The sequence below is a fragment of the Chelonoidis abingdonii genome, chromosome 10 (genome assembly GCF_003597395.2).
Source record: "Chelonoidis abingdonii isolate Lonesome George chromosome 10, CheloAbing_2.0, whole genome shotgun sequence".
Classification (NCBI taxonomy): Eukaryota; Metazoa; Chordata; order Testudines; family Testudinidae; genus Chelonoidis; species Chelonoidis abingdonii.
The window spans coordinates 16,721,125-16,822,308 of NC_133778.1; the positions used below are offsets into that span (position 1 = coordinate 16,721,125).

At 43.4% G+C, this 101,184-nt stretch overlaps 1 protein-coding gene across 2 annotated transcripts; it reads left to right on the forward strand.

Moving 5' to 3' along the window:
- The first annotated feature begins 3,942 nt into the window (after window positions 1–3,942).
- On the forward strand, window positions 3,943–74,177 carry KLF7 (KLF transcription factor 7). 2 transcript variants are annotated; one of them, XM_032765103.2, is made up of 4 exons: window positions 3,943–4,585; window positions 43,647–44,262; window positions 60,796–60,919; window positions 66,882–74,177. In XM_032765103.2, exons 1-4 carry the CDS (start codon window positions 4,484–4,486, stop codon window positions 66,931–66,933), a joined length of 894 nt encoding a protein of 297 aa, XP_032620994.1. In that variant the 5' UTR covers window positions 3,943–4,483; the 3' UTR covers window positions 66,934–74,177. The 2 variants fall into 2 exon arrangements, with proteins under 2 accessions (XP_032620994.1, XP_032620995.1); XM_032765104.2 differs by having other exon boundaries at window positions 4,042–4,585; window positions 43,647–44,075.
- Window positions 74,178–101,184: the final 27,007 nt, after the last annotated feature.

The following is a 101,184-nucleotide window of genomic DNA, read 5'->3' on the forward strand; positions in this document are numbered from 1 at the left end:
AGGAGTTGCACTTTGCTAATGGTAGTGGCCAGTAGCACATTACCACCCCTGGAGCCAGGGTGGAGCAGGAAACAACTCCTTCCTTCACTGCTCCTGAATCAGCACAGCTGCATGGTGCATTTTGCACAGGGAAGATTGTGTAGGCTAAATGGCGTAGCGTCAGTTCCAGGTTCAGACATTTCCAACACTGTTAAAGGATAACTCCCATCTGGCTTTAAGAGAAAGGCAGAGCCTGCTTTCTGAACCAATGTCTAAGCAGAATATCCACAACGCTGCAGACAGTAAAAATTAAACACCTTCCTGGAAACCATGGAGTGATGCCCTTTGAATCATTTCCAGGCAGGTGGCCAGAACCTTAGCACAGATCTTCACATCAAGGCTTAAGGCCAAATTCTGCCTTCAGCTACAAGCATGCAGTCCTTCTGAAATTAACGGGAGCCACATGTCTATATCGAATGGCAAAGTCTGGCCTTTAGTAACCATGCGGCCTGATAAAAGACTGCTGGCTAGATTCTCAGCTGGTGTCCAGCAGTATAGTGCACTACTCAAGAGCAGCCTTTTCCAGGAGGACAGAGATATAGTAATTTCTCCATGTGCAGGGTTAGCCAGAGAAGCTTGAAAGAAATAAAATCAAAACAAACAATGATGATCCAAAGCAGAAATCTTTGATGACAGGTAGGGCAAGAAAGTGAAATTGATCAGTACCGCATCACAGGAGACTCCTATAAGGTCGTCTGTCAGTAGGGACTGACATCCTGGAGCTTAGAGCAATCTATCCCCAAGCCATAAAGGCCAAATTCTGCTCTCACTTACATCAGTCTAAATCTGGAGTAACTCCATTACAGATCTGCACTGGGGTAAATGAGAATGGAAATCGTCCCTTTCTGAAACCAATGGCATTACTCCAGATGGGCATGAGTGTATGTGACAGCTGAAAACTGGACTAAATGGAGGCCTGGAATACGGAAAAGATCCTCTCTTCCTTTTAGAAATGGAAAGTGCTGAAACAAAACCACAGGTTAATCATTTTGAAAGAGGAAGTCCTTAGCTCTGGGGGTCCAACTGCTCAGTAACTTGCTTGTTATTAAAATTGTAGATGCACAGAATTATTAAAAAGTGACACCTGATTCAAGGCTAGAGGTGCAGGGTAAAGAGCTTTTCCAGCCCTGGGAAACTCTCAAATCAGTAGATAGAAATGGAGACTTAAAAAGTCCAAATTGTGCAAATTCAGTAGTCTTCATCTTCTGTACTCTTAAACAGGCCAAGTACAGCTTCATTACAAGTTTCTTGCTCTGAAATCGTTTTCCAAAGATGATCTGTGAAGGACAAACGCTCACTGAAAGCTTTTTCTAAAACACGTTTTTCTTGGTACAGTAGCTGTGTAACAATTGCCTTGTCTTGTTTCCTATCATATCTGACTCTCTTGGTTTGGGATTTTCTTTTCTGGTCCTTTCATTAGGATCTTTACCATGTGCTCAGAAAATCTGTCACTACTCTGGGAGACCAATAAACTCTGGAAACTGATGACTTCTATCCTCAGAACACCTCCAGCACAGATAAAGCCAGTGCAAAGCTTCTCTTCTCCTCTGCCAAATGGGGTAGTTCTTTTACAATGGGCTAGTGAATGGAGAAAGGAAATGCTTTTTTCCCCCTCCCACACAGACCTTTGAACTGCCAATAAACAGTAACGCACCATCACCAGTGAACTGTGCAGGCTGAAGAGGTGAAAGACTGAGCACCCTTTGATCAAGTCCACGAACCATCCAACTATTTTTCAAAACAACCCCACAATCTAAAAGAATGTGTACTTTCGCAGTGCCAAAGACATTTATTTGTATAGTCCCCAAGCCCACCTTCGCTCCTGATTATTGTTTATAGAATCCAAAATTATATCTCCTCCAAATATAAATTTCAGCTACAGAATTATTGCATTTAATGTGAAGTCAGTGCTAGAAACCACCATTCCCCATAATTTGGCCCTGATTGTCTCTTCCTGTGCAAAAAATTCAGAAGGGGACAAAACACATACAAAAATCATTACTGCCAAGAGAGTTTACTTTATACCTGAACATTACTGTGAGCTACATTTAAGGGACCAGATCCTCAGCTGGTGTAAATCAGCACAGCTCCACTAAAGTCAGTGGAGCTATTCCAATTTACATCAGCTGACAATCTGGCCCAGGAACTCAGGTTGGGTTGCAGAAATAGATGGTGGCTAAGTGTGTTCATCTTATTCATGTACCGGCAGAAAAGAGGTGATGCAACTGTTGCCAAACCAGATGGCCTGAGAGCACATGGCAGCATCTGTGACAAAATCTGTTTATGTTGATAACCATTCCAACCCTCACACTCAAGGGTCCCCAGCAAAGGGGCATTGCAGGGAGCTCTGCATGCTGAATGATGGCAGGATAAGGCCCTGGCTGTGAATCTGATGGGACTACGAGCCATTTGAATTCAAGAGAGACAAAGAGAACATATTTCTTCTATTACTGGAAAAAACCACCATCTTTAAATGAGCACAGTCACACTTCTGCAATCATTCCAAAAGCAGAAATGCAACTTTGCCCAGCTCCAAGAGCAATTTGGGGAAGCTGCCATCACACTACCCATTTACGGTCAAACAGCTCACTAGCTAACCTAAACTAGTATGCAGGAGGATCAAGTAACAGCTAAGCCCAGTTAAATGCTTTGATGAATCTCTATTGACTTAATAAATACATGTACATTTATGGAGGTATTCCAGCCTTATTAACATTCAGCACTTCCTGCTTCTCAGAGGCTGCATTATCCTTGTCTGGGCTAGATACCCACAATATACACAGTCACTGGGCACGCGTCTAAGACTCACTCCCAAATCCTTCATATGCCAACAGATTTCACACACCAGCTGTAACGCTATTTAGTCTTCCCCTCTCACCCCTCACAATTTACACATGTCTGACGTGCCCGCTCCCAATCAGCTGTTGACTGGGACTCGGAATTTTTCTACAGATCCTCCCCCTTCAGGGATCAGCATGGGGAGAAAAGAAGTAGGGGCGCTCACGTTGGAGTTAGGGAGCTGGCGAGCAGAACACTAGATGTAGCTAAGTCTGCAGAACAGGGGTAAAGCAGAGAGCCTGGATTTAACTCTCTGCTTTTCTCCTCTGATTGCACTGAACGTCTTTCCTCCACTCTCTGCACCACGTTCTCCCCTTGTTCCAGTCAAAGATTTTGTTCCGGTGGCACGTTCCAGAGAAGGGCTGATCCTCTCCTCCTGGGGCGGAACAGACAGCTAAATAAAAGAGACCAGAAGCCAGATCCTACTTCCTTCCGAATAGGAGCGTTGCCCTCCCCTCCCGGCTGTGCCTTGTATTTTAAGAGTGGCGCTTTTCTCCTTACAACGGTAAACAACGAGCAAGTCCGTCTCCCCGAAACACTCGGGTGTTTGCAATTCAGATGCCACCCGAGGCTGCAGATTTCAGAGCCCTGATGCACCCTTGGCGGGGCAGGGAGGGGGTGATGGTGTGGGTCCTTGTGTGTGCACGCTGCTGGCCCAGCTCGGCGTGGGAGCCGGGCACGGGGCGAGCGCCTACCTGCCGTGTCTCTTTACGGACTGCCCGCAGCTTACGGGGCTCTCTTTGCAAACCTCCCCACACAGCTCGCCCACAACCAGGGCCCGTGTCTGTCCATCACCCCCTCTCCTATCCCAGGGCAGGCGCGCGCAGCCGTGCGCCCCTTATATACCCCTCTAAAAATAGCTCGCCGTAGCCTGCCTTGTAAGGCAGCGGGGAGATCAACCCCCATCCAATCCGCACGGCCCTTCCGTGCCTGGCTCCGCCTCCGAACCCTTCTTTCTGGCCCTCATTGGGCTTCAGTGACTTCATGGCCTCCCCCCACCACCTCCTCTTCGCCTTACATGGTCACGCGTTGTCTTAATGGACAGCTTCCTTCAAGAGCTGACGGCTGCGCGGAGAAAAGATGGGAGGGGAGGGGGACGAAGAGAAGGGGGAGGCTCTGAGCTTGCAGGATTGAGGCGGGGGGGCATTGGCTTTGAAAGGGGGGGACAATGGGGGCTGAAAAAAAAAGCGATCGCGAGAAAAAAAAATGCAACCTCCCAAAAATAAAGAGCAAAGATTGCACTGAGCAGCGAGCAGCAATGCAGAAATAGATGGCAGTTTCGTGTCAGTGAGTTTGCATTCCCCCTTCCTGATCCAAGAAGTGGAGTGATTAGAGCCCTGGAAGGGAATTGCATTTACTACAAGTGGAAGAGTCCCCCCTCTTTTGCTGGCTGCTGTTTGCACTGTACATATTGGGTGCACTTAGCCGTTCTCACTGGTTTTTTTTCTCCCTCCCCTCTCTTTCCTGAATTGGTTTTTTTTACAGTGTGACAGAAACAAAACAAAAAGGGGACATTGGATTTATTGTTGTTTTTTATGATCAAAAACAAAACCCCACCACAAACAAACAAACAAAACAAAACAAAACGGTTTTGCTCAGCAGCAGCATGGATGTGTTGGCTAGTTATAGTATATTCCAGGAACTACAGCTTGTCCACGACACCGGCTACTTCTCAGCTTTGCCATCCTTGGAGGAAAACTGGCAGCAGGTGAACCATTTAAATTACTCCTGTAAATCTTTTAAGTGCAGACAGTCGGTGCGTTGAGGCTGCATTTCTGATTTTATTTTTCTTTACTACTTAATTTGGAGGTTTTTTGTGTGCGGGGCTAACACCTTAATATTTTTTTTTTTGCAATTAGAAACAGAGCAGTCCATTCAAAGCTTTCTGCCTTCAGTCATACAAACACACCAGGCAATATCTGAGATCCGGTGAAATTCTTTGGGTTTTGTTTTTTATTATTATTCCTAAAGCTTAGTGATTTTTTTTTTTGTTCTTTGAAACAAGGCTGATCACTTGTTCCAGCCAGTGTTGACAACTGGCAGCTGGTGGAAACTGAATAGATCATTCTTTTTTTCCAGGTAATTAGTATGTGTCAATAAAAATCCTGCCTTAATTTAGAGATGTGGTGGGGGTGGGAATGGTATCAACAGCAAAAGACAGTAAGTGAAATCTGGAATAAGAAAGACGACTTATTTTTGAATTGTTCTGGACAGATAAAACTTCTTGTTGTATCTTAAACTGGTTTAAGATAATAACATTTCAGGCTGGTTTCAACCACCAGGGTGTACTGAGACACTATAGGGTTAATATGCAGAAGGAACTGGAGTACTTCTAAAGGTGGAAATCTGGTATTATGGATGCATTAAAAATGATGGGTGACATGACTAAATAATATCAAGGAGAAGCGTTGTTTATAGAGAAATGGGCGAGATGTATAAAAGTCATGACCAGCCCAAATACAAACTGACCATAAATATCAATTGGGATACTGGAGGAAAAAACAGAGGGCTCCTCATTATAGCAGGATAAGAGCTAAGCTACTGTGTTGCCTGATGTGATTACAGGTTAGTCAGATTGTCAACATTCTGTAAATTAGTGTCTCTTAAAAAAATCAAGTCTATAAGAATAGTCAGGGGTGGGTAGAATGGCATGTGGCGCTCATGTAACTTACATACCCCGTGACAGAAGCAGGTTAAGACTAATGAACACTGGATTTCAGTTTGCATTGACCCAGAGCAATATTTGCCAGCACAAGGCTAGCGTGTGTTAGTTCTCTCGTAAGTGGGCGGTAGGATTTTTTGTTTTTGTTTCTAGGTAGATGGTAGGACTCCAGGACAATCTGTGGCATTGTTACCTGCTTGAGCTGTGCTTGGATACTTGGAGATTTACCTAGTCAAATTATTTTGGCTTCAGCTTTCTTTTATGAAAGGCTTACTGGCAGCCCCGGGGCAAACATTTTCAGATTTCATTTGCAACTGGACAGTCCAACTTTGCTTAATACTCCAAAGGGGGAAACACTTTTTGTTATTAATATTCAGTCTGCAACTCAGTGACGGTCACATCTGGTTTCCTTTAGACTTTTAACATGCTAAATTAAACTGAAGCGGTTAATATGATTTCATTTTAGAATCCCCATTTAATTCTGCATTGTCCTTGCTGTTGAATCAGTTGCATATTAATAACAGTCTAGACCGTTCAGTGTGAGATAATCTGTTGACACAGCCAGCATGCCTAAGGCAGATACTGTATGTGATACTTTGTCTACTGCTGCCTGACTTCATACAAGGAAGGGAAGCAGTTCACTTTCTGCAATAGTGTGTCAAAGCAATCCTATTGTAAGAGCTACATTTTAAAGGAACACCATCACTTAAAAAAAAAATCTAGCTAATTTTTAGAAAAGGAGCTAAGACCATTTTCACAGGCTGCCTCTTCCCTTCAGTCCCCAGGCCAATTCTTGTTGTTTTATAGTACATCCTATTTTTATAATGTTTTTCCTCCTCTGTTGCTGTGTGAAGTCTCCACGCAAGCAACTGGGGGAAAACTGGCTGACACAGGGAACAGTGAAGCCGACTGGTGCACAAGATGCTGTCAAATGTACAAAGTAAAACCAACTGAAAAAGAGAGGTGTTTTGTCCTCCTAATCTCTTTCAGTTGTCATAATCAGGTTAAAAAGCTTTCAGGGACGTGTGTTTCCATTTGTTTCCCTTTAAAAGTGGTAATCTGGAGAGGTGCTTTTGGGAGACAGATAACTAGTAACATCTCTCTTTGCCTCTCCTCTTCCCGGGGCAGTAATCGATTACATGGAGCCCCCCTAAAATGTGAAGTAGCCACCTTAATTTTAAGTGAAAGCACTTGAACGGATCATTCTAACATCTCTTCAAATGAAAACTCAGTGCAATATAAATACTGCAGTAACGATCCAGAATACTATCTCTTCCACCAGCAATGCAGCAGTCTTTTGGAAGATTATTCTGGTCTCTTTTAAGATGGCAACGGTATAGTTCTGAGGGTGAAGAGCAAGATTCTTTATCACGTTGTCGGTAAAAGTTGTTTCTTATTTAACAGGCTTATAACACTCGTGGTAGAGAGGTCAGGGTGTGCCAGTTTAAAAACTCCTTGTGAGTGATATCTCCTTCTCTACTATAAAGACACATCTGGGCTGTTGATAGTTTTACCCTAAAGCTAGGTGAAATTGTTAACATAACCTTCTTCCTTTTGTCCCTAGTTTGGGCCACTGTTTTGTGGCTGCTTGGTGAAGTGTGTAGTAGGGACAGTTGCATGCAACTGCTAGTGTTTCCGATTATGAAATGTGCATCACTAATTGCAGTGACGGCTTAGGCTGGTTTCTAAACACTTGCATGCACTCAACTGATCTCCCCTCCCCGCCCCCGCAACAGAAGTGAGAGGAAGTTTAGTATCTGTGCTTCTCTTAATTAGTGTTGGAAGTTAAAATAAGACAGTCATTAGACAGCCCAACCTGTAAGTGCAAAGTGAACAGATTTTTGGTAGGAGGAGATTAAAAATGTATTTATATGTGTGGATTTCAAGAGGGCGGGGGAGAACATAGCTTAAATTGTAAACATGGGAAGGCTTGTATGTTTGAAATTTAAGATGGAATCTGAAGGTGCTGTGTGTTTAGATTATTTTCATGTACATTTTTATGTGGGGGTGTAATCTTTGATGCCTAATTCTTGTTAACTAATGTTGCAGTTCCTTAAGGCCTGATTTTTTTGTCAGGCAAAACTTCCCTCAGATCAGTGGGAATTTTGCTTGAGCAAGGAATGCAGGGTCTGGACCACAATTTACCACGATATTGCTCTTTCATCGACAATAGATGTGGTAGTCGGCTCAGAATGTTTAAAAATCAGGCCCAGGGTGTATTTCAACTGCCTGGTAGCTCAGACAGATTCTGTAAATGGCCCTCCAGTGCGTCACTGTGGCTCTCATTTGAACCATCTTCATTGGTATCCATTCCTATGAGCTGACTACATGTTAGGAGCCTGTTCAGAGGGGGAAGCCCAAGCCGGCATGAATCCTCCCTGCCTGTCCTATACTGTAAAGAACCCTGGGTTCACGTGCACTGTTATTGTGAGGTATTCACCAGATGTGACACTCTGGGAATATTGAACGAGACCTGTAGAGGGTGTAAAAAGCAGATTTCAAACAATAAAAGGCCAGGAGGTGCCTTTGATCCATAGCATGTTACCCCCAGTGGAGGGTAGGGGTTTGGAGGGATCTGCCTGATCTTGTGAAGACACGGGACTAGGTGAGCTGTGTGCAGAGGGGATCATCCACTTGCAGATGTGCAACTCCATAGGAGGGAGGCATCCGCTGCCCCATGACAACCACCTCTCCCTTCTTTGGGCTTTAGGAAAGACTTCCCAGGGTGCAGAATCCACCAGTGGGAAAAGGGTCAAGGAACAGCCTGGGGCTGCATTCCTTTTTCTACAAGGCCTCTCATCTCCTTAAAGGAGGACCCCAGGGGATAGCCTTTGGCATGGAAGACTTTGGTAGTGCAACTAAAGTGGATCCCTGCTATCAGAGTAGGGGAGCCCAGAAGATGGGGTGAGGCACAGGGTTTCTATGCTTATGGCCTCACGCTTCCAGGGGAACTCTGAAATTAGCAGAGTTTGGGTGTCAAGCCCTTCCCATTCTCCCAGGTTTTGTCAGGGGTCGGGTCAGAGTTCCTATTTGCCGAGAGGACTGGAAACAGGAACTCTTCTTCTGATAAAAAGAAATATGATTCCAAACATAGGGGCTGATGCTTCTAGTCTAATTTGAATTCCTTCTCTCTGGGATGATTCTTTTGTTCTTAGATGATCTAAGCTTGGTTTCTCTTACACTAGAACAAGAAGAAAGGATGAATTGAGACATTGGACTGGGACTCGAGAAATCGGGGAGGGGGAGGGGTTGGCTCTGCTGTAGACACCTTTCCTCTTCTCCCCTGCTGTAGACACCCTTCCTCTTCTTCCCAGCGTATCCTTGAGCAAATCTTTGTGCAAATGTTTTCCTCTCTGTTAAATGAGTGATGATAATACAGTACTTAATAATACTTACTGGGGCATTGTGAGGCTAAATAGTTTAATGCCAGGAAAGTGCTTTGAGATCCTTGTGCTATGTAAGTGCAATGTATTACTGTATTATGATGTGACTAATCTACAAGAACTCTGTTAGTTGATTTTCGATTTATATTTGGCAGATGGGGTTAGGTTCAGGCCTGAAGGAAAAATTTCCACTGCTACTGGAAAGGAATAAATTACATTGTAGAATGTTCCTACCTCCTCACTCTCCTCGTTGTTCTAGTTTAATGGCATACTTGGCCACTACATAAACTAAACCATCTCCTCTAATATTGCAATTTCATCTTGGTTCCAGTCACAGTGAAACACATTTCTAAGTGCTTATAGCACATCAGGCCTCCTGAGGATAACTTGCAGAAATGGTTGACTTCCAAGAACAGCCACACGTGTGATGCAATGTATTTGGACTGTGAGCCATGTTCAATACCCGTATACAGGCTCTTTGTCTGGTAAAGGAACTGAAAGGAGGCTCCTGTCACCCTCCAAAAATAAATTTAAAAATATCAAATCAGCAAACTGGAGCCACTGTTCATATCATTTTCTGCGTCCCTTACTTACAGAAAACCTTGTTTATATTATCACTTCTTGGCACTTAGTATTGCTGGTATAAATGTGTAGACATAAAGGAGACCTGCAGACTCCATTATAAGAGTAAAATAGCTGATTTAATGCATAACTTGTGTATGATCTTCAGATTGGGTAAATGTATATCTTTTAATAGTGAAGGTACTAAATGGGAAAATATTCTCTATTATTTAGTATAGTTAAAAAGATACAATTACCAAATGCATATATTTTTTTTTATAGTGGAAGCTCATGGTCATGAAATTAAATGAGTATTTGTGCTTTTAAAAAAATAATATGGAGTCTATACACATTATTTATATATATATATATATATGCGCGCACACACACACACACATATATAAAATCTATTCTAATGTGAGATGGTGTACGTGTGTGTATATATATATATATATACAGCCCGCCCGCCATATACATACTCCTGTCTCTTTCTCTTACTCGCAATACACACATGCGTGCACGCACACTCAATATACACAGACTACATAAAGGTACTATCATTTTGAAACGGCAGGAGATTTTCAGTTCCATGCAGTTATAGCTTCATATTTTGGCTTTTCAGGGTGGAGGTGAATTGTCTTTAATATTTTTGTGTATATTGTTGAATCCTTTGAGGCCTTATTACATGGTTCTCCATTGTGGGGAACCCTGTTCTCTATTAGGACATATTTCACAAGGGCGTGGGGAGGAAGCAGCTTCCATTTAAATATGTAACTATATTAAGTTATTTTTAATTCTTTGTTATAGAGAAGACGACAGCTTGTTCATCTTCTCAGGAGAGTGCAGCATTGGGGTTCAGTAAATTAAGTGTCAGAGCAGAAGATATAGATTTTATTCCAGGTTAAGCCTGTCGCACTTGGACAGGTGGCCCTCACCCACAAAGAGGGTCATTCCAAGCCAATTGGCGTCCATGAGAGTTTTTCCGTTGACTGCAATGGACAGTGGCTTAGGACCATGAAGCGAAACCAAGCAGGTGATAATGGAGCTTTGTAAGAATGGTGCTGCACACTCTCTCCCTCTCATTCACACGCATTGCCCCCCTTCCCCTGCCGGTACTTTCAGGTGCCTTACGACTATCATCCTATGCTACAGCTTCTTCTAGAAACCTGCAAAACTTACCCACTCCATCCTTTCTAATAGGAGTAGGCAGGAACGACAAGCATCATTTCTGTGATTTCTACCCCCTGCCTTCAAACTTCAGGTGCCCCCAGAAAGTGTCCATTTCCTATTCCTCCATTAGTGTCTGTCTGCTAATGATATCAGCCATCATCTTGATTAGAATGTGTGTGTATTTGGGGTCAGGACTCAGGAGCTCAATTGGCCCAGTAACTAAAATCTGTTGAGGAAACAGCTCCTTCTCTCCCTCTCCGTCCCCTGATTTTGACTTGGTTGGAGAATGTGTGTGTTTAACTGAAATGTTTTGTAAAGGTGTATTATGCCCTTGACCCTACAATGTTGAAGTTAACTGCACTTTTGTCATGGGCTTAATTTTTTATATATTCTTTGCAAGCTGAGATTCTCAGGTAATGACATGATTCCACAAGCTGGAGCTTTAAGAAAAAACACCATGTGTTCTGAGACTCAGTAGAGTCCCCCGAGTTAGCAACACTGCTCTACACATACATGGTAAGAGACAGGTTGTAAGCCTTTGGGCAGTGCCTACAATCCACAGGAGAGGAAGTGGCAGCAAATCAGGCTCTATGTAGAGTATCACCCATTATATGCCCAACATTAGCTTGTAAGGAAGGATGGTCCAGTGGTGAGTGTGAGAGCCTGTGTGAGTCCTGTGTTCAATTTCTGCTCCATCACAGGCTTTGTATGTGACCTCGAGCAAGTCACTTAATCTCTCTGTGCCTCAGTTCCCCATCTGTACCATGGGGTTAACAGCACGGCTCTAGTACCCAGGGCTGATGTGAGGATAAAGACTGGGAGACGCTCAGACACTGCCATGATGCAGACCTAAGATAGCTAGCTCATTCTGAGACTTACTACACTATATTTCTGGTGTTTAATTCCCTACATTCGCTGGACTGATATCTGCTGAAACTGTGGGACAGCTCCCCGTCTCTAATAGCTCTCAGCAGTGCTCACAATCTTGCCTCTGGTTAAAAAATTGTTCTTACATGTAAGCTTAATCCCCCACCTCCACTGCTCCACCTCCCAGAATGTATGTAATTAATCTGTGACATCTTAGAGGAAACAGCAGATAGAACTAACTTGACCTAAATTTCGCTGAGAGGTAGAGGTATAAAGGAAGGTGGTGAATAGGAAACTTATGTCAGACCCCGAAAGAAAACAATCTATTGATCTTTCAACGTGATGTGGCATTTAAAGTTTTTGATTGGGATGGGTGCTTACTTTCCCCTTTTCTGTAAATCTGAGGTACCCCCTTCTAATCCAGAACAGTTCCACACCTCGACACTCTTGTATGCAGTTGTCTGTGCACTGCATACATTGCTTTAGAGAGAGCCATAAGGACACATAGGGCATTCTCTAAAACATGCAAAAAGATAAAGGATATAATTTTCAAAAGCGCTTAAGTCACTAAGTCTCATTGAAAGTCAACAGTAATTAAGCACCTAAATGCCAACATCATTTAAAAAAAAAATAGGACTTCGGGTAAATACGTAAATCACCGGAGTCAGAGATTCCAAGGCCAGAATGGACCACTGTGATCACCTAATCTGCCCTCCTGTCTAACACAGGCCACAGAACTTCCCTGAAATAATTCCTGTTTGAACTAGAGCTTCCCTCTTAGAAAAACAACCAATCTTGATGTAGAAATTCCATGCTTTGAAGAGTTTAAAGCTCCAATCCCATAGCTGAATCACCAAAGCTTTGGGCAGCTGTGGATCCAACTGAAGAACTGGGGCCTAAAGATTATATATAGATAGATAGATATACAGGGGAACAGTTCCGACACTAAAACGAATTGAAGAGCAGTTGCAGAGCATAGGAAGGCATTGTGGAGAAAATGGATTTTCAGGAGGGATCTGAAGGAAAAGGACATTGGCGCACAGAAAATTGGTCCAATAACTATCCAGATTTATAAATTATTCTCTTGTGTACAAGTATCTCAGGGTCAGCGTCAAAGGGGCAATGCCATCAAGTCTGTTTGGCCACAAATTTAGACTTTGCAGATAAGTATAGCTCTTTACAAAGCCTACTATCAAAAGAAATATTTCCAAGGGAAGCAGAATTTTAAAAGGAAAAAACAAAACAAAGAACCCAGCCCAGCTGCTGTTTTGGCAGGGCCAACACTACTGTGTTCCAGCGCTGTTAACTGAAAGTGAAAGTGACTAGTAACGAAAGTGAAAGTGCCTTGGTTGCTTTTGATTGCCCTGCTGGGAGAAATGCAAGGCGCATGACAAGTAAATTAGATTTTCAAAAATGCTTTTGCTCCTGATGAGCTAATGCGCTGTTAGTCGTTTGGTTTTAATAATGTGACATTTAAATGGCTAGCATCCCTCTCCAAGTGTAAGCAACCACTTGGAGCCCTGCTCTTTTGGGCTCCCTGGCCCTTCCAGGTTCTGCAGTTCACTGATCGTTCTTCAACCCCACCCTAGATAGCCAGGAATCAACTCCCCATCAGATTTTCTTCTGCTGGTGGGAATGAAGAGAGAGGCTGCTGATTGTCTCACTTGACTCCCTACCCCTTTTCCTGGAAGCTTGGGCCCGTTGTCTGTTGCCCCGTGAAGTGTAAGGCTTGCTCTGCATGAGGCTTCTGCTTTCATGCCAGTTCCTTATTGTCCCTAACTTAGGAACCTGCTGTCCCTGAATGGTTTGAGGTTACTTAGAACCTTTACGCTCATTCCTCTTTCAACTGTACACGGGGAGATGAAAAGCTCCATGTTTTTGTTCGTCTCCTGCAATTGCACGGTGGTTTTACCAATGCATTGGCCAAAGCATAGCCTACTCTACAAGGCTTAATTCAGCCAATGAACTGGTTGAAACTTTTTTGTAGCCATATATTGCCTTCCTTGTCAGGCTGGAAAACGCACAGTGCTCTACAAAACCATCCCCCTCAACTGGAGCTACTAAGAGCTGCCATGTGAGTAAGGAAGTATGAAAAAGGGTGGTTGGGGGTGAGGGAAGGAAGATGAGCTGGTGCTTCATATGGAAAGCATCAGACCAGAAACTGCTTTGTCTCTGACATGTTATCAGTGAAGAGGCTGCCTTCACTGTCTACTGGAATTCCTATGTAGTGCCTGTTTGGCGAAACCTTTTGCATTGTTGTGTGGATTGGATGGGTGGAAAGGTGTGGTGTGAGTGGCTTTTATTCTCTTTTTGTGCATTTGAAAACGAGTAATTGGGGAAGCAAAGTGCAGTGAATAAGATTGAATAAGATTGCTTCAGGGGGTATAAAAACTGAGCAAGATTGGTTACACCACCGTCCCTGCCTAGGGCCTGGAAGAGATTAATACCAGGTCTGATAATTCTATACCCCTCTACTTTTCCAGAAACTTACCTCCCACTTCAATACTGTATCACATGTCAGGGCCCCACAAAATCATGAGATTAAAAATGGGAGGTTCTTCTGGTTCTGAACCCTTTGCGTGTAACTAGGTCATGTTTGCAGGCTTTTCTGCACAGCCATGAAAGCTAGAATTGTATTCATTTCTTAGAAACATGAAAGCTGAGATCCTCACATAACCACATACCTCTAAGAGCTGGCATTTTAAGGGAAATATCATATATTGTGAGATTGTCAAGAAAATTGCCAGAGTTGGCAATACTGCATGTTTGCTCAGTATGAGAGCAATGAGGCAGCAATGCAGCTTAGAGGTTGCCTGTGTCTCGGGGTAGGGAGAAGAGAGATGGATGGATATGGGGTTAGTATGACGATGTATATGCTGACTGAAATAGCTTATAAAAGCCCTTTTAATGGCTTCTGTGGCTGGGAGCTTTGGGATAAGTGGATGTCACATGGTTCTGTACAAACTAAATCTAAAGAAGAATCTACCTACTTTCCTGTGAAAAATAGGGCATATGGGAAAGTCCTATAGAATAGCAAGTGACAAGCTGCTGAATTTAAGTGAGTAAACCATGCTGCCGAATTTAAGTGTCTCATTCTTTCTCTAGAAGTTTTTTTTAAAAGATGATCACTCTATAGGCTTTTCGAGTAATATCTATAGAACCCTACAGGTTTCACCTCTGTGTCGTTCTGTGGGATCTTTCCATACAGAGAAAGGCCTGGTCTACACGGGGGGGGGGGGGGGCGGGGGGGAAACCTATCTAGCTGAAGTTGATGTATTTAGATCTACTTACCACAGTGTCTTCACTGTGGTAAGTTGATGGCTGACGCTCCCCATTGACTCTGCCTGTGCTTCTCACTCTTGTGGAGTACCGGAGAGCGCTCGACAGTCGATTTATCGCGTCTAGACTAGATGTGATAAATCGACCCCCACTAGATCAATCACTTCTCATCAGTCCAGCGTGTAATGTAGACATGGCCTCAGTCACTTAGGTACTGATCCTGTACAAAGTTAATGGGAGCTTTGCCATTGACCTCAGTGAATGTATGATCAGCCCCTTTGGTCCCAGTTCAGTAAAACACTTAAACATATGCTTAACTTCACTGACTTCAGTGGGTATTAAAGCATGTGCTTAAGTGCTTTCCTGAATAGAGATGTTTCCCTGAGTTGGAGCCCTAGGAATTATGATACTTCCAGGTTAAAGAATTCTGTCCACAGAGCCATGTGAGGAAGCTATGCTAATTGCCTCAAATTCCATTTGGGCTATTCTACAGCAATGCTCTCTAGTCCTCCTTTGGCTAGGATGACATTCTCTATGTTTATTCAGCCCTGATTTTCCACTTTCACGAGACAGCTTTATGGTTTCAAAGAGTGACTCCTGTATTGATCTTTCTTGAAAGATAGCAGATAGGTTTTAGGGTACCCTGATTAAATATTCTGTGTTAGATGTGCGGGCTTGCAGTAAGTGTTTTGAGAAAGAGCAGAGAAATCAAAATGCCAAGCTGAATCCTGAAGTGAGGAGTTCTCCACTCCAAATTTATAGTCTCTAGGTACTGAAGGAAAAGCAAAGGGTGCTTGCTGATCTACATAAAATGGTATTTTAAATATTTTTTCCTACTACTTTTAAAGATAAGACTTTTGAGGGAGAATGACGGGAAGATGGGCTGAGGTATTCATCTTGAAAAACCTCAAAGGTCCATTGTTTTCATAAAGGGCTGAACCACCCACCCATTTTCTGAAAGCAGGAGCCATTTTTAAGTTGTCTCCAGTTGGGTATTAACAAAAATCACTAATGTCTTTGGAAAACCACAGTCATAATATTTAGGAGCTGACTGAGTGTGGAAAGCCCATTGCAGCATTAGACACAGAAATTATTGATAACTTCATGGCAAAATGTTGCTGCCTGAGCTTCTTGTCCAGTCATCCTCAACCTTGATTTGCAGGGATCCTCAACTCAAACTCCATTTACCTTTTCAGATAATCTGTATTTTCTCCTGAATCAATCTAGAGTGTAAATCTTGCTAGTTACGCAGATGGGACCATTAAACTGAATGTATATTCATCTTTACACGTGGCTTTTGACTACAGTGGCCCAAGGTGCAGGCTGAATGCCAGGAAGCTAAATTATCCATTGAGTTACCTAACCTCCCTACTGTAATCTTGTAAACTATTCTACTGTGGTTTAGCAGGAGAGTACATCTTGTAGTAAAACCCCATTTTTTGCTATTCTTGAAAGTACATGATTAGTGTTGAGACCATATCCTTCTTTCATGTCCACTGCCCCCATTGGGACATTTCATCTTAGTGTCTTGAACGCTGCTTTCAAGAGTGAGTAGGACATTTGTCATTTGGAAACCCTCAACTTTGGGACACTCTCTTTTGCTGACTCTCCATCTTCATCTGGTGAGCTCCGCCCCAATTGCATATCCTTTTGTTCCTTCAGTTTCAGTTTGTAGTCCATGTAGACAAACTCTTAGCTGAGGATCTGACTGAGTCAGACAGACAAAACCCCAATGCAGAGTTTCAGTTTGTTCAACATTTTAGGCCAAAAGAGACTTTAATAAAGGGTGGCACATTTTCATCTCTTTTTGCCTTCCATATATTTGAGGGGAAAGTAGTCTCATGCAGTCAAGAGACCTTGGGCTGGTCAGTTATGCATCATTTCCCCCCCTCTACATAACATGAGAATAGTAATACCTGCTCTGCGTTGGGGTTTTGTCTGTCTGACTTAGTCAGATCCTGAACTACGAACTAGTCTACATGGACTACAAGGGTGTCACTTCTAACACCAACGTGCTGCGGGCGAGCTGGCCCTTGTAGACCAGGCTCATTGCTGCCCCACATAGACAAACCCTGATAGACGGTTGTGGCTCTACATCAATTTCCATGGGCCTTGGCTGATTTACATTAGTTGAGGATCTGGCCTGACATCTGTCAAGTCATTTGAGACCTCTGTGCAGAAGGTTCTACAGAAAAGCAAGGTATGTATAATTAATCACAGCACAACAACTAGGTGCTTTCATTCTATACGCTATACAAGACACGGAGTAAACAAAAACAGGGCAAAAATAATATGCCCATTTTAATGATTGTTGATAAAGAATAAAGCAGTTCCTGGTCTTCCATAAGTATTATTTCCAGTGGCATTTTGGAAGGAAATAGAGAATGCGAGAATAACCTAACACTGTCCGTTGACCTTTAAGTCACAGCTGACTGTTTTGGCTTATTTCTAGTGAGTATGGCCTTAGGAATTCTATAAACATCATCCGCACCCTTTTAGGTAACAAATAATGGGAAGAAATACATACAAGCAAGTAATTTTCTTTCCAGGAAAAAGTGGTAGCTCTTCTTCCTGTGATGAAAATATGGGAGGGATGGGGCAGCGTATGCACAGCATAACCACGTCCTTCTCCCACTTTGGAAGGGTGGGGAGCTATCTGGGGTGTACGTTGCGTCCTTTCTGAAAGGGATACATTTTTTATGCAATCAAAAAACAAAACCAACCCCAAACTGCAGAACTCGTTTCCTCTCGCCCTCTATGCCCTTCTAATCGGTGCTTCCTTTCTCCACATCACCCAGTTCCTTCCCCGGTGGGGTTTCAACTTTATATAAACCTGGACCCCTGTCCAGATGCAGCCAGGTAGCATAACAATATGATAACAAATGACATAGCTATAAAACCATAACCCTTTCCTTGTCTGTGTGGGGTACACACCTCATCATGGGCCTTCCTGCAATTCTCCAGCAGGATATGCAGGATAGTAGGTGAGTCAGGCCCACTTAGAGGCACCTCTGCACTGCGAGCGTGGTGCAAAGGGGCCTTAGTGTAAATGAGAATCAGGATTTGGATTCATTCCAGAGTGGATAAAAATCAATTTTTTCTTTTTAAACAACTTAAAAAAAAATTGGATTTTTTTAAAATGCATCCAGCAATCATCCCTCCATAATGCCAGTTATAATAAATCTTCAGAGCTAAGGGTGACCCATTCAAGAAATATATTTGCTGATGATGTTTTAAAGAAAGTTACACCAGTGAACTGGTGGAAGTCACTTAAGCACTTGGATTCAGAGACCGTTGAAGTGATCATCTCACTTTTAACAGCAGTAGATTCTTCTGCTAGTGTAGGAAGAATATTTTCTTCCTTTGGACTAATTCATTCCAAATTGAGAAATGGTTTGGGACCTGAAAAAGCAGGACAGCTTGTTTTTCTTTTCCAGATTATGAACAAACAGGAAAATGAGGGTGAAGATGACTGAGTTAGCTGCAGAAGCCAATATTTTAAATTTCTTATGTTGACCTGGCTGACAGTCGATTTAATTTGTTTGTTTTTTTAAATATTTCATTTAACTATTTTAGTTAAAAAAAATTAACAAAAACAAACCTGATTTAAAAAAAACTTGAATGTTTAACTAAATTCAAAAATTCATATGCTTGTTTTGTTTAAATATTATGCGTTTGCTGTTGAAGAAAAAAATCCAGAATACATAATGTTGTTGTTTAGTTAAATAAAACAATGTAAATGTCTGTCTGGTGATGTTCTCCTCCTAATACAGCATGGCAAGAAAATCCTCCAAATATTAATGATTAACCTGTTGAACTGGAGATATTTATGAAGTCATTGGGAGGTGAACTATCTGCTTCAATTACCTTTGGTCAATGAAATAACCAAACAATCATTCATTTCCTGATATAGATTAAAATAATCTGAAAAGTTTTCAAAATAAATCACTTTAAAAAGGTATAGTGTGTACTTTCTAAAAATGAAACCTACATCTATCTCTGAGCTGTGAAGAATATGTATTACGGTTATAACAACGAACAAGAATGCACTTTTATGTAGAAATCCATGATTAAATCGAGTCTTCCTGACTAGTGATTTAAATCAAATCCACCCTGATTTATTCTCAGAAGATGAGAATGTTTATAAAATCAGGGTCAAGAGAGTACATTGTATATAGCATCTGGAGTGGCTCTAGAAGAAAACCTTTTAAGGAAAGCCCGCGTTTATACACAATGGGTTTTGGATGAAATCCTAATTCTTTACAGTCAATAGAGAATCTTGCCATTGATCACAAAAACAACAAGGAGTCCAGTGGCACCTTAAAGGCTAACAGATTTATTTGGGCATCAGCTTTTGTGGGTAAAAAACCTCACTTCTTCAGATGCATGGAGTAAAAATTACCGATGCAGGCTTTATATAATGACACATGAGAAGGGAGTTACCTCACAAGTGGAGAACCACTCCTTGTTGTTTTTGTGGATACAGACTAACACGGCTACTCCGATATTTGACGTCGTTGATCACAGTGAGTTTTGGATCAGGCCCAAGGCCCTCTTCTGCCTATGATGAGAGTTTGGCCCAGACGATCAGTAAATATCTGGAAAAGGCGAGAGTTCAGTCTGAGAATCTACCTGGCTGATTCTGAAGGCAAATGAGCTGGGAGCATGCAATGTGAAGGCCATATTGTCCACTGCCTTCAGCCAATGATAGGGAACAGCATACCCGGTCATAGGTCATGTGTGGCAGGGCTGCAGAATTGGGCCCATAAACAGTGGTGCACATGTATAATTTTTTTATTCAGATCATAGAAATTGAACTGGAAAATCCCCATTACAATCATTTAGTCTTTCTGCCAATGTGCCATTCCTTAGTGTACACGGACAATACTTCATCCGGTCTAATAGACATCATTGTTACAGGCTGAATATCAGAAAAGACTACTTCCATTTCCTTAATTGAATCAAATTTCTCCTATTTATATTTCCTTTTACTGCTCTAAATAATGCCACTGCCTCCTTGCAGTTCAGACCATTCAAACGGATCTAGATTGTTCTCAGTGGTACCAGATGACAGAACAAGGAATAATAGTCTCAAGTTGCAGTGGGGGAGGTTTAGGTTGTATATTAGGAAAAACTTTTTCACTGGGAGGGTGGTGAAGCACTGGAATGGGTAACCTAGGGAGGTGGTGGAATCTCATTCTTTGGAGGTTTTTAAGGTCAGGCTTGACGAAGCCCGGCTGGGGTAATTTAGTTGGGGATTGGTCTGCAGGGGGTTGGACTAGATGATCTCCTGAGGTCCCTTCCAACCCTGATATTCTATGAAATCTTTATAGACTTATGTCTCCATTCTATTAGCTGTTGCTATACATAAATTAGCTCTCAGAGACCATCCTCTTGTTAAAGGAGTGTGCAGCTCCTAGCACCATTGGGACCCTGATCCCTGACGGTGAAGCAGCTGTTTCAATACAAAGAATAAAGTGTTCTCCTCAGCTTCCTAATAATTCCTGTTGTACTTCTCTGGGCTCCTGCAATTTGCCTATATACCTATCTTGTATTGCGGTTCACAGAAGTGAATCTAATATTTCTAGGTGACGTTGTCCTAGAGATGGATCCCCTCCATAACATGTGTATGAGAATGCATCCCAAAAATTAAACTGGCCTTTTGATTGCCATCGTCCATTGTAATATCACGTCTTTTCAGTTTTTAGGTCCCTTTCAGCATCTGACTGGCTCTCTCCTTCCCCTTGAGTATGTGTGGCTCAGATTCGCCGAGTCTCCTAGATGTATTAGTCTACATTTTTCATAATTGAATCTCACCTACTTATTTTCTGCTCATGTCTCTGCTCGCTCTGTGGGTCCCTTTCTATAATCCCTTCACTGGCATCATTTAAAGACAACACTTCCTTTTAAGATATTTTTCTTTGCTTTCTTTGTTTTCAAAGAGAGCTTTATATTACCTTCCTTGGGTTTTTAATTTGTGTTGAGTATCAGACTCACACCTGTTCTCTGTTTATTTCTTGTTAAATTTAGCGATGTGGACTAAAGTAACTGAATTTTTTTTAAATGTCAATTGTTTCCCTCCCACCCCCGCTCCTTTAAGACAGAAAAGATCATAAGGAGAGCAAAGTCAAATCCAGTACAGATGATATCTCTTGTAACGTCCTCACCAATAGCCAGTTCTGAATGCTGACCACTGATGGCAGGTAGTGGAAAATCTCAGGGCCCAAAAATGTGACTTGTGTCTGGTTGACAGTCACAGTGTGTAGAGGAGCAGGGTTCCTGGTGCTAGAATTTTTGTTCCTTCCCTACCAACATCAGCAAGTTGACACTGGACCTACCCCACTGTTTTGCATGTTTATGTTTGGCCTTTTTGACAGGTACAATATATATATTTAAACTAGACCATTGAGTAGGAACCTGCATCTCCCTGCCAGGATTGAGCGAATCTGCTTTTTTACTTTATCTAGAGGGTGGAGGTGGGGGTGCAGTTTTTAATTCTGCTGAAGTGCCCTCCTAGCTGACCAGAGGGCAGAGGAGAGATACCAGTAAAAAGATGATAGCTGAAGGCTGGGATTGCCAGAAAATCCAGACCCAGGAGTTGAAGATGTTGTATGACCTTTGCCTGAATATTAAACCTCCAGAGTCCTAGACCAGCAAGGCCCCAGGAAAGCATTGGGCAACTGTTGTTTCCGAGAGTGCTGCTCCTGAGTGGATTACTAAAGGCTCCCCTGCATGGCACTGCTAAGCCTAAAATACTGTAAAATGCAAACAGAATACTATAAAGACTATGCTTTGGATGTCATTGCCAGGGAGGCACTATGGACCTGATCCACAGGCTGCTGAAGTCAGTGGAAATCATAGGCTTTGGATCAGGCCTGACAGAGATGAGACTAATCCTGATCCAGCAGCCCTAAGGAAACGTCTGAGTCTGCTGACAGCATAAAGTGCCAGACGTTTTGAGCTTTCAGCCACTCTTTGTTGAGGCTGGCTACTAACTGCAGGCAGTAGAATCTCCTGACACACTAGTCTGTTTGTTTCTCTTGTGAGGATTTTGGGCTGGTTGCTATGGAGGCTTGCAAAAAAGACTTCTCTGTTTTTAGGAAGACACGTAGCATCAGTCTGTCCTGTGTGAGGTGCAACCAGATAACACAGGGTTTGGCATCTTATGCTTGTAACAAAGCAGCTGGACCTCACCTGGAAAATTAGTGCACAGCTTTGGCTAGATCAGTGGAGCAATGCAGATTTACATTAGCTAAAGATCTGGCCCTATATAATTTGGACACAAACTGTGGTCTATTCCCTCCTCCCAGCAAAGCTTCGAGAGCGAGTTCTCTATTCTAGGAAGATCTCAAGGATACTGGTATATAGGGAAGTATTATCAGAATCAAAGCTGAAGTACATCCGGCAACAGATTATCCTTTTGGGTTTGTTTTGTTTGCATTCCCCTACTAACTTGCAAACTTCAGCCCTCTTCAGTGGGTCTCTTGGTGATTAGACCTGCATTAATTTGCCCTCATGTGAAATACTTATACTTGAGATGTTAATCTAACAGAAAGCTCATTCAGGGAATGATCTTGTAATCATATAGAGCATCTACATTGGATTTTTATCTGTTCCAGGCACAGGGATTCTGTGAATATAATTCGTGAAAGACATGCCATGTGTAGGAATTACCTGAAAGTCAAAGCTACGGTTCCTATAGACCAGGACCATTGTGCAAACATTAATGCAAAATGATTTTGTTAGCACCAAGGATGCCAAACAAGGAAAGTGGCTTAAACACAGAGGGAGCATGTGTCATCCTCATAACTGATTGGCATGACTGCCCTGGTCCAAATACTGGGTGTTTCTTACTATTTAACTACTGACTGGGAGAGATGAAGACCCAGGGAGATGCTATAGGTCCAATAATCCACCAAGTCAGAAACTACGGAGAAAGGCCAGATCCAAAGGTAAAATACAAAGAACATAATTGTGATTGAAAGTTAAGATGCACGTTGGCCTGGATAGGTCGCTCAGTTTACAGCAGTTTAGGACCAGTTGCAAAGCAGAATTTCATCATTGTCGTCCCATTAGATTTATAGCTTGGTTCAACGATGCAAAGCAATGAAATCATGTGATCGCCTCATGTGACAATCTAGTACCTGATTACCACAGAGAGCACCCCAGGGTTCTGGAACAATTTGTACAGTGGGGCTGCTGAGAGCCATTGAACCAAACTGTAAGCCCTGGATATAATGGAAACCACTTTAAGCCAGGGGATGTGGCAGACCCCAGCACCCATAGTTCCAGCACCTATGCCTTTTACCCTGTAATGTTGCAAATCAAGCTTGGTTGGAATGCTCTTGCTGTCAGTTTTGGAATCAAACTTTCCAGGACCAGTGACAGCTGTCTCAGTAGCGAGACCCTTCTCCTCCTCCCACCACTGCACACACTTTTGGAAATGGCTCCTCTCGTGCCCAAGTTTGACCACATTCAGATGCCAGGCATTCTCGTTTGATCTAGTGATCATGCTTAGCAGTCACATCATGCCTTTCACTCATGGATCTCAAAGCATTGGGAAAGCTTCATTATGCCCATTTTACAGGTGGCAACACTGGGGCAACTCATGAACCTCTATGTTCTGTTATCACACAGTGAGTCAATGATACAGCTGGGAACAGATCACAGTCTCCTGACTCTCAATTGTAATTAAATTGTTTTTGTAATGGTCCTTCTTGGCAATTGGGTTGCTGAAGAGTGGGCTAGCGGATGAAATTGTGGCTACAGTTTTGGCAGTAGGTTATGGGCCAGATCCCCAGGAGCAGAAATCAGCATAGCTTCATTGACTTCAGTGGAGCTCTGCTGATTCACACCAGCTAAGGATCCGGTCCTAATTTATAAACTGAGGGGCAGCTTCGTATAATTTGTGTTTAATTTTTGTCTGTCTAGACACTTCTGAAGCCCCCATCATTGGAGTAACCAGGTGCCAGCAGCTGCATGAAAGTACCAGGCGGGTCTGGTGAAAGGTGCTTAATGAATGTATTGCATGAGGCAGGGCTAGGCGTGTATGTGTGCACACACTAGCTAGACTTTTTACTTTCTCATTTGGGTTTTGAAAGTCTTCTCTGGGGAGGGGTCTCTGGGTAAGATTCATTTGCCTCCTGTAGGGAACTGGTTATCACAGCCCCCTTGTCGTTTTTATCCAAGTTAGACCAAATCAAGGAGGGCTAGGGTGAGCAGATATCTCGATTTTATAGGGACAGTCCCGATTTTTGGGACTTTTTCTTGTATAGGCTCCTTTTACCCCTCACCCCTGTCCTGATTTTTCACATTTGCTGTCTGGTGACCCTAAGGCTGGTGCACAGCTAGAGATTTCTGACATCTGGTGTGATGCCTCCTTCCAGCAGTAGATGAAATACCTTTCCTGTGTTTGTCTTTAAGCCTCTTCACACCTTGCTGATCTGATAATTTACCATGACCCTGACCCCCTACCTTCACTCCACCAATGGTCTCACTACTCATCACCCTCCAGTCAGCTTCTGCTTTAGACACCTTGAGTGCTTCCTCCTACACAGACCCTTGTGTATTGGGGGAGGTGCAAGAGAAGGGAGATTCCCTGGTATAATCCATACAGCCGCTTCCTTCTCCTCCTCCAGAGAATTGCCAGGGCCCTGAAGCCTACAAAACCTTTATGCCTGCTGCTGATTATGAGGGATTATCTCTCTTCCCTTGCCATACTCTTACTAATTTCTCCATTCCTCTCCCTACCTGCAGTTACGAAGTGTAAAATCAACAGTAAGACATGTCACTTACAGAGCTGTGCTGTTTTTCCAACATATTCATTTGCTTGTACGATGTCACCATCAGCTGTTTTGAGAGGTTGTCTAGTCCAGTTCCCTGCACTCATGGCAGAGCTAAGTATTATCTAGACCTGTGGTTCTCAAAGCCGGTCTACCGCTTGTTCAGGAAAAGCCCCTGGTGGGCCAGGCCGGTTTGTTTACCTGCCCCGTCTGCAGGTTCAGCCAATCACGGCTCCCACTGGCCGCGATTTGCCGCTCCAGGCCAATGGGGGCTACAGGAAGCGATGCGGGCCGAGGGATATGCTGGCCACCCTTCCTGCAGCCCCGATTGGCCTGGAGCAGCAAACTGCGGCCAGTGGGAGCAGCGATCGGCTGAGCCTGCGGATGTGGCAGGTAAACAAACCGTCCTGTCCCATCAGGGGCTTTCCCTGAACAAGCAACGGCCTGACTTTGAGAAGCACTGTGCTTGACCATCCCTGACATTAGTACATTTCCCAGACCTGAAGAGCTCGGTGTAGCTCAAAAGCTTGACGTTGATCCAATACAAGATGTTACCCCTCCCAGCTTGTTTCTCTGACAACAATATAATTTTTAAAGCCTGGGTGATTTTTAAGCCAATGTTGTGATATTTGGTGGACCTGACTCATGTTTTCAGAATCCTTGGGGCTTAGCAGTACTGGCAAAATTGGGCTCTCTCAAAAAGGAACTTGCATATGGAGGAGGAGAGGGAAATGTCATTATGAAAAACCTAACACTTTAAAAATGCTTTTTCCTTGGAGAATAGCCATAGTAATTTTCTTCCCCTCCTCCCAGGTTCAGTAGACACCAGCGAACACTCCTGTCCTCTCTCCTAGTATTGCAGTGTTAATGTTGCTGCTGCATTGATTGAGTCAGATTCCGCTGTCACTGGGGATGGTTTGGGGGGGCAGGGAAATGGTTTTTAGTCTTAGCCCTGTGCTTCCTCAAATGCATTTTTTTTAGCCTTTTCTTGGTAAAAGGACATTTTGAGTTTTTAATTGGGTGGGGGTGGAGGCGCAGAGGACGTCAGGAGGCCCTATTCTCCATTGGCCTTCTCATCCACACTTTCAGGTAACTCCTGAGGCTGCTCCTACTTGAATTGGCCATGTCTCAACTTGAGGAACGCTTTAAAATCAGCTCTGATTCTGTGCCCTTGAGAAGCTCCTCAAGGAGCCTGTTAGCGAGCACTGTCAGCTGCTGGAATATGGATAAACATCGAGTTACGGGAACAGGAGAGGTTTCCTCTTTGTTGTTTTGCTCCCTTTCTAAGCAGTCAGAAAAGCAGAGTGCAAGAAAAACATGCCCAGGGTGGGGCTTTCCCTCCTCTCCCCAAGCTGCTATTCATGACCTTGTTAAGCAGTTTGGTCTGCCTCAGACAGTGTAAGTGGTAGTTTAAGTGTATAGAGAAACCAAATGTGGCTTTTATTTTTCCATATGACAAATTGCCAATCGCCGGTTTTACTTACAGTACATTTTGAGTTGTCTCTGGAGAACGCAGTCACCTTGAGGGGGTATTTATGAGGAAAAATGACATGCGAATTAAAGTTCTTAACACTCACATAAAAATAGCTTTATTGCAGATTTTTGTCTGCAGCCAGGATCTTGCTTCCAGGAATGGATGATTTTGTAAGGGGAGGCTGGCACTAGACAATTCTTGATGCTGCTTTGGCAGATGAAGTGAGGGGCTGGGGAGGAAGGGAAGGGAAAGTATGGCTGAGACATTAAAAATGAAGGCGATGTGCTCGGCATGCACATTACAGCTTCCAGGGCACTTCTCATACGAGCAGATGTTTGCTCTTCTACCCTTTGGCCAAAATCCTCCCCCAGACTACCTGTTTCCTTCCCGTAAAAGAGACATAACTTCCCAGCAAGGGAATGTATATGTCCCCTGCTCATATATTAATAATTATATATTTCTGGGGTTTGCCTTAGCTAAGTACATCACGATGCTGTTTGCCTCACAGTGCAGCTCCAAAGCTTTCTATGGCTCCCACATCCTCTGCTAAATATATCAGTGAGGCATGGTTCATGGAAATATTTTATAAGAAAAGCTGACGGTTGGTAGTTTCCAGACCAACCACTCCTACTTGGAAAGTCCCGTGAGTAGAACAGTGGATTAGGAGGTGGGAGACCTGGGGTCTGTTCCCTAGTATGCCCATTTGGGCTTAGGGAAGTCACTTAAGCCGACATTTAAGTCTGGACACCCAACTTGAGGCACTTGGGCCCTGACTTTCATAGGTGCTGAGCACCCACCATTCCAGTTGGAGTTAAGGTGCAGGTGCTCATTGCTTGTGAAAAATCAAGCTCTTCTGGGTGCCCCAAGCTAGCCACCTAAAACTAGAGGCACCCAAAATTAGGCTCACGCCAAACATTCAAAAAATTATCCGTGTCTCAGTTTACCCATCTGTAAAGTGGGGATAATTACAATTGCTCCACCCTGGAAAGTCCTTGATGTCTACAGAGAGACAGTGTTGTAAATTGTGGTTGCTGTGACTTTTAATGTGCTGCCTCCGGGAGCTAGAGAACAGATGTGAAGTCTCTTGTGACACACAGGAGGGATGGATAGTGCCTGATCTTTATTTCTGGCCCCTGTTATATGAAGTAGGTGAGGTTATGAGTCTAGTGACTAGTGTGGCATCTCTTATCTTAGAAGGGCAGAGATAAATGGAGCAAGGCAAGCTAGTTGCAGTCCTAACTAGGCCTATGATCAGGTTTGTGCCTTTTGCCCCTAATATGAGCGGTCAGCTGCTTCATAGCCAATCTAACAGCTTGCAGAAGCTGCAACTAAGAGGCTTCCCTATGAACAGTGACATTCATGTTGACACTCTTTGGGTGAAATCTTGGCCCACTGCAGTCACTGGCATAACTCCCATGGACTCAGTAGGTCCAGGATTTCACACTCTGAATCCTACTGGATTCAGTGAGGATTCAGGCTACGTTCATTGTCCCTAACTCATGGCAGGGAACAGCAGCTTGTGCCTGGCTCTTGTATGTGACAGCCACCATGGCTTGAACTGGGACCTCCAGAGCAGGAAGCGTGAGCCATGACAGCTTGAGCTAGAGAGCCAGACTCACATCCCCTGTGGATCAGGCACAAAGGGGAACATGTAACACACACTGAGCAGGGTGACATGAGGAAGGTGCAAGGAAATCTCACCTCCTTTGGATGTCTCTGTGTGACAGGGTTTGGCCTAATTACAGCCCTGTGTTCTCCTGGGTGCAGGAACTGCATCCTCAGAGCAGCCTCTGAGTTTCTGCACTGCCCCTTATCAGTCCTGGTGCTTGGATCGTAAGCTCTCTTTTTGTTCTGTATTTGTACAGCACCTAACACAATGGGGTACGGCCATACAAATAAATAATTATGATGGACACCCTACATGGATTAAATAGCTGGATCAGCAGGAAGCCAAAATTTTCAGCAGTGACAAGGGAAGACTCCGTTTTTGGATGCTCAACTTGAGACACCTTAAAGAAACTGCCCTTTGACGGGGTCTCAGGTTGGGCACCCAGAGTGACTCATCTCTCCTGAAAATCTTGTCCTGAGCACGTAGGACAACAATAGCTAGAGAAACAGGAACCCATGAACTCTGATCTTGGCCTTTCATTTTAAAATGCATTTATTTTATTTGCAGTTCTGGGGCTTCCCACACCTCCTGTGCCTAATTTGGTTACTTCATCCCTATCTGGGGAGATGAATATTTAAGAACTTTAATTCTTCCATAGTACTCCAACATTGTAATGGTATTTTTGGAAGTTGGGCCGAACTAATATTAAAGCATTAAGGGCTTCCAGAAATTGTACATGCAAAGGATATGTGGTTGTCCTGTGGTCTCTGTACTGTGCTTTTGCTGGAGTCAAGGTAACTTTTGTATGTTCATGTCCAAAATAAAATTGCAGCTCTTGAAAGCTGCAGTTTGTACTTGGAGAAAAAATGTTTGTGTTTAGCTACTGCAGGGGCTGTACAAGAGTGCACTACCAGGAGTCTGAAAATGTTTGTGATGACAACAGAGTTGGCTTTGGGGGCTACTAAAAATGGCTTTAATTGGGCAGGACTGGTGATAAACAGAGTGTCAGAGAAATATACCTTGCCAAAGAGGTCCCCCTCTCCAGACTATAGACTAGATCTGCTGAGAGAGAGAGAGTGCTCTTCCCCTCCTCCCCTTCTCACAACTACATCAGGGGCTTCGGCCCTGTCTCAGAAAGACAGAGAGGAAAGGGGTAACCAAAACCAAAAGAGGGAAAAGCAGGCTTCATGTAGTGGAGGCTATACAGAAATAAATCGAGGTAAATGCAAAACTAGGGGAAAATGCAGACTTTAGATAGGAAGTTTACAACAATTGGAAGGACTAAAACTATTTTAAAAGGGTGGCTGGCAGGATGAAATCAAATCATATATTAATTCTCATAGTACAATTATAAAATCCTGCTCCTACAACTATAGAGTATGATGCATGGATATGTGATATTAACATACACAAACACACACTCCCTCCTTCCCTTGATCATAAGTAAGAAAAGTGAGTTGCATTTGTTTGCTTTCTGGGGAGCGGTGAGGGAGCACTGTGGATGGTAGGACAAGGCAGTCATCCCCATCTGTACAGGGTCAACGCAGGAGCGGCGCCAGGGTTTGTGGTGCCCTAGGCAGAATTCAGGGAGCATCATTTGTGCGCTCCCCACGGGGTGCGCGCGCGAGCTTCCAGGTCCACTCCCGTTGCGCCGCCGAAGAAAGACCCTCCGCCGAAATGCCGCAGACAACAGCGGCGGTCATTGAGCTGCTCAGTTGCCTGACGCTGTTTCCCGCTGCACATCGGCAGAAGGTCCTTCTTCGGCGGCGTGACGGGAGTGGAACCGGAAGCTCCCGTGCCCCGTGGGGAGTGCACAAAATGCCGGCCCCCGAATCCTGGCTCCCTAGGCGACTGCCTAGGGTCGCCTAATGGAAGCACCGGCCCTGGGTCAACAGTTAGCGACAATGCTCTTGCACATAAAAATGAATTCAGTACCAGAGGGGAAGATTTAATTGCCTAGGCAGCAAGCTGCAAGATTTTGGATTCCCAAGAGCAACATGTTCAAATTCCAGCAGCATCAGCTCAGCCTTTTGTCCCTGAAAGAGACACACTGAGTTCCTGGCTATTTGCTGGGAGCAGGTTTCTTCGGGACCTTAGTAACAGAGAATCTTAGTGCTCTGCATGGACATTAAAGACCCTGTGATATTGATCTAAGAGTTGAGGTTTGCCTTTGGCCAGACCCTCCTCCCCATGCTGTCTCCGTGCTATGCAGTGGCTGCATTTCTGTTTTCGGAGGTGTTTTGTGAAGTATTCTGGGATCCTTTGGGATGAACAGCACTATTGTGCGCGGCAATGTCGTTTTGTAATATATTTTGCAGGGATAGTCTGCAATAAGCATAAGAACAAGCAAAGGTGGCAGAGTTTAAGAGATGCAGTGACCCTCACCTAGACTACAACTTCTAGGAGAGCAGCATTTGAGATATGGTCATTCCTAGAAGTGAAGATTCATGAAGGGAGCGATGAGTGGGAAGGGGGAGGAGGTGGCAAATAAGAACAGAGAGGTAGAATGGAGCAAGACTTTTTGGGGCAGGGGGGGGAAGGGTCATGAAAACACAGGGGAAAAAAGCTTGTGACTTGGAGACAGACAGGTCCCCTCATTGACTTGGCTGTGCTCATTAGGAGAGAAGTCTCTAAAATCTTAGTGTCAGAGCTCCATTCATCCTGGATATGCCACCACCTGGCCTCTCTCCTAGGCATCCTGCTTCCAATAAACCCAAGGACTCCGTGCACTAGTCTGCTGCCTCTCATATTGTATTTCTTATAGGGGCAGAGAAAGTGGGGAGCATTTCTGGGGAAGGCACGTAACAATGGATTTATCACAATTACATGACCTAACAAAACACTAGCATATCAAGATGTCTTGTCTTAACCACGGTAGGGTATGCAACATGGGCACCGTGAAGCAACAAGACATTGCATCCCTTCTAGGTTTTGGTTTTACTGACTGCTGCTATTCATGTTGCACTTAAATAGCACTCTCTCTTTGGTAGATCTCAAAATGCTTTATAAACGTAGGTAAGGCCCCACAGGCCCATTTCACCAATAGCAGTGTCACATGGCATATGGAGCTGCACTAATTTACATCAGCTGATGATATGGCCTAGATTGCTGAAGTGGCTTGTTCAAAGTCACCCAGAAAATGAGTGGCAGAGCTGGCAAATGGAATGTGGGTCTCCTGATTCCAAGTCCCATGCTTTAGCCACTGGCTGCAATGCCTGCTAGACAGTACATTAACAGAATAGTGATGAGGCACAACTGAGAATTAAGCAATCCCTAGTCAAATGCTTGGCAGGCCAGTCCTGCATTGTGAGTGCACCGTCGCCAGGATTTAATAACTGGGCTCTATTCACAGAGGGCTGGAACTTGGGGGCAAAATCTTTATAAAGCAATTTTAAAAGAGAACTACTTGAAAAACAAACCTGTGCCACAACTAGCATCGAATGCCATACAAAGAGAAGGAAGAATCAGTTAGACAGTGGCCAGGCACAAGTGATTAAATCTATAACTGGTAGGTGACAGTGCGTGATGTGCGTGTGCAGGTCACCTTGTGCAATCAGGACGTGCAAAGTGGGCCCTGTGCCTGTAGTTGTTGTGGGGGTGGGTAGAAGGGAGCCATAACATTCAAAACCAGTGTGTGTGTGGCTGCTTTTATGGATTTCCTGGTTTCCCTTTTTGGTAACAATGGCATTAGTAAAGTATGGGAGATTTATCATCAAATAGAATCATTCTTTTACAGGACATGCCAGATTCTGCCTTCACTTAGATCCACACAACCACAGTGACTCTGTATGGGTCTAACCAAGGGCAGGATCTGGTTTGGAATGACTAGAGGCCAGATGCTTAGCTGGTGTAGGTGGGAGCAACTGGAGGCAGTGGAGGTGTTGCCAAGTTACACCAGCTAAGGATATGGCTCCCTTTTCCATCCTTTAAAAAACGAAATCTGATTATTATTTTTTTTTGTTCAGTGTAAGCAGGTTGGAAGCTTGAAACTAATCTGCTTTTTCTTCACTGAGATTTGTGTTTTATCCCCATGGAACACACATTGTCTTGCATTTGTGAGATAGCTAATGGCTTGAAAAAAAAGAAAAAGAAAAAAAACTACCACCACAAATTACCCAACAGATAAAACAAAAAAGGCAAATAATTAGCTTTTTTATTGATTTTGATCTAAGACTTGTTGGGCTGTTTGAATCTCTAAGCTGAATTCAGATCATTGATCTTAGTGTAACTGAGGTTATAGTTTGGCTCCCATGTGTTTATGATTTAGAAATGGGATAAATGCTCTTCATTCTGTTTGTCCTGACTGTGTTCCACAACACATTCCTCTCCTTCCCCCTGCTTCCTGTTTCCCAGGAAGGTCCCCCAACCTCTTCCTCTCAGTAGCCAAAAATAATATGGAAGTGAACAATTTTTTGAGCCATAAGATTGAACAGTGAATGGGCATTGTAGAAGAGAGGACTCACCTGGTGGCTAAGTTGGTGTGGCAGCTCTGTCTGCTCTAGCAACCCCTGCTGACAGTAATGTCATCCTGCGGTAGGTTGCCTCATCTTGCGACTCTGCCCTCCAGTCGGGTCACATTTTAGTTCCACACCCCGTTCATGGTAACAGAAAGTCCAAACAACTCCACAAGACTTGTTGTCAGGTCTCTGGCCCCTGACTCTGGGTGCAGCAGTCCTTACACCCCTCTTTCTCCAGGCTCTGAATTGTCCTTGTCCCCCTTACATCAGGGGGCTTCATACCTCCTTCCCAATGGCTGATGAGGGAACCCAGGCCCACCCTCTGGTTCCAGTCCAGAGATGCTAAGAAAGCAGCAAAGGTCCGCGCCATCAGACACCTTGCTGGTGCCTTCCTGGACTCCTTCCTACCATTCATCTTTCCTTACACCTTTCCCCTCAGTCCCTTCCAGGGTGCTTGGTAAGAAGCAGCATCTTCCAGGGTACTCTTCAGAGGTCCAGTTCCTACCCTTGCAGCAGGATCAGCCAGAGCCGCTTAGTCCAGTGTGTATCTTCCAGACAGCTCCATTTTCTAGTGCTCAGAGAGGGACTGTAAAGTTCTTCCCTCTCCCTCTGCAGCCCCTCAAACTCCAGTCCAAATGCTCCTCAGGCTTTACTGTTCCTGCCTCTTTGGATTTGTCACAGTTCAGTACAACCTGCTTCTAGCTCTGGGCTTCACTATTACGAGTTTTAGACTTCTCTCATCAGCCTTTAGCTGCCTTTCCCCTGGGCCTCCTCCCTAGCCTTTCTTTCCACTGCCCTCTGCTCCTGCCTTCCTGAAGCCCCAGCTGGGTTTGATCACCAATTGTGCCTAACACCCTTCCAGGTGCCACCCAGTGGCCTAATTGGGCTCAAGCACCTCTTAACCCAGAGTTAACATTGAGAAATCAAACCTTTGGGTTAGGAATTTCAATTTAATGCTACTCCTTGTTGATACACCTTAAAACTAGAGCAGAGGAAATGATTCGTAACTAACAACTTACTTCAGTTACGCCTCATATTTTGAGTTTATTCATCAAACATCTTCAGTTTTTAGTTCATGGCTTGAGTTTGACTATTCGCAATTTTGAATACAGTACAGAGTGAAATTTTAATTCGCATATGTATGTCAATTGATGGGGAGAAAATTTAAGCTACTCATGGATGTTAATTACCCAGCTCTAAATAGTACATTATGAATCTGTGAGCTAGTCCAGAGCTACCCACCAGCATGGATTCTTGCCCCACTGCCATGCTCCATGGGGGTAAATCCTATTGTGGGATCAGGACCTGGAAGACGGCTCCACTTTCTGAAGTTCTCAGCCATCAGCACCATTTTTATTTGCAAATCCACTTCTTATGGCATTTTTACTGTGCTTGCTGGGAGCTCTGGCAACTTGATCCATTGAGTACAGTGGGAGCTGGATTGAGCAAGTGTTAGAAGCTAACGGTCTCTTCTGATTATTTATAACGCTAAACGAGAGGTGGGCCCAAACAGGAAACAACACTGAAATCTAAAAATTAACAAATGTAGATGAAAGTTTGCAGCTAGGCACAACTTCGCAGCTTAAGACCATGTCTTCCACTGGCTCTGAACCATCCTGCTTTATTACGCAAATAAGAGGACTCTTCATAAAAAGTCTAACACTGTATTTCCTATCTCTTATATTATCCTTATCTAGCTACCTGCAATCTGGATTACTCAGTTGTGCTGGTATGTAAGATTGTGTAGGAAACTCTCGTTTGTATGATATGATATTTCTGTGCTGCTATTTGATGGTTTTTCTGGCTTATGCAGAAGGACAGCATTAAGGTGGAATGCTCAGGTATAACTTTTGCAAGTTCTTTACTTCTGAATGCTTGTTGTACTAACATTACTGGTATTTTTTGTTTTGTTTGTTTATGTTTTTTGCATGGTTGGTTTTGCATGGAATTTTTCTTGGTTTCTTTAAAAAAAATGCTGCAGGACTGGTTTTATTAAAATTTATCTTGACTGCCTTAAGTCTCAAGGAGATCTACAAAACAAGCCAAGTTTGAAGTTTCTGGTTTCAGCCTCTTTATGTTCTCATAGATGCCAAAAATTTTGTTTGTAACACCTGGAAAGTATAGCATTTTAATTGTGATGGGAACAGATCAGTAAAAGATGTGGTTTTGCAGTTGAATTACACAGTGGCGGCTGTTTTTGCCACATACATTTCCTTGCAAGTTCATCTTTGGGGTGGAGACCACGCAGGGAAAATTTTCAGCACAAAAGGAATTTATTGTGAGCAATAAGCCCTGTATCCTGTGTGACACATTAGATCTAAACTATGCAGCAAAGATCACAGAATTATGCAGCACTGCCTCTCCCCTTTGTTGCCATCGAGCCCAGTCCAATCCAATCAGTGTCATGCACTCCGGGTAGCTTATTTTGATATTAAATTCAATTTATTTTATGTCCTCTCAAATGTTAAACTTTCAATGGGCTGCAGATTTTTGCATTGATAATTAACAACTGCACTATAGGAGCTGCCAAGAAGAAAAGCTGGAGTTTTTGGCAGCTGGGTGAGGGACAGATGATGGTTTTTGGAACCCAGGAAGTCATGATAGCTGGTGTTGGCTTATATTATTCCGGAGCTGGTTACGCCTTTTGGTAATAGGGAAGAGATGCATCTTTTTAATTCCCTCTTTTGGACAGCGGCAGAGGGAGATTTGCATTTTGGGGATGGAGGCTTTGCCTAGAATTCCTCATCTGCCACTCCACCCACTGGCTGCCCCACTGTACTCCATTCCAATATCTGCCTTTGTGGCCAAAAATGAGAGAGTTACATTAGCTCAATGCTACTGCCAACCTGATCAGCAGTGAACTAGTGTATGTGGATACTTTATGCTGTTGTGATCAGACTGCAGGGGAAGTGGCAGGGATTTTACAGGTCTATGAATTATTGTTTCAGGCTGTCTGCAGATTCAGGCAGATGTCTCGGTTTTCACATGCTGAAGGCTTTCTTTGCAATCATGAGATTTTTGCAGTAATTTATAAAGGAGGGCTTTTTTACATGCAACTGGAAACCAGGAATTAGAAGGAGAGTTGGAAATTGACCTTAACTAGAGCAGGTTCTACCCAGACATACTCTAATAAACTCCCCTACGTGAAGAATCCTTGTAACTTGCGTAAACTGAGTCTGTAGTTCAGACCTGCATATACAGCACGTTCAACATTTTCATTTTCTGTCACAGCCTAATCCAAGCACCAAATTTATTAATTAGGTTTTGGATAACTTCCAGGTTCAGTGCTTAATGTTCCATTATATGTGCAGTAAAATGAGAGAACTGCCCATGGTCTGCTAGAAAAATTCAAAATTAAGATGTAATAAAATATCATAGCATCAATAAAACAGAAGAATCAGCTGAACAGAGCGAGTAGGTCCCTTCTTGATTTTCTATCCTAAATTCCTTATAGGTATTTGGGCTCTTGTTAACCCAGCACTGGCCTTTACCCACCCCATCTCCCTTGTGGCTCCCACTCCCAAAACAACTCCGAAATGTTTAATTAAGTATTGTGAAGATTCCACAGAGAAATCTTCTCTGGTGCTTCTGAACTGAACTCGCTTTCTTTGAGGGCTCACATGTATGGGCCAAATTCTAATGCGTTACCCAGCTGTAAATGTGGAGGAACTCCATTGCCTTCATTGGCATTATCTGAGATATATGCTGTTGTCACTGAGGTTGTGTCTACACATGAAAGTTAATCCGGAGTTAGAAGGGGTATGAATTTAAAGTGGACTAACTATTCATCATTTAACTCCAGGTGTGGTTGCTCTTATTATGGAATAAAGATGTCCACAATCAAGAATAGCTCTTCTGGAATAATTGCCCATGTAGACAAACCTGTAGAGTGCTACTGGGGCAATAGGATGGAATTTGAACATGTTCTGTGTTGACCTTACTCAGCTCTCATTGATGTCAGGGGTAAAACTCCCTTTAACTTCAACAGGAGCAGAGGTAGGCTGGCGTGGAGCACTCTTGAAAATGGCACCCCATAATATCTCATGTGAGTTCCAACTCAGAGACAAGCACCATGGCTTTTCTGGCTTTGTGCTGCACAGGGAAGAGTATACTGATATGTTTCAATAAATAATAATTTTTCTGTACTGAATGAGAGCCAGAGGTAAGGCAGTACATAAACTAGACAGCATGTGTTTCTGGATTGATATTGGATCAGTTCTAATACAGTATCTTTAGGTAGAATCACAAAATACAGGCCAGGTCCTCCACTGGTGTAAAATGGTATAATGAAGTAACTGGCGCTGCATTGGTTTACACCATCTGAGGATCTAGCCCTGCATGTTTAAATTGAATACCAAAGTATGCAACACCTGCGTTCACTTGGGTGCTATATAGGCCACACAGTATTTTAGGATACATTGTAATTTAAGAAACCAGTTGACACTGGTAGGCATCCGTGTGGGGGCAGGCAGGGTTCTATCTCCGTGAGGGTTCCTAGCATGTGATGTTCAGAAAGCACTTCTCTTGCAATTGTATTTCAATGGAGAAATCGAGCTGAGGTATTTTAGGAAATGGCCACACGCAAGATTGCCGTCCTCTCTTCTAGCCAGTTCCTTGTGTAATTATGGAGCCGAGTACAATCACATCCTGTTTGTCACCCGCGAATCATCCTTACTTTGAGCTGGCTGAATTGTGAAGCAAAGTGCAAAGAAAATGATTCCTTATTTATTGGGGCAGGTGGATTGAAGCCTTGGGTCACTTTTCATCCCTAGCCTGAAAAATCACTCCGATGGCAACCACTGGTCTCCTGTATGTTCGTATTGCATACCTGATGGGAGCTATTTTCCTCTTCGAGTGGGAATCTTCAGAGTCTAGATTGCTGTAAACCTTAAAGATACTTGCTGATGTTGGCTGCTGAGGTTTAGTAGAATTTCTGCATCTCAGAAACCCAAAGTACACCAGACAAACCTCTCAGTGGACCATGATTATGGACTGAGTTATTCAGTCAGAATCTGAATTCCACTCTGTCCCACAAAACCATATTCTTGCCATTTAGAGACAGTCTGGTTGTCTTAAGGGATTGGCCATCAAAGAGAGGACACTTCACCCATATCCTGTCCAACCAAGGTTCAAAAATTAGCCCAGCTTGATAGTGATGAAAGCCGCCCTCTGATGACTCTTCAGAAGATGAGTCTGGTAGTCAGTCCAGTTCTCAATGGATGGGTCAACATCACACCAGCCAGCACAGCAAACAGTAGTGGATGCACTTGCTGGCAGGGCAGCCAAGGACTCAGTGGGCATGAAGACAGAGGTACCCTCTTACCTCACGAACCGGTCAACAGGGCTGGCTTTATTAACTGCGGGACCCGATTCAAATACCCGGCGGCAGTCTGGGGCTTTGGCGGCACTTCAGTGGTGGGGGGTCCGCACCGGGTCTTCTGCAGCCTCGAAGGACCCTCCGCCGCCAAAGACCCCGGAGTGGACCGCCACTGGGTGAGTAAAGAAAACAAATTTAAAAAGCGCCTAAGGCGCAGGACTTGATTCCTGGGAATTGGGCGAATCGGCCTAAAGCCGGCCCTGCCGGTCAATAGGATCGGAGCTTGGCATCTGACTCCGTTCAGTCTCTTGAATGATCCCACTGTGTGTCTCCAGGTCAGGGCTGAAGGCGGAGGCTGGACTTTGTGAGCCTAGCAATTAAGGACAAGAACAATGCATTGTGAGGGGAGTGAAGGAAAATGGCTTGTGTTTAACTATACAACAAGTGAGTGCAGCAGCGGGAGCCCTGCCTCCCTCAGTGACGTGGGGCAGGGAGGAAAGTCAGGTAAGGTATTCACCATGAGCAGAAAAGGGCGTGTGGGGTAAAGAAACTTTGTTCCTGCATCCAAGTGCCAGCCCTTAGCAACGGCAACAGCAGGTAGGACTGTGGTTGGGGGTACAGGAAGGAGAGTGTTGGAGCTCTCTTTTGTCAGACCCCTTCCCTTTTGCTAACGGCTTTGTCTGAAATGCTGATTAGAGGGAGGCCTTTCTTGGCTCAATGGTTTTTTCCCTGTTGCCTTGGTGGAGGGACAAGGGTTGGCATTGGGTTCCCCCCTTTCCTGCCCATTATATTGTTTCTTTTTCTTGTGGTTGTTTTCTTTCCCTCTGTGGGGAGATGGGCTCCTTCGGCTGGTTTTGGATTTCAGAGGCAGAAGGCAAGACGTGACCAGCTGGTGTCTTGAACTGACACAGGTGCAAAGACGGCGGGGGTGGGGGAGCCAAGAATAATTACAGGTTTCTGAAGCGTCAGGCCTTGCCTGAAAAGGGCTCGCCGAGAAACTGCTCTTTATGGAAAATTAATGGTGAAGCTGAAAAACTGTCAGGACCACGATTGTTGTCATGGGGGTAGGGAGGGGGGAGTCCTGCCTTAAAGGGACAGTGCCTCTCTGTTCCCTCTGTGGGAAATGAGGAGAGAGGACACAGCCTCTCTAATGTCAGTGCAATTGACATTTCATGTGACTGTCATTGGATTTAATGGCCTTGTGTCTCTGTCGGTGTCTCTTTGCTGGAACCTAAGATTATGTTCTGTCTCTCTCTCCGGAGCTTTTTATTTATTAACCCCTGAATCTCTGTCTCTCCCCCAAGAGACAGTGGGTAGCTGGAAGAGAAAGACAAAATGAAACAAGCAGCAGGGGAGCTGACAAACTTGTTTCTTTTTTTTTCTTGTAAGGGAGGAGATTTTTCAAAGAAGTCCACCTCATTCAAAGCCAATGGGAGCTGAGTGCCTGATTCCCATGTGTGCCTTTTGAAAATCTGCCCCCACTACCTGTTATCATGCATCTGGAGAGATTTGGTCCAGTGCTGTGGATTCTCCCTGCGATTCTTGATGTCTCTGATTTCAGTTTGCTGAGAGAAGTGCCAGACTAGGACTGTGAATGACAGGTTTATAAAATTGTTACTGCTGCCCACAACAGCAGTATCCGTGGGACCTGCAACTGGTTCAAGAAACAGTTGTTCATCTTGCAGCTGATCAGTGCTCTCTCATTAGTAGTGCACATTTCTGCTGTGGCTTGTATGATTTGTCAGTGAGGGGGAGGGGAAGAATACGTGCATGTCGACAGACTGGGCCTTTCCCTTCAAAGAAATCCTCAGCATTCATTTAAAGGGGGAAGGCCTCAGCAAAAAGCATGTCCGACAATCACACGTAGTCAGGGAAGTAGGCAACAGCAACGTTTGACACTGTTACAACTTGCCCAAGTGTTTAATGCCGACTCCAGGAGTTTCAAACTTCCTCTTCTGCGCCACAAGCAGGGAAACCTCAGAAGATGAAATGGGCGGATGTTCCAGGGGCTGATTTGCATTGTGCAGCAGGAAGTGTGAACCCTTCCAAAGAAACTAACTGAAGGAGGGGGGCGGGGAGGGTGGAAGACAAATAAGCAATTTCTCAACTCCTGAATCAGGACCATCAGCAGAGCCACACATCAAAGAGATCTGACAGAAGTCTCAGGTTCTTAGCATCTGTCTTATACCAGATTGGCTTTCGTAACATTATTCTTGGATTTTGCAAACTGTCAAACTTGAGGGCCTGGTTTCAGTGCTTCCCAGCCACTGTACTTGAAATGCTAACTGAAAAATAAAGGGATCAGCTGTTGGTTGCCGTCCCTTCAGTTCCTTGTGGCAATACAAACAGAGACCCCCAGTGTGTGCTGGGAGCTACCATTCCAATACCTCCAGAGACAGGTGCTCTGAGGTGAGGGCAGTAACCTGGGACTCAGGGGATTTGGATTCAATCTTCTGCTGCACCACAGACCCCCAGGTGTGACCTTGGGAAGTCATTTGGGGTCTGAGCTTCCCTAACGAAGAGGATAGTTGTGAGGATAAACACATTAAGGATTGTGAAGCATTCACATACTAATGTAATGCAGGCCATGTAAGCAGATGAATAGGCCTGTAGAAATAGCCTGTGTCTGCACAGGGAACTAGCCTCAGTTTCAGCTGCCAAGGTGGCTGTACCAGTGTAGACAAGGAGAGCCCTTGTATGGGTGCAATGATTTGCATGGGTGCATGAAATGATTTGTATGGGTCCAACTGCAATAGTTGCTCAGATTGGTGCTAATTCCTATAGACAAGGCCTGAGAGAGCTTTATGAATAACTGTGCTTTATCCTCTTCTTTTGACCTTTCCTCATTACCATCATACCGGGTGGCAACCAAAGTCAACAGAAGTACAATCATCACTGTGAAAAGGGCATGTGCTCTTTTTGGAGCAATCCTATGGGATCAGATGTTTACTCGGGGTCCAGGACTCAGCTCAGGAACATGGTATGCACTACTCAAGCTCCACATACAATTGACCAGGCCTCTCTGCAGTCAGCAATGAAACAGTTGATAACAGTTACTAGAATCAGCATCCCAGTAAGAGGACAGCACCGGGGCCAGGTCCTTGGCTCATGTAGATAAGTAAACATCCACTGACTGCAGTGGAATTACACTGATTGGGGTCAGCCGAGTGTCTGGCTCAGCATTTCTGTTTGTTTGCCGATTCAGTGATTGTGTCTACACTAGGCATAATTACAGACCAGTTCTCTCAGGGCGACTGGTGGGAGCCTGACAGTGGGCAAGGCTGTGGAGGGCAGCTTCCTTTTTATCGTCATTTTTTGTTAGACTTTCTTCAAGGCAGGTTCAGCTAAATGGGGGTGTTGACTAGAAACGTATCTAGCTGCGAGAGCCTCATTATTCCAGGGTCTCGCTGGTGCCAAAACCAGTTAGAATATTTTGTTGTAAACGAATATAGACAGGGCTGTAAAGACGGCATTGGATTAGATTCCCTTTGGAAGATGTTATTTTGAACTCTAAACTGTTTGGGCCAGTGCCCAGCACCAGGGGGTCCTGGTTCATGACCAGGCTCCTAGGCACCATGAGAATACAAATAATAATAATAAGATAGCTAAAAAAACCCATTTTAAAAAATGGAAGCTCTATCTTGTGCCAAAGCCCCTCATGGGGCTGCAGAGAAAGTGTTAGGTACTGGCTCAAACCTTCCTCTATCCTACTGTGCACGCCACTACAAAATACAGAGTAAGGCCAAGATTTTCAAAAGCAACTAGTGATTCTGAGATATCTCAGTTTTTGGGTGCCCAGCTTGACACAAGGGTCCCAATTTGCTGAAAGGACTGAGCATCCGGCCTCTCTGACATGTCTCAAAATCATTAGTCGCTTCTGAAAATCCTGGCCCTCTGTTATTAGTGGCAGACCACACCGTGTTCAAAACTGGGAGAATTAGTGCTTAGCACTTTATTCTTCAAAGTGCTTTATAAACCCTGTTACTCAGAACACCCTGAGTGGTGGATAAGGAAGTAACACTTCCATTTTATAGGCTGCAAAACTGAGGCAAGAGAGAGAAATGATTTGTTCAAGACTAGCTCAACAGAGGTCAGAACCAACTAAGATTTGATCTGCAGAGCTTCTGGCTCCAGCCCTGTGCACACAAAGGTGACACATAACAGGCAGTTATGTAAATTATATCCATGTGATACACTGTAGCGCTATGTTACTAACTTCTTATGCAATTTTGATTGCCTCACCTGCACTATGCCCAGGGCTCCATCTCTCTACTTCAGGCTTCTAAGTCTTCAAACAGCTACCATTGAAAAAACAAATTAAAAATGAATTGCCTGCAAAATGTTTCCCCCTTTCCCTAGCTATGACATTTGTCCTGCAAAATTATGTGTGGAATAGGCAAACACATTCCTAGATCCGTTATGGGTTAAAAGTAACTCAGACTTTTCCCAGAACTATCAGTGAGAGCCCTATCATCAAGCCAAGAATCTCTCACCTCTCTTCCGATGGTTTGAGGCTTTTGTTTCTGGCCCAGGTGTTGAAAGGTATTGGATTTACAGGCTTATATTTAATTGGGCATCCAACTTCCATAAGCTCCTTTGAAAATCTCACCCTAATAGCCCAACTTTACTATCTATTGTAAGAAAGGATGTGGACAAATTGGAGAGAGTCCAGCGGAGGGCAATGAAAATGATCAGAAGGCTCGGGCACGTGACTTATGAGGAGAGGCTGAGGGAACTGGGTTTTTTTAGTCTGCAGAAGAGAAGAGTGAGGGGGGATTTGAAAGCAGCCTTCAACTATCTGAAGGAGGGTTCCAAAGAGGATGGAGCTTGGCTGTTCTCAGTGGTGGCGGATGACAGAACACTGGTCTCAAGTTGCAGTATGGGAGGTCTAGGCTGGATATTTTGAAACACTATTTTACTAGGAGGGTGGTGAAGCACTGGAATGGGTTACCAGGGAGGTGGTGGAACCTCCATTCTTAGAGGTTTTTAAGACTCGGCTTGACAAAGCCCTGGCTGGGATGATTTAGTTGGTATTGGTCCTGCTTTGAGCAGAGGGTTGGACTAGATGACCTCCTGAGGTCCCTTCCAACCCTAATCTTCTATGATTCTATGATATGGAACCGCTCTCTGAGATTATTTGTAAATGTTTCAAAAATGAATCAGACAGATGATTCGTCTCATGCCAACTCTTGCAGATTTAGAATCAAGATGTGAACATGGCCAGGCTTTTCAGGCAGAGGGGTGTGAAAAATAGCACTAAATTAAACTCTGTAAGACTTCCCAAATTATTTCTAACTATTGTCTGTAAAAATAAGGCGAATACCGGATGGTGTGATGTGCTGAAAGGCTTTATTGGTCCTCATCTGGCCACTTTTAAGTCAGGTGGTCATCCCAACCTCAGGCTGAGAAAGTCTTTCCACCACAGCATTGCGTCCATGCTCGTAGTTTGTTACAGAGAGATGGTGGCAATTTTTGTGTGGTGACCACCTTAACTCCACCATAATCAAGTCTTTTGTAAGTAATGTGTGTGTGTGTGTGTGTTTAAGTAAAAGCCAGGTGTGCTCCACTGTACAGGGAGCCAGAAAAACCTCTAAAAATGACCCAAAGTTGCTTTTCTGTGTCACATCTTCCACTGAGTCAGGACCTTCCAGGATTGAACAGCAAGCATTGGGTCCCATTGGGAATCTCCCTCTTCTAGTCACCTGCTTCTAGCCCTGCAGAGTTTCAAGATAGTTGACTTCAAAACTGTGCCACTTTTGGGATCAGACTGGGTCCTAGCTGAGCAGTGCTTTGGACTGGGGTAATTTTGGGGGTGAAATACCACATTTGTGTGGAGAAAGAATAATCAATTCTCTGGAAATGTTATTTTTTAAAAAACTGATGGCTACCTGAAGCTGCTCAGAGGTTTGGCTTGTTAGAATAATTCCATGTGGAGACGATCAGTGGGCAGAGTGCAGGTGAGGCAATCAGAAAGTGCACCGGACACATGCATTGCATCACAACGTAGTTCCAAAGCTGGTCTGTACCACAGGAGTAGGTTTGTTTTGTTTCTTTCTGCGTGACTGCTTTGGCGTGTATAAATGCTATATCTGAACTGTTCTGGACACAGAGAAATTTCCATGCCTCACCTCCTGTCCCAGTTGGGGGTTAATGCGGAGATGGGTTTCTAATGATGGTTTCTTTCCTTCCCTCCCCGTCCCCCCTGCAGACATGCCTTGAGTTGGAACGTTATCTTCAGACAGAGCCAAGGAAGATCTCAGAGAACTTTGGCGAGGATTTGGACTGTTTCCTTCACACCTCCTCTCCTTCAGGCTCAGAGGACAATATCCGACAGCTGGACCCCATCCTGTTGCCAGTGGAGACGAGTACATGCGACAAAAGCACCAACATGGACCTTATCCTCTCACGGGACAAGCTGCTGTCTGAGACGTGCCTCAGCTTGCAGCCCACCGGCTCTTCCATAGACGGTTACGCCGCCGTCAACCAGGCCCAACTCAATGCCGTGACCTCATTAACGCCCCCTTCCTCTCCTGAGCTCAGCCGCCATCTGGTAAAAACCCCACAAACTCTCTCCGCAATGGATGGCACGGTGACGTTGAAATTGGTGGCCAAGAAGGCATCACTTACCTCAGTCAAGGTGGGAGTGGCGGCGGTGGCAGCAGGAGGCACAATAAAGAGTGGGCAGAATGACAGCGAGCAAGGAGGGGCAGGGGCCGAGGCATTCCCGGAAAACAAGAAGAGGGTTCATCGCTGTCAGTTCAATGGGTGCCGGAAGGTTTATACAAAGAGCTCCCACTTAAAGGCTCATCAGAGGACTCACACAGGTACTGGTGTAGGATGCCTCTCTCTCTCCTTGTTCTCCTGCCACCTAGCCATTATGGTCTCCTTTTATTTCTATTTTTTAAAAGGCTTCCTCTCTTCCCAAAAGTCAAAGCCTCTAGCTATGAAATGGGGACCAAGGTGGAAAAATGTTATAGGCCTGCATCTGTGTCGTGATTTACCTGTTGTTGTCTTACGTATCACAGAGATCTGCTTACTGGGTTTTGGTGCAGAATCAATGCAGGTTGCCTAAGGGAATGGGACGCCCAATTCCCATTCAAATGGTTGTTACTGAAATATGGGATTTGGATGCCTCGTTCCCACAGGTACCTTTTAAAATTTTAATTTCAGTCAAGTCTTATTTGGTTGAAATGGAAAATATTGTAGGTAACTTTAAAAAAAAATAAAAAGATTGTATTCTAAATCAGATATATATAATTAGTGTGTGAGAGAGAGAGAAAGAGAAAGAAAACTGACTAGATACACTCATAAATTCTGGCTCTGTTTCGCTGCTCTAGTGATGCAAAGCAGCCAGAATGTACTGGTGAATCTATCTTAGCTCTGTGTGTAGGTATGGGGAAAAGGGGACAGGAGATTAGGCTGTAAAAAGGGAGATTAGGTTGTTGTTTTGGGTAATATTTAATAATGGTGTGTGTGAGTTTCACTGTCTAAGCTACTTGCAGCATACCAAATTGGCTTAGATTTGGCGATTCAGAACCCCCAGTCCCCTGTCATCTGTTTATAGTCCCTAGAAGCTTTTTGGTTGGAATGTTCATTGACAATAATAACTGTGAAATCCACTAGTGTCACTGCTTTGTTCTAAGCTTCACATGTGATGGGGATGATAAATTCCCATTAGCACTATCTTATCATGTGATTATTCTCATTTCCAGAGGGATTGCTGTAATCAGTTTCTTCAATTTTACATTAAAATATGTGTGGTCTCTTATGATAACTGCACATTTAATTCACGATTTTGTCATACAAGCGGATTCCTAGACACTAGGTTGATCCTGCAAGGTGAAAACAGCACGTTGGACCAGTGCAGTAAATCAAACAAATCTGTGGATTGTTAAGAGAGCTGCATCCATCTTGGTGTAAAACATACATCGTAATGTAAAAATGGAATTGTTTTTTATTATTAATATGGGCATTCTAAATGCTCCCAGTGGTGGGAGCCATCTTGCCAAACGTAACCTCACTTGTGACCTAGCCAATGAAGGAGTAGCCACATCAGTCTCCACTTGGGCAGGAGGATAAATGTTTTACCACCTCTGGCATTAGGCTCCACGTTGAGAATACTTAGCAGTAAGACAGACACCGTCACCACTGTCAGACTACCTATATCGGTCAAAACGCTTAAACTGGAGAGAGTGCCCCCAACAGACCACTAATGTTGAGCATGTGTGTTTCAGATTTGAAACTGTGATCTCTCTGGAGCCAAAGCCCACTGTAGCTCCTGCTCTAAAACCAGAAGTGACCTATTTTCTGGATCCACTTCAGTTGTCACACAGTTGGCAGAGAATGTGACACATTTCAGAAGAAAGGGATGACCTCATGAAATGTTCATTATTTAAGACTGTGGGGGGGAGGAGGCTTGCAAAACCTACTGATCTTGTGAAATTTCTACTGTTTGGAGTCAAAATCTTGCAAGAACAGCCCACTGCGTTTTTGATGCTTTGGAACTCCAAGCCCTCTGCCTGGTTCAACATTAAGTCTGGTCTCCAACCTGCAGCCCCAGCCAAGATCTTAACATCATTGCCTTAGCCCATCTGTATTTCAAATGTTTTATAGTTTATAGGTGAGGAGAAGTGTTTCTCACTATAGCCTGAATCTGGAGAGCCTTATTCTGATTCCTTTACCTGTGCTGAGCAGAGGTCCCAGCCCACAAATAGTCTCATTGACTTCAGTGGGTTTACTCGTAGACTGAAGTGCCAATTGGTGTAAACAAAGATATCAAAATAAGATCACAGATATTTCTTGGCTTTTGGAAGTGGTCCTACTGGACTTTCACAGAGAGAGGTCGATGACAGAAGTGGTTCTGAACGCATGAAGAATACCCAGCTGTGGAACTTTCTCCATGAAGGTCCCGCCTGTGCTACAGATACAGCCCTGGTGGTGGACCCAGTTACATCACGGCTGTCTCCAGGAAGTTTTAAAGCACAGTTCCATTGTGCCATCGCGGCGGGACACCTCACCTCATTTTAAGAGCAGGGTGAAAACCTTGGGCATGGTTTGAACTTTTGGTGCATTGTAACAGGATCTCCTTCCAGGACTGCATGTGTATGATCAAGAGCTTAAATCTGATCACTCTGAACAACAAAGCTAGTGGTTCTAACACAAGGAGAGAGTCCAACTGCCTCCAAAACATAGACAGTAAATGTTAGAGGGGAGTGAGCTGGGAAATTCTGGGCTATGTATTGTACATGGCTCAAGCTGTCTCCTCCCAGCCCCCACACCCAAGATTATAGACAAGAAGCACTCGTCTCGCTTGGTTCTTTGTTTTTGCATGCAGCCTGCTTGGCTCTGTCGTCGGTATAATGTTGCTGTCGATTGTGAATGCAGCCGACAGTGCCAGTAGCCACTAGCCACTTGGCTCAGTCGGTATCTGAACTAGAGGGTCTGAACTAGAGGGTCTGAAATGATTGCAAGATATTTTATTTTGGCTGGTAGCTCGCTCGTGTGTAATACAAGAGCCATTTGCCAGTTACTGCTCTTTGCAGAAAGGGCAGGATGGCGCTTGCAGACAAAGAGCTCTCAGTATGGGGCTCAGACAGAGCAGAAGGAAGATCACCCAACTCATGTATAAAGACAACATGCCAGATCAAAATGATTCACTCCTTTCCCTGAAAATTAAAACCATGTCTGTTGGAGGAAGGCTTGCATTCCTTTTTGTTTGTCTGTAACGCTGACCGGACACTTGGCTGGCTCTCTTTGGTGTATGACAATCCAAACTGAGCTAGGCATGCCACAAAATAATAGCAACTCACTAGATCTGATTTTTTCTTATATAGAGTGTTTATATAAGCAATAATGCTTAGAGGTTTCCGGTCAGGATCGGGATCGCAACGTGCTAGCTGCTGTACAAACTCCTATTATACTGCTGCACCATATGTAAAAGATTCAGGAGATTAGTCTACGGCACGTTTGAGGCAACATTTTCACTATGAAATCATCAGCCTTTGGAAAGGGATGAACAACTATCTGCATGGAAGAGAATTTAATTTGGAAGGGATAGAATAGTCTGAACAAAACAGAAGGGAATGGGGAATATGGAGTAAATGGGGAAATTAAAATGGAGGTTGTATAGACCAAAATGGGGGAAGCCAAGCAGTGGGTAGGAAGACGTTCGGTGTGACAGAGAACTTTAAATGGCAGGAAAAGGTGAGCTGTGTGTCTGGGAAAGACGTGCAGCTAATGCGGGAGTGAGTTGTGGAATCTAAATGGCATAAATGGAGTCGGGCTGGCTGCAGATGTAATCCAGCCTTAACACATTCACTTGCACTTAATCACATAGCAGACATCAGCACAAGCAATGACAGTTTGTCTCTTTAGAAGACAGGGATTTTAGCCCAGTCTTAACAAATGCATGGAACTGAATTACCAATGTAGCGAGGAGCAGAGGGGGAGCTAATTGGAATGCGCAAAAAAAAAAAAAGTACAGTCATCTGCTGCCTCCTAAATTAGAAGGCAGGATATTGCTGGCAAGGGTCTGGATGCAAACACATCTAGAAATGAGCTGGCACATGACCTAAAGAAGGGTTAGTGACTATGATCCATTTTGTCCCTAAGTTCAGAGGCCAGTGGAACAGATAAGACTTGTCATATTGGACTTCCTTGTACTAATATGGGGTGGAGGGGGGGGGACTATAACAATGGAATGGAGTCTTTATGGCCAAAAATAAACACCACTGACAGACTTGCAAGGAAGATCCTTAAGTAGGGGATTTTATTCAAGATGACCCTCTGACAGATCCTGCTTGGGACTCCTTTGTGTGTCTTTTGGGATGCTTTTATTTTTTTAATTAGGATCTGGTGAGATCTAACTTCCCAGTGCTTTCATTTCCCCAGGTATCTTAAAGACTTTAAGCAGTAGCCTGTCTCACATTGTCTTCCCGTTTTACTATATAGTGTCTTTTATCCAAAGTGCTGGGTAAGAATAACAAACCCAAACAAGCCAACCACTGGTGGTCCTGCATGAGAACAAATTATTAGCGTTACAACAAGAAGAAAAGGGAGACATCAGATCATTGGAAGCAGCATTAAACAATAGGAGGGGAGAAAGGCTTCGAGATGGGCTTTAAGATGACAATGGGGAAGAGATTTCCAAAAAGTAGGGGATAGAAGAAGAAAACTATAGTATTTAGAAATGGCAAGAGAAGAACGAATAGTGGTAAGAAGAATGAGAGATAAAGGAAAGGAATAGGAAGTCAAGGAATAATTGGGGAAATAAGATGATTTGATAGCATTAGACAGCAAGACCAGTGATAGCATTAGCGTGTGAAGCAATATCTACACTGTATTAATGAGATAGCGCAAGTGGGTAGGAAGCCAGCCAAGCAAGAGGAGAAAGATATGAATAGCCAAGCAAAGCAAATTGAGGAAAGATATTTGGAAGAGCTGCACAGGCAGCATGGAAGAAATCAAGATGGGAGATTGCCTGGCTTTGGCCCAGGATTACTGCTGTGCCAAAAGAACGATTCACAGTTTTATGTGATGTGTAGAAGAGAATCTGCAGGAGTTAGCAACATGAGAAGTGGGAGGGCTGGAAGGGCAACCTTGGTCACAGATAATTCCAAGCTTCCCTAGGTGTGACAACAGAAACAATGGAAATACTTAGTGGGAGGAAATCATTTCTTGGTTATATTTACTTTGGAGTAGTTGGCTGTACTTTTGCATTGCTAAACTTGAAGGGTTTTTTTTGTTTGTTTGTTTTTTGTTTTGTAATTTGAATAGAAGTGAAACTAGAGAGTTCATCTAAACTGATTAAAGCAAGCCTAGTCTGGGTTTTCCCTTCCTGAGTCTGTTAAATGTTCAGCTAGATTTGGAAAAACCTTGCCATTTCACTTTTGAAAGTGCCCAAGTCTTATGCCAGTGAGAGCTGTGACTGTGGAAATGGGCCCTTCAAAGGTACTAGATCATAGGAGAATATCTACATAGACCTAAATTACCAATAGATAGAAAACATTTTAAAATGTAAGTACTTTCTCTACACACCAGCTGCAGCACATGTGAGGTCACCCATGTGACATGCCAGTCTGCTTCAGGGTACAGGCGCCACCTCTATTGTCTCTGGGTAGCTATCTCCTTGGTCTCTGCTGAGGCAGAGCAGACAAAGGTGTCAATTACACGGACAACAATTCTCAAGTAATGAGACCTTCGTCTCATTTCACATAGATCTCTATGTGACCATTGGCTCATAGTTGCTTTTGGTCACTGCTGTCCTGAGCTGGATTAGAAATGGTGGCTGAGGGGTGAAAGACTTTCTCCTGAGCCAATGACTTCTCAGAAACACATGTTCATTCTGACAGGACTAAATCTTGTTGTGGCACAGATGGGTGGTGGGAGGAGCCTTGTGTGGAACTGATGAGTTTTTTTCCATAGAAGTCTGGAGACTGGGTGTAGGGAGGTCACTCCCTAGGTTGTGCTTAGTGCAATGTCATGAGGGCTCCTTGATTGCTGTCATGCAGGGCAGCTTGGGACCAGGACCTAGACAAGGAAGATATTTCCCTTGCCCTTCCCTGTGAGCTGAGGGGGCGTGGTACTGCTGGAGATGCTGACTCTTGGAATAGATGACCTCCAGTGGTAATCTAAGGTCCCATGGCACTTTCTGTAAAGGTAGAGATGCTAACACTGCCATAATGAAGTCCAGGTAATTGCTTTCTGCTTACCTAAGTTCTCCCTGCAGTTTCAATTCACCTCCCATTGTGTAGTGGGATTATGCATTGTTAAAGAGTTGTTGTGTTTCTCCTGCAGTGTAACTGCATTTCAGTTTGTGGTGCCTCTGTGTTTACATACCCAACTCATGGAGATGATGGGAAGCTTAACCTGTGAGATCATTGGCTGCAAAGGCTCTACGGACACAAAACCTAGTTGTGTACTGTTAAGGTTTCACAAGACTTTTTTATATAGGAGCTAGGGGACAGAGCATGATATCTACTAAGGAGACAAGGAGCATTTAATAAAAGTATGTGACCAGTAGTAAGGGATAACTTTGGCTTTGGCAAAAGAAGAGCTGGGGCTGGAGAAGGAGGAACAATCCTTTGAAGAAGCAGCATCAGGAAAAATAAGGTCACGGAACCAGGTACATCATCACAAATGGAAAATACAGATACCAACACCAGCAGCTTAAAAGCAGAAGAGATGAGCGAGAGTGATCTGGCCAGGAGACAAGGCCTAGATAGAAACAACATTCCTGAACCTAGTAAGAGAAGAGTAATGGGGTGCAATAACTTCTGCCTAGACAATCAAATATCTAGCAGAGGGAAGTAATGTATTGTGCAGCAAAGCTAAGGGGGAGATTCTGATACCTGTACTCCCTTTGGGTGGCATCTTACTCCTTGAGCCATCCCACTGAAATCAGTGGCACTTCCTGCAGAGTCAGTCGCTGTTCAGCAGGAGTAAGGATATTTGAATCTGGCCCTAAACTGTTTCTCTGCATCGTTTTTTCAACAGAGGGTGATGGAGAAATCTCTACTCTGGGAATGCTTTTCACACCTAGCAAAGATGAGAACCAGTCAGAGATGGAAACAACTTAAATTGTTAAAATGCAGTCGCGGTTACATCACCGACTGGATGTGATTGATCTGAGCATTTCAGAGGAAACCAAGGTTGAAGCATCTGAGCCACTAACAAAATGATGTGCTTGAAAGTGAAGTGCCTGGGGACTGGATGGTGCCCCCATGTATTGCGTCCACACTGAAACAGAAGCCAGAGGGTAATAAAGAACTGCGAACCTTACATTAGCACCCATTAGGAAAATTAATTTAAAGACAGATAAAAGACCTGGATAGGATGGGGACAACCCAGCATTGTTTCTGTAAGTTATAATTGCGCCCTTCTAACCTGCTGCAGCTGTTGGAGAGTGTGGTCAGGACTGGGTCTAGAACCAGCAGGGATCATTTTATTTACTTTTCAAGAAACTTTTGCTTAAGGCCATGTGCAAGGAATTTTGGTAACCAAGGGGTAAGCTATCATGTGCTGTAATGGATTAAAAATGATTAAGAGACAGGGGCTTCCATCTAAGGAGAGTTTAAGTAATAGGCTAGTCAGTTTGAAATGGAGAAGGTAGAAGCATACAGTACAACCCAAATTATCCAGACTTCTCAGAGGGCACGCAAAAACCTTTTGTATGACTAGGGAATCAGGCCTAGCAGGCTTAAGTCTTTCTCTGCTCACACCCATCTTTATACATTACAAAGAAGCCCAAAAGGGCATAAACCCAATTGTTTTGCTTTGCAAATCAATTTTAAAACAGATGAGAATTTTTTTTTTTGGTACATCTGATTAACTCATGCCGCTTATTGCTACAAGATCTTGAGGCAAATGGCTGAGTACGAATTTAAAAAAATTAGATATTTATGGGCTAGAGTTTTACAGTTCAATGCCTAAATCTGGGTTTAGGCATGCAAGTGCTACTTTAGACACCTAAACCTTTAGTTAGGCACCTAACTGTTGAACTCATATTTGAAGGTTGGGCCCACATCGGAAAACATCTGCGGTTCTACTAGCTAAGATAACCCTTATAAGGGCTCGTGTTTCAAGATAAAAACTGATCACCAGCTGGGCCCAGAATGAACTGTTCCCTCACGGTATAATATTGCACAACCAGAAGTATAATAGGGATTTTACACCTTTCCCTGAAGCATCTGCTCCTTTACCTCTGACAGAAGCAGGATATTGGGATAACTGGACAATTGAGCAGTCCGAGTAGGCCAAGTCCCATGTCCATAAATGATTATTTATGCAATAGAGGCTCCTGGAAGCAAAATGTTATTTAAAGGTGGATGATTTTATATAAATGCTTGTGAATTTAATAGACTGTGTATATTTTTGTTTAGTATATTATATGTTGAACTAGCAGTAGACATTATGGCTGCTTGCATAAGCTCTCAGTCACCTTTTAGTTTGCAAAACGTTCACCTTTTCAGGTGCTTGGTCTTTACCCAGTGGGAGTGGTTGGTTGTTTTGTTTTAAAGTTTGAGCAAAAACTGTTTTTGTAAAAGAGGCAGGAGTATTGGGGAGGGACAGGGCAGGAAAACATTTTCCCATTAGAAAACAATTTTTAAAAATTGTAACGCTGTTGGAAAGTTGGTATTGGTCATGGAAATAGCCCTTGTGTAGAAGACATACCTTTAAGCATATCTGGTGAAAACTGGCTTGGATTGACTGAGTTATGATTCATTGAAAATTGCTCTTCACACATGTGCAATACAATTAGTACAATTTTATTAGCACTTCTAAGTGTTGTTCAGATTTCCATGAATGGCACAGTCTTTTCATTGACTTTGTGCACTTTGGATCAGGCCCAGCAAGTGGGTACCCCCCATATCAAAGGCCACTAACCTGGTAAAGTTTCTAAGTCATCAAATGATACATATTCTTAGTGCATTTGTGTGGTTATTTATCACAACATAGTTAATTACACTGATGGAGTTAATCACTCCAGATGACTTATGAGCTGGTGTTCTCATCTCCCTTAGAACTGAAGAGACTTAACCATGGCAGTTTCTAAAATCCAAAGGAAATAATGCAATTCCTGATATAAACTTTCCAGCCAAGAATTCATGCATGTTGAACGAACCCATCACAAATTGGCTTGCACAATACGCCGTAGCAAAAGACTACAGCATGGCATCATAGTAGAATGATTCAACATTTTTAGCCACTTTTTTTTTGTTCATTCAAAAATTGCCTTTTTACTTTTTAAAAATCAGATTTTTTTAAATAAAACTGGAAAATGAAAAATTCTAGGGAGTTTTTCATTTTTCCCTGTCTCCTTTTTCCTCCTCTCCTCTTTTTTTCCTCCCTATTTTTCAGAGGCAAAAGGAAAAAAAAGGGGTAAAAATGAATACGACAGAATTTCAAACAAAAAAAAAATATGTTCCCTTTTCAAAACCTGCAGCACTAAAAAGAATTTAAAATGTTAGCATATTTTTGTGAAAATATTTAACTATTTTCCCACCAGCTCTAATCACTGATAAGTCTTCCTGTGTTGCTTGGGATTTCTCAGAGAATCTATATGCACAAAACGAAAGGCCACAAACTATAGATCTTTGCCACAGAGTTGTGCTTTGTGGAAATTTATGGTGTGTTATAAATAGCCCTTTTCATTACTTGCTCTTCTGTGTAACTTGCAAAAAAAAAAATATCTATTGTAGGATCCTGGGAAAATCTTTCATAGTGAATTGAAATCTTTGAGGTTTTGCCCCCTTCATCTGTTTATTTTGCTGTGGTCACCTCATCTTGCATCTTGAGCTTTTAGAGCTAAACCGAATTTGAAACTAAAAGCTCTTATTAGAGGAGATTTTTTTTTTTTAAGTTCTTCCAACCTCTCTGGGGACAAAAATAATGGCAGCTTGAAGCAGCAGAGAATCAGTAATTAGGGCAAACAGCAATGCCTAGCATGACTGGGGGAAAATATGAGGAAAGGAGGAGGAGAGTGCAACAGACAGATTTGTACAACCGGTTACTAGGAAACCACATCAGCATTAAATGCAGTCTGCTAATTGGCTAGCAGCCACTGCCAGGGTACCAACCTTGGCCTGCTACACAGCTGTTTCTGCTCTCTGGTTGCTAGGCAACTGCATCCACTTCCCCCTCCCCCCACACTTACTCTAGAGGCTAATTGGCTACTTTTGCTGCTGGTGTTGCTGCTGGGTACCAGTCTGGGCCTGCTGCTCTGCTGTTCTCCCAAGGGGTCGGGGGGGAGAGGGGGGATATGTTGGCAATTAATGGAGCATAAGTGCAAATTCTACACAATGTCTGGCACCTGTGTCCCCAGTCCTGCTCTTTAAACTAAATCTTTCTGCTCTGAGCACACATCAGAATCCTGGAGCATCTTCCTCGGCTAAGCTTATTAGACTACATTTAAAAGAAAATCAGAGTTTAGAAAGCTTTATGGGTGTTTATGGGAGAATAAACGTGGTATTCCTCAGGCTGCTTTGTGTTCAGCATATGTGTCAATGGACAATGGATATTTAATAAATGCTTCTTTGCAAGGAGGGTAGAAAATGGAATGTTTTCCTTTCTTTGAAATTAGTTACATGCTTTGAACCTTGTTGGTTCTACACCTGTATGTGTGGAGGGGCGAGGGATATGTATATAGAAAATAAGGTAGAATCCAAATAATGTATTTTCATGCACTGAATGACTGTGTGTGAAAGACACTTACCGGGCCTTTAATTTCTCTTTCCCCACTTCTAAAATGGGCATGAATATAGCCACCTTTGTACAGGCACTTTTGAGCTTTTGGGATGAAAAGATCTATACCGTGTACATGCAAATCAGTTCTAATTTTAACATGTAATCATTCCTATTGACCTAAAAAGAGTCACAACCTTGTCTCATGGTATATTTGACACTCCTGTCACATTCTGCCTAATGTCCGTTTGCTTTGTACTGTCACCTTTGAGGCAGTAGTTCTCTTTCTGGCTGGTGCCAAAATGGTAACGAATAAAACAATTCTCGTATAGGTAGAAAAGAATGATGAAACAGTTTAATACTGTCCAGTACCCTCTATCTAGTCCTTTGTATATTCAAATAAAAAGTCATTTTCCATTTCTCAGTGAAAATCAATTAGAAGAATGAAAGGACCTTAAGAGAAGCTGAGATTGACTTCATAAGTAGTTTCACTTTTACTTAATTGGGGAAAGGCACACAAGTTGCAGGACACAGAGGTTGTACAGTTAACCTCTAGAGGGTGTGTCTGTGTCTTTTCAGGAGACTTTTCCATCTCAGCTGTGTGAGCCATACAATTGTAACTTCTGTCCTCACCTGAAACTGTGGCTGGGCAGCCAGCAAAGGATCTTGGACTACTCCAAATCTGTCTCTAGAGAGACTGGGGTTCACAAAACCCCATACTCCATCATGGAGTAAAGTGTGCACAGTGAAATGAGAGGTGGGTAGTGGTGGTGCATAGGGCACGAAGAGGCTTATTTTTAAGGTATGAGTCTTTTGGAGGCGTCCTTGAAATCTGTCATTCTTTCTGCAACATGCTGATGCTGAAGATCACTTGCCGTCTTTCATAGATATAAAGGTTTGATCTAGTGTCCTTGACCAACAATGTTTCCTGTTGCACAGCGTGCTGGGTATTCTGCCTGATTACTACCCTTGCCCCAGCAAAGGCTCTGTTTCACTGGTATGCTGTAAAGCTCTCTGGGATGAGAGGTAAATGTAAGATACATATAATGTGATTATTGTATTAGGCTTCTTATTGTGATACAATAGGCTTTTGTTATTAAGACAAACAGCAAGCAAAACCAAATTAATGTATTACACATCTCCTCAAGGCCGTGTGGGTTGGGAACTATTTACCACTAAAATCCCACCCGTATCCCACCCCCATCTGGAATTCTCTTGTTACTTCCTGTTTCACTAAAGCAATCCCAGAATGTGTTACTCTGTGACCTATGCCTTGGATTTCATGAGTTTCAGTGACACTGGCACTTCTGCTGTGTGTGATGGCCCATTCTAGGCTACTCTCTGTGAAACAGCAAGTACTAAGGATTTTGCAGAAGGGATGGGAAGGAGACTATTACAAGGTTCTCTAAAATGTTAGTGAAGCTGCTCTGGTCCTGATCCTATTGACAGCTTCCTGCTGCTTGGCCCCCGCAGTTTGCTTAGGGGAGGAGTTCAGGAGAAAGATCCTGCATTTAACTCCATATTCAGTTCTGCTTTGCAGTTCACCTTTTACTATCTCTACAAGGAAGCCACTGGAACACAAATTTCTAGCAGTGACTCTCAGCCCACACAATTTCTTAACACCTCAGGCTTTTGAAAATGTTTTTCTCACAAATAATCTGATTTTATCTCCAATTTTTAAAAAGGGAAGGAAATAGAATTTCCAGTTTTGTACCCATTAGAAAAATGCACAGTTGTGGGTCCTGAAACTGTATGAAAATAAGTTACAGTGGAAGAGCGTATGCTGACTTTTTATGGAGGTTTTCTAATTGTGTGTTTTAAAGGTGCCTTTAAATACTATTGAAGAATGAAAGTGATTTTTTTTTTAATTTAAATGAAGTTCAAAATGTACATGTCATCAAGGATCTATTTCCCCCTCTCCCCACATTCTTAAAATATTTTGGCTGACTCAGCCATACTTGAAGAGAATCTCCTTACTGTCTCACAGGGGCGAATTGAGAGAGATCATAAGGGACTTATGCCTGCACGTTGCAAAGAGCTCAGTGTGCGTGTGGACCCCATGAATACAAGGATCTTCCTGCATGAATCAGGGTCTAATACTACTTCAAATAAACGTCATGATTTCACAAAAGACATTGCAACCAAAATATTTTGACTGTTGCGAGGGGTGGGGGTGGGTGCACACTTATTCCTGGTGTATTGGGTGAAATCTTAGCCCGTTGAAGTCAGGGGGAGTTTTGCCATTGACTCCAGTAGAGCCAGGATTTCACCATGTACTTTCTTATGAAAACAGAAGAGCGCATGGAATTCATCCCTTACCATTCTTTTCTACCATTACCACTAATGAGATCAGAGGGACACCCCACTCCTAGACACCCTCTGTGGGACCAGTAGCCAAGAAAGGCTTTTAATCTGATCTACAATGGGTAAGAGTAAAGCAGCAATGAAAAGATACAGTTAGTTTTTATCCTTTGTGCACAGAGATTCTCATGGAAATCTCTCCCTACCCCCACACTCTCATTTTCAGAATTGCTATACGGAGGGTGGGGGTGGGTGAAGCTAATCTCTTTTAGGTCTGTGGGGCAAGGATCCCTTTTTGACATGGCTTTAAAGGTCACAGGCTCTTTTGCCTTTCTGTTATGCCACACAGCTGATTGTAAGCAAGCAGGCTGCCTAGGAGCACAAAAGAGTGCTGTCTGACATTTGGCAGAACACAGTTAATGTTACAGAGGAAGGGAAGCTGAAAACAAAACCGGACTCTATGCTATGCAAAGACACATCGGGGACAGAGCCCCTAGAGCACAGACAAAAGAGATACGTAGCATGCCACCCATACGTGTATTCTAGACAGGCCTAACAGAATTACTGGTGGCCTCTAATAAGTGAAATATGCACGCTACATTCTGAAAGCACTTGGCAAATGTTAATTAGACAAACGCTGCTTCAGTCAAAATGCCTGCTGATTCCAGGCAAAGACCACAGTATTTGTCAAAAACCCTTCTGTTCCGTAGACGATTGTACGTTAGGCTGTCTGTACCTGCCAGTTTTGAACAAGCATCAGTGTCTCTCACTCTCTCCATAACGTATGCAACAAAGGCACAGCCACACACAAACACATCTGCCTTGCTGTCTCCACTGCAAGCGAGACATCTCTTCTCTTGCAGCCACACAAACTAAATGAGTTTCACCATGCAAATTACCTCCTCCCACACCCACACATAATTTGTTACTGTTGTGCATTGCGTTTAAAAACAACGTGTTAGTTGTCCCAGTAGAGCAGCAGCTGAATGTTCCACCATCAGGGACAAGCCCAGAAAATGGGGCATCATTTCTGGGTGTTCACTTTCTATGCCAGTGGAGACTGAGGAGAGCATGCAAATCTTGCTCTGGATCTCTAGGGGAGGGCATGTGGGCTGTAGCACACTTGGGTGGGCCAGCATTGGGGGCAGTGTCCAAGCCACGGCTGAGATGGGCATGGGAAGCACCACCTTGCCCGTGATCTAGGCTGTGATGGAAATGAAAACTTTGAATGGCTTTTTGAGTGGAAAAACTCCTTTTAAACAAATTTGCCTCAATGGGTCTAGCTTGTTCCAATCCGGCCTGTGCTATGTTTGTAGGGTGACCAGATTTTTGGGTCTTTTTCTTATATTGGCTCCTATTATCCCCCACCCCCATCCCGATTTTTCACACTTGCTATCTAGTCGCCCTATATGTTTGTTCTATTTTCTCATTGTTATCAGCCAGCGGTTTCTTTAGGATCTCTTTTATTTTTACAGTCTAACCCCAAAATGGCCAGGACAAACACACTAATCAGAAGAGAATTAGGGCATCCTAAATACTACAGCACCTACAAATGTAGGCATCTTTCATTGGCCTCTTTTGCCCAAGTCTTGCAGCGCACGAGGGACTTGCTGTTCTAAGACCTTGTGCTGTAGAGCTGTAGAGGAATGTTACCTATACAGTGCGGTGAATGTTCATGATTGGCTTAAAATACCTAGGCTCTGTTTTATACACTCTCCTATGGTATTTTGGGAAAAAAACCAACAGCACCTCCCTAGATTGAGCTTCAGGGAGAATGTGATTTGAAATGAAAATCCTGCTGCCTCTTTTTTGTTTTTCCTCAAACCCTCCCCCATCCACTATCTTTTATTCTTTAGGGCCTGTAGACTGCGATTGCTTGACTGATCGATCGATCTGTGCCTGGCATTTCTCCACCTGCTGCAGCCTTATGTAGGGTTTCCTCTTCTAATAGGACCGATGCAACACATCCTTTTATGGATTTTGCTTTTCAAACCTGAGTTGAGGATAAAAGGCTTGAATTGCTGAACTCTGGTAGATATCCCAGCCCATTCTCCTCTTCTCTCCGTGCCAGCTTTCCACTTTATCTTTGGAGCTGCAGAGCCTAGCTTGTAATCAATAATGTTTGGTAAATGACTAGTCACAGAGAAGCTTTCCCTACATGTACTGGGCCAAATCAGTTCCTGGGGCAACTCTGTTGCAGTCAGTGGAGTTACACCAGCAATGAATTTGATCCTTACACTCTTCTGACTTGTCCCATTTGCTTACTGTGGCGCTCCCAGTTTCGGACTATAACATATTCAGATCTCTCTCTAGTACCTGCTGAATATATTCCGTGGTAAATACATGACATGTGGAGCCCTGACACGCGATATTTGGTATTTAAATCTGCTGAGAGCGAGAGAGAGATTGAAAGAAGCACGTTCTTAGCAATTTTCAGAATTCTAAAAAAACAACCAACCAACTTTCCCTCCCTGCTAATAATTGCCCCTTTGAAGCTTAACAATGAAATCTGTTTCCTCACTGTGTTCTCACTCATCCCCACCTCCCCTAATGCATCCAGCCTCTTTTTATTGCTGAGCGGCTCAGGAGGGCTGGGCATAGTGCCATGGCTGCAATGTAGTAGAAGAGCATTCACACGTGTTCTGAGGAGATGTGGTAAGTCTGTGCACACACACACACTTTGCAGTCCTATAGAGAAAGGGGTCATGGGAGGCAGGAGATTTGGACCTTGACGGCATCCATTCTAAAATGTTAATGGCCTTGGAGTACCGTCCTTGAGGTCATGGGTGCTACACCAGAGCTGCATTTGACCCCGAGAACCTGGTTTGTGGTATCAAATGGGGAAAGTAAACACAGCGGAGTGGATTCTTCACTGACGTCCAATCCTTGCAGCCCCACTGACTTCAAGGGAATTGTATGAGAGAGAGTTCCATGTGGGATAACGCTGATAAACATATAGTCAGAAAGGTGCTAATCAGTCACAATTGTCTGTGGGATTAACTTGTTTTAAAGAGAAAACTTCTTCTCTTGCACTTGCAGCACCAAAAACATCATTTGCACTTTATAATCAACTAAGCAGGTGCATCTAAGTGGGGATACAAGACGTGGGGTCTGGGTGGGAGGAGATGCGTGTGCTGTGGGTGGGTGTGTGTGTGTGTGTGTGTGTGTGTGTGTGTGAGAAAGGCAACTCCTGAAAGCCAGAACTAGAGCAATACTTTTTGTTAAGTGTCATTTTAAGCACTGTGGGTTTAATTACATGTGCAGTTGTACACCTATTTGCCTGACATCCATGGGCAACCATGATATCTATGCACAGGAATAGCCACTTGCATGAGTAGTAACCAAATTTGTGCACACAACCCTGACTGAACTAATTGAAAAACAAGCCTACGGCAACGCAGCTGTGGGGGTGTTTGGGTTTGTTTGGTTTTTTTGAACAAAACAAAACATTCTGATGGTTTTGAAATATTTCTTTCACCAAGGCAGTGTAAGAATTTAAGATGTAATGAAGTTGGGGCCTGATCCAAAGACCATTCAAGTTGATGGAAAGTTTCCTATTGACTTCAGCAGTCCTTGAAACAGGTTCAGAATGGTCAATAGCTTTTGGGAGTCTGCCATAGATTTGAAGAGTCTGAATGAATACAAGTAATTGGTACTTGCGTGCTAGGCAACAAGGTGTGGCGCAAACGTGGGGCAAAGTCAGTGGTGCTCGTGCCCTATGTGGCTAGTTGGGAGGCAAAGGAATGGGTGCCTGTGGGCAGTACAGCTTGATATGGGGAATATGGGCTGGCTGGCCAGGTGTGGGGCAAAGGGCGGGAAGGTTTAGGCAGCAGTAATTTCATTGCAGTGCTGATTGATCTTTCTTCCCTCTGCAGGTGAGAAGCCTTACAAGTGCTCGTGGGAAGGGTGCGAGTGGCGTTTTGCACGAAGCGACGAGCTCACAAGGCACTACAGGAAACACACAGGGGCAAAACCCTTTAAATGCAACCATTGTGACAGGTAATGCAGCCTTCTAAATCTAGTGTGCAAGCAAATGTACAGCTGGTGAAAGACAGCACACTGCCAGCCCCCAGGGACCAAAATCTCTGGTTTTTCACATAGCATATGCAGCAACAGTGCATGTTTGCTTACAGCGCATCACCAATGTGTTTTTTTGCCCTGAAACCCCTCTCTTCCTCAGTGGCCAGCAGGAGTGTCAGGAGTGGTGGGGGCGGGGGGGATTGGGAAGAGGAAGTTTGTCCACTAGCAACTGGGCTGAGACCAGCAACTAATTTCTGTACCTTTTTTTCTTATGGATACCTAAGCAGAAGCATGGAGTCAAGGCCAGATTATGGTCCCAGCGAAGTCAGTGGGAATTTTGCCATTGACTCTGACTGGAGCAGGATTTGGTCCAATGCACAGCTTTATTTAGCAAAATCTCACTTTAACGTACATAAACTCTACCCAACCTGCTAGCCACAGCAACATTTTGGCTTTCCCTCTCCATGATCTCATGCAACTTGGGCAACAACAAAAGACTGAATTCACAGCTGCCCTTCCTCGCTTACAAAATTGTGATCAGGCTCCACCTCTTGGCTTCCTGGTCCCTGTAAAGGAAGTCACCTAAAGACTGTCGAACCTCACAAACCAGTGGGTCAAGCAAGTCAACACAGCCTAAGATAGGCAGTAAGTGGTGAGATCTCCACAGGTTCTCAGGTGAATGGTGAAGGAACCCAAGATATAGAACCAAACCGAGGGGACTGACAGCATTTTCCCTTTTCTGCATGTTAAATCTATCATTGATCTTCTGGTTCAGTTAATTGAGCACACAGCCCTATATTTGCCTCTCTTCCTAGAGGCAGTTGGAGGGACAGTTCCTGGGGAAACAAAGGGCAACATTTTCAAAAATGCCTATGTGATGTAGGCACATCTGAAAATTTTACCACAAGGATTTTGAGTGAAATCAAAGAGGCCATGACTGTTCACGCTGACTGAGAATCTAGTCCTCTTGTCTTTAAATCACACACTTGACAACCTCCATTTTATGTGGTACTGTAGATTCAATATTTTGTCATCTGTCTTTTTAAGCACCTAGATCTAGGATAGGTACCCAAAGCCAGCTTTTCCAAAGAACTCCTCATCCAACAGCTCTCATTGGGGCAGCTAAAAATGAGGTGACTGGGTTTGCCTCGAGAGCTGTCTGCTCAGCATCTGTCATCCAGAACAATGGGAGGTGCTGGCCGCAGATTCCTCTTGAAAATCTGGCCTCTTCATTCAGGTGCCTGAATGGAAGCAGAGCTCTTTTGAGAATCTGGTCCCAGTTGCAGCTGCTGAGCATTTTTGAAAATCTGGCTCTTTAAAATAAATATATAATTACTGTGGAGCAAGAGAGACACTACACAAGGAATCACATCTGACAGTACTGATGTTATCAGACAATAACCCCCCTCCCAAACTGGAGGATGGCAATGCCCACGGTGAAGGCTGGATCCAGTGTAGGCATAATCAAATCATGTGCTTGCATCCGAACATGTTATCCGGCTAATCCTATTTATATATATTTTTAAGAGGCTTAAGAAAATTACCCATCTTTTTAATGCAGCACTAAGGTTCTCCGTTATGATAAGAAAATGGTTTGTAATATAATAGAGAGTTTATAAAGCCTGTGGGCACGCCAGACTGGCCAAGAGCATGCACAGAAAAATGATACATCGAACATAAACATGGACAAATCCTTTGATGGGAAGGAAATTTGATCATTTGCACATCCTGTCTTTCCAAGATCCTCCTCCTCCTTGCTCCCATGCCCCCAACCAAGGGCTTCCTCTGTCTTTTATCCCTGGATTATCTCTTGTTTGCTCATAATGATAAAGGATAAACCAAGCACAAACCCTCTGGATTCTTGCCTTTTTATAAGTATCTCTGTGAAGTAGAAGAACATTGGTGTTCTTCATTTTTATTGTAAGAGGCTGCTTTCTGCTGGTCTTTGCTCTTTAAGAACCGACCAAGCTCCCCCAGTCCCTTAATCCCCAAACAAACAAACCACCCTTTTTGGTTCCTGCTGCAAAAAGACAACAGTTGTGATCATTCAGATCCAAGGAGATCTCACTACCTACTATTAACACCACAATCTCCTTTAGTCGTTTGTCACATGTTGAGCTGGAAGAATACCACCCCTCTCTTTTTATCTAAGTGTTTTTTCTATAGCAACCCTCATCATAGTGTCTATTTGCGGTTTTATTCTATGAATTTGTTCCCTTAAAAATGTCAATTTTTCCTCCTTTGACCAGAACTATGGCTAGGTAAAAAGTATTCACCAGTTTAAACTGATCACATGTGGTGTAATCTGTCCACCAGTTTCTCACCACCCTTTCACTGGGTCTAGTTTGGGAAGCTCAGGGACTCGCTGTGTTCAAAGTGGTGTACTTCGCTAGGCCTGCTTTGGACTTCACACTTTCTTTCCTTTCTCTTCCTCTTTCCAAGTGTGCTAACCTCCCGCTACTCCAGGCCTGGATTCAGGCATGCCCTTAAGCACATACTTCAGTCCAGCTGTATTCAGGAAAACATTTAAGCACGTGCTTCAAGTTAAACAGGTGCTTTCTTGAATTAAGGTCCCAGATAGAATCCCATTTCTCCGTCTCTAAACTGCTGCCTCTTAGATTTCTTTTTAAGTTCTTCCTTTTCACCATCCACTAATGACAGAAGGGTCCTTGCCTACAGTAAACATCCTGGTTTTCTGAGCTTTAAGTAGCCTTAAGTACATCTTTCAGGAGTCTTGATGTAGTGTAAACCAACTGCACACAACTCTTCAGAGGTGAAGGCGAGTACTTTGGCCATCAGAGCATGAAAATGGTGATTTAACTACCAGTAGGGGGAGTGTTTATGTACGTGATCCATCAACGAGTCCATTGAAAACCCCTCTTTCAGGGCTGTGGATTTACACCACTAGCCTTTTGGATTGTATTCATGCTATCAGCCTAGAGGACAATTTTAAAAACAACAGATATAGGTCGATTCAGGTGTTATAACTTTTAGTGACAAAAGGAAGTGGGAGTGCGGAGGCAGGAAGCTAGACGTCTGTCACTTTGTTTTCTCCCTCCCCAAGTGCGCACGCACACACACTTTCTCTCTTTTTCAAACAATGTTGGTGGCATCTTTTTAAAGCACCGAAATTTCAGGCACACACAGTCTTTGGCGTAAACGGGGGTGCTGAGGGTTTTGTAGCAGACCTTTGGCCTTGGGTGTAAACACAATCCCCTTTCAAGACAAAGAGAGTTAACAGCTGAAGTTTCTTCTGGAAAAACAGGATCCTTTAAAATGAAGTGTTTAGTTTTGCCCCCACGTCTTACAGGACACGGATCGTATTGTAAATGTTGGTTGGCAAACTATCACAGATGTGAGGAGCAGCATATGTACAGCGAGTGGTGTGTGCTTTGGAGGCAGCAGGGGAGAAAGCAGAGGGAGCTGAAATAGCCCAGAAGGAAATGAAAGAGTCCCCAGGGTGGCTGAGGCACCATGACCATGTTGGTTATTGGAGTTGCCGAAGAATTAGTTGAGAAGCTTTTCAGAACCATGGGTGACTTTACATACCCTATATCAGGACACCCGGGTGAGCTATGGCCGCAGCTGTCACGTTTCCCTCAGTTGAACACGTGATGTAAAACTCTTCAACTTTATTCTAATATATATATATATATATATATATATATATATATATATATATATATATATATGGGTATCCTCCTTGACTGCAAGCGAAGACCCATGTGCTCCCCTCCACACAGCTGGAGGGGTAGGTATATTGCTAAGAGGACCAAATCCCACTGGGCAGGATCTGGGAAGAGGAAAAAGATGGCTGAACATTATATTCTCTTCCCATCCCAGCTGCCTCCTCTTGTTGCTCTGCAGATGCGGAGATGAAACCCAGCAGCATGTTTGGGAGTAGGCAGTTTATGTCCATGCAAGCCCATCAGGAACTATGATATTTTTATGCACTGCAAGCAGTCCCTGCTAGGAACAATGCAGGGACACATGCAGCCTTTCTGAATCCTTTAGGGGATATGTGCTGGGCGTGAGTACAACATGCAGCAAATAGAGATGGCAAAGTTGTGGAGACAGAGACTTGTCCTGTGGAAGACCAGAGATCCACAGGATTTTCCTTCATGGATCCCTATCTCAGAACCTATTGAGGACAACTGCCCATTCTGGGCCAATTCTACAGCCAGCACCAGTTCCAAGGAGGGAAAACGTGGCTGGACCTCAGCAACTTAATAGCTGCAGATGTGTCCTGGGCTTTTTGATAGTAGAATATAGCTGTAAAATTTTGTGGGGACTTCACCTAAGAATGGCCATACTTGGTCAGACTAAAGGTCCATCTAGCCCAGTATCCTGTCTTCCAACAGTGGCTAATGCCAGGTACCCCAGAAGGGATTACCTGTTCTGTTCATTATCAAGTGATCCATCCCGTTGCCCATTCCCAGATTCTGGCAAACAGAGGCTAGGGACACCATCCCTGCCCATCCTGGCTAATAGCCATTGATAGACCCATCATCCATGAATTTATCTAATTCTTTTTTGACTTTTTTTTCCCCAGTTGAAACTGTTGTCCTCCTCTAGGAGCCTCCCCAGTAGATGACGTTAACTGAGTTACTAGCCGGGAAAGAGCCCGTAGGATTAGTTATGTATCATTTTATTAGGTGTAAAAATATATTGGAGCAGAACATACGGTTATTGTTACAAAACAAAGTTTTGGTTCTGTTATTAACATTAACAAATCTTGCCACGTCAGTGACTCAGCAAAACTTTTAATCAGTATTGTTTCTGGTTATTAGCAGGCATCTGAGAGAAGCAATGGTCAGGTGGTGGTCTTGCGGCTGGTCATAGTCTAAATTGCCAGCTGGTGCCTGTCTTACTGGCACCCAGGCTTGTTTTGGCAGCTGTAATATCCATAGCATGCTGCTTTCTCCATTATCCTGATGAGAGAGATAGCTGTTCAGGGATATATTTGGTACCCTGCAGCTAAACAATACTAGCTGTGGTGAGCCTTGTGTATTAGAAGCCCCCTGTCCATTGTAAGGCTTTCCTCTCTCTGTCTCTCTCTCTCCAGATTTAATGCACATACTTCACCCTGGAACTTAAAAGAAGGCAGGATTCCAAGTCCATACCATTCTAAAATTGTTTTTTTTAGTTTTTTCCTACTCTGCTTTGTAAAGAAGCATGGACCAGATCCTTAGCTGGTATGAATCAACATAGCATCATTGATTACACTGGAGCTATGCCGATCCATTGAGGATCTGGCCAAGGTGGTCTTCTTGCAGATTTTCTGCTCTTACAAACATTTATCATATTTGCTCACCCCTGCATACAAGTAGTAGTAGGAACACAGAGAATCAGAAAATAATGGCAAAAGGACAGACTAAGTGCACTACCAAGTCTTTCCCCTCTGATTTTCATGATTCTTTTTTTCCTTATGCTGAAGGCACCCAGGGGACCTGTTTATCTGGATGTTTTTCTTTAAACTTTAAAAACAAAACAAAACAAAAAACAAAAAAACGACTGAGTTAATTTCCTTACCTGCTTCTTACTGAGAAATGCAGACCTGGCCTCTTATTTTGATGCCCAAGTGGGTGCTGAGGTGTTTTGAAGAAATGACCACACCTCAGGGTGCTGAGCACTGGAAAATATGCAAAATTATTTAAATTTTATTACTACAGCTACTTGCTTAATGAGTTAGCTTGCCTATTCCCCAGTTTCTAACAGTATGAATCTGGTGGGGTTGGAGTGAAGGGAGAATAATCTACTAACGAAGAGCCAGCATAGCTACTTATCTTGAATGGTGGAGGGGAAGTCACCTTGATTTTGTGACCACATGTGGCATGTTCCAGGGAACTGCTGTAAACCTGGATGAACATTGTTCTTGTGCATGATGGTGGAGGAGCAGAAAGGCCTGTTTTGTAAAATCCTTGTTTTGTTTGTTTCGCAGGTGTTTTTCCAGGTCTGACCATCTTGCCCTCCACATGAAGAGACACATCTAAGTACCTAAAATCAGTCAGCATGGCATGGATGTCAGCTGAGCTAAAAAAGACACGGCATGAAGGGTGGAACTCAGTTATAACCCGCTGCCTTGATCACATGTAAACCTCTGTACACAGACCACACACTCACACTGTCATGCACCCAACTATACTTAAATACATATATCTGTTCTTTATGCCTTGCCCCAGCGGGATGGAAGAAGGTGCAGGAGAGGAGATGGGGTAGAGGTGAAGTCAGTAAGATAGAACAATTGCTTACAGTGCTTCATCACCCTTGGATTTGTTTCCAGCTATTGCCAGTAGAAATCAAGGTAAATGGAAGAGGCTTCTCTGCAGGTGGACAGCAAGTAGGAGGGGCTTATTTAACTCGCTTCTCAATGCAACTCCATAGGAGAATATGTCGTCTTGAAGTTGCATATTTGTAGCACTAACTTTTCTTTTTAAATAGATGGGGGTGGGGGGAAATAATGACCTAGAAAACCAAATCCCAGTTTGGTAGCCAAAATTAACCTCTTGGTTCCTTTGTTCTTTGTCTGAGAATTCCTACTGCTCGACACGTCAAACTTCTCACAGACACTTTGATCTGTCTTGGTTTTGGTTCTTCCTAGAACTGAGCTATTAAGATCCTTTTACGTCAATACCAATGGCCTTAATGGCAGTTGACTGTGGAGTGACACTTGTGACATAAACATCATCTGTTTGGCCTGAGTTTATGTAGACTTCATGGAGGACAATATTTTTGTTTGGGTATTTTTGTGTTAACTTTTTTTGGTTATTGCATGCCCTATGCACTGGTAGGGATTATGGAAGCTGCTGGCATGACTGGAAAGCAGCCAAAGGAAGAGTCCCTGAAACACCACATTATATCTCCATAGGCATCACCTTATTGCCAGAGCTAGGACTTCTTGTTTTGTCTAATGAAAACTTGAAAAGCTCACGTGGAAGCTTAGACATTTTATCTTTTCTCCATGAACAAGTGATCTTCAGAACTCCTTTTCTTCACCTGCTTATCTGTCTTGGACTGGCCAATCAGGCATGACTACAGATTTCCTTCAGCGCCATGTGAGCATGTTGGCTACAATCCACAGTGATTGACAAATTGTGTTGCGTGTTCTTGTTATTCTATTGACCAGTTTAAAACATTGACTTTTATTTGTTGAAAGAGCACCTGCAAACATTTATTTTCAAAGCCTAACTTGGTTAAGCATCTTAAAAAAAAAAAAAGCCAAAAATACTACTCCAGTCCCAGAGTGGGAAGGTGAGACTGCTTCCAAATAAAGTGGCTTCATTCAGCATTAATCTTTTAAAGTAAAGATCACAGTCCTCCTTTGCCATTCATGAAGGTGATGGTATAGCCCACTGATATAAAAAAAAATTGTAAGACTATTTAAAGGGTGAATGAAGGGTTGGCTTTTATGCACAGCACTAAGGATTTTCCAAGTGATTGGTCTAAAGTATTGGTATCATGGGTCCTATTTGACCTTCAGTCTGTACCATCCAGGATCAATGGAAGCCTCATGCTCACCCTTGAATCCTGTAGATAATTTGACCATCTTAACTCAAAGTGGACTAAATTTCTTGTTTAAAAAAAAAAAAAGTAATATATGTATAAATACAACTTGCATTTATAGCAAGTTGGCACTGGCCCTAACTCCAAAGACTGCCTTTAGGACCATATAAAATGGCCTATGCAAGCAGGTGGGGTGGTCATTAGGACAGGTTGTATATTTTGTATATTCTGGGACCCTCCCTACAAGACATGTCTAGAAATGAAACAAAATGGCATGTGGTCCACAAATGGTTGCTGCTCTTTATACTGTACTAGCCAACTGCCCTCCTTTGACTGTTTTGACTCATTGACTGTTAAATATTTCCCTTTTGGGATGCAGAACTGAACTCTTAAAAAAAAAAATCCATAGCTGTAAAATGCAAGAGCAGTCACTGGAATCATTGGTACTTGCGTTCTCAGCGTTTGCGCAACCTTTGTTCCAGTCAGAGATTGAATCTACCTGAAAGATGTTTATTTTGCTCACAGTTTTTACAAACACTGACTGACAGTTGGACACTTTGGTGGGGAATATGATATCTGGCCCATATGGTATGAGATATGGACCAAAATCTAACCATCTTTTTGGGGGGCAATGATGTAACAGTGAAAAAAGTAAGAGAAAATTGAGTTTTAGTCCAAAGATTTAAAAAAAAAAACAAAACTAAACTTTACTATTAAAAAAAATTACTGGAGCACTGCTTGCTGACAATCTCGTCGTTCTCTGCTTATGTATTTGCATACTTCTTATGGCCATTCCATCCAGGAGTTCAGCTGGGTTCTGGAGAGCCCTACCACCCACCTTGTGTTTGAATATGTGGAGCATCTTACCAGGATGTATCATGGGAGCTTGAGGATACTTGAACCTCGGTTGCATGAAACTATAGAGCATCCATTGAGTGCATTGGATAAAAATATAGTAAACTCTAGAAGAAATTCATTCCCATAGCATCCTACAGTACATGTGCACATACCCGCCACTACATTAGTCATTGGCTATGAACCTGTATAAATATTCTCTTCAGAACTCTAGGTACTCCTGCCTCTAGAAATGTTACTAATAGTCCAGAAGACTTAATTTTAAAGGCAATTTAAGTACAAGGCTCTATTTTAAAAATGAAAAAAAATTGAGAGAAAATATTTGCTTCCTCTTGTCACTTGAGGTCTTGTTGACATCTTGTTTAAAATATAGTAGAACAAGGGCCCTTTAGATAAATATCAAAAATTTCTGAAATATTTGGAAACTCGTTAGTTCTACAGATAGGCCTGAATCAAAATCCTGGATCAAAACACTCCAAAACCATAGGAAATAGGTTCAGAATCCAAACCAAGACTTGGATTTCTCAGTTGGGCCCTGTCAGTAATGGTCTTCTAACTTTGAAAGAGAAATGTTGGGTTTCAGGACCATCACTGATATATTTCAGAGACATCTGTAATCTGCGTATATTGTGTCTCAGCTCAGTGCACTCTGTCAGTCATTTTATGGCAGAAAAAGCTTGTTCTAGTATCATAGAGGACAATGAGTAAAGCAAACAGTTTGTTCATAGTTAAGATTTTTCAAAAGCGACAAGGATTTTGGGTGCCCAACTTGGGACAACTTAAATGGGTCTGATTTCCATGCGTTGGTGCTCAGCACTCTGTAGAAAAACCAGGGCCCTTTTAAGTCGAGAGCTCAAAACCTGAGGCACCCAAGATCACTAGCCACTTCTGAAGGTCTTAGTCCATGTTTTTCTGCTACAGCTGCATTCACTTCATCCACTGTAACACTAGTAACATTCAACCTGGGATACATGAAAAATGGGAAAGGGCTAATCCTCTCTATAAGGCTGCTTTGGGAACCAAGTTATCTAGCAGCTTTACAAAAGAGCCTTAAAGGGAGGGCTTTACCTGGTTTCCCTTCAGTTTGAATTCATGCCCATTTGCAGAACAGAAGCCATATAAAATGACCAGACATGGCTTCCAAGATCACTGGGGAAATTGTGTGGTTGGAACAAATTGAGACACAAGTCCCACAAAAAAACCTGATGCCTACAAACTGGTGGGAAAAGAGCACAGAGGAGGAACATGAGTTTCTCTGAATAGTGATATAGCATTAGTCTGGAGAAGAGCACTTCATCTATTAGGAAACTGGGGTGCCTGAATTATTCTGGATTTACACTGGTGTAACCGAGCAGAATGTACACCCTTAATGGAGTTCTGCTTCAAAGAGTGAGTTAAAGTTTCATTATGAGGCTTTATTTTTTTCTTTCAATTATTCCATATCAGATTTTCTTGGTGTAGGTGTAAAAGCCGGTTATCTCATAACTCAGCTTGGGATCTGACATGCAAGTTGGGTTTCCTTCTTTCTTTGGGGTCACCTTTTTGATGTATATCCTCAGCACTCCTGTTGTGTCTCACGGTTCCCATATCAACCATGGAGGGCCATAATGCCATATTCTTAGTCACTTTTCAGGGTAACAAAAACAACCCCCAAAAGTGTTGATATAATATACAAAATGCCAGACAATTCCAGCAATTCAAGTGAGAGTCTATCAAATACTTCAATCCTTTACTCCAGTGACCAGCATTCTATCTGCTGAACTATAGAATTACATCCTCAGTGGTTAGAAAACAAAAAGGTGGATATAATTTGCTATTAAATTCCATGAATGAAATCCTAATCCTCGTGTCAAGACTCTCGTTGACTTCACTGGTGTCCAGAATTTCATTTTGTGGCGTTGATTCTTCGCTCTATTAGACTGGTGTAGCAGAACATAGAATCAGGCCTAGAGGTGTTCTACAGACCTCTATTAGTTTTCTAATAGAAAAGTCCTATAGAATTTAATAAGGAGGAGAGAAGTCTTGGGAAAAAAAAAAAAGTTATGGAAGTCCCAGTATGACTTTGTCAGCAGACACTACTGTACCATGCAGCCTACCATCTAACGTAATTTACATCACTGTGCCATATGCACATTAGAATACTATCTTTCTTCTCATTGGCAGCAGGGTTCACTGGAATCTGATTTTTTTATTTTTTATTTTTTTTAAAAAGGCAAGCACCATTTTACTTGATACCCTGAAACCATTGACCAAATATGGGAGAAGAGGGTGAACTGGAATGTAAAAGTGGGACCCACTCGTTGCTTTCAGGACTCTGTGTTTAATTTAAACTAAAAGCAACAACTAACCTTTGATGTCCTACTTAAAACCGAGACAATGGATGAATATGGTGGCTAGTGTGACTGAATGCACCTTCTCTGTGACTTGATCACTATTTGCGAACTCAGAAGCTCTCTCTCTCTCATTGTTCCCCAGTTTTGGGCATTTTTGTTTCTTTAGCAGTTTCCAATACAAAGATTGCCTCCCTATTTAAGCTGCTGGGATCTTTGCTTCTCTATGTACCGAAGAGATCATAACTGATGCTTGCCATATAAGAAACAAATCAAGCTTGTTTAATTGTTTCCTTTTTTCCCCTCCACCTTACATGTGTCAAGGTATAAAAAAAAAAAAAAGTGAAGGGAAAAAGTTTGTAAATAATTTCGCTTTCACAAGGCCATCCGCCAGCGGCTCCAGGATTTTTAAATCACGCTTTTATTCATGCGTCAACACATCTTGGCATCCCCATGCAGTATGATTTTGTACGTTTAAGCTTTCATATTTGTGGGCAAAACCTCTAACCCAACACTCCCTTAAAATACATTTTGTTGGTTCCTGATAGATCATATATTTTACAAAGAATGTGAAAATAACTATTCAGCATTGGCTTGAAAAACAAAAACATGAAAATCCTCTTCTTCATAAGATTTTACACCCATTGACTGAAGAGTCTTGCCTTCTCTTACTAGCATTATTTCTAGTCCCTTGGAATGATGATTTCACAATGAAGCTAATGTGGTTAATCTTCCAAGTGTTGCATTAATAATAACCTGGACAAATTCTGCAATCTTACTCAGCCACAACATCTCAGTGGCAAGTTTTGCCCATAAAAGAATTGCAGGAGTTGGCCCACACACGCTAAGGTCTCTCATATGTAGTGAAACTTTTCTCTCTTCTTTGAGAAAGAGGTCAGTTATATTAAAAAATGTCGTGACCGGCTGCCTTCTGTACCACCTCAAAAGTGGATTTACCTAACTGAAAACATTCAGAAGCAGATGTTTTCAAACAGGGTTTTGGGTTTTTTCCCTCCTTAAAGCTTATCAATAGCATTTTTATGTAAACATTAGAGTTGGACTGTTCATAATTTTCAAAATGAAAACATTTCCTTTTAAGTGTTTTGATTCCAACTTCTGTATACTGCCAGAAAACAGGTCCTATCCCCTCTCTCTGGGTGTGTATGTACAGCACGTACTTACATGGAAGGAGAAATTGAGCTACTGACATTTTCAGTGTGGTAGCCAACTGTGCCTATTGCCTTTGGTTTGGGGAAGGTGCTTATTGTTGCCAGTGCATTTTAGAAATAGCTTGGGCGTACATAGGAAGTTTTCAACCATATTTGTTGCTGTGTGTTGTGAGCTAGTCGGCTGCAAACTAGGGGGCGGGGGAAAGAAGGGCTCAGACTATACCCTGAGAGTGAAACAGAATGGAGAGAGATGACATTTTTAGCCTTTATCTTTGGACTGTAGAGCAAAATAAAAGTCCCAGAAAGGCCTGTTGGCTAGGGGGCTGATCCTTAGCTTATATTTTAACCCCTCTCTCCTGTAGTTTAGAACACAAGCCCTACAGGCTTTGAGAGTAGCTTGAAACACTGATTTAAACACTACTTTGTTACCAGGGCCTTGTCTCTACCAGACAAGTTGCACTAGTTTTATTAAATCAGGCTAGTTAAACTAATAAAAAAGAGCCGCTACATAGGTGCACTTAACCTTTGCTCAAGTCTGTTTAGTTTGAATTGGTAACTTTTAATTAATCTTAACTGATGTAAGAAACAGCTAAGCTATTTTAGGTGCCTTTATATTGGAGGCTGGCTCCGGTTTAACTAGATTGATTTTTAAAAATCAATCCAGAGGAACTGCTGTAACTTTTCTCACATAAAACAAGGCCTGAGTATTTCTGCTCATTTAAACGGGAAGTAAACAATAATAAGGCCAAGATATTTTTCTTTTATAGCAAAGTTTACTTTCTGCCCCCCACCCCCCTATTTAAGCTCTTTCTTGCTCCCTACCATATTAGTCTTTCCTTTAACAAAAAAAGTCTGAGTGCTCCCCATTGGAAGCAAAAACAACCCCCCCCACACACACTCACCATAGCTTGAAGGATGTTCATTTTGCACTATAATTTTTCTTTTGCCAGATGTGTCTAACAAGTGTATTTGGAGATGCTCTCAGTCACATTCTCTCAGGCCTACTCTGGTATTTCTAATATATCACAGAAGTACCCAATCTTGTAGCCCTCAGTTCTGCCTTTTTTTTTTTTTTGACATTTTATTTTTTTTAAGCTTTTTATAAATATATATATATAAATATAAATATTAATTTGTCAGTTTTTTTGCTGTACAAAAAGTCTTAAGATTTAAAAAATATTATTTGTATTATATGATGGTGGTATGTTAATGTTACAAAATTATTAATGAAGAAAAAATTTATTTTTGTTACTGGTCTGTTTCATAATTCTTTTTTAAATTGGTATATTGTAAGATATCTATGCAAAAATGTTATGTGATGCATTTTTATTTAAGAATGTAATATGTGTAATAAACAGTAGAATGTGTTTGGCCTGAAAATGGTCAGTGTATCCTGAATGTTATTTCCTTATCGGAACTTCTCTGAATGAAACCTCTTTAGATAATAAGGCCTTAACGCTGCAAACACGTACATAGAATCATAGAACCATAGGGTTAGAAGGGACTGCAAGGGTCATCTAGTCTAACCACTTGCCAAGATGCATGATTTGTTGCGTCTAAATCAGGGATCGGCAACCTTTGGCACACGACCAGCCAGGGAAAGCCGCTGGCGGGCCAGGCCGGTTTGTTTACCTGCCGCGTCCACAGGTTTGGCTGATTGCAGCTCCAACTGGCTGCAGTTCGCCATCCCAGGCCAACAGGGGCTGTGGGAAGCAGCGTGGGCAGAGGGATGAGCTGGCCACCCTTCCCACCTCATTGGCCTGGGACAGCAAACGGCAGCCAGTGAGAGCTGCGATCAGCCAAACCTGTGGACGTGGCAGGTAAACAAACTGGCCCAGCCCATCAGCAGCTTTCCCTGGCGGGCTGCAGGCCAAAGGTTGCCGACCCCGATCTAAAATTATCCAAGACAGATGGCTGTCCAGCCTCTTTTTGAAAACCTCCCATGAAGGAGATTCCAGGACTTCCCTAGGCAGTCTGTTCCATTGTCCTACTGTTCTCACAGTTGGGAAGTTTTTTGTGAGATTTAATCTAAATCTGCCATGCTGTAGTTTGAACCCATTGCCTCTTCTCCTGCCCTCTGGGGCAAGAGAGAACAATTTTTCTCCATTTTTTTTTATGGCAACCTTAAAGTATATGAATGGGACCATTGAAATCAGGATCAGGAACTAAATTATCTACTTCGTTTTTACCTTAGACTAGCTGAGTGTCATTTACATACATGCCCTCTACATGCCTGGTTTGGGAGACTGACTCTAAAGATATTCCCTTGACTAAAAATGTTTCTGATCCTCAGCTGGTATAAATCAGCATCACTCTCCTGGAGCTACGCCAGTTAACACTTAGCTGAGGATCTGGCCCATGGCATTTTTATAACATACAGCACTTGCTTAGCTCGTTACATCTATAGCGGTCCAAACACCTTATATAGGTAAGTAAATATTATGATAACCTTTTACAAAGGGATTCAGTGACTTGCTAAAGGTTGAACAACTCAGTGACAGAGGTGAGGACAGCACTGAGGTCTCTTGACTTCCAGGCCTATGCTCCTATCTATGGAGCACATTCCGTCTCAAGGTACTACAGAGCAAAATGTCCATCTTCGCTCTCACTTAGTCTCCGTCTTTTTGTGGCTGCAATTTTGCAGACACAAGTTAGTTCACATGGCTGTCCCAGCCCCTGACTGTGCCAACAAATCAAGTACTTGGATGGCCGACAGTAATTGTGGACAACACAAATAATGACTGGCATAAAATAAAGAGGCCAACTTCTTAAAATCTGTCTTGAAACCCTTTACGTTTATGCTGGTGGAAGTGTATATTCAACCCCACCTGCTTCATTAGGAATTGCATGCACTCATCCGATGGGCTAGTTGGGCCCCTATGACGCAATCTGTTTTTCCTCCCTGGGACAGCATAGCTCATTACCCCAGAGACTTACTAATAGCATTATTAATGTTAGACACTTGGGACCTGATCATCCAGTCAGTTGCATATGAACAACTCCCAGTGACTTCTATGAGATCCCCACTGGGCTTTGATGCTGGTAGTATATCCATGGCTTGGTTTTGATCTCAGTGATATTGGTCAAAACTGATGTAAGTCTACTACAGTCATATCTGAGGGAAGACTAAACAGGGTACCCACAGTATTTCCAGTACCCGTGAGTGGTAACTAGTGAATGAGCACTGTATTATAAGCATACATTTTTAATAAGGGTTTCTGGTGAAACATAAAAGTGGTGGGAGCTTTGGGTGTTTGATAAGAGAAAAGCTGTCATTTTCAAGTTCCACATAGACTTATGGGGCTTGTGAAAAGAGGCATTTGGGGGTGCGAACGTCATAAGCACTCAGCACTGATTTAACTCTTTTTCCCATTTAGGTCAACGTTGAAACTCAAAACTACTTTCATGGAAGAAGAGCTCGGCCAATACTGAGCACTTCTGAAAATCCTGCCACAGGTTAGGAGACAAAGATTCCAGCTGGGTGGATAATCAGCAGGGCTTACTTTGTAATGAAAGAGGTGCCAGGGTTCAAGCAATTTTTTTCTATTCATAACTGATGCAGCAAGCCGAAAGATGCTGGGGCTATGAACTCCCAAGCCCAGAGGTGCCAGGGCTCAGCCCAACCACAAATTAAGGACTGGTAATCAATATGATGGCACAAGTCAATGCTTCATATTTAATGGCGACCACTACATGTCCTATCTGAGAGTATATTATTAGGTACACTTGTGCCAAAAAGAATGCAACACTTATTTACGTGTTGAGGTTGCATTTCTTTCTCTGCTGATCAAATAGTAATCATAGAATATCAGGGTTGGAAGGGACCTCAGGAGGTCATCTAGTCCAAACCTGATGTTGCTTTAAAAAAAGCCACCGTATTTTAAATGAAATATTTTCTTACAATATGTGGGAAATAATCTTAGTAGTTTGACATCATGCCACAAAAATACAAGGCTGAAACATTTGTCCATTTATTATCGGTGGAAATACTTGTATTATGTGGCTATAATTATAGCAGTGTACATAATTATTTCAACTGTCTACAATATATGGAATTATAACCATATAATAAGCATTTTATAGCATCTTTCATACAAACCTTATGCCCAAATCCTTAACCTCTCTCCCTCGCTGAGTGCTGTGGAAGTTTTGGGTTAAGTAAGGGTAGCCATCATCACTAAAACCTTTGGTGCAATTTGACTGACTTCTGCCTGCTTAGCCTGTGATAAAGGACTGAGCCAAACCTTTGACTAGTGTATCAGATGCAGAACTCTCACTTACAGGTAAACATTTTAATAATTTTATTCTCTAGGAATTTTCAGAAAATCCTGTCCTTTACCGTATTATATTTCATTTCCTCTTAGGAGCCACTGCGTACTTAGTCTACAAGAATAGCAGTCACACACTTCCCTGGGCTTAAAGCCAGGAAAGCTGATCATATAAAGAAACATCTTCCCACTCAAACTGCTCAACTAACAGAAAGAGAACAAGCTCCTTCAACAGCTTCCACTGCCAGTGCTCTTCCTGCCATGGGGCAAGTTCCAGTACTGCATTCGCTCCATTTAAAAGAACTCTGCATCCACTGATGCTAGGGTCAGTTCCCCCTTGTTTCCCACCCAGATTAGAAGTGATACTCTCCCTCCAAATACTCCTCCAAGGCACATCAGCTGGAACAGGGTGTGGTGAGAGCAGAACTGGCAAGGCTGTTCCTTCAGGCTAAAAGAATCCAATCTCCTGAATGAACCCAGCCTCTTCCTAGCCATGACTCCAAGAGTATAAGGCTATCTGGTGGACACTACAAAGTGTTATAGAAGGCTGCCAGCTTGAATTTGTTTTCTAGTCAGAAATTTGTCTAGACCTAGTTGAAACAAAATGCGGGGATGGTTTTGCAAAAGAAAACATGAAAAAACTATAAAAATGAGAGAGAGAGTGTGCTACTTTTTCCTTATTTTCTCTCACTTTTTTTCCAGTCGGAGGCCTTCCCACCAAAACTAAAGAAAACGTTTTAAAGTATTTTGAAATTTTTTAAAAATATTTTTTAATTGTTGGCAAAAATGAAGATTAAAACAAACAAACAAAACACTCTTTTCAATGAAAATTTGACCAGCTCCCTCTCCCCCTTGTCTTTCCAAAGACCCTCCACATCACTGAGTTGTCAGTTCTCTCTCCAGCCACGTCTGCTGATCCAGCATTGGCGTACGTGTCTTCACCACAGTGTAGGGAGGCAACCAGAGTCATCAAAGCTGTGAGTCACGGGGGCTCTCTAGGGCAAGGAGCTGCCGATTTGCTTCATTTCCTGATAACGCTATTTTGCTTCAAACCATGTAGGAGGTTTCCTGTGTTCAAAGACCCTTCCTTGGCATCAAACTGAATGGATTCAAATTCTTTTACTGCTTACAGTGGTTGGCTAGTGTTCAAATTATAGAGGTACCAGCGCAGGTTGTAGTGGGTCTAATCATGTGGATTCACAGCTCCTCAGTGTTTGTTTTTCCTTCCCCCAAATACACTCGGAAACTTGATGAAACTCACCAGAAGCTGCTACATTTCATCTTTAAACTATCCCAAACCATAAATCTCTACCTACCCTGTGGGGCGGGGAGGAGTAGCCTCAGACTCAGCCCGTAATCCCAAAGCAGCACAGAGTGTTGACTTCAGGCTGAAAGCCCAAACCAGGCAGATTTCATCTGGTCTGGGGCTCATTATGAAGTTTCTGAATGTTACTAGTGTATCTCAGTATTCGTGATACATCCCCACCTTAGTATCCAGCAGTTCGGAGAGAAATAGTTAGGAAATTCTCCCCAATACAAGGACACTGATGGAAATTTGCTTAATGACAGGGCCTACATTTGGTGGCATGATTCTCCTGTCACTCACCCTGGCGTAAATCAGGGGTAATCCCTTTAGGTCACTGGAGTTACAGTGGTGCAAAACTGGTCTAGGATGGAAAATAATCAGATGTGGTGATTTTAGCCTAGTCCTCACTAGACTGAACAATAGCCCAGTACAGAGTACGTACTCAAAGGGAAGTATGGTCTAGTGGTTAGAGTAGAAGCCTGAGTCAGGAGACCAAGGTTCAGTTTCCTACTCTCTCCCCCCTGCCCTCCTCACCCTCCTGACAGACCTTTCCCCTGGGAACTTAGAGGAAGGCACGTAAACCTCTCTATGCCTCATTTTCCCTCCTGTAAAATGGGGATCATAGCGTTGCCCTACCTCACAAGGTGTTGTGAGGACAAATTCACTAAAGACTGCGAGGCACTCGAACACTGTGGTACTAGGTCCACACAAGTACTGGAGATGGAGGTGCTAAATGGAGCACTATTTCAAAACTGAGGTGTAAAAGTATTTTTGGATGCTCAGGAAGGATTTCTAAAAATAGGCGGCTTCCTACTCTCCAAAAAAACCTCTACTTATCTTAGGAAGTAGAAAGCTGGGGCAGAGCTGGAAGTCAAAATCTTAGCAAAAAGAGCCTTGAGTAACAGAATCTCTCTGAAAGGCCAAATACAAATCTCTCTCCAATGCCTTCTCAGACCCTGCAATGATAAAGTTAGCAGAGGACACAGGAAGAGATCTATGATAGCTAAGCTAATCTGGAAAGGGGAAGATAAAGCAGTCCTGGTAATCAGAGCAACGATGCGTAGCACTGTGGGAAATGTTTGTGAACTGTGCTTATGTGTTCATGAACTCTCCGAGCACCATTGGAGAAGAGGAAGGGTTTCTTTTACCTCTGCATATAAATTCAAGGTAGTAGTTCCCAGACAACTCCATTAACACACAAAGTCCAGATCATCTCAGTCATCAGTGTCCTTGGGTGAACAGATTATAATGCTTTGCTTGTCTACATCTGTTCCAAATGTTTCTCAGCTTCATGTTTGCCATGTTGTTCTCAGGATATTAGAGAGAGACAAGGCGGGCTAGGTAATCTCTTATTGGACCAATTTCTATTGGTGGGAGGACCAGCCTTCAAGCTCCACAGAGCTCTGGATAGCTCAAAAGCGTGTCACTTTCACCAGCAGAAGTTGGCCCAATAAGTTTTATTAACTCACACACCTTCTCTCTCAAATTCATCTCAACCTCAATTGGAAGTGTCTCATTCCTTGCTGCCGTTGAGTGAATTTCAGGTTTCTAATATTGCCTGGAGAAAGAACACGTTGGTACTTCTGCCAGACCTCTTCAATAGGCTGTTTCCTTCAAGTTTAAGAGGCTCTACTTACAGGGAGCACATGGGCCACCAAGAAACAATAGGCACAGTGACCTGGTCACAGTTTCCACAGCTCAGTGAAGAGAACAATGCGTTGGTGAGTCAGTGTGAAGAGAGCCTAAGTGTGTGTCAGGTAAAGCAGAAAACTTAGCCGCTTTGACCTAAAAATAAAGAATGAAGGAGAGACGGATTTTCACTATATGTGCATTGTATCAATGGGCCATTAATAAACGGTGAATTCTTCTAAGCGCCTGCGTAATTAGACATCACTAGAAGGAACTTCCCTAGGAGGACACAGCTACACTGTCCATCTATAAATTTATATGGCCCTCATCCTCATTATAGTATCTGATTACCTCATAGTCACTAATGGACATTATCCTCCCTACCTGAAACTGATGTTGTGAAGTATCCCATTTTATAAAGGGGGATGAAACTGAGGCACAGTGTAGATTAAGTGAACTGTTCAAGGTCACACAGGAAACCCATGGCTGAGCTAGAAACTGAACCCTGGTATCAGTCCAGGGTTTTATCCACCAGCCTTGCTCCGCTGTGGTATTTGTGATACAGCTGTCAATCTCCTCTCCCCTCCTCAGCATTCCTCCCTCTGTGCACACTGAACATTCCCACAATAACTTTCCTTCATTCCCACAATAACTAGCGCTCAATGTAGTGGGTTAAAATTCTTTTGTTGCTCAGAGATCCCTTCTCTATAAAGTTAATTGTTTTCTCAGCAAGCCAAATAGCATTGCCTCTCCTAGGTGGAAATGTTTACAATTTTCTTTGCTAAGTGCTGGGGTTATTTTTTCCACATTAGAAACCTAATTTCCTGTGATTCTTGGAGAGTACAGGCAGGAAGAGGGGGCAGGAAGCTCAGCACAGAGTGAGGCAGTGATTAAGAGAGAGGGCTCATTTGCTTTCTCTTCCTCCACAACTGTTGGAAGGAGTTTAGTATGTTCCTGACCAGACAGCATTTAGAATTTCCCCAGTTACGGGCACCACTTTGTAATACCTCACATAGCAGGGCCTAGGCAAAGGCAGAGAAAAAATACTAAATCACACCCCTCAAAATAGAAAAGACAGAAGGTGGGACAGGGCACATATCTCCCCCATTCCACAGACAGAGAACTGAGGCACCAAGGCCCAGAGCCTCAAATTTATTTAGGCACGTATCTGCCTCTTTAGGAAGCAACTCCACCATTTAGGCCACACTGACATTTTCAAAAAAAACAACCCTCAAGCTACCTTACCTCATAGAGGCCTAAAAGTTTCTTCTGGTGAGCTTTTGCAAAGGCTGCTATCTCGCCCAGCAGCAGGAGGGCTAGATGTAGCCAAGGTAGGAGGAGTAGGCAACGGCACAGAATGGACACAAAAGAGACAGTTGGAAAATGCAGGGAGAGAGCGAGACAGGTATTGAGCAGGAGCCGGAGGCTGGTTCAGATGCTGGGACATGGGCTCCCTAAGTAGCTGTCCTGGCTTAGGTGTCTAACTCAAGGAGAGTGTTTGTGGTTGAAGATTCCAAGTGAAAGGAGGTGCCTCTCCCTGTCCCATCAGACGGGCACCCGAGGTCGGCCGCCTCTCCCCACCCCTCTCTTCGCCACCTCAGGCAACTCCCAACTCAGCTTTCTGGTTTAGGAGGATCCCTTTCTTGGGCACCTAATTCTCCCCACATATTCTTTAGGGAGCCTGGGCACCTGGCTGAGGATTCCACTATGGGTTAGGTATTGCGATGCTGAGCAGAACAGTCCCTCGGAACCTTTGGGCATCTGGGCCTGAGAGATTAAACGACCGGCCCAACGCCACAGAGGAAGTTTGTAGCAGAACTGAGTGGACTGAACCCAAGGTCAATGCCTTAACCACCAGGCCTCTCCTTCTCCAGCAGGAAAGCTATTGAATTTGAGCGTGGAAGGAAATTACTACATGGTACATTGAGCTTTGGGGCTCAGATCGTGCCTCTTTTGTACAACCAACACTCCCTGACTTCAAATGCAGGAGCTGGCCCTGATCGTGATGGCTGGTTTTGGGGAAAGCCTGAACGCTTCTTTAACTAACTGGAAATCGCTGCAGAGGAAGCACGACCTGTGATGGCGAAGGGGAAACTCAACAGGAAACACAGGTGAAGCCGATCTTTTCACAGAACACGGAAATCATGCCGTTCTCTCCCTGCGCAGCCATTCGATGACCTTCCCCACCCTCTCAGCTTCTTGTGGTCTGTTCCCGCTGCAAAGCCAGCTGCGCTTTTGTTGCTGAGTCTCGAGTTTCTCTCGCAGGGTCGGTTACTAAATAAATTATAAAAATGCTGCAGTTGGAAATATTTTTCTCGGCCACAGTTGTTATCAACCCCTTAGCTGCTGGTCTGTTTGCCATGCTGACACTCTACAATGGACACAGCTGGTATTCCAGCAACACAGCCTGGTGCACCAGTTACAGTAGTTGCTACTGAAAGGCACTGGCAGACTGCACGGCTCCACACGCTTGCCATTATTCTTAGAATTGGAAGCAATTGTTGGCCTTTTAATGGTGACCACTGCATGTGAGAAAGGACACCAGGGATGTATGGGGAGCCAAGCCACGGTGAATAAGTGTTACCCTCAGTACCTGTCGTCCCAGGGTTGAAAGGTGACCGGTCAGTGCCCTTGATACACCCTTGTACAATACTCAGCAATGCTGCTATGGCATCCAGGCATGCGCCAGACCCCAGCATCAGGCTTGAGATCGCCTCCTTCTTTGTCTTGCTGTGCTTTGAGTTAACAGGCAAAGAGGAGGGAGATCCAGAAGGAGGTGGGGGAAAGAGTGGGGCAACTACAATGGATGGGCAAACCAAACATCCGGAAGCAGAGCAATATGTTATCAAGAGACAAAAGCAGCCCCTGGGCAGCTGCTGCTGAGCCAGCCTAAGGGGGCTGTTCTCCCTTTGATGTTAGTAGGAATTGTATCACACACATACCAAGGGGAGAACATACCCCTAATTAATCAGTAATCGCTGGCAGCAAGTCTGTATGTCAAAAGGGGTTTGGCCAACCCCCTCTAAAAGGCTTAATTTCCAGTCAGAAAAGAAACCGGAAGGAAGCTGGTATGAATAGATTAAAAAGAAGTCAACAGCTACAAGTAAATTGCTTATATATTTGTGTCAGAACAGGCTGTCCAGCATGCTTTCAACACTGGACGCTCGACTTTAATAGAGAAATAGACATAGCTCAGACTTCAGGATTTTTTGCAGCTGTTGGCCCAGGGAGAGGAATGAAGTGAAAGTTAAAGAAAAAAGATCATGCACAGATTTAGAGACAGTGAGACCCCGGAAGAATTTTGTGGTGAAAGAGTGGATTAGGACTCTGGAGACACAAGTTCAGTTCCTAGCTCTGCCACCCTGTGTGACCTTTGGCAAGTCACTTAATCTTTCATTGCCTCAGTTCCCCATGCCCTCCTCCATTTATGTGCTCAAACTCAGCTAAATGAAATCATTCCCCTCATATTTAACAACTCCAAAGTCACAAGCTGGTAATATTTGCCTGAGACACATCATCTGCTAGCAGATAAGTGGGTTCTGCTGCCTCACTAAAGTAGGTTGCTTGTCACCTAACCAGAATATAAGGAAGGTGGAAATGACTTGCTAGAACAAGAAGATCTAGAGTGAGGGCTGAGCAACTGAGAGGGAGGAACCCTAGGAGCAACCATGCCTGGAAGAAGTTTTGAGCTCTTATTTGTTCTAATTTATTTCCGTGGTAACGAATCCAAAATTCCAAGAAGGGTAAGTTTGGAGTCTATATGGCATGTGAGTTGTGTTTGACAGCAGCTTGGGAAGGGCACCTCTCACTGTCTAGTCCAAAACATGTATTAAAATGCAATTCATTGTTTACATAGCAGCCTCTGACACTGTTTTGGAGGAGAGCTTTCAGTCATTCCTGTATGGTTTTTCTGAAGAGATCTTGTAAATAATCACAGAGAACTCACTGTTCCAATTGAAGGATGTTTTCCTTCATGCACCTCTGCTATTCTTCTCTCTCTAATTAAACTGCCAATTCTCTTATGATGAAGTGACACTGAAAACAAGAGCTGCCTGTTGCCCACACACCCTCCCTCTTGTGAGGGTTTGGTTTGGTTGTGCGTGTGTGAGAATTTATTGCTGGTGAAAATGCTAAGATTCCCTGTCCAGGGAGAAGAACCTTCCTGATACCTCACCACCGATGTGCATCTACCTTGACCCAGAGCGACCTCCTCTAGGATTGAAAGGAAAATTTAATCTCTATTCCTATTCAGTTCTTGTCTTTGCTGCCTTGGCTGCCTACAACAGTGCCAATCAATGCCAATTGTGAAGGTAGATACATGTCCAGTAAGGGAAGGTCTTCTCTTTTGGTGGTATGTAGGGTACTTATACTAGATATCTGGCTAGCTCAGGTATAAACACTGCCTCTCCTCTGCCAGAGCCTTTCCTTGCCAAAAGTGAAAGGCTCCAGCAGCAGGAAGCTGCCATAGCTTTTCTACTCTGCATCCCTGAGCCAGAGCCTTTCACTGCCACATGTAACTACACATAGTGTAGCTATGCAGTGAGCGTGGACACAGTCTGATTTTCACTGTGGCATGTAGCTAAAATGTACCGTACACACCACCACAAGTATAGGCGAGTGTAGACAAGGTCTAAGAAACAGACTGGAGTTACCAATCCATTTGCTGTGTGTAGGACACCAATCAGATAGTTTACAGATGGTCACTACCATCTGACTCTAGATTCAGACTGGAGACATGGTTGTGAAAATCCCTACACCCTTTTACCTCTCCTCTGGGGCTGCCATTTCTCCTAACATTTACAGGACAGTACAGATAGTCTTATGAACTCATGCAACATCATGGACTCATGGTACAATGTCACAATATCAAAATGTTGTCCTGGAAGAGATCAAGACAGGTAAGATGGCAACACCATCTCTAGCCTAGTTTCCTGTCTCATTCTCCCACGCTCACTCCTACGTGAAGCAAATGAAGAAGGATGATCCAGTGGTTATGTTAGTCTAGGACTTAGGAGTTAGATTCAATTTTCTGCTATACCAGAGACTTCCCACATGACCTTGGGAAAGTCAGCTGCCTCAGTTTCCCATCAGTACAATGGGGATAATACCACCGTCTTACCTCACAGGGGTGTCATGAGGATAAATACCCTTCAACATCAGGAGTTCACATGCTACAGCAAGGGGAGCCATATAAATATACTGGACAAAATGAAACCTCACTCACCTCTGACTTTTTCCCTGGCCTGCAACACCCTCCCCCAACCCCTGGCTTCGTTCATATCCCTCCTAAACACCTATTCCTTTGTTGACTAGAGAAACGACTTAATTTACCATAAAATAAGATTAAAGTAAATGGAAACATGAGGGTATGCAAATACCACAACTCAACAACCCTACTCCTTCCCTATTTCATGCTGGCTATTGTTTGTTACTGTCACTTGTGGCATCACATCTAAAAGCTTTGCTGGGCAGTGACAGTATCTTCATGTGTGTTCAGTGAAGTGCCTACCACGCTTTCACAAACTGTTTACACAATAATAAGTCTACTTGTGCACTATCCTCCCATATGAAAACTACAAACAGCAGGGAGCAGCGGATTGATTCTGGGGCTTGGAGCTCTTGAGTTTCAATGCTAGCTCCTGCCACCAATCTGCTGCATTGTCTTGGGCCAGTTATGTGGCCTCTGTACCTCATCTACAACATGGGGATGAATATCTGCTTAAGAGGGGTATTTTAATGTCTATACAACGCTTAGATGCTGCTTTACAAGTGTAGAATCATTATTCCTAAGCCTAGCTTCAATGCCTATTTGTTTGTAGCTGTAATCTATAAATAGATCTTTGCAGAATTCACAAATCTCAATCTGCACCAGAAACAAAACATGCACCCAGCTGCTTCCATGCAAAGCTTTGAGATTAACAACGAATGCATCTTGTCCCTCCAAGGTAACAAAGAAGATACATATGTGAGGAGCAATGAGTCGCTTTCTGCAGCATGTGCGCGCTACACACTTGCCTCAGGAGTGCTTGAGCACATCAGTGTATGCTTCAATCTCTCTCTTTCCTAGAGCATCCTGGGTAGCAAGTATTAAAGCTCATGGGCATTCCACGCGTACGGGCGAGGAAGAGGGAGGCGGAATACTTTGGCAGCTATTACTCTGTTGGGTTATTTTGGGCGGGGGAGAGGGAGTTGAAACCATCTCCAAGAAGAGGGAGAGAGAAGCTCAATTACTGCATCTCTGAGCAGCTAGATTCAGTGTGCAGTTTTCAGGTGCGAATCAGATGTAGAGCTCCCATCTAAGAACTGTTGCTAACCTGGAACCTGATCCAAAGCCCACAGAGGGGAGGGGGAACCCACAACACACACACACACACACACACACACACACACACACAAGAAAATCTCCAATTTGCTTCAATTGATTTTTAATCAGGCCCTTAATTCTTGGTGCTGAATACTGAGACTTTCCTTCCCCATCTCAAGCTTTTTTGGGGTCATAAAATAGAAACAAAGAGCAGATAATTTGACTTGAATTTCTCTGTATGCACCCATGATCCTGGTCCCCCAAGCAGCAAGGTCTTGTGAAGACTCTGCTCTTCTGCACAATTCTGATTTTAATAAGCACAGCTGGAGACTGAACGCAATGTTTTCTACAGGGACCACGCCAGGGCTCAGCATTAATAATGTAACAAATTAACAACATCCGCCAAGTACTTCTCCCTTGGGCGATGGTGACCCAGTGTGCTGAATTTCCTACAAAATTATGGTTTATGGCTAGAGTTAGATTCCTTCCAAGTGTATTTATAGCAAATGCTCCAAAATGGTGCTGAAGATACTTTTATTCCACATATTTCCATGTGGCAATAACAAAGGACATCTTTTCCAAGCATTACAATGACTGTGACATGTTTTTTTAATTCATTCTACCTTGAGTGGTTTTCTCCTCCGCTTGTGGGTCACTAATCCCCCCTGCCAGTGAAGCTGTGTGAAACCTTTCCGGCAAAACCTGAAGCCCTGTGATATTCTCCTGGATTTCATGTTTCATGTAGATTCTCAAACTGAGAGGCTCCTTGGGATAGAGCAGTGGTTCTCAACCTGTAGCCCAATAAAACACAGAGCTGCAGCCCATGTGACATCCTCAGGGCCATAGAGGTAGTACTGGATGCGGCCCACGTAGCACATTGTGGGACACAATGGTAAATAGGTTGAGAACCACTGGGTTAGAGTGAGGCACTGACAGAGTGACTACAACGGAGCTTGGCACGCATGGGCATTCAGAACTGAGGGAATGGCACTGCTCAATTAGGTGTTAAAGGAACTAAGGAAACTGTATTTTTTTTTAATTTCACACAAAAAATGACAATCTGTTTTTCAATTTAAAAAAAAAAAATCAAAACCAAAAACTGAAAAATGTTAGTTTCCAAAAAGCATTCTGGTTAAAAAAAACAGTTTATTTTAAAAATGTTTGAATTTCAGCCCTGAGCTGAAGCTGATAGGCTCGCCTTCTGTGAAATGCTTTCAATTTCACCCACAGAATCAGCTTAGATACAGGGCAAATGAGAGGTGAAGTGCATGGATGAGATGACAATGCAATTTCCCCCTCCACCTTTTCAGTGAAAAGGTGGAAAAAGGAGAAGTAGGGGGAATAAAGAGAACCCACCCACACTTTCAAAATTCCTTTTTTAATGAAAAATGTTGAATACAATGAAAAAAATCATTCCTTTCTGCAGGAAAAAGATTATTTCAATGTTTTCCAGATTTTTTCCCACAAAGACTCTACCACTTTCCAACCAGCTTCATGGAGACGTCAATAGCAGCATTAGTCAAAACATTTCACATCTGAAAAATTTTCATTAAAAAAGAAAATCCTGTATTTTGACCAGCTCTTTGATATCTCTGCTCAAAAAATGGCTTCAAAATTCATTGATGATAAAGGAAAGACATTATTGTGTGTTCCCTTTTTGACCAGCTTTAGTCACTAATATAAAGGCAACTGTGTATCCAGTAATGAGGGACAGGAACAAGAATGGCCGCTGACCTTGAAAAGGGAGAGGTGGACTGAGACCATATTGTGGAAAAGTAATAAGGAGTCAGGCAAACATAGTTGTTTAAAAATAGATACATAGTCAAAAACAAATCTTATACATGTCTATAAATCAGAAACATAAAACTGCTAACAGGTTAAGTAGTGTGCCTGGCAATGGAAGAGGAATTTGACATAACGGGCATTTCTGAAAAATGGTGAAATGACAAAAATCAATAAGCTATTGTAATACTTGTCTAAACTGGACAACAAGGACAGATTAGGTCGCAGAGGTGGGAGACTAACGCTAGAACTGAAAGATGCCATAGGAGATAGCATTTCTGAGTGGTAAGACCAGACAGTTGAATGCGTATCTGAATCATGTTCAAAGTACTAACTCTCTAAGAGCCACTAAATAAAACAACAGCGTAACTCTGTTTGACACCTACTGGGGAAGAGTCATGCCAAGATCTAGCATGGCGATACTCAACTTCAGTAAGATGAATCTACACGTAGGTGGCTAGTCAGAAAGATCTTACGGACGTTCACTTCCGTAGGCTCAAGGTGGAGGCTATTTGAGTACCCCCAAGAGTCATAGGCCACAGGGGGAAAAAAAATGAAGAGTGCAAGGCCTGTCTTTTCAGAGCTCTAGATCTATCCTCACTAATTCCCTCCAGACATGGGGAGCCTTACTTACATCTGCATCAAGGGTAGCACATAGCCTCTTGTATTAACTTGGGCAGTAGAGGGTTAAAGTGAGCAATTGTTAGGCTCCCACCTCAATGTTACAAATGAGATTTTGTTAGAAGGGATTCTTCCTACCCACGTTCCCATTATGTGGTCCCTGAACCAGAACGCTACCCTGTTAGTGATAGTCCAGTTGTCTCCCAGATACTGGCAGTGTGTATAAAATAGTTCCATGCCATCAGGAGGTATATACAAACTACATCCCCCATCCTACAAAACTTCACTCATGATTAACTCACTCTGAGCAATCCTACTGCAGGCAATGAGTCCTACTCAATGATGAGCTGCCAAAATCTTAACAACCGGTTCCCTATAAAAAGTTCTGATTTAAGGGATGTGCCACAGTATGTAGTTTTTGTACCAGTAGGGTTACCATACATCTATATTTTCCCGGGAGGAATTTCTAAAATTTAAAAATTCCTCCCAGATGGTGATTTAAGAACCAAAAAGCCTGACATGTCTGGGAAAATACAGCTGTATGTTAACCCCACCTAGAGTTCTTTTTGAAAAAGATGGGCCTGAACTAGAAATGAGCTCAGTATCACATGTGTGGGGCCCGGCCACTCCCGGGATGTATGCTAGGGTGACCAGATGTCCTGATTTTATAAAGACAGTCATGATTTTCAGGTCTTTTTCTTATATAGGCTCCTATGACCCCCCACACCCATCCCAATTTTTCACACTGGCTGTCTGATCACCCTAGGGTGTGCACATGTGTGGGTCCCAGCTGCTCCCTGCCCCCCTCATTGAAGCAGGTGTGCAGGGTTACTGCCCTGGGAACTGCAGGGCACCAGTGGACGTCAGGTTGGTTGCAGACAGGGGCATGGGGCAGGGCTAGCTGGAGGCAGGAGTTCAGGGCTGGCTGCGGGCAGGGCAGGGGGTGCAGAGCTGGCTGGAGACAGGAGGGTGCAAAGGTGCCTGGAAGCAAGGGTGTGCAGGGTTGGCTGGAGACGGGGCAGGGGGGACTGGCTGGAGGCAGGGCAGGGGGGTGCGGGGCTGGCTGGAGGCAGGGCAGGGCCGCAGGGGGTGCGGCAAGGGTTGGCTGGATACAAGGGGTGCGGGGCTGGCTGCGGGCAGGGGTGTAGGGTACTCACGGGGATAGTGTCTCGGAACAGCCCAAGCAGCAGGACGCAGCCCAGGCCCAGCAGAGCAGCCAGGGACCCAGCAGGCAGCAGCGGGAGCCCCAGGGCCAGGGGAGCAGCAGCAGCAGCAGCAACAGGGCCAGGCGGCAGCTCACATGGCTCCCTCAGCGCAGCACCCCCGGCGGCCAGAAGAGGAATTACACCCTTCCCAGCCAGAGCCCATCAAAACCACAGCACCCCCTCCTCGCAGGGAAGCAGGTTAACAACCGATTCTAAAACCACTTCAAAATTTAACAGCCGGTATGCATGAATCGGCTCCAGCTCACCACTGGTCTCACTGAAGTCAGTGGGGCTGCTCTCAATGAGTCTGGTTAAGCCTTTACAGGACTGGGGCCTATAAGAGTATGTCCACACTGCAACAACTCCACCCCTCCCCACCCACATGGCACCGAGCCTCAGAGCCTGGGTCAGGTGACTCTAGCTACAGGGCTTGGGCTGTGGGGCTAAAAATAGCAATGTAGACGCTCAGGCTAGAGCCCAGGCTCTAAGACCTACCACCTCCCCTTGCAGGTTCTCAGAGCCTGGCCTCCTGCCCCGAGCCTGAATGTGAACACTACCAATTTTATAGCCTGCAGCCCCAGACCGAGCCTGCTGACCCAGGGTCGCCCATAGGGGGGGAGGGAGGGACAAATGGGGCAATTTGCCTCAGGCCCCGTGCCCCGCGAGCCGCTCTGGGTTTTCAGCAGCGGGTCCTTCACTCGCTCCGGGACTTTGGCGACTGGTCCTTCAGTACAGCAGAAGACTCGGAGCGAGTGAAGGACCCACCACTGAAGTGCTGCCGAAGCTTCGGAGCGCCGCCCAGTGAGTACAAGCATCGCATGTGGCGAGGGAAAAAAAGAAAGAAAGAAAGAAAAAAGCTCAATCAGCGGCACTTAGGCTGCTCTACATTGTCACTTCATTCTTCAGCGGCAATTCAGCAGCGGGTCCTTCCCTCCGAGAGGGGCCTGCCATTGAATTGCCCCCGAAGACCCAGCCCTGCCCCATGCGCCCTGAATCCTCTGGGTGGCCCTGTGCTGACCTGGGCTCCGAGACTCAGTACAGCAGGTTTTATTAGTGCAGTGTAGACATTCTCATAGAGCACATACAATAATCAATGGGATTAGTCACCTAGGTCAGTGCTTGACAGCTGTGCAATATGGCCCAAATGTTCACATTAAACTAAAAGAACATCAAGTAAAATCCCACAGCATGAGCTATAACCGCCTTCTCCCAGCTTAGCCCCTGAGTAAACAGATGCACAGGACACTCTCCGGCAGGTGGTCAGCAGACTTGGGCTCTATCAGGCCACACGAGGAAGCAAATTGCAGAGTTAAGGTCATCGTAGCCAACGGGAGTGAGTAATGAATGCAGGTTATAGTCCCCACTTGGTTTGTGTATCGCGAGTGCTTGTGCTATGTATAGACTGTTCCAGGAAGTTTAATATCTTTTAAAAAAAAGAGAGTAATAGAAGTATTCAGGAAGAACAGAAATGGAAGTAGTAAAAATTTAAATTAAAAATCCCTTAAGATTACTTTTCTCCATTCTAGAGGCTCATGTATTAGTTTCTATCAAAGTGACACACAGGCAGGGGCAATATTTTCAAGAGTGACTAGTGTTCTGGATGTCTCAAGTTTTGGGTTCCAAGCAGACCTGATGGAACTAGGGGTGGGGGTGGCGCTGCACCCCTGGCTTGAAGTGGTTTCCATCATATATAGTTTGGTTGAATGGCTCTCAGCACCAGGGGCGGCTCTATGTATTTTGCTGCCCTAAACATGAGAATCAGGCGGCTTTCAGTGGCATGCCTGCAGGAGGTCTGCCAGTCCTGTGCCTTCGGCGTACCCACCGCCGAATTACTGCCGAAACCACGGGACCAGTGGACCTCCTACAGAAACGCCACCGAAGGCAGCGTGACTGCTGCCCTCACAGCAACCGGCAGGACACCCCCTGCTGCTTGCCACCCCAGGCACGCGCTTGGTGCGCTGGTGCCTGGAGCCATCCCTGCTCAGCACCCCCACTATACAAATTGTCCCTGGTTCCAAGTGAGATTCTCTTGGATTCATGTGGATTCTCAAGCCATGTGACAGTGGGTAAACCACTGTCTCCAACCTGAGACACCCTGAAGAGTGACTTTTACAAAGAGCCGAGCCCCTGCCCTTTCCTAACCAGTCTCCTTTAAGGTGGCTCAAGTTGGGCACTCCAAAAAACAAACAAACAAAAAACCCCCGAGGAATCACTAGTCACTTTTGACAATCTTGGCCCCAGAAATTTGGATCTAAAATGGTCATTTTCCTCCACTGATCGTAGGGACTGATCATGCTTCTTTGAAAATCAAAGGCAAATCTTACAGTGACTCATTGTCAATAGGAGCAGGCTCTTGAGGTGCAATTAAAGAAAAAAAGCCTTCCTTTTTATCAAGTGTATTAAAAAGCACTGGAAACATTTTCCCACACATTAAAAATGTCCAGAACAAATGTACTGTGGCAAGTGTCCAAAAGATGGCCAAAACCACCCAGAGATGACTCAACTTAAAAAAAAAATGCAAGAAATTATTATTTGTTAGTCTCTTTGGTGCTAATTTATGGCTTTCCAAAACATACTAAGCTGGTGTATTTATAGAAAAAGAACAACCATACAAAACTCAGATCCTGGGTCAGTAAGTATGTATATTTAGTTCTCAAGGTTACGGTGAACTTGAAATGATTTAGAAACACAAATTCCTCTTTAAATAGCTGGGTATGTGCTGTTGTTTTTATAACCTATTCCCTAACTTACTATTGGAATAAGTTGCCTCCCATGGTGATCCACCCACCCACCATATTTAGCAATGTGAAAAGAGAAACTTTTCAGAGATCCATTGTACATAAGGAGGGGGAGGGGGAGGGGGGGAGAAGCTCTATAGAGCCAGAGAATGGAAAAAGCAGTCAGGGTTCCACTTCAGGAAGGCATTCCTGTGCTCAAAGGGCACTTAGACACGTGCTTAAAATTAAGCACATGCCTAATGGCTTCCCAGATTCAGGGCCTTAAATGGGATCTAGGAGGAAATTGCATCCCTAGTAGATAATCCTGTTTCTATCTTCTGAAGTTTCTTCTTGTTAATTTCCTCCTTTTGTCTTTTCTATTAGACTACAAAGCCCATATCCATAGGAAAGGGCAGATCTAGGCTCTGGTAGCCAACTGTTGGTAGCACATCTGAAATTCTCCTGCAACTGGGTAGCTTTTTGCTACAATTCCCCTATTACTGGGGAATCCAGCAGGAAGTATCTTTGTCGTACAGGAGCTGGTCTTTATGTTTTTGATTTTATAAATGCAGTGGAAGAGATTAAGAACAGACCATCATTTTATGTAGTCATTTTTCTTACAAGTATTTGGTGCTACAAAATAGTCATTAAGGGATTGATTTTAGCAGTATAAAGGGTCTTAAAGTGGGTATAAGTGACAAATTATATCAATTTACTGATTCCATCAAGTTGTGGAGTGGTGTAAAGGGACCTTAATGGCAATGACAACCAGGCCATGAATCTCTTATATTAGGGCTGCTAGAGTTAAAGAACAGCACATTGAAATTTATTTTTCATTATTCAAGTCAGAGTCTAGAGAAAAGTCAACAAGGAAGACCAACCAGTTGATTTTGACAATCAGGACCTTATTCTGATCTCATTTATCCTAGTGTAAACCAAAAATAACTCCATCGAAGTCTATGCAATTACACTAGTGTAAAACTGGGGTCAGATCAGAACTTGTCCCAGAGACAAATCTGCAAGGGTTGCTACTTGAAGTGTTATCAGTTGCAGCAAGGTCCAGGTGAACTTGTGGCAGAAAAAGACATGACACGGAGGAGGGCTGAGAGGGAGAATGCTTGAGGACTCAGAAAAATAGTTTATCAGCTGGGTAGCTGTCTTTATTTTGAAATTCAAATTATTTTGTTGGTTAATGCTGGACCATCAACTTGACTGTCAGAGGAAGCTTTGGCAGAAATGAAGAACAAAAAGCAAGGTGTCTGGTGCAGCTATGATCTTGGCTGACATTTTGGGGACTGAACTGGGGACCTCTAGAGCTAAAAGCGTGAGCAGCTAGAGCTTAAACTAATGCTCTCCAGATGGGGCTCTATAAGACTCATAGCCTCTGTGGATTGGGCACAGAGGGGGACCTGTAGCGCACACGGGCCAGTGTGTCACAATGATCATCATTTTAATCAGTAAGATGAGTCCTTGGTCAGCAGGATCTTGGTAACGTCTCATATAAATATAAGTTTTTGCGCAGATCTGGCAAAACTCTTCTCAGATCCACACTTTGGATTTTGACTCCAATATTCTGGATGAGGTTTCAATCATGCAACTTGAATTTCCATACATGTAAGGAGAAATGAATATTGGACCCCGGGCTTCCTCTCAAACCAGCTTGCAGAGGAGTGACCCATTTTAGTTGCCCATGGAAAGATGCTTTTCTCCCTCTCCCCACCCTTTTACACACATGAGACCAAATTCTGCCCTTTGGAACACAGAACAGGGTGAAAAATGAATATTACAGCAAGCAAAGCAAAGCAGCAATTATGAATAACCTGTAGTCAATCCTATCCTTTCAGAATTGCAGCTTCTCGGTTCAGATCTGGCTGTGAGAAGACCTTGGTATGTTTGTCTAGCTTTGTACATCTGAAATAGGCTGAACAGTGTTCATCAATACCTAGTCCTATATTGAGGTCTAGCACCCAGGCACTTATTTCTCACAATATTCTTTAGTTCTGGCTTCCTTCCAGACACAGAAGAGACTCCCTAGTCATTTCATTACCATAAATTACAGTGATCATCTGTCAAACTGGGAATAGTATTATCTGAAACACAATTATGTATATGTAAAAGACCCAGGGACCAATGGAATAATCTGAAGTACTGCTCCATGGTGGTGCATCCCAGACAACATATCAAAAATACCCTATTGCACGTAGGATAAAAACCATGAAGATCCCATGCTGTGGTTTGCATGACGTTTAGGGTCAATTCAGACAACTTGGCCAAACTTGCAGTCATAAGAAGTCTCCAAGGACCCACCAGCAGTAGCGGGAGGTTTACTGCTCATGCTCTAGGGTTACATGGCAGAGCCATGTAGTAATTAAAAAGATAAGCCCTTTAGGAATTGGTAAGTCTCGTTTATCCCTGGCTAGAGCGGAATATAGCTTCTCCCTCCTCCTGTTCAATCCACTATCCTCCTCATTCCCTCCACAATAAAATCAGACCAGATCTGGGTGTATTGCTTATTCCTTCTCTTGCAGGCAATGGAACCCTAACAGCCAGCATAAAAGTTTGGGGCACATTTATCATTGATTAGTTTATGTTACAGTAGTGCCAGGAGACACAAATCAGGATAGAGGTCCCTGTTGCGTGAGGTGCCGTGCAAACACATAGTGCCTACCCTAAAAAGCTTACCAGAGTCAAGATAAAAATGCCACAAGCGGCTAGGTCAGAGCAGATGGAGATGGGGCATCGGAAGATGAAGGACCAACATGGTTACGCAGCCTCTCTCTGGCAGTGTAAAAGAGCCTTAAAGTGAGTATGAATTCTGAGCCCCCACCCTTTTAAAATCCAGGCCCCTTTAAAAGGTATCTTCAATAGAGTAAGAATAAAAAAAAAAAGAGGCACTCAAAATCAGTAGTCACTTCTGAACATCTTGGCCTTCAATCTTAGCAATGAAGTTACAACTGTTTTCACTGCAAACTAAAAAGTAGGTTAATTTGCCAGATACTTTCCATGTGTATTAAATACAAAACTACTAGAGCACTGTCCCAAATGAATTATAGCCTCTCAGACAAGGATAGCTCTAGGAAAAAAGAGCAAATATTGACACTGCAATAATGTTTGCCCAGCAATCAGAGAGCTGTATACAGCACTCAGTGCATCTTTGTTACAGGAATCAATTAGGAAAATGGAGAATTTATATCCTCCAATTAGAAATATATAGTAAATGCTGCCATTACGGAAAATGTCCACTCTGCCCCTCATTTTGAAGCCACACATTTATCTGATGCTTCGACAGATCTCTGGGTTAATAATGGTCTATTCTACAGCATCTCAACACCCAGACCTTATATCTGAATGTGTTCTCCAAATCTGAACACAGAAATTACCATACTGGGCCAAACCCGCTAGTTCAGTATCCTGCCTCCCACAGGGGCCAATACCAGCTTCTCCACAGGGAGAAATCCGGCATTAGGAAGATCTGGAATCACCTGCCCCCAGGAGTTGTTTCCTTGTATCCCCAATAGCTAGAAATTGACACATGAAATGGGCTCTCACATACTTTGAATAGGCCACTTTCATTCTCCTCCTTCCAACTATGATTTCCTTCTCTGGGTACTTGCTGACTAGTAAAAGGATCCATTCCATAGAAAAGAATTTTGTCATTTAAAAAAATAAGGGCTAGATTCATGAACACACGCCAGCTGTTTTATAGTCCTCTGGCAATGCAAAGTTGTCACTCACAAGCTCACTTTAATGGACCAGCAAACTGGGTTTATGACTGGTTTGTGTTGCTGGAGTGGTTCAAAGCACTAGAGCGAGCTGGTGAATTTGACTCCAAATGAATGAAACCTGGTTACAGTAGTTCACACCTGGTCTGGAAGATTGCTCATTATAGTCTTGATGAGATTCAAATTCCTCTCCTTTTCACCTGCATACAGTAGTTACTCTGGATTTATAGTGGTAGATCTGAGATTAGACTTTGGCCAAATGAGAATTGCTGAGTGAAACTGAGCCATTTTAACAGGTCAAATCTTAGTGACACACGAGTCAATTGACTTCAGCAGGACTAGAATTTTGATTTATTGACTGAATATTGCTGATTGATTCTTTCAGTATCCTCAGCTATCAGGACATCTATAATTCTTCTATTACATCTTCTGTAGTTTGTCTCTACTCTTCATAAGGCAAACATTTACTGAGAAAAATGAATCTAGTTGGGCTGTTCTTTAGACCATAGTTCTTTACTGATAGCATCGTTATTGTTTTTGGCAGCTGATTCACTGGAAGATGTTACACAAGGGGTATTTACAGTATAATGAGGTTCAATGGAGTTGAAAGATAAAGTTCATTAGCCTCACATTTAAGACTATTCTCTACAGCCTCTCTGCTCTAAACGTTTGGTCTGTCATTTACACGCTGGGTCTGGAAAGCAAACAGCCTGGGTTCTCTGGCCAGTTAATGGCTGCCTTTTGAGCCCCCCAGCTTGCTTTCATTTGCAATGAGGTCCGACTTCGCAGAATGGAGATTGATGGGGTCGTTTGGCGGTGTGTCAGCAAGTGTGCATAACCTCTGCTCTGACCAAAGTTACTATGAGAATGATTAAGAAAGGATTTGAGCTAGGGATGGTGCCAGTACCGTAGTGACCAAGCAGTTGCTAAGGATGTGATTAGCATTCTGATTGCAGGAACTGGAGAGTTAATTGCTATGTCCTCATTCCATTTCTCAGGGGGTTGGGGGAGCGGGGGGGGGGGGGCAAGATACCTGGTTTGCCATTATACAAGGAAGGGGGGGAGGAGAAGGGAAGGGAGGGATGATATTTTTTTAAATGGCCATCTTGAAAGCCAGCAGGTACAACATTGAACATCCCACTTGTGAAAGCTAAATTATGTTATTTATCCAGCGACAGCAGTGCACAAAGTGGTTTGAGCCTCTATTATTTTAAAAATATCAATTGCTCTTACACACACACACTTACTCCCTTTAGAATGTTCCTGAGGGGTTTATTGCTTAAACATGGACATCACCTTAAGATGAAGAACTCGACGGAAATGAACTGAGATGTCTAGTAAGAAGAAAAATGGTACACAAGATGAAGAAGTGGGGGGGGGAAAAAAAAAAAAAAAAAAAAAAAAAAGAGAGAGCCCAAGGTAATGGAGATTGATCGCTCACTCAATCTATCTATGGCCTCAAATAAAACTGATTGAATTTAACATGTTAGGTTACAGTTAAAAAGCCAAGTTGTTTCAGCCAGCGTAATACAGTTTCAGATTATCATGGGGAGCCATTTATTTATTTTTGCATTTGAGAGTCATTTAGTCAGTCCTTTATGTGAGTGAGAATACATTGATTTTCCCACTCCCTGCTGTTGTGTATTCTATTAATATCACACTAGTTGAAATAGACGGGGGCACTAGAAACTATTTGGTTCTGAATTTGTTTTTCAGATTTTTGATACAGCTGGTTTTTGGACTGGTTCATAAAAATCTCAGGCAATTTTAACAGGTTGGGCTTAACTCAGCAAACAACCACCTCAAGGATACAAGCGTCTATGTAACTCATAGGATGCCTTTTAGACTTCATGTGAAATGGAGGTGATGTATTTCAGAAACCTGCCTAATAAAATAATAGGATGCTCAGAAATGATCCAGCTCATACTGCTCTTCTCATAAATGCAGAAATGAGGAACAATTTTAAGACAATCTAGATAGACAGACTATGAAGGAGAAGTGAGTCTAAAATAATAATATCGTTTACTGTTTGTACTGCAGTCAGGAACCAGGACTGTATAAAACACAACACATTAAACTAAAAAAAACAACAACAGGCCCTACCCCAAAATGCTGGCAGTCTAACCAAACAAGAGACACAACTTTAGGAAAATACAAACAGGTCGGAGGTCAAAGTACCCATGAAATGATCCTACTTGTATAGTAAAGGGAGACAGCACCATTTAGCAGTGTACCTGGCTCTACCATTGGTCTCCTGGATGACCTTAGCTACATTAAGTAACCAAGCCTCTCACACTCATTTCTAATTTCTGGGTGTCTAGGAGCAACACGAAGGAGAAAACCTGGAATCGTGTCTGCACCCGGAAGAACTCCAGCCTATATGATTCGTGTCCCTCTTTTGTCAACACTAAATTTACACATGCTTATGTTTAACCGACAAAAGCACGTGCCCCTCCCTGCTAGCCCAGCAGAGATGCTGAAAAGCCACTAAAGGCGGGGAAGGACTGACGTTGGAGGACTATCTCCCAGCTCTTCAGTCGGAGCTATTAGAGATATTGGGGCAGATGTTAGGGATATTCAGGTGCTGCGGAAAATCCAGCTGTGCCATATGTTATATGCTTATCTGAGGTGAGGATATTCTATTGGTAACCAAGATTGCTGTACCAAGCTACCTAACGTAAATCACCCAATAGCGAGTACTCCTAAGAGACTTGAACTCACACGAGTTGTTCTGTGCCAAAGATTCCAGGGGGAGCAGGACTGAGTCCAGAAGGAACACCTGTTCTTCCCAGTAGCAGAACTAGCAGGCACAACCCTATCAGCTCTTAGAATACGTATACAAAAATAAAAAACGTGATCCTCCATCTGTGACTGACTCCATAGCTCCCTAGGACTTTGACTCTGTTCAGTGCACCCATCTCTGTGATTACCTTGCCTTCCCATCCCTCTCCCCGCCGTGGATCAGCTTATTCTCCCACTGCGTATTGTCTGTATCCTAGACAGTGAGCTCTCTGGGACATGGGCTGCCTGTGCGTTATATGTTTGTACATGCCTTGTACAACGGGGCACTGACTTCTGTATAGAGCCCTCAGGAGCTACAGCAATAGAAATATATAAATCCACACACTCCCATCTACCATCTATCTAGCCACTCCAGAACCCACCACCTTTTCATTTAAAAAGAAGAGAATAGCAAGATGGTCACAACTTCACAACAGTTAAGTGCAATACCCAGGTTGACCACCCAGGATGTAACACACTGCTGTCTTTTCAATACGTTATACAGTACCATTATATGCATCAGCCCTGTTGGAAAGTGCTTTCTATCTTTCTGCTTTTGCTTGATCATATTATTGGATACCTATTGTTTTAGTGTGCACTCTACCAATGGAACGGGAACATTTTTGGAAGTACAGTAGTAACTATTTTACACAGGATTCGGACAAATCAATAAAAGCATTGGTTGTTTTCAAAGATGTGGACGACTACTGGACTGTAAGCAGATGTTCTATAAAGAGTAACTACAGATAAAAAGCCACAGAGACTTTTCGGCTGGCTTAAGCAAATAGATAAGCAGACACAGACTTCCTGGAGAGAGGAAATAAAAAAAGAACAATCACAGGTGGCAAAAGATAGCAGCTAGAGATTTGTGGGGAAAGCAGGAAATTAGGGACAGATATGCTGGGACCAATCCTGCTTCCCTTAAAGTCAATGGGAATTTTGTCACCGCCTAGAATGAGAGCAGGATGAAGACCATAAAACATGTACCTATGCAGCATACTTGTGATGTGCGCGTATTATCTGGTTTCTTCAGTGCTATATTGAAGTCTAGAAAGTGAGGCCGGCAGAGTATTTCATAGTTCTTCACTGGAAATTTAGTGGGCATGTTTATTTTGACCTAGGAGGGGATTGCTGCTTTGGTGCTGTTAGCAAATTCACAAATGTCACCTTACTGAATTATTTGGTTGAGGAAGCCAATATTTTTAAAATAAGTTCTACTTCCTAATGCCTCCTCCCTTGTTCTCAGGAGGATTAAAATTAGGCACCTAAACCCTTAGCTAGCTGCCTAAATAAGTGATTTTCAACTACCAAACACCCAAGAGCTCCCATTGAAGTCAATGTATTTGGGCCTTTTGAAACAAATCAGGCCTCAGTAAGAAACACCATCACTGTAGAGGAGGAAGCTTCAACTGATGGGGCGGGGAGGGTATTTTTAACACCACATAACGTTTGGTTTTGTCTTTCCGACAGTCTCAGGGTTTCACTCTTGGTTTCTCTTCAGAGGAGTGTAGTCCAGTGGATAGGGCAACAGACTGGGACTCAGAAGTTGTATTCCCAGCTCTTGCACTGGACTACTGGGTAAGCTTGGGCAAGTCAGGGCACCTCTTTGCCTCAGTTTCTCCATCTCTAAAATGGGGATATTGTACTGACCTCCCTTGTAAAGCACTTTTAGATCCACTGTTGAAAAGTGCTACTGTAAATGTTAGGTATTACTTATTTATTACTATATTATACTTTGATGTTAACAGTGGGTGCCAAATTCAGAGGTGATGGTGAGTATGGGTAAGTTAGATTCATGCCATTCTCCCCCATATAGTAACTTAGATTCTCTTTACAAAGCCTTCTATATCAGGAGTGGGTATAAGTAGCGCTAAGCTGATGTTTGTTACAAGCCAAGCAGCTGAAAGAAGCTGTCAATTAAACTAGGCTCCATCCCACCTTAACTCACACCTTCCTCTAGCTCCTCAATGCATATGTTATACCAGCTTAGACTCCCTTACACAGGGGTAGAGTGGCTCTCAACAGGCCTAAGGGAGTTTCACAGTGAGTGTG

What these genes read in the sequence shown, in the direction of transcription:
- KLF7 (XM_032765103.2), top strand. Translation starts at nt 4,484, where the DNA reads ATGGATGTGTTGGCTAGTTATAGTATATTCCAGGAACTACAGCTTGTC. An exon ending in TGGAGGAAAACTGGCAGCAG is followed by an intron (nt 4,586 to 43,646) that starts GTGAACCATTTA and finishes TCCCCCCTGCAG; the next exon opens with ACATGCCTTGAGTTGGAACG. An exon ending in AAATGCAACCATTGTGACAG is followed by an intron (nt 60,920 to 66,881) that starts GTAATGCAGCCT and finishes TTTGTTTCGCAG; the next exon opens with GTGTTTTTCCAGGTCTGACC.